At 49.3% G+C, this 144,179-nt stretch overlaps 1 long non-coding RNA gene across 2 annotated transcripts; it reads right to left on the minus strand.

Moving 5' to 3' along the window:
- Positions 1-15,242: 15,242 nt before the first annotated feature.
- LOC146820747 (uncharacterized) lies at positions 15,243-114,075 on the minus strand. 2 transcript variants are annotated; one of them, XR_014962611.1, is made up of 5 exons: positions 113,910-114,075; positions 85,983-86,070; positions 51,118-51,158; positions 18,256-18,525; positions 15,243-17,494 (listed from the first exon to the last, which is right to left on the minus strand). It is a non-coding gene; the product is annotated as an uncharacterized LOC146820747 (long non-coding RNA). The 2 variants fall into 2 exon arrangements; XR_014962610.1 differs by lacking the exons at positions 15,243-17,494; positions 18,256-18,525 and adding an exon at positions 27,954-28,922.
- Positions 114,076-144,179: the final 30,104 nt, after the last annotated feature.

The raw sequence follows: 144,179 nt of genomic DNA on the forward strand, positions 1-144,179 counted from the left end.
GTGTGTACGGTCCATATCCCTATGGGTGTGCTCGCGTATGCGTACCCATAGTGATACGGACCGTACACATGCCTGTACGCTCACTATCACTATGGGTGTGCTCGCGTATGCGTACCCATAGTGATACGGACCGTACACACGCCTGTACGCTCACTATCACTATGGGTGTGCTCGCGTATGCGTACCCATAGTGATATGGACCGTACACACGCCTGTACGCTCACTATCACTATGGGTAAGCATACGCGAGCACACCCATAGTGATATGGACCGTACACACGCCTGTACGCTCACTATCACTATGGGTACGCATACGGCAGCACTCCCATAGTGATAGGGAACGTACACAGGCCCTCTGAGCGAATGTACGGTGCCTTTCACACATCACAGTGGTGACAGGCAGCACACAGGAAGGAATAGAGCTGACATACTTGTCCATGGATGGACATCAAGGCATTGTCTGGGCAGTACTACATGTGTGGGGCACAGGTGTGAAAGGCTGTGATGTGGCACATTACTCCTGAGTCGAGAAGGCAATAGATGTATGATGAGATGTGTACAGATGTTATGTGTGACGGTGCAATGTGTGCCAGGCATGCCCTTAACTCCTTTGACATGTGTGCATGTCGTACTGCACACTTGGGATGAGCGTCACTGGCATGGCACAGTCAACAGCACACGCAAGTGTCCCCTGATGCCCGCTACAGGGGTTACCACACCAGACATGTGACTTCCCACGGTGCACGATGTGTCTATGTCATGTATGTGTGGTGTGTTCCCATTAGCTTGATGTTGGTGCTCCCTCAAAAGCATCAGCTGTTGCAGAAACCAACATGTGTCTGTGTGTAGATGGACATGGCACACTGTTACGCACACCAGGCCACATGTGGTATCCGATGTGAGGTGCGTATGTATGCATGGGACACGGAGTAGCGTAACAAGGACATGTCTGCATCCTCTCAATGTATGTGTGGTGAGTCATTACATGTACACCTTATTGGCAAGGCGTGTGGGCTGTCCTAGTGTAATGTCATGTGACCTGTGGCTGTAGTGTTCCGCTACCTGTCTCTGAAATCGACATCCTACTTCTGCTGATGTGTTGATGTATGTCACTCCTGTGTTGCGTCTGGCTGTTCACTTACACTGGGACACAGCTAATCCCATGCCATGGCATGTGGAGGTTCACAATCTCCGTGTGTAGTTGGGTCTTGGTAGGAGTGTCACCTGGCAGCCATACGTGTCCAGGGCATGTGGCACATACCTGACTCCGTATGTAGCATATGTGTATTGACAGATTAACATGTGCTCAGTACAAATAAATTGTTGTTGTAGTGCACTCACTCTTCCTTGTCACTTCCAAATTACTGCAGAGCGCCTCCTCTTCCCCGACCAATTCCGGACTTGGCTGACATGCGGGAGAACGACTGTATACGGTGCTATCGCTTCCCCCAACCGTTGATTGAGGAGTTGACGGCAAGGCTGGCACCACACCTGCAACTACTGCACAGGTATCCTACGGCATTGACACCCAAGCTGAAGGTAATGGCAGCCCTACATTTTCTTGCCACGGGTACCTTTCAATATACCATAGCTCATGTTGGTGGCATGTCCCAGAGCATGTTCAGCCGTGTGCTGCATGATTTCTTAGAGGCCATGTTGCTTCACCTGGATGAGTTCATACATTTCCCAACTCCTGAACTGTTGACTGGGGTCAAGCGTGGATTCTATGCCCTGGGAGGGATGCCCCATGTCATTGGGTCCATAGATGGGACACATGTGGCTTTGGTACCACCACAGGCACAGGAGGTAGCGTACAGGAGTCGCAAACACTACCACTCCATCAATGCCCTTGTGGTGTGTCTGTCCAACATGGTGATTTCACATGTCTGTGCTCGTTTTCCAGGATCAGCACACGATGCCTATATCATAAGGCATAGCAGGGTGCCTGAAATGATGACGCAGCTGCGCAACGAACGAGCATGTGTTGTTGGTGGGTACACTCTGTCTGTCCTGTATTTTGCGTAGACTTCCAGCACGACCGCTTCTCCTGTCCTACTTATGTCCATGTGGTTTCCATGTAGGGGACGCTGGCTATCCCAACATGCCATGGCTGATCACACCTCTCCGCAACCCGATCACGCCGGCCCAGCTCCGCTACAACACCGCCCATGGCCGGACAAGGCGAGTGATAGAGAGGACATTTGGCCTCCTGAAGAGCCGATTCAGATGCCTCCACAAGACCGGCGGCGCCCTCCCATATGCCCCGGCGAAGGTCTGCAAAATCTTCATGGTCTGCTGCATGCTGCACAACATGGCAGTTGAGAAAGCTGTGCCACTCATCCTGGATCAAGATGATCAGGACCATCCACCCGTGGAGGACGAAGGGCTTGGCAATGGGACTAGTGATGTGGAGGATGTGGTTCCGCAAGAGGACATCCGGAGTCGGCTCATACGCGACTTCTTTGCTTAGTGGTGAGTACCAGTGTCTGAGTGTGCACGCATTGGTCCCCGTGTGGCATGTGTTGCGATGTGTGTGTCCATCTGCATGTATGCCACGTGAGTCAGAGGTGTGTGTGGATGTGTCACTGGAGTGATGGTGCCAGTGATGAGTGTATTTCCCCAGTCATAATTGTGACCTAGCATGTTGTCATCCTTACATGTGTCGAGTACATGCACATGCAAGTGGCTGTGCTTTTTGTGGCTGACTTCTTGTGTGTCTCTCATCCCCAGGTACTTGCGCATGCCGTCTGCTGGTTGCATTGTTGTGGCACTGCTATTCCTCATGGACACGTCATCGTGTGCTGACTCAGCGTTACACGCACGGACAAGTTTGGAAGTCTCCTTAGGGTAAGGGATGCATCAGGGGTGTATTGGGTGTCGCAGTTGTTTATGATGTGTGCACACTGCCCCTGTCGATGTTTGGTTCCTCTGCAGACATGTCGCATCACCATGGGACACATGACATGTAGCTGGGTAGACCTGAATAGATGGTCAGACTTGTTGACAGTCATCTGTGATGGGATAGTGGATTGTGATGATGGCATCAATGTGTGTAACACTGCCCTCGGACACATACGGTTTGCATTGGCTTGACATGGTGTGGGACTTCCACATCAGAGGATCAATGGTGTATGGCAGCCTCTCCGTGAGCAGCAGGGGGTGTTTAGCTGTTACCCGACACTTGTGTGCCAGTTCCATGGCTATCACGCATTTGTGCTGCAGAAGGGGGGTTCCAGTGTAGGACCCACATGTTACTCCACATGACCTGTGTATGTATACTCCGAGTAGCCTCTGCATTCCCGAATACATGAATAATAAAGGTGTCCCAATGCCTCCAAGGTGCCTATTCTCAGTCAATGCTGGTGTGTTGCCACTGTGCATACGGCATGTCTGGCATGGTTTTCCGTGATAGTGGCTATGTGTCTATGTGTCGAGTAGCAAGATGCAAGCTGTTTGTGTGGGATTAGACTGTGTATTGTGCATGATGTCCATGACTGTGTGGGTATTGTGACATGTGCCATCCCCATGCATCCAACGTTGGCCAGGCCACCATTCTCTGCATCCACCTGACTCAAGCTTGCAGGACATGGTTCTGCCACCTGTCCACACATACCTGGGTGCCCCCCAGGACACTCCACATGATCCCTGACCTCTGCGCATGGCTGTCGCTGTACTCAATATGTCTGTCGGCACGGTTGTGCGGCCACCCCCTCAGCTGGTTGGGCCCATCACGGATGTGTATGGTGCTCCATGTCTGTGTTGCCTAATACATTGTGACCATGTGTGTCCTGTGCCAGACTCAGGCCCCAGGGTGTGGATGGTTGAAGTCATATGAGAACTCAGGCATGGTTAGACTTAACAAGACACATGTAAGGTAATAATGCAAAATGTAGGCATCATCTCTTTATCGTGTAACTTTTTATTTTTGGTGGGGTACGTTGGGGGGGGGGTATGACATGAGGGGCTTTCCGGGTGCGTGGAATCCAAAGTTCACTAGGGGAGTTGGTGTCCTTGCCATTGGAAATCCTCAGAGTCCATGCCACAGTCTTTGTCAACATTGGTCAGACAGTGACCAGCAAGTCCATGTGGCAGAGAATGTCTTTTGCTGATGTGCTGCTGTTGGTCCAGTGGGCCAGGTGCCAGGCCAGGTGTCCTGGGAGATGGTGCTGTTGCGCCGACCCTCACGGTCTTTTCCGTGGACGACCCGCCCTCCTGCGGGAACCCTCAGAACCAGGCCGTGACGATGTTTGGGATGCTCCGTCGGATGTCTCCTCCTCCTCCTCATCCCTCCCTGTGGGTGGTGATGTTCTACGCCTGGTGGCACAGGGAGGGTTGCCCATGTTGTTGGCTATCCGACGGAGTGTACGGTGAATTCCCGTGAACACCGTCACGAGCTCAGCCTGTCTGTCCTCCATCCGCCCTTGGTGTCGCAGTAGACAGGCATGTTGCTCCGCATGTTGCTGGGCCTGCTGGGTCTTGATCTCCTCGAGGATGGACACAACCTGGGCCATGCCCGTGGTGTCCTGCCGGTATGTGTCCAGGATGTTTCTGACATGGGAATATACCGGTTCCGCAGCCAACTGGTCAGGCTCGCGCCTCCGCCGTCCTCCACTCCCACCACCCCTGCCCACTTGCACCTGGCCTGCCCTTGTGGGCACATCGGGTCTCCGGGACCCCTGAGGGGTGGCATTAGTGTTGTCGCCTGCCTCCTCCTGGGTGCCCGGTACACCGTGTTCCTCCTGGTCAGCCTGGCTGCGTTGTGGTGGTGGGGCAGGGATCCTGGGTGTCTCCTGGGATGTGGCAGGAGTGGGGGTGGTGGTTGGCCCAGTTGTACCTGACGCAGGAGCTGCAGGTGGTTGGACACCAGAGGGGCCAGGTTGGTCGGGGTCGTCCACAGAGTGGTGAGAGTCGTCGCTGCCAGTGGGTCCGTCATCCCGCAGAGCCGGGTCCTGTGCGTCTTCCCCCCCAGTGTTGGGGGGTGATCCACGACGTTGACCTGTGTGTGAGAGAGACAATGTTAATTTTGTTCCATGCAACATCCATGTTTCATTCGTTTCTAAGTTGGCACATTTCCTCTGGGAATTTGGATCTGTCTTGCATTCCACTCACAGTGCACTTGTGCATGGGTATGTCCCTTGGCCACAGCTTTTGAGACTTTACCTATGTGTGGCACAGTCTTACTTGCTGCGTCTATTGTGACTGCAGTCAGAAGTGGAGTGAGCAGGTGTGGCGAGCCATGCATTGGCGCCTTCCGTGTTGCACTGTACGTGGGCACATGGAGTTGTTCGACACACTTATATAATGCAGGTAGCTGGCGTTGTGCTCGTGCACAGGTTGAGACATGGCCCAGTGTTTTGCCATGGAGAAGAGAGTTGGATTCAGGCACTGCCCACCCTTGTCTACATGCACGCAGTCCACCTGCTGACGAGCAGACATTCCCACACCCCCCAAGGCTGAATTGGTCTCCCTGTGTGTCCCTTTCTCACTCCCTCTCTGTCCCCCTCTCCCTCCCTCCCTGTGTCAGCCTCCTCCCTCTGTCCGTCTCCCTGTGTCTCCCTCCCTCTCTCTCCCCCTCTCCCTCCCTCTGTGTGTCACCCTCTGTCACCTCAGCCCAGCTTCCTAGGCACACACTTTTTGCAGATCTTTGAATGGCCCTTGGCTTGTTCATGTGAGTTTGTTTCTGATCTCCAGGCACCCATTGGGTGTAGTGTCTGTGTCTGCGCTGCTGCTGTGGTGGTGTGTGCTGCCACTCTTTCACAGTGTTGGCTGTTCATTAGCTGCTGTCATGTTCAAAAACGTGCCTTCACCCCCATGTCTTAATGCAAGGCGTCCGCCATTTGCTGGCAAGTCTTTCCTGTGTGGGGACACACTGTTTGTCTGGCTGTGACCTAGGCCATATGGGCAGAGGGCATTGTTGTCTGCTTCTGAGTTGCACTATGTGATTTTTGGGGCACACACTCCCGCCATCCGGTTTACCGTGTCTTGTGTTGGTGTTTTCTGTGGCCTGTGACTTGGCATTGTCCAGCTGGGTGCATGGGGCATGGTGGCGCTAGTGGCATGTGCGTGTTCATGGAGTGTGGTTGAGTCATGCGATAGCTTGGGGTGGTTGCGTGCCTGATTGTGAGTTTGGTTGTGGATAACGTTCCCCCCATGTGAGGTGAGTTGTTTGTGTACTCACCCGGGTCTCGGAGTCCTTCTAATCCGTCCACTGACACCACCGGCAGTATGGCCATCACCCTCTCCTCCCAGGGATGGTATTGTACGGGTCTGCGGGCGGCCCTCCTCCAGTGATGTTGGCCTGGTTGTGGTCGTCGGTCATTTTGGCTCGGACCCTCCTCCGCAGATCGTACCACCTGACTTTTGTTTACATATAGTGGGCTTACAGCCCGCCCGTAGCTTACCATTTGTTAGCTTTAGAGCCACTATCATTTGCTTCGCTTCCGTTCGTCACAGCATGCAGGCATCATGTACTCTTCTTGTGTTCTGGAGCATGGAACAAGTATTTCTGTCCATCCAATGCTCCCGTATTTGGAGGTACTTTTTTTGTGTTCAAGCACTCCATATGAATGCCTGTGTTTTCAGCCTATCTCCCTCATCCCCGTCCATGCAGCTTCTATTCCCTCCCACCGACCCTTCCATCTTGCTTCTTTTCCCTCCCAACCCCGCTGCCCTGCCCATCGCTGTGGCACAGAGTACACTTATTCTTGTACTGTGAAGTGTGACTGTGATTCTGTGTGCCTTCCAAATAAAGAATGCTGCAACATTACTTCTTACACCACTACACCCTACTCTGCATCATTCTATTCTATTCCACTGCACTCTACACCAGGGCACTCTATGGCACTACATCACTCTACAGCCCTGCACTCTACGCCATAATACTCTACTCTGCACCATTTGTTACCACTCTACTACACTCCGCACCACTCTACTCTGCACAACTCTGTGCCACTGCACTTTATCCCACCGCTCTATGCCACTGTACTCTATACCTCTGTGCTCTACATTGCACCACTCTGCTGTACGCCACTGAACTCTACTCTACTATGCACCACTCTATGCCACTGCAATCCATGTCACCCTACTCTGCACCACTCTATTCTATGCCATTGCACTCTACTCTTCACCACTCTACACCACTGCTCTGCACAACCCTCTACTCTACTCTGCACCACTCTATTCTACGCCATTCTACTCTACACCTCTTGTAGTATGGGTTAACCACTCCCTATGTACAACTCTAAGTTAGCATAACCTCGATGGCTGTTAGAAAGCCAGCTTGCCGCTTCTGCTGCTTTTGCACGCGACACTGTTGTTACATGTTATTCATTCGAGAACTGCTAACTCGACTTTACTTCACATGAGAACCGTCTGTTGTTTAACATCCTTAATAGCGAGCTGTGACCTTGGTCTGTACACCGTTTAAGAACGAGTCTGGGTCACTAGACGGGGCAGGTTGTTGTGTTCAGGTTGATCGTACCACTTCTTAGCCATAATATACATACAGCTGCCAATACCTGAAAGACGAGCCCTTTAATATTACAGAGCAGCATGTTTTCTGTTACATTCGAAACGAAGAGCTGTTGCAGGAGAGAGCCTAGCTGATCCTGTGATGTGATTCCACTAAGCTGATCTATAAGGTATGGGGTCCCCCATGCAAGCCTAAGAGACAACACCAATCATCACGGCACACAGATAACATCACACTCAGGAAGGGTAGCAGTACCTCAGCAAACACACATACAGCTTAGCCATCACCCACAGATGCACAACTCAGAGAAACCCAGAAGCAAACACCATGACTAGACGACTGTGCTGCTCAAACATATGCACTGCACATGAGCAACCATGACTGCAAAAAAGTAGAAGAGCATAACACATAACTAATTGTGAAACTGTCCTGAGTGGCACATTGGTCCTGTAAACAGATCAGCCTCCCACAGTATAGTGCCACACTATGAAGTGGTGGGGAGGCTTACACGCTGGCAAGCCATGGGGTGGAAGACATGAGATTGAAGTGGTGTGTACTTCAGTAGTGGACAGGTGAAGAGTATACAGTACACAAACTCATAGAGGAGATACTCACAATGTGTAGGCATCAGAAGCACATATACGGGATGACATGACTCCACATACCACATACCATACTGGAGCCAAAAATGGGTCAAGTGACAGAAATGCATGAGAAAACTCACAAATATTGTCAGTGTGGCTGTGCAGGTCTGCGCAATGAGCCCAAACAGTAACAAGACACATGGCTGATCAACAAAACACAACACAGATTTGGCAGTCACACACTCTGCATACTCACAACTGGCAGCGACAACAAGTAGGTGTCCCCCAGGTGTGCAAGGACACACCTACACACTGCACAGTGCCCAACCTACAACTCCTACAATGTGCCCACAATCTGAAGCACATGGCTGACAATTTAAACAAACAGGCACTCATTACCTGGATCATACATGTGTGCAGTTGGCATTGCAGGGGCACGCACACATCAACACTACTGAGAATGACAGCCTGTTGGAAGGCGGACCCCGAGGAGTCGGCGAGACCACCAAGGGGGGGGGGGCCCTCACACTGTACGAAGTAGCCGAGCGCCGCCGAGAGGTCTCCTGAGAGATCCTTCTCCTATCACGTACTAGCACAGTAACACCACCACACAGGACTCAAGGAGGTTGTCTCAAGACAAGCAATTCTTTATCAGCAATAAAAAGGTTACGAGGTCAATATTTACACGAAGGGATCGAGGGATCCACCAAAAGTCTCAGTGTCTCTTTGGAAGGGTAGGGGTAGCGGGACAGTCTTTGGCAGGAGTGCGGTACGAGGGTACCTGGGGCCCAGTTCTTATCCTCCAGCTGGAGGACCTCCGGATCTCAGAGGGGTCGAGCCGCAACGGCGTCAGCAGGGCTCTAGCGTACAGTTCGTGGAGAGCCGCGATCCAATCAGCAGGGCTCTCAAGATGGTTTCTGCTCAGCTCGAGCCGCGACGTCGTCAGCAGGGCTCCGAGGGAGGTTTCAGCGAGGTTGGCCCGCGACAGCGTCAGCAGGGCTCCGATGTTCCAGGTGGCTTCAAAGTGTTCACAAGAAGGAGCCGCGACGCAGTCAGCAGGGCTCGTGATGGTTCCGACAAGAGTTCTTCTCCGTAGGGTCAGCCGCGATTCAATCAGCAGGGCTCTCGACTCCGGGATACTACCGGCGGTTCATCCGGGACTATGGGATAGTCCCGGAGGAACCGCCGGTAGTATCCGGTGAGACCCAGGAAGGCCCGGACAGCGGTCTGGGTAGTGGGGTGTTCCCAGGCCTGGATGGCATCTATTTTCGGTTGGAGAGGGGCCACCTGCCCGCTCCCTACTTGATGGCCCAGGTAGGTCACGGATCCGTGGCCGATCTGGCATTTGCTGGCCTTGATTGTGAGCCCGGCCCGCTGGAGGGAGGCCAGGACGGCTTTAATGTGAAGGAGGTGCTCTGCCCAGTGGTTGCTGTACACGGCAATGTCATCTAGGTAGGCCGCGCTGAAGGCCTCAAGCCCGGCCAAAACCTTGTTCACCAGTCTTTGGAAAGTGGCCGGGGCGTTCTTCATTCCGAAGGGCATCACCCGAAAGTGGTAATGCCCATCCGGGGTCGAAAAGGCGGATCTTTCTTGGGCGCCGGGGGTGAGCTGGATCTGCCAGTACCCGGCGGTGAGGTCCAGTGTGCTCAAGTAGCGAGCGGCCCCTTAGCGGTCGATGAGTTCGTCGGCCCGGGGTATAGGGTGGGCGTCCGTCTTGGTCACTGCATTCAGGGCTCGGTAGTCCACGCAGAATCGTAACTCCGGGGGGTGGCCGGGAGCTGCGGCCTTTGGCACCAGGACGACAGGGCTGGCCCACGGGCTGTCGGAGGGTTCGATGACCCCCAGGGCCAGCATCTTCGTTACTTCGGCCTGGATGCATGCCCGCACTCGGTCGGGTACCCGGTAGGCTCTGTGTTGCACGGGGGGGCTCTCCCCGGTGTCGACGTCGTGGACGCACCAGTGGGTCACCCCCGGGGTGAGGGAGAAGAGGGCTGCGTAGTCCTGCAGCAGTTGCTGGCAGTCATTGCGCTGTTCCGGAGTCAGGGAAGAGGCGAGTTGGACACCTTTGATTGATCCATCATGGACGTTGGACTGCAAGAGGTCGGGCAGGGGCTCGGAGTCGTCCTCGCCCCACTCGTCGGTCGCCAGTAGCAGGCTCAGTTCGGTCCGAGCAAAGTGGGGTTTTAGCCTGTTAGCATGTAGGACCCGGAGGGGGTTCCGGGGGGACTCCAGGTCGACCAGGTAGGTGACGGGACTTTTCTTCTCCACTACCTTGAAGGGCCCAGTCCACTTGTCCTGGAGGGCGCCGGGTTCAACCGGGGCCATGACCCATACTTTCTGACCTGGCTCGAATTCTATGGTAGAGGAGTTCCGATCGTACCACCGCTTCATGTCCTCCTGGCTGGCCTCGAGGTTGGCTTCGGCCATGGCTCGGAACTTGCGGGTCTGGTTTCGGAGGGTCAGGAGGTATCGGTAGACGTCAGGAGGGGCGCCTTGGGGCTTCGTCTCCCAGCCCTCCTTGACCAGGCTGAGCGGTCCGCGGACCGGGTGTCCGTACAATAGTTCAAACGGGCTGAACCCCAGGGATTTCTGCGGGACCTCCCGATAGGCAAACAGGAGGCACGGCAGCAGGACATCCCATCTCTGCCGGAGGGGCTCTTCCAGGCCCTGGATCATCCCCTTTAATGTTCTGTTGAACCGCTCAACCAGTCCGTTCCCCTGAGGGTGATAGGGGGTCGTGAACTTGTATGTGACCCCGCACTGCTGCCACAGGGACCGCATGTACCTGGAAATAAAGTTCGTGCCTCTGTCGCTCACCACTTCGCGGGGAAATCCCACTCGGGAGAAGATCCCCATTAAGGCCCGGCCTACCACGGGGGCCGTTATAGTCCTTAGCGGGACCGCCTCCGGGTACCTGGTGGCGTGGTCCACGAGGACCAGGATGAAGCGGTGGCCCAGGGCGGTCTGGGGGTCCAGGGGCCCCACGATATCGATTCCGACCCGTTCGAACGGGGTGCTGACGGCTGGAAAGGGTTGGAGGGGGGCCTTGACCCGACCCCCCGTCTTCCCGCTGGCTTGGCAGGTCTGGCAGGACCGGCAGTGGTTGTCCACGTCTCTCCGCATCCGGGGCCAGTAGAAGTGGGTCACCAGCCGGCTGTACGGTTTGTCTTGCCCCAAGTGTCCGGCGAGGGGCACATCATGTGCCAGGTTGAGCAGGAACTCCCGGAAGCGGAGGGGGACCACCAACACTCGGCTGGCCCCGAGTTCTGCCACTTTTTGCTCACTGTATAGCAGGCCCTCGGCCCAGTAGACCCAGTGGGTGCCGGTCTGGTCCCCGTTGGTTTGGGCGGACGCTTGTTGGCGGACCCCTTCGAGAGTGGGGCAGGACTGCTGCTCTTGTTGGAACTGCTCCCGGGTGGGGCCCCCTTCGTGTCGCCATTGTGTCAGCTCTGGTAGGGCGCACGGGGAATCCATCTCTTCGGGGGAGGATTCACTAGGTCCAGGGTCGGTGTCCGCCTCCCCCTCGCTGCTGGCGGGAGGGGGTGAGAGCCCCTCGGGCTGGGCGGCCCCGGAGGCCGAGGATGAGCGGGTGGCCCGGGCGGTCATGGACCGGGTGATGGCGCAGGCCCAGTCAGATAGTCCCAGCATTCGGAGGTGCTCTCGTCGCTCTACTTGAGCCCAGGGGGAACTCTCCAAGTCGTTCCCCAGGAGGCAGTCGACGGGGGCGTCGTCGCGTACCGTCACCTTCAGCAGGCCCGTCACCCCTCCCCACTCGAAGGGGACCAGGGCCATCTGGCACAGGCTTTCGCTGTTGTCGGCCGTCCGGACGGGGCACAGCACATTCGGTAGGATCTGCTCGGGGGTCACCAGGTGGCAGCGGACAGCGGTGACACTGGCGCCGGTGTCACAAAGGGCTTCGGCCCGTTGTCCATTGACCGTGACCTGCTGCCGGTACTTCTGGGTGTTGTTTGGGATGGGGGTGCAGGGTACCATTTCTCGGCTACCCAGGCAGACCAGGGACATGGCTGCCGGCTCCCATTCAGTGGTCCCTCGGTCGAGGGTCTCCTCTTCCTCTTCTCCTTCTCCCAGGGCGGCGGCCGCCAGCTGTCGGGGCGGGGGCCTGCCGGCCCCGTTTCTTCGGTTCAGGGGGCAGACCGGATCGCTGGCATAGTGTCCGGTTTGTTGGCAGCCGTAGCACGTTACTGGTGGCCGTGGTCCGGGTCTGGCCGGGGGCGCCCCCCTTCGGGCTAGGCTCGGGGAGAGTTGTTGCTGCGGTGGCCCTCGAGGGGAGCTCCTGGGGGCCCCGGCGGGAGGGTCTCGGTTCCTGTTCGGCCCTCCCCCTCCACCGCGTTGGCGGGGGGGTCTGGTGGGGTTCCTCTGGTACTCCTCCATTGAGTTCCGGGGGACCCGGGAGTTGACCCATCGATCGGCCTCGACGGCGAGTTTTCGCGGGTCGGTCATTTTGCTGTCGAGGAGGTGCTGTCTCAGTTCCACGAAGCAATTGTTGGAGAGATGTTCCCACACGATGAGGTCGACCAGCTGCCCGTAGGTGGTTACTTTGCTACCTTTGATCCATCCTTCTAGGGCCCGACTGAAAAAGTCCACATACTCCACCCAGGTGGTACCCGGGATTTTCTTGCAGTCTCTGAACCGCTGGCGGTACATTTCCGCGGTTAGCCCGTAGCGGGTGAGCAGGGCCTCCTTCATGTGATCGTAGGAGGTCATCACCTCCTCCGGCAGCTGGAGCAGTGTGTCTCGACCCTCACTCAGAAACCGCCCCCACAGGCCCGCGCCCCAGTCTTTTCGGGGCACCCGATGAGAGGTCATGGCCACCTCGTAGGCCTTGAACCATTGTTGGATGTCGTCATTCTTGTAGTACTCCTTGACGACCTCTTTCGGGATATGTACCTTGGTCTCGGAAGGCGGTAGAGTGTCTCTAGTACTGGGGGCGTTGGTCCCTCCGTTCTTGGCCTTGATTTCGAGCTCCTTGAGACTGCGCTCGTGCTCAAGGGTCAGTTTATTTTCCTCCAACTCCCGGTGTCGTCTTTTCTCCTCTATCTCCTCTTGAAGCCGTAGCTGCTCTAGGGCCAGTTTCTTTTCCGCCAGCTGGAGTTCGCCGTCCAGCCGCAGTCGTGCGAGCTCTAGCTCGTGGTTCCGGACCTTCTCCCGCTCTCGTATTTCTTCTTCGGAGAGGCCGGTTTCTAGGCTCTTTCTTCCTCCGGTTGCCGGGGTCAGTGCGGTTGATGTGGTCTCAGTCAGGGGCAAGGGACCCTCTTCCTGGGAGGGGCCCGCTCCAGCCATGTCCTCAGAGCTTTCTGCATCTCCTCTTTGGTACCTAGGCCGGTGGTTGCAATGCCTTTGTCTTTGCAGAACTGTTTTAACTCTTTGTGCGTATATTCTTCCAGCCGTTCGGGCTGGAACTCCATTGTCGCGTTGTTTTCCTGGCTGCTCATGGTTACTGTTCGTTTGGATGGGTAGCTAGTGGGTACTGGCTGGTACGTACTGCGTTCGGCTCGGATCCCGTCGCTGGCCACCAAATGTTGGAAGGCGGACCCCGAGGAGTCGGCGAGACCACCAAGGGGGGGGGGGGGCCCTCACACTGTACGAAGTAGCCGAGCGCCACCGAGAGGTCTCCTGAGAGATCCTTCTCCTATCACGTACTAGCACAGTAACACCACCACACAGGACTCAAGGAGGTTGTCTCAAGACAAGCAATTCTTTATCAGCAATAAAAAGGTTACGAGGTCAATATTTACACAAAGGGATCGAGGGATCCACCAAAAGTCTCAGTGTCTCTTTGGAAGGGTAGGGGTAGCGGGACAGTCTTTGGCAGGAGTGCGGTACGAGGGTACCTGGGGCCCAGTTCTTATCCTCCAGCTGGAGGACCTCCGGATCTCGGAGGGGTCGAGCCGCGACGGCGTCAGCAGGGCTCCAGCGTACAGTTCGTGGAGAGCCGCGATCCAATCAGCAGGGCTCTCAAGATGGTTTCTGCTCAGCTCGAGCCGCGACGTCGTCAGCAGGGCTCCGAGGGAGGTTTCAGCGAGGTTGGGCCGCGACAGCGTCAGCAGGGCTCCGATGTTCCAGGTGGCTTCAAAGTGTTCACAAGAAGGAGCCGCGACGCAGTCAGCAGGGCTCGTGATGGTTCCGACAAGAGTTCTTCTCCGTAGGGTCAGCCGCGATTCAATCAGCAGGGCTCTCGACTCCGGGATACAACTGCCGATCTGTGGCGGGGTCGCTCCAGATATAGGTCTGGAGCCCTTTGATGTCCGGACCCAGGCGCCCGGGGGGGCGGAGAGGCCGGGTGGAGGTGGCCAGACGCCCAGCAGGAGAGGCGCCAGGCCCAAGGGAGTTGCAGGGCGATCACACCTCGAGAGGGGAGGACAGTTGGGGGTCCCATCGATACTGTCCTCCGCCGGGGCGATGAATGGTTCCTGCGGCCCCCCCTGGCCAGTTTGTGGTGCCTCGATGTCGGGGCTTCGCTGGGGTCGAGGCCGGGTTGAGCGGGGTCGCGTTGGCTGGTGCACAGAGTCACGTGGATGCCAACAAGATGGCGGAGCCACGAGGGGTATGCGACCTCGTGCAGCTCAGGATGAAGGGCCTCGGTGCAGTTCAGAAGGGTGGCCCGTGAAGGCCGGGGCGGGGAACGGGCACAATCCACGGGGGTAAGGACCACGCCACGAGGCCGGGTCCAACACAGCCCATTCACACTGTATGACCACTCAAGTTCACATATGCAAATGTACCCATGTGACTAGGAAGACAGGCCTAAACAAGATGACCACACATCAACACTGCTGTTCACACATCAAGAAAGATCACACAGATATGATGGACCCTGGTCAGCCCGCAAGTAATCCTGTGGATAGAATTCACCTCTGTTGTGGTATTGCCTCCTAACATGACATGTGTACAACTTAGCAAACCTGACCATAGAATGATTAGGATAACAGTAGATCATCACAAACAACCATCATTGCACCCTCAAGCCTCAGAGTCAAGAACTAAAGTGCCCGTCACCTCCGGCAAACTCTGAAAAAGTAAAACAAGCAATAGGCAATGTTAAAGTGGCATACAGAGCATGTGTCACATGAAACCCTACCCATACATCAAACCTTTTATTTAGCAAGGACATTGACAAAGCAGACAACAAGAGTAACTGTCATTATTACATAATACACAGATAGGCATCAAAAGTAGAAAACAGCTAGGCCATTGGCCAGTACAAAATCAAAGTATGTACATGCGTGCATGAGACACTACACATGGAATGGGCATCCAAAGTGACAAACAGCAAAGCCATTGGCCAGTCCATAGTTTAAAGTATGTACATGTGTGCATGAGAAACTGCATAGGGAATGGTCATCCAAAGTGACAAACAGCAAGGCCATTGGCCAGTCCATATTTCAAAGTATGTACATGTGTCCATGAGAAACTGCACAGGGAATGGGCATCCAAAGTGACAAACAGCTAGGCCACTGGACAGTCCATAGTTCAAAGTATGTACATGTGTCCATGAGAAACTGCATAGGGAATGGGCATCTAAAGTGACAATCAGCCAGGCCATTGGCCAGTCCATAGTTCAAAGTATGTACATGTGTCCATGAAAAACTGCACAGGGAATGGGTAACACCGTACACTGCCATGGGAATCACCACAGCACGGGGGATACAAATGTGCAGCCCAGGCACCGCTGTGGGAGAGAGGGGTTTGGGAGGGGGACTTTGTCTCAGACTTGGCTGTCAGTTGAACTGGGACGTGGCTGATTGTCAGGGCCAGTTGGAGGACTGGACCTGAGAGAGAGAGTACCAGCTGAGGTAGCAGGCATCAGTGGCTGTGGGAGCCTGAGGGCTGCTTAGACCAGGTGGCATGGTGGCACGGGGAGGCAGAGACATGCTGCCGTGAGACACAGTGTGTGAGGGTGAATGTGGAGTGCTGGGTCTCCACTTCTTTTTTTTTTTGTAAATTATTTTTATTAGGAACATTGGAAATCACCAATTCGTATGATCTGCACACAATTAGTTTCTGGCAGCACCAATACATTTTTAAACTTATGAGAACAGTACTTATACACGACTCTAGTAACCCTCCACCAGCATTATAGCCTACCGCTCACGCCACCTTCCCTCCAACACCACTAATCTGACCTTTGTACAGTTTCTGATCTTGGTGGGTCACAAATATACCCCCTGAATTTATTCCAGTCTCCCCAGACTCTTGCCCATTTTTGGGAACATCCCCGATGCACATACACCGCCAGGGTCTCCACTTCTTGGGGATTCGATAGGCAAGAATTGTCTTGGCAGGAGTGGGAAGTGGGGTGGGCACAACACTCTCCACCGAAGGTGTATCAGGACCACTTGGCCCTCCATGAGGGGATTTGCTGGATCTGGTGGTACGCTTGGGTTGTCCTTGCCTCTTCCCCTCCATCCCCTGTTGTCCAGGTAAATCCACCACTTTGCTCTCCTGTCCCACCTTCAAAGGGGTGTGGGTGGGAGTTGACGTTGTGGGTGAATCTGCCTTAGAGAGCTGTTTGCGCTGACTCTTTGCAGGCACCAGCTTCACAGCACACAGGGCAACAGTTTGTCTTTGGGAGCAGGTGTGGAGATGTGAGTGTCATTGGATGGTGGTGATTTGGATGATTGTGAGCTTGAGGCCTCCTTCTTGGCCTGATGCCCCTGAGTGTCATGTGAAGGGCTTTTGCCTTTGCGCTCCTGTATGTCTGCTTTTTGTTTTGGGGATGGTGTCTGTGCTCTGGGCCGATTGGAGTGCTGCTGTTGTGTGCTGCGTGTGGAGTACTTGGCGCCTGAGGGCTGTGATGTGTGGGCACTCTCGTCAGGTGGTGCAACTGGCAGGGTGGTTGCTGAAGGGACTGGAGCTGGACTGGGAGCCCGTGACAGCTGAATGGCTGCCGTCACTGTGAAGGACAAAGACTGGACAGTTCTGTGTAGCCCACCCACGTCAGAATGAATGCGCTCCATGAAGGCATCTACCTGTGCCAGCTTCTTGTCATGATCCTGGAAGGCATTCAGGAGAGTAGTCTGACCCACACACAGCTGGCGCAAAAGGTCCACTGCCTCCGCTCTGAGGGCAGCAGGGGCGACAGGGGCAGGGCCAGCGGTGCCTGGGGTGAAGGACACTCTACCCTTCCTAGGGCTGGAGGCACGGCCAGCACTAGTGGTAGTAGCCGTAGGGTGGGCAGTGGACGATGTGTGTTGGAAGAAGAGGCAGTTTTTGAACTCCCTGTGCCTGCCAACATCGAGGAGTCACCGCTGGAGTCAGATGATGTTAAGGTTGGTGTTTCTGGGCGTGATTCTTCCCGGCACTCCTGTCCCCCTCCAAGGCGCTGGTCACATCAGTGTCAGTGAGCGCATGTGTAGCAGTCGTGCCAGAAGCTTCACCACTGGTGTCCGTCCCCTGTCCTTCGATGCCCTCGGTAGAGCTGCAATAGATAGAGACGTAGCTCCAGTATAGTGCCATACTCACAAACATCATATGCAAGCAAAGCACAAAACTAGAATATGATACCCCCATGTTGCCCACCACCCTGTGAAGTCTGCATGTGCAACCTTAATGCAAAACTCAGAAGTTGCATGTGAACATGGATAGTTGACATTAATGACCCATGTGACGTTCAGACAGCAAAATAGCTGGCCCGTAACCTAACATACTGATCTCTGTAAGCATACCTACATGCCTGTAGGTGAGATAGATATACAGCTCAACATGTTGTCTCAGTCACATATGGAGTCACTTTAAGGGAACAAGACAGATACTGATTCCAAAATGTCATTTTACAATGGCCATGACCTACTGATTTCCACCATGTTGTGCTTTGAAGCACAACGACCGTTGCACATTGGTGTCAGATGTGTAGTTCCCACAATTTCCAAGTCAGGCACTGCACACATCTACAAAAGCACACTAAGATGATGCACACTGCTGTTCACTGCCCGGTGATGTCTATGACACCCATAATGCAGCAGATGTCAGAAGACCAATCTCATCTTGCAATGTCAAGATCCATTGTATTAAACACATGAGAAAGTACATGTAGTGAAAATGCATGACAGCTGCACTCAGCACAGAGGGCACTTAGAAGCCATTGCATCACACTAGAAACATCACAGAGCTCCACACTGGCTCAGGGTTGGGATACATGCAGTCACTCACACCCAAAGTCACCCTTCACAGAATACTCACCCTAATTTTCTGCTGATGGGCCCTCAAACGTCCATCCAGATCTGGCTGTGTCACTGCCAAGATGCGGGCCATTAGTGGTGTCATGCTCCTGCGCACCAACCTGCCACTCCGAGAAAGCATCCCCAGCGTCATCTCTGCCACGTTTTTGCTCAGCCGGCAGATGTCAACCCACCTCTTGTGACAGTGTGTGTGCCGTCGGTTGGAGAAGCCCAGAGCACGCACCTTGCATGCAATGGCCCTCCATATGGCCTTACGCTGGGGGACTTTAAGCTGCAGGTATGGGAGACAAGAAGAGGAAGTTTCAGTGACATTGTGTTATGTACCACTGTGTGTCAGTACAGGAGCATGCAAAACATAGCACACCAGTACAGAAATGCTGAGCAGAGGCCATACAGCATGATACATAGTACAATTGCATCAGATAATCTCATAGAAATGTATGCAGGTATGATGATGGACACAGTACATGGCCATCTCATACACATGCAGAATACCAGCACAGAAAGCAATGTGAAGAAGGCCCTCATCCGTGATGCAGTATGTGAGTGAGCAAGGCATACAATACATTGGAAATGATGTATCGGGGCAGACTCACTCTGTCCAACACTACACACCCCTCAATGTCCTTGGCCGGTGAATGGCTACCTCTGTCATGGAGGTCACATTTAGGGACATGATCTTACATTCTCGCACTCTTCTCACAAGGTCTGTCTTTTGCAATCCTCAGGCCTAAGATAGCTCATTGAGAAATAGGGTGGCAGATAACAAATATGTTTCACTCTGTCCATTTACTGATGGCTCCTTGTCAAATTGGGCAGTATCTGTGCAGGCCAGGGGGGACTCACACTGAGGTTAAACAGTGGGCCATCAGAACATTCACATGCATGTACAATATGAGAGGGCAAACAGAGCCTACATATGCGAGTCAGAACACAAAATGAAAACAATGAAAGGATGATATTTCTGAAGTACATTAATCTGATGTGTCATAGGTGAATTTCCACCAAGAGTGTTACACTAAGGCATTTCAATCTTGTGCATAATGTATACATTTCCATGGGGGCAATATGAAAATTGTACACACATCCTTCAGTACCCTCTGGATGAAACACATTTGTAATGTCACAAATGAGCATGTGATAACCTCATGGACTATGACATACATTAGCACAGGAAATGTTTGTTCAGACTTCTACCGTCCAAACCATAAGTGTTACTGTATGGCTGCAAAAACACTGCATGTCCCTCCCATCCTTAAATGTAGCCATGGATCGGTGGAAATAAGGCTACACACCCCATTTACCTGAAGTCAGCATGCTAGGCAGTGTATCACACAATTACATTACCCAGTTTCAGACCAACATTTGTATTGTTATTGCTGAAGAAGTGCTGTAGAAATGTCCATGTTGCCATCCTCCCCAAATACTCAAGTGCAATATTTACTAGGCCATGTATGGAGCATGGTGTATCAAAAATGAGGCTGCATCCACATTAACTACACATACTACAGCAGAGCTACATCATGTGAGCACTCTTTGCACTCTCAAACTTTCACTCTGAAACACTTACCATTACATCAGGAGCACCATATAAGCACCTCGTCCACCAGCAGGACCTCCAGCTGTCGGGAGCGAGCAGCGTGCTATCTGTTGTGAATCATGTTTCATTTCAAGACCTTGCAGCTTTCCTTACAAGGCGCGTCCCCTCCACCCTGGCCAAGGGACAGACCCCACCGCCACAGGAGTGCACGCTTCTTTTCCAGCACTCACATTCATGACAATAAGATACTAACAAGGCATGTCCCCTCCACCCCGCCCAAGGGACAGACCCCACCGCCACAAGAGTGCGCACTTCTTTTTCCAGCATTCGCATTTCATCTATGTCAGCACTCTCTTCCTGCACCGTTATCTTTGTACTAGTATATTATTTTCAAGACATTTGCTGTACTCTGTAGTTGGCCTCTATAGTCGCCTCTTTTTCAGTACCATCTTAAAAATTTACCACACCTTTTAACATTAGCCTTGTTTCCTCACCGTAGTGCGCGCTTCCTTTCACATCTCTGCATAGTGCACAGCTGTGGTGAGTGTTTCCTTTCCCCACATTGCTTTTGGTGCTCACTCGATCCAGGGGCATAACGCAGGCTCTTGCTGGGGGCTTAATTTGAGCCTGTGTCTGCCAGTGCGCGCATGGGCACTTAATTATTAGCACTTGCTTTTTGTGCATGCTTGCTGGCACCGGCTGCTAAATAATGCCCCTGCTTAGCTGTGGTGTGTGCTACTTTTCACAGCTTTGCACAGTGTAGAGCTGTGATGCATGCTTCCTTTCCCCCACTGCACAGTACACAGATTAAAAATGGACCGCACCTTTTAACATTCACGTTTTTTCAGCACCATGGTGCGCACTTCCTTTCACACCTCTGCGCAGGTGTGGTGCGTGCTACCTTTGACATCTCGGCACAGTGCACAACTCTGGTGTGTGCTTCCTTTCCCCCATTGCACAGTACACAGCTTAAAAATTGACCGTACCTTTTAACATTCACGTTTTTTCAGCACCGTGCTGCGCGCTTCCTTTCACACCTCTGCGCAGCTGTGGTGCATGCTACCTTTGACATCCCTGCACAGTGCACAGTTGTGGTGCGTGCTTCCTTTCCCCCCATTGCACAGTACACAGCTTAAAAATGGACCGCACCTTTTAACATTCGCATTTTTTCATCACTGTGGTGCATGCTTCCTTTCACATCTCTGCGCAGCTGTGGTGCGTGCTACCTTTGACATCTCTGCACAGTGCACAGCTGCGGTGCGTGCTTCTTTTCCCCCCATTGCTCAGTACACAGCTGTGGCGAGTGCTTCCGTTCACCCCACTGCACAGTAGTGGCACGTGCTTCCTTTCACAACACTACACAGTGCAGATATGTGGTGGGTGCCTCCTTTTACCCCAGTGCACAACTGTGGTGCGTGCTTCCTTTCACCTTATTGAACATTGCACAGCTGTGGTGCGTGCTTCCTTTCACCCCACTGCACAGTGCATAGCTGTGGTGCGTGTTTCCTTCACCCCACTGCACATGCCCCCTCCATCACACCCACGTGGTTCTCTCGTTTTCTGTTTAATAAACAGATTTCACACACAGATGCCCAGGTTTCCGATGTTAGCATTTGTGAACTCACTGGACCTCGCAGCTTTTCTTACAAGGTGTGTCCCCTTCACCCCGGCTGAGGGACAGACCCCACCGCCATAAGCTGGATTATAAAGCGCCCTGACAGAAGCACCAAGGAGCTGGACCTTGCAACTTTCCTTACAAGGCGCGTCCTCTCCACCCCGGCCGAGGGACAAACTCCTCCGTCACAAGCTGCTGTGATAGTATGATAATATTATTAATTTTTATTATTCCTAGCAACTTTGGCATTGACATTATTGCCCTTTATTACACTATTTGTTAGTTTTTAAATCGTCAGCATCAACATTTGTGCCCCTGTGCTGCCCAGACAGGAAGCACACCAGTTCCGCCACTGTAACAGGAGGCAGACCCACCGCCCCCCCACACTTCCAACAGACGGCTCTACAGTAAAAAGTCTGGGGCTCATTTATGAGTCCTTGCGTCACTTTTGCACCGCCGGTGCGTCACTTTTTGTGACGCATCAGCGGCGTAAAAACTGGACCTTGTTGCACCATATTTACAAAGTGACGCATCTAGGTAGATACGTCACTTTGTAAACCCCTGCGCTACATTATAACTGCGTCAGGTATAATGTATGCAGGGTGGGCGTTCCCACGTAAGTAAGCATCGTAGAAGTAACGCAGTGAAATCTACGAGATTTCACTGCGCCACTTCTAGGGTGCAAATGCGTCAATATCTTGCACCTGCCTCACAGCAGGCGTAAGACTGACGCAGGCCCTTTCACATGGGGCTTGCCCCATGTGAAAGGACACATTGCTGGAGTTGCGTCACTTTTGTGACACACTCCAGCAATGCGTCACTTTTGCGCCTACAGATACGTCAGAAATTTTGACGTATCTGTGACTCCTTGTGACATGATGCGTCATACTGTAAATATGACGCATCATTGGAGTCGCAGGGAGGGTACAGTGAAAAGTGACGCATCACTGTTTTCACGCAGTGATGCGTCACTTTTCATAAATGAGGCCCTTTGTGTATTGTTTCTTATCGCAGCAATTTATCTCCCTTCACTGGCTCCTCGCCCGCCCCCTTCACTCTTGCCCTCTCTCCCTCCCACTGTCTCCTCCTAGAGATTGGTGCAACAGACGTAAGTGTTTAGGCTCTGCTAATCTGCAGGAACGTTAATACCCTTAACAGGCCCAGGCTGCCAAGTTATTTTATTTTTCAGCTACACTGATTATATTGATATGCCACAACCATCCAAACATCCAACAAGGTGCCTACTGTACAAAATAAAGGACACGGAGCATTAAAAGATATTTTGTTATTGGGAATATTGTCCGTGGGAGGCCTGCACACGGGGACAGTTCAGAAAGCCAGTACATTTCACTCTACAGGAGGCCTACAGATCAGCCGCTGCGTACCAGACGTCCCTTGTATTACAGCTCCTTTGAGTGTGTAGTAGTCCAGGCTCTTGGAGCTCGCTCGATCCAGCGGCGTAATGCATGCCCCTGCTGGGGGCTTAATTTGAGACGGTGTCTGCCGGTGCTCACATGGGCACTTTAATCATTAGCAATTGCTTTTTGTGCGTGCTTGCAGGCACCGGCTGCTAAATAATGTCTCTACAGTACACAGCTGTGGTGCGTGCTTCCTATCCCCCATTGCACAGTACACAGGTTCAAAATTGACATCACCTTTTAACATTTGCGTTTTTGCAGCACCATGGTGCGTGCTTTCTTTTACACCTCTGCGCAGCTGTGGTTCATGCTACCTTTGACATCTCTGCACAGTGCACAGCTGTGGTGCATGCTTCCTTTCTCCATATTGCTTTTTGGACTCGCTCGATCCAGGGGCGTAACGCAGGCCCTTGCTGGGGGCTTATTTGAGCCGGTGTCTGCCGGTGCCCACATGGGCACTTAATTATTAGCACTTGCTTTTTGTGCGTGCTTGCTGGCAACGGCTGCTAAATAATGCCTCTGCGCAGCTGTGGTGCATGCTACCTTTCACATCTCTGCACAGTGCACAGCTGTGGTGCGTGCTTCCTTATCCCCCATTGCACAGTACACAGCTTAAAAATTGACCGCACCTTTTAACATTTGCATCTTTTCAGCACCGTGGTGCGCGTTTCCTTTCACACCTCTGTGCAGCTGTGGTGCGTGCCAGCTTTGACATCTCTGCACAGTACACAGCTGTGGTGCGTGCTTCCTTTCCCCCCATTGCACAGTACACAGCTTCAAAATGGACCACACCTTTTAACATTCGCCACCTCAGTATCAAACAGTATCAATTCAGCACCAGTACAGCACCAGCCCAGCATCAGCAGAGCAGCAATGCAGTACCAACTCACCCCGCCACGGAATTAGCACAGCACCAACTCAGAACCAGCTCAGCACAACCTCAGCAGCAAATAATCCCTAATGCAACACCATTTCAGAATGAACACAGCACCACATCAACACCAGTGCAGCATCACCTCAGCTCCAGACTTACATTACTAAGCACCACTTAAACACAACACCAACAAAGTATCACTCAGTACCACCTCAACATCACTCAGCACCACCCAAGTATCATTCTCTACCGCCCCAGCATCACTCAGCACCACCATAGCATCACTAAGCAGCACCTCTGCATCACTCAGCACCACCTAAGCACCTTATCACCACATAACAATATTAGCATCAACACAGTAACAACTCATCATCAGAGCACCACCACCACCAGTGCAGCAACAAGTCACCATCAGCACAGCACTACCTCAGATGCACTGCAGCAACATCTCATTATCAACACAGCACCATCTCAGCATTAGCACAGCACCACCTCCACATCAGTGCACCACCACCAGTGCAAAACCAGCTCAGCACCTGCACAGCCCGACACCAGCAGCAATTCAGAACCAATGCAGCACCACTTCAGCATCAATACAGCAACACCTCAACACAGAACAAAAACAACATCACTTGGCACCACATAAGCACCAGTTCAGCTACACAACATCGGCATAACTCATCACCACCACATCACTCAGCACCACCTCAGCATCACTCAGTACCACCTATGTATCATTCAGCATCACCTCGGAACCAGCGCACCACCACTTCAGCATCACCTCAATATTATTCCAGATCACCTGAGCATCACCTCCGCCACTACTCACAACCACCTCAGCAACACTCCACACCACTTCAGTTTGGCATAAAAATGTGACATCTATTAATTCCCCACAAATAACTCTCCACTACTCCTATCTAATTAAAATACTATTTCACAACATCCACCCTCCCGTTGTTTATATCCCACATCTAACAATAAAAACTATAATAAAAATTAATTATAACAAGCAAGGAAAAATTGACAGCATTGCATAAACAAATAAACTAGAAGACATTTTTTGTATTAATTTTGGTTTTTAGTACAATAATTCAGTTGTATATAATATTTTTTTGGTTAGATATAAGGTGACAGAAATAGTTATAACACATTTTTTATTATAATTTATAAATTTTAACATGCTGCACAACATTCACAATGCTCTACAACACATATTAAAAAAGATAACAAACCCAATAGCTCTGTCTAAACACTTATAACGCCCCATAGGCGAGACCTATTGGCTATGCCAATGCTTGTTTCAAATGTAACCAATAACTGGGACCACGGTAGCGGAGCACGCCTACCGCGTTTTTTAAATGTGTATTTCACTACCGCGATTGCGCTTCCCGTTGGCTGCAATGCAAGTAACATAGGCAGTGCCACACCACGGGGCCCAGGCGGTCGCTACCCCAATCGTGCATCTTTCAATTGTACCCAATGATCGGCCCCGCGGTAGCGGAGCATGCCTACCGTGGGTTTCAAATGTGTATTACACTACCACAATCCCAGTTCCCATTGGCTGAAGGGCATGGGTGGTGTAACACCGCGGGGCCCAGGCGGTTGCTACTGCAATCGTGCATCTTTTAATTGCACTCAATGACTGGCCCCGCGGTAACGGAGCACACCAACCGTGGGTTTCAAATGTGTATTTCACTACCGCAATTGCGGTTCCAATTGGCTGAAGGGGCATGGGCATGGGCGGTGTCACACCGCGGGGTCCAGGGGGTCGCTACCGCAAATTTTCATTTTTAATTGGTGCCAATGACCGTGATTGTGGTGGTCAAGCACGCCTTCCGTGGGATTCAAATGTGTATTTCACTACCACGATCGCAGTTCCCATTGGCTGAAGGGGCATGGGCATTGGTGGTCACTACAGCGAATTGGCATTTTAAAATTGGTGCCAATGACCGTGATTGCGGTGGCGGTGCACGCTTATGGGACCTATGGACATATCATGCTGTAGCAATGGCAATGGCCAGTTCTCATCATTGAACAGTAGACACTTACTATGAATCATGCCACCAGATAGTTAAATTCAATGCTAGTGTGACATTTACTCACTGATGACTACACAAGCCATGTCAGTGCACAGGATTACATGCATTGGCATGCACTCCTTCACATGTCACTTATGATGTTGTGGTGCATGTACACAGATCTGTTGTGTGATGGACTCTCAAATATGTAAACATGTCAATGTGTGAGATTGCTAAGCAACCCACAGTAATGATGGACTGACTGCATAGTGTGCCTATTACACTGTGTAGATTGCTGAACTGTTGATATTTGATATTGTTGATACTTGATATTCATGCACACACTGTGCTCATTGTGTTGTTAATGTGTGCCCTGCCCGACTCATGCTAGAAGGTGTGGCAGGTACAGCAGCTACGTAGAAGCCAGCAGTGTTGTTGTTTCAGACATGTGCTGTGTCAACTACTCTCAGGGCTGGTGACACAAGCAGTTGGAATGCACCATTTTACATTCACGTAGTCTGAATCTGTTTTGGGGTACTCACCTCACTATGTACAAACTGAACACGTGTACAACTACTTTAGATCAAGTTGTCTAGGCATGTGACTTGTGATGTTAGCTGTTGTTTCAGGCCAGTCATTGTTGGTGCTGTGTCAGTCAAAACGTAAGATGTTGGACACATCTCATAGGCGAATTGAATTGACATGTGTCCCCTTTTATCTTATGTAGGAGGTGAGCAAATGTGCATCGTCCATTCACATTGCTGGTGGACATGGAGGATGAGGACATCATACGTAAATTCCGTTTGGATCGACCTACCCTTCAAGACCTATGTGGTCAGTTGGAGCCCCATCTGTGGCCTCGCAGAACCTATCCGACTGCTTTGACACCAACATGTAAGGTGATGGCGGCCCTGCATTTCTTTGCAACTGGTTCGTTCCAGTACACGGTGTCCAGTGCAGGTGGGATGTCTCATCCAATGTTCAGTATGGTGTTACATGATGTACTGTCCGCAATGATGACATACAAGGACCGCTACATCCATTTTCCCAGGAGACATTGGCAGCTGTGAAGGGTGATTTTTTATGACCTTGCCCACATCCCTAATGTTGTTGGCGCCATTGACTGCACACATGTTGGCCTGGTTCCACCACAGGCAAGTGAGCACATATACAGGAAGAGGAAGCATTTCCATTCCATTAATGTGCAAGTGGTATGCCAAGCGGATATGATAATCAACCCATGTCTGTGCCAGATTTCCAGGATCAGCACATGACTCCTACATACTGTGTAACAGCATCCTACCACAGCTGATGGAGAAACTGCATCCAGAGCGTGTGTGGATGGTGGGTGAGTACGCAGAGTCAAGTAGTGTGCTGTATGTGTGACATGCTGTCCTCAGCTACACTTATATTACAAAATTGGTCTGTGTATCTCACACCTAGGTGACTCTGCATATCCCAACCGGCCTTGGTTGCTGTGCCCACTGAGGAATCCTAGGACCCCGGGTGAAGTTCGCTACAATGATGCTCGTGGGAGGACACGTCGTGTGGTGGAGTGTACTTTTGGTCTTTTGAAGTCTAGATTCCGGTATCTGGACAAGAGCGGAGGTGTACTACTCTACTCTCCCCAAAAGGTGTGTCAGATTGTAGTTGCATGCTGCATGCTCCACAACCTGGCCTTGCGCAAAGAGATCCCCCTGCTCCTGGACGATGATGAGCAGCAGATCCCCCCCCCCGCAAACCCACACATATACAGTGACGAGGATAGTGGATAGGAGGAAGGTGTCGACCTGCGCCAACAGGTCATCAACCACTACTTCCCTAGAGTGTGAGTGACATTGTACAACAGTGCCATTGTCTGCTGTCTTTGATGGTAGTGAAAATGCCTAGAAGAGCTTTTTGACTGCTGCCTGTTTTTGGCTCTGTGTTGATGGCTGATGTTTGTGGCACAGTGTAGTCATGACCAGCCACATGATGACTAGTGTTGTGTACTGGCTGTGATGCCATCACCTGACAAGTACATGTCGTTCTCTCATTGTCTTTCTAGGTCCCTTCAGCCTCTCAATGCCTCATCACAATCAGAGCTTCTGGTACATTGGAATCTGAGTCAATATTGTACATATTGTGATAAACATGGAGCTGACACAAAGACATAGGTGTGTAGAGTGTTTATTTACAAAGAGTGTTTGTGACAGACAAGTGATATTTCAAAAAATGGTGCTAAGTGAATTGATGAGTCGTCAGTGATGGTAAACGAGACAATAGAGTAGTCACCACATTGATGTGGTGACACAGTCCAACAGACACCTGCCATCAACATGGCAGTGTGGGTAAGGATAGTCAACAAAGTCAATGTCAAGGTGAACAGAGGTGCCATCATGTCTGGCTCTTTGACTTGCATTTCGCTGGTGCTTTGCCACGTGATCCTCCCGTGGTGTTTCTCGGACGGCCCCTTTTGCGTTTTCCGGGGGGGGGGGGCACTGCTGCGGGCTCAGCGGTGTCTGAGGAGTCATCCTGTTGCAGCTCACCCTTCTCTGTGGCCACAGCTGAGGTGGTGGGAGTATCATCCTGCGTGCCGCTGGAGGGGGGGGTTGAGCTGTCATTTGGGCGCATGACTGGCCCTCAGAACACCCACAAGCTGGCCCATGAGGTCCACGATTTGGCCCATGCATGTGTCCATGGACCTCAGCAGCAGGCGGAGCTCACGTTCTTTGTCCTAAACCTGGCCCATGTGTCCCTGGGTTTGTTCGTACGCCCCAATGACTCTGGCGATGTTGGCGAGGGCTTCGGTCCCAGTGTCCTCTCGATTTTGTACCCTAGTTGCCCTTCCACCTGACAAGCTGTCCCGGACCTGTGGCGTTGCCACTTGATGCACCCGCAGACTCTCCCTGCCCTCCTTTGATTGTGTGATGGTGTTGGTAACCACTGAGTCAGGGAGAGTGTTGCAGGCAGCACTGGTGGTGGTGGTGAGGCTGCACAATTCGTTGCAGCAGGGGTCAGTGCGGTTGTTGTTGCTGAGGTGGTGGTGGTGGGGACAGTGGGGGCCTGGGACGTGGTGTGCCCTGGCAGTCTGGATGGGCCAGGTTCGGACTCCTCATCCGAGAAACGTAGGGAGTCTGCATCCGAGAGTCCATGTTCCAAGGGTGGAGACTGGCTCTGCAGGTCGGTGTTGTCTTCTGCAGCAGTCAATTGTTGATCTTCTGTTGAACAGAGGTGAAAAGGTCATTGAAGTGCACCCCACAAGCTTGGTGTTAGACGTTTGGATGTTACATGTGATACACCACACAGTTTACATTGATATAATTTTGTATCGCTGCAAGGTACTGCGCATCATCACATGATGTGGAGGTACCTACATTACTTGTCCATGGTGTGACATGTAAATAGATACCATGTTCCACATACAGATTTTGTGATTACAAGGACATGTCGTCATCTAACGACTTGCGGCACATAAACTTTATGTGATGCGTCATTTTGGTTTGCTCTGCATGGAAGACGTTACATCTGAGCAAGAACTAGCCATTGTAATCTCATGCATACCTTTGTCTTTTACCAACTGACCATGCATGTTTTGTGTTCATATGGGCCTTCGTGCTCTGCCACCATGGCCCTTACACATATCATTCAGTGCTTTGCATGATTGTGCCCTGAATTTCTTCAACATGTGACTTTGTGGTTCAAACTTTAATTTCTGTGACAGTTACATACGCTTAGCTGTCTGCACACTGGAAGTGGCTATTGGGTCTATGCCAAGTTGGGTAACATGTGAGGGCTGGTGTGGTCATATGGCTCCATGCTTTTTGAGAGGAGTGACAGGGTGCATGCACTGTCTCCCTACCTGTTCTGTGACACAGTTGAGGGGAATTCTGCTCCATGATTATGGGTATGGGGGTGTACCATCATGCTGAGCTTTGGGACAAGGTGGCCTGGTGAGAGTTGTAGTGCAGGCTTCCCACCCACAAACACCCCTCCCTGTTAAGATGGTTGCCTCCCTGTGAAATGGAGCAGAAGAAGGGAATAGGTTTAACATGGCTCTTGGGTGGGGGGAGTGTTCCATCCTGCTCAGCTGTGGGACAAGGGTGCCTGGTGGGAGTTGTAGTGCTGGCTGCCTGTACACACACACCCCTCCCTGTTAAGAAGGCAACCTCCCTGTGAAGTTGATCAGAGGAAGGGAATAGGTTACACATGGCTCTTGGATGGAGAGTGCTCCATCCTGCTCAGGGGTGGGACAGGAGAGCATAAGATGGCTACCTACCTGTTAGGTGAAGGTGAGCAATGCAATGGCTGACACATGCTTCTAACTTGGAGGGGGGGCTCCATTCTGCTGAGCTTTGGGGCAAGTGGGTTTGGTGGGAGTTGTAGTGCAGGCTTCCCACCCACAAACAAACACCCCTCCCTGTTAAGATGGATACCTACCTGTTAGGTGAAGGGGTGCAATGCAATGTCTGCCCCATGCTTATGGCTGGGGGGAAAGTGCTCCATCCTCCTGAGCTTTGTTGTTATGTTATGTTAGTGAGACTTGAAGAGCGCGCGAATACCCAAAGGTATCTTGGCGCTATGGAAGCCAGAGCGAATGGGAAATGAGCCCCAATAAGTAGGGAAAGAAATGCAAAACTAAACAGTGCTGTTTAAAACAGGAATTAAAACTCAATATACGGGCGATAGCAGTCTAAAAAGAAACACGAGCACCAAAGGTTAAAGACAGATAGAGAAGCTAAAAAGAAATTTAGGCAGAGCAAGAGGGCCTAGTGGGAGTCGTAGTGCAGACATGTCACCCACAAACACCTCTCCCTGTTAAGATGGCTACCTACCTGTAAGTTTGTGGAGAGCAATGCAATGGATGACACTTGGTTGTGGGTGTGGGGTGGAGTGCTCCATCCTGCTGAGCAGTGGGACAAGGGGGCCTGGTGGGAGTTGTAGTGCAGGATTCCCACTCACAAACACCCCTCCCTGTTAAGATGGCTACCTACCTATTAGGTGGAGGGGAGCAATGCAATGTCTGCCACATGCTTTTGGCCGGGGGGGGGGGGGTGCTCCATCGTGCTGAGCTTTGGGACAAGTGGGCCTGGTGGGAGTTGTAGTGCAGGATTCCCACCCACAAACACCCTCCCTATTAAGATGGCTGCCTACCTGTAAGGTTGTGGAGAGAAATGCAATGGCTGACACATTGGTGTGGGTATGGGGTGGAGTGTTACATCCTGCTCATCTTTGGGACTAGGGGGCCTGGTGGGAGTTGTAGTGCTGGCTGCCTTTACACATGCCCCCGTGGAAATATTGCTACCTACCTTTGGGGTGAATCAGAGGGAGTAAATGTTGGATCTGTGAGACATGTGTTGGGGAGAGTGTGGTGCTCATTAGTGCATTTGGGCCTAGGAGGTATCGCTTTGTAGTTGTGGAAGACAGTACATAGCAGTGTAATGATAGCCATTTGTTGGTACTTACCAGCCTCCACTCCCCCGGCTATTCCTGTGAAACTCTCTGGATGCAGTATGGCAAGCACCTTCTCGTCCCATACGGTGAATGTTCGTAGTGGAATTGGAGGGCCACCGCCAGTCATCTGAGTCAGCTTACAGTTTTTGTTGTTACGCTCTTTCACCTTGGTCTTGAAGTCATTCCACCTCTTCCTGATCTCCTTCTGGGAGCGCGGGATGGTCCCTATTGCATTGACCTTGTTGACTATCCTTGCCCACATTTGATTATTGGTGGCTAATGGTGTCTGTTGGACCAGGTTTCCAAACAAATGTGGTTCTACTCTGATTACCTTATCTACAATCCCTGACAACTCATTGTCAGTGAATTTGGGCATTTTATTTTGTGACATGGTGTGTGATGTGCAAATGGGTTAAAGGTGCAGGTGTGAAGGTGGTGGTGGTGATGTGTGTGGTGTGTGTGGTTGTGATGGTGTGATGTGTGCAGATTTGCCTCTCCTTTGTGCTGCGGGGTTGGGCCCTTCAGTTGTGGAGTAGTGCAAAGGATTCTCGGCAGGGAAGGGGCTGGTTTTATAGTTGGCTATGTGGGTGGGTCAAAATGGAGTATTCCTGTCAGGTGTGTGTATGGGTTGACCTGGGGTTTGTATTTTTTACTTGCCATGGAGATGTGTGATTGGGGTGTGTTAGGTGTTTTTTGAGGCCGAGCCAGATTAATGGGCACACTTGGTAGCCTTGTTGTGCGTTTGCTTTCGACCGCCATTACTCTTCTGGAGCGACCTCGGCGGTCGGAATGCAACAGCCCTTCCGCCGGCTCTCTCATTCATCAACAGTTGCGAACGCGGCCGTCGGTAACAGCTGATCGTACCGCTGTCACCGCAATCGTATCCTAATTTCACGTGCTGTCAATTCGCTGGCCGTGCGGCGGTTTTGGGTCTTTTCGCATCAAATCCGGGCGGATTTTCACCTGCTCCACATGCTCCCAGCGGACTTTCGTGGAATCCACCCGCCACGGTTGGATTACTCTGGCGGTTCATCCTAATCTGACCGCCGGTTTTCCCCGTGGTACATGCACACGGTTAATTTCAGCTACCACGGCGGTAGGAATGGTTTTTCGACCGCCATCCTAATCGACCCCTCAGTGTTGTATATGTGTCAAACAGTTTATTTGCATACCAAATAAAAACACTTATTGCACTGGCCTACGTCCCAGTTAATGACGTGGCCGAACATTACAATCTTTTAATAGAAAGTCCTTACTACCACCAACACAAACACACATTAAGTCCCTTCCTAGACTATTTTGAAGATACCTGGGTGGGAAGACTCCATAGATCAGGACATAGGAGACAACCAAAATACCAAATTCCCTGGTATAATGTTTACCTTAGCACACTAAATCAAGAAGCAAAAACAAACAATGCTGTTGAAGGTTGGCATAATGCCTTCCAAGCAACAACAGGACTTGGTATAGCTACTCTACACAAACTCCTACTCTCCCTACAAAATGAACAGAGCTACCAACAGCTAAGAATGGAGCAATCGGTCACACAAATCAAGCCTAAATATCCAAACAAACTAAACAAATTTTTGAATACCTACAACAACAAGTTAGACTATACCATACAACAAGAGGCCTAGAATACTTAGCAATAATTGCCAAAAGCCTACTCTAAACTCTCAAACCAGTGTAAAATATATAATACTTTTCTGTTTAAATTATTACAATGCATACAAATTTTTTTTTAAACAAAATAATTTGTCTAATACATTTTTATTAATAAATAAATATATATATAGACAAAATAATTCGTTTTTGAAAAAATCAACAACAATAACAGTAAATCTTATAGCATTTCCCTCCCACAATAATTAATTAAATTAATTTACCGTTTCCGTAGCTGTAGACAGAAAATCCCACTTCTTGTAAAACAAAGCTGGTAGCTCATATTCCAAATAGAAGAAAAGTTACCCCCCAAAAAATAAAAAAATCCAACTGTTCCAGAAAGTAATCCTCGATCTGTCAATACACAATCCATAAACCTGAAAAAGTGTTTTCAAAAAAGAAACGCTCCAGGAAAATCCCAAAAACTAAGGAAGTGTAAAATAATTATTAGTTACTTAAACTAATATACACTTCTTTAATTAAAAAAAGTAACCGCAACTCCGATCGAACAAAACCTGTATAAAACACACAAATATTCCCACTCACATATACACATAGGTGCCGATTGCGATCCTGTAAAAACCTGGTACGAACCGTCGGACGGAGCATATTCTCCGTCCGACGCGTACTCGGTCGTAACAATATACAAACATGTAAGTACGATTCGCACGGAAATACTATTTCCGTACGAATCGTACAAAACCCCGACCGACGAAAATAAACATACAAATGTGATCCAGGAAAGCGCCGACGTGACGTCGGGACGCACGCAGCCTGCCATTCACGAACCAGGAAGTACGATTCGCACCGACGTCATCCCGCACGGAGAATATTTTCCGGCAGCCAAAAACTGCCGGGAAATCAGGACGACGCGAACAAGGAGTACCTGCACGCGACGGACAGACATGGACCCGAACCTACGTGTCATCCCGGCCCTCATAGCAGTCGACCTCCTCTACAGGTTACGACGCAGACGCCGCAGAAGGTCAGAACAACAAAGGGAGGGGGGAAAGCGGGGGGGGGGGCAGGAGCAGGGGCAGGCCACAAAACCCCCACCAAAGTCACACAGCACACATGCCCTGGACATACCTGACCCCCAGGCCCTGGTCACTACGAGGGGGTGGGGGCGTGTCCAGCAAAGCCAGCGTCCGCCACAACGGAAGTGGTTGACGACGCGAACCGGCAACACAACAATACAGGTACGTCCCGTACCCACGCCTTAAGAGCGTGGGTACGAGTCGTACCACGCCCACACCTACGTCACCCCAACAATGGCGGGACGGCTGTACCCATGTGGCAAAGGCCTGGGTACGGCCCGCACAAGCATTCCACAGCGTGGGTACGGATATGTACGGACCGTACCCCCACCCCCGTATGCATGGAGCGTACCCCCCACCCCAACAGTGTACGTACGACCCGTACCCTCACCCACGTATGTATGGAGCGTATCCCCACCCCAACCGTGTATGTACGACCCATACCCTCACCCGCGTACGTATGGAGCGTACCCCCCATGCCAACAGTGTACGTACGGACCGTACCCCCACCCCGTATGCATGGAGCGTACCCCCACCCCAACTGTGTATGTACGACGCGTACCCTCACCCGCGTACGTATGGAGCGTACCACCCATGCCAACAGTGTACGTACGGACCGTACCCCCACCCCGTATGCGTAGAGCGTACCCCCACCCCAACCGTGTATGTACGACCCGTACCCTCACCCGCGTGTGCATGGAGCGTACCTCCACTGCAACCGTGTATGTACGACCCGTACCCTCACCCGCGTATGTATGGAGCGTACCCCCCATGCCAACAGTGTACGTACGGACCGTACCCCCACCCCGTATGCATGGAGCGTACCCCCATGCCAACCATGCATGTACGACCCGTACCCTCACCCGCGTACGTATGGAGCGTACCCCCACCCCAACAGTATATGTACGACCCGTACCCTCACCCGCGTATGTATGGAGCATACCCCCACCCCAACCGTGTATGTACGACCCGTACCCTCACCCGCGTACATATGGAGCATACCCCCATGCCAACAGTGTACGTACAGACCGTACCCCCACCCCGTATGCATGGAGCGTACCCCCACCCCAACCGTGTATGTACGACCCGTACCCTCACCCGCGTACGTATGGAGCGTACCCCCACCCCAACAGTGTATGGACGACCCGTACCCTCACCCGCGTATGTATGGAGCGTACCCCCACCCCAACCGTGTATGTACGGACCGTACCCCCACCCGCATATGCATGGAGCGAACCCACACCCGTGTATGTTCTAAGCGTACATATCCTGAAATAGGAGGGTTGGGTGCAGAGTCCTCCCAGCAGTGCCCAGTCATAAGAGGGGTGTGTGCAGAGTCCTCCCAGCAGTGCCCAGACACAGGAGGTGTGGGTGCCTAACACTCCCAGCAGTGCCCAGACACAGGAGGGGTGTGTGCAGAGGCCTCCCAGCAGTGCCCAGTCACAAGAGGGGTGTGTGCAGAGTCCTCCCAGCAGTGCCCAGACACAGGAGGGGTGGGTGCAGAGTCCACCCAGCAGTGCCCAGACACAGGAGGGGTGTGTGCAGAGTCCTCCCAGCAGTGCCCAGACACAGGAGGGGTGGGTGCCTAACACTCCCGGCAGTGCCCAGTCACAGGAGGGGTGTGTGCAGAGGCCTCCCAGCAGTGCCCAGTCACAAGAGGGGTGTGTGCAGAGTCCTCCCAGCAGTGCCCAGACACAGGAGGGGTGGGTGCCTAACACTCCCAGCAGTGCCCAGACACAGGAGGGGTGTGTGCAGAGGCCTCCCAGCAGTGCCCAGTCACAAGAGGGGTGTGTGCAGAGTCCTCCCAGCAGTGCCCAGACACAGGAGGGGTGGGTGCAGAGTCCTCCCAGCAGTGCCCAGACACAGGAGGGGTGTGTGCAGAGTCCTCCCAGCAGTGCCCAGACACAGGAGGGGTGGGTGCAGAGTCCTCCCAGCAGTGCCCAGACACAGGAGGGGTGTGTGCAGAGTCCTCCCAGCAGTGCCCAGACACAGGAGGGTTGGGTGCCTAACACTCACAGCAGTGCCCAGTCACAAGAGGGGTGGGTGCAGAGTCCTCCCAGCAGTGCCCAGACACAGGAGGGGTGGGTGCAGAGTCCTCCCAGCAGTGCCCAGACACAGGAGGGGTGGGTGCAGAGTCCTCCCAGCAGTGCCCAGACACAGGAGGGGTGGGTGCCTAACACTCCCAGCAGTGCCGAGTCACAGGAGGGGTGTGTGCAGAGTCCTCCCAGCAGTGCCCAGACACAGGAGGGGTGGGTGCCTAACACTCACAGCAGTGCCCAGTCACAGGAGGGGTGTGTGCAGAGTCCTCCCAGCAGTGCCCAGACACATGAGGGGTGTGTGCAGAGTCCTCCCAGCAGTGCCCAGACACAGGAGGGGTGTGTGCAGAGTCCTCCCAGCAGTGCCCAGACACAGGAGGGGTGGGTGCCTAACACTCCCAGCAGTGCCCAGACACAGGAGGGGTGTGTGCAGAGGCCTCCCAGCAGTGCCCAGTCACAAGAGGGGTGTGTGCAGAGTCCTCCCAGCAGTGCCCAGACACAGGAGGGGTGGGTGCAGAGTCCACCCAGCAGTGCCCAGACACAGGAGGGGTGGGTGCAGAGTCCTCCCAGCAGTGCTCAGACACAGGAGGGGTGGGTGCCTACCACTCCCAGCAGTGCCCAGACACAGGAGGGGTGTGTGCAGAGGCCTCCCAGCAGTGCCCAGTCACAAGAGGGGTGTGTGCAGAGTCCTCCCAGCAGTGCCCAGACACAGGAGGGGTGGGTGCAGAGTCCTCCCAGCAGTGCCCAGACACAGGAGGGGTGTGTGCAGAGTCCTCCCAGCAGTGCCCAGACACAGGAGGGGTGGGTGCCTAACACTCACAGCAGTGCCCAGACACAGGAGGGGTGTGTGCAGAGGCCTCCCAGCAGTGCCCAGTCACAAGAGAGGTGTGTGCAGAGGCCTCCCAGCAGTGCCCAGACACAGGAGGGGTGGGTGCCTAACACTCACAGCAGTGCCCCTGCAAAGAAAAGGGTGGAGTACCCACAGATCCAATGCCCACAAATGTCAGTCAGGTGCACAAAGATCCTGCAGTACATGTACCACATGTGTGCGAGGCTGGGAGTATACACATGCATAGCGCCGAAAAGAAAACATGTCCACATGAAGTCATGACAACAGTCTACATACACAAGTACAGTGACCACCAAGGACGCCACGAATGATGCAGGTGGAGACATCGCTCAGCATGCATGGCCCAAGTCTAACGAGTCCGTCACACACCCAGCCAATGTAGACACAGCTCAGCACCGCGTATTGGAAAGACCCTGCAGGGAAGATGTCAGGTTACACAGAGGAAGGAACACACCTTGGGACGATGTCACCATGCAGTAACTGCTTACATGAACAAAGTTATGTAGCCAACAGCTTGTGATGGCACACAGATACCAGGATCCACCCTATGACCAGCACAAGACTACAATTCCCACACACCCAACACATTATCACCACCCAAAATAATGGGGCAGGTCCACCAACAGCAATACCAGACAGACAGTAGTGTACTAAGGAAAAATAAATTGCTTTATTCAGCATCCAAAAATCTGTTTGTCCCTTGAAAGTTCAAAATGTACAATGCCCATAGGGCAATCCAAAGTTCAAATCCAGGTGGGGGACACAGTGGGACGCGTGTCCCCTAGCTCGCCTGCACAGTCAGACTCCTTCGTCTTCCAGAGGGGGGAGGGCATCATGTGGGGGGGAAGGACCAGGCACCGCAGGGACATGCGGGCGAAGGGTAGGCGTCGTGGGTGCAGGGATGGAGGACTCCACCACAGGGGGTGGGGCAGGGCCAAAGGCGGAGGCCAGGATGGCGCTGCACACCTTAGCAAGGTCCCCCAGCGACTCCCCTGCACCCGAAGGAACCACAGGCCCCAAGGAGGGGGGGGGGGGTCAGAGGGATGGGTCGCAGCGCCACTGGGGGAGGGTGTGGACAGGGGGGGGGACTCAACCACCCTGACCGGGGACTCCCTTGACCGCTTGCGGGGTGGTGTCACTGTGGGGCTCAAGGACAGAGCGGCCATGCAGGAGTCTTTGCCGGATATGTGGCCAGGAGAGCTGAGGGGAGGGGATTTGGAGGGAGTGGATTTGGTGGAATGCGGACTCCCACTCTGGCTGCGTGTCTTACGTTTGCCCCCCGACCCAGTGGGTGTGCCTACTTCACCCTGTGTGTGCGTGCCAGGAGGTGTGCGTTTGACCTTCCCTGCTGGTGTGGTGCCTGTGTCTGTTGTGGTGGGTGCATGCTGACGTCTGGGTGTACGTGGGACAGGCATGGGAGTGGGAAGTGTGGATGGGTCAGGGGTAGGGGGTTGGACGAAGCGCTGCAGGAGACCCACTGCTGCAGTCAGTGTCGAGTCAATGGACCTCAGCAAGTTGCGTTGGTCAGCCTGCGATGAGAAAATGCCCTCCAAGTATGCCTCCATGTTGTTCAGCACTTGGCTGTGGCCATGGAGGACATTAAGCATCGCAGCCTGACCAACCTGCAACTGCCGCTGGATGTCCACAGACTCGGCATTGGCGGCAGCAGTGGAGACAGGGGCAGGGGGTGCGGTGCCTGGCAGGAAGGAGACATGTGGTGACTGGGCACGCTGGGAAGGGACACGAGCAAGTGGGAGGCGGCTGATGGCAATGGAGGGGGCAGGGAGAGATGTTGTGCCGCTGTCAGCTGCTGGTGCAGCCTCCGCCCACTCGGAGAGCTCATCCTCGGACCCGTCAGCTTCATATTCTGTGGTGGCACTGGACAGGTCCTCGGCCTCACTCTCCTCCGCCTCAGTTCCACTCGATGTGCCAGCCACGATGTCACCGCTGGCACTGGTGCTCGGTCCCTCCGCTCCGTCTGTGCTGATGTCTCCCTCCGTGTCCCCCGACGATGCTGTGGGCAAGGTGAAGAGACAGCAATTAATCATACACCTGTATACATATGTCACATGAGTCCAATCTACATAGGTTACAGTGCATAGCCTGAAAAGAAAGATGAGTAACATCTACAAAACAAAGTACATATGTAGGGCATGCAACACACAGTTGGTTGACCCACCATGCCACTGAAAAACTATGGAGAGCATGACACAATAGCAAATGACATGAAATGGATTTTGACAGAGGAGCCAGGCCCTGGGGACAATCCAGCACTGCATCTGCGCCACACAGCGTTGCTGAAAATAGGAATGAGCAGGGACCATATCCATGAACTTGAGGCACATGCTGCATAAGTAATACTGAAAACATGCCCACCATGACTGGCTCACTGCACCTTGAGTGTATGTCCAGACAAACATCACACACTGGCCAGACCTAGCAAGGAGATATCAGGTTTTGACATGTAGGCTTTGCCCGCACCAACCACCCCCTACATGAGACAATTAGTTGAGACACAGGACGCACTTACATCTCTTAGTCTGGGTGAAATACACATGGGCTGGATAAATGCAAGATTGGACACCAAATACCCAAGGTGCGCCTGTCCAAATAATCATGTACAAATGGTCATCATCAGATGATTGTAACAAGACACACAGGCACTGGCCACCGTGAGTATGAACAAGGAAAATCAGGTCAGGCTGTACAGTGGACACTTGTACTACATTTTACGTCAATATACATGGTGCCAGGGGACAATGGCACAGAGCACAACCTATGCTGTAGACACTGAAAATGTCCACATTTTGTGATGACACACATGACACCTAGGAAAATATGCCCCAGGGGACAGTAGTGGCCACACAACTCCATGGTCCTGAATGGTAATGACTGCAACACACGCCACCATCCCTGCACCATGCGTATCGCACACTCATGCACATCATGTCACAGGCCACAACATAGGACATGCGTGCTGTAGGCATGACACTTGAGAGACTAACTCCCATGTCTGGACTCAGCATCAGTGCCAACTGACATGGAACCCACAAGTACTGAACTGGACAGGGCACAGGCAAGGTCCCAAAACCTGTTACACACCACCCCCACACATGATGCTACAGGCATTGTTCACGTGGATAAAGTGCCAGCCTAGATAACCTTGTGAAGGAGTGACTACACACAGACCAGGGAACACATTGCAAGGAGGGGAAGGGAGGCAGGAGAGCACCGCTATACTGTGGGTAACAGGATCTGCACAGCACCTTTAAACCCTGGCAGTGTATCCATGCAACTGTGCACTTACAAATGCTGGTGACACACAACAAACACACATGTACCTACCCCCTTCCTGCTGCTGCTTCTCCTGTAAGTGCCTGTCCAAGTCTGGAAAGACCACCGCCAGCACACGCTTGTGGATGTGGGTCAGACGGCGGCGCCCGCGGTTCTTATGGGTCTCAGGTGAGTCCCCCAGCAGGACCCGTGCGATCCTCCGCGTCCAGCACGGATATCCTGCCAGCGTTTTCTCACCTGGGCCAGGCGCCGCTTGCGACCCTCCGTCCTCCTCACGGCACTGACGGCGTTCATCCAGATCTGCTTCTTGGCAGAGGCGCCTACCTGTGAGGATGAACAAGTGACACTACATCAATACACCTGGCACATGTCACAGAGACACATATTAGAACTAATTTGCTGTTTACAACTAGGCATAGTATGCATCCAACGCATTACACCTTTGTCATAGGGACATGATCCTCTGGGGAAGGGCAAAAGCAGTACGTGCCATTGAAAGTACACAGGTGGAATGAGGGCAACGACACAATCAATGATCCAGGCTCACACTGTGCATCACAAGCTACACCAGGATTATGTGCAGCACCTCTAAGCAGTCACATGCCACAGGCCACTGACGCTACCTCAGCAGAGTACACAGACACACACAGGCACAGGACATTCACCTGCCATTGCCAAATGCAGCGACAAACCTCACTCTGCACATGTGCCACTAGACGGGGGGCTCACAGGTGTGGGGGTGGCTCTGCACATCAGACACACAGCACTGCTCCCTGCTCACATCAGATGGGCAGGGTATATCCAACCCTCATGCAGCCCGGGTGCCACACTCCACATATGCACCCACCCACATGACAGGGGACTTACACACACACCGATGTCCAGGGTACGAACTCATCATGTGGACACTCTCAGCACAGGTACACAGAACTAACACACATCTGTGGGTACAGTCACCTGTCACACTGGCCTGACCGCATAATCAAATGAGGACTGTAGAGGCTACATTCCCAGGAGGATAAGACAGGCAGAATGTGGCATGCACCATGCAGTGATTGTCACAGTAAACACAATGCAAGTGAGGACGGCAGACATGCACCACAGCATGCTCTGGCTGGGAGACATCAGGCATTCCCCCCCCCTGTGACCCCCCCTACAGTACATTGCATGTGTGTCACACCTGGACACAATGCCAGAAGTCACAGTCACAAAAAAGGGACACAGTCTGTGCTAGTAGACTCTGCACTCACCTGATACCCTGGTCGCCCATACAGCAGGGGGTACTGTGGGAGGATCACATCCAGCAATGCCAGGTTCTCCTCCAGGGTGAAAGGCTGTGCCCTCTCCACAGACCTTGACATGGTTCCAGGGAATCAGGAGCAGCAGCTAGGTCGTAGAATCCAAAGATGTGCAGGCAAGTGCTCCCTCATGGGACCTGGCTGCCTTATATCTGCCTTGCTGGCCTGTTTCATGCACAGGAGTACAGAGTGATTGGTCACTCACATCTGCATCCTATGTTTCCTCCAATCCCTTCAAACCTAGCACAGTCAGTGGGTTTTTATTGTCTTTTTTTCTTGAGCATGATGTCAACTCCAGAACCACATTGCAACAAAGTAGATTCATTCAAACTGACTTCTGCTGTGCACCTGCAGAAAAAAATTCATACTTTAAACTTGGTCTCCATGACAACCAGCATGCATGTAGGCCTTTATACTTGTCCCTCATGTGTCCCCTATGTAATTTGGAGTTTCACACACATGTACGGTGCGTACCAGGGCCCTAGGGCACCCCAAATGCATAGCAACGGCCCGTACAGGCGTGTGTATGGTCCGTATCACTATGGGTACGCATACGCGAGCACACCCATAGTGATAGTGAGCGTACAGGCGTGTGTACGGTCCGTATCACTATGGGTGTGCTCGCGTATGCGTACCCATAGTGATAGTGAGCGTACAGGCGTGTGTACGGTCCATATCCCTATGGGTGTGCTCGCGTATGCGTACCCATAGTGATACGGACCGTACACATGCCTGTACGCTCACTATCACTATGGGTGTGCTCGCGTATGCGTACCCATAGTGATATGGACCGTACACACGCCTGTACGCTCACTATCACTATGGGTGTGCTCGCGTATGCGTACCCATAGTGATATGGACCGTACACACGCCTGTACGCTCACTATCACTATGGGTACGCATACGCGAGCACACCCATAGTGATATGGACCGTACACACGCCTGTACCCTCACTATCACTATGGGTGTGCTCGCGTATGCGTACCCATAGTGATACGGACCGTACACACGCCTGTACGCTCACTATCACTATGGGTACGCACACGGCAGCACTCCCATAGTGATAGGGAACGTACACAGGCCCTCTGAGCGAATGTATGGTGCCTTTCACACATCACAGTGGTGACAGGCAGCACACAGGAAGGAATAGAGCTGACATACTTGTCCATGGATGGACATCAAGGCATTGTCTGGGCAGTACTACATGTGTGGGGCACAGGTGTGAAAGGCTGTGATGTGGCACATTACTCCTGAGTCGAGAAGGCAATAGATGTATGATGAGATGTGTAGAGATGTTATGTGTGACGGTGCAATGTGTGCCAGGCATGCCCTTAACTCCTTTGACATGTGTGCATGTCGTACTGCACACTTGGGATGAGCGTCACTGGCATGGCACAGTCAACAACACACGCAAGTGTCCCCTGATGCCCGCTACAGGGGTTACCACACCAGACATGTGACTACCCACGGTGCACGATGTGTCTATGTCATGTATGTGTGGTGTGTTCCCATTAGCTTGATGTTGGTGCTCCCTCAAAAGCATCAGCTGTTGCAGAAACCAACATGTGTCTGTGTGTAGATGGACATGGCACACTGTTACGCACACCAGGCCACATGTGGTATCCGATGTGAGGTGCGTATGTATGCATGGGACACGGAGTAGCGTAACAAGGACATGTCTGCATCCTCTCAATGTATGTGTGGTGAGTCATTACATGTACACCTTATTGGCAAGGCGTGTGGGCTGTCCTAGTGTAATGTCATGTGACCTGTGGCTGTAGTGTTCCGCTACCTGTCTCTGAAATCGACATCCTACTTCTGCTGATGTGTTGATGTATGTCACTCCTGTGTTGCGTCTGGCTGTTCACTTACACTGGGACACAGCTAATCTCATGCCATGGCATGTGGAGGTTCACAATCTCCGTGTGTAGCTGGGTCTTGGTAGGAGTGTCACCTGGCAGCCATACGTGTCCAGGGCATGTGGCACATACCTGACTCCGTATGTAGCATATGTGTATTGACAGATTAACATGTGCTCAGTACAAATAAATTGTTGTTGTAGTGCACTCACTCTTCCTTGTCACTTCCAAATTACTGCAGAGCGCCTCCTCTTCCCCGACCAATTCCGGACTTGGCTGACATGCGGGAGAATGACTGTATACGGTGCTATCGCTTCCCCCAACCGTTGATTGAGGAGTTGACGGCAAGGCTGGCACCACACCTGCAACCACTGCACAGGTATCCTACGGCACTGACACCCAAGCTGAAGGTAATGGCAGCCCTACATTTTCTTGCCACGGGTACCTTTCAATATACCATAGCTCATGTTGGTGGCATGTCCCAGAGCATGTTCAGCCGTGTGCTGCATGATTTCTTAGAGGCCATGTTGCTTCACCTGGATGAGTTCATCCATTTCCCAACTCCTGAACTGTTGACTGGGGTCAAGCGTGGATTCTATGCCCTGGGAGGGATGCCCCATGTCATTGGGTCCATAGATGGGACACATGTGGCTTTGGTACCACCACAGGCACAGGAGGTAGCGTACAGGAGTCGCAAACACTACCACTCCATCAATGCCCTTGTGGTGTGTCTGTCCAACATGGTGATTTCACATGTCTGTGCTCGTTTTCCAGGATCAGCACACGATGCCTATATCATAAGGCATAGCAGGGTGCCTGAAATGATGACGCAGCTGCGCAACGAACGAGCATGTGTTGTTGGTGGGTACACTCTGTCTGTCCTGTATTTTGCGTAGACTTCCAGCACGACCGCTTCTCCTGTCCTACTTATGTCCATGTGGTTTCCATGTAGGGGACGCTGGCTATCCCAATATGCCATGGCTGATCACACCTCTCCGCAACCCGATCACGCCGGCCCAGCTCCGCTACAACACCGCCCATGGCCGGACAAGGCGAGTGATAGAGAGGACATTTGGCCTCCTGAAGAGCCGATTCAGATGCCTCCACAAGACCGGCGGCGCCCTCCCATATGCCCCGGCGAAGGTCTGCAAAATCTTCATGGTCTGCTGCATGCTGCACAACATGGCAGTTGAGAAAGCTGTGCCACTCATCCTGGATCAAGATGATCAGGACCATCCACCCGTGGAGGACGAAGGGCTTGGCAATGGGACTAGTGATGTGGAGGATGTGGTTCCGCAAGAGGACATCCGGAGTCGGCTCATACGCGACTTCTTTGCTTAGTGGTGAGTACCAGTGTCTGAGTGTGCACGCATTGGTCCCCGTGTGGCATGTGTTGCGATGTGTGTGTCCATCTGCATGTATGCCACGTGAGTCAGAGGTGTGTGTGGATGTGTCACTGGAGTGATGGTGCCAGTAATGAGTGTATTTCCCCAGTCATAATTGTGACCTAGCATGTTGTCATCCTTACATGTGTCGAGTACATGCACATGCAAGTGGCTGTGCTTTTTGTGGCTGACTTCTTGTGTGTCTCTCATCCCCAGGTACTTGCGCATGCCGTCTGCTGGTTGCATTGTTGTGGCACTGCTATTCCTCATGGACACGTCATCGTGTGCTGACTCAGCGTTACACGCACGGACAAGTTTGGAAGTCTCCTTAGGGTAAGGGATGCATCAGGGGTGTATTGGGTGTCGCAGTTGTTTACGATGTGTGCACACTGCCCCTGTCGATGTTTGGTTCCTCTGCAGACATGTCGCATCACCATGGGACACATGACATGTAGCTGGGTAGACCTGAATAGATGGTCAGACTTGTTGACAGTCATCTGTGATGGGATAGTGGATTGTGATGATGGCATCAATGTGTGTAACACTGCCCTCGGACACATACGGTTTGCATTGGCTTGACATGGTGTGGGACTTCCACATCAGAGGATCAATGGTGTATGGCAGCCTCTCCGTGAGCAGCAGGGGGTGTTTAGCTGTTACCCGACACTTGTGTGCCAGTTCCATGGCTATCACGCATTTGTGCTGCAGAAGGGGGGTTCCAGTGTAGGACCCACATGTTACTCCACATGACCTGTGTATGTATACTCCGAGTAGCCTCTGCATTCCCGAATACATGAATAATAAAGGTGTCCCAATGCCTCCAAGGTGCCTATTCTCAGTCAATGCTGGTGTGTTGCCACTGTGCATACGGCATGTCTGGCATAGTTTTCCGTGATAGTGGCTATGTGTCTATGTGTCAAGTAGCAAGATGCAAGCTGTTTGTGTGGGATTAGACTGTGTATTGTGCATGATGTCCATGACTGTGTGGGTATTGTGACATGTGCCATCCCCATGCATCCAACGTTGGCCAGGCCACCATTCTCTGCATCCACCTGACTCAAGCTTGCAGGACATGGTTCTGCCACCTGTCCACACATACCTGGGTGCCCCCCAGGACACTCCACATGATCCCTGACCTCTGCACATGGCTGTCGCTGTACTCAATATGTCTGTCGGCACGGTTGTGCGGCCACCCCCTCAGCTGGTTGGGCCCATCACGGATGTGTATGGTGCTCCATGTTTGTGTTGTATAATACATTGTGACCATGTGTGTCCTGTGCCAGACTCAGGCCCCAGGGTGTGGATGGTTGAAGTCATATATGAACTCAGGCATGGTTAGACTTAACAAGACACATGTAAGGTAATAATGCAAAATGTAGGCATCATCTCTTTATCGTGTAACTTTTTATTTTTGGTGGGGTACGTGGGGGGGGGGGGGGGGGTATGACATGAGGGGCTTTCCGGGTGCGTGGAATCCAAAGTTCACTAGGGGAGTTGGTGTCCTTGCCATTGGAAATCCTCAGAGTCCATGCCACAGTCTTTGTCAACATTGGTCAGACAGTGACCAGCAAGTCCATGTGGCAGAGAATGTCTTTTGCTGATGTGCTGCTGTTGGTCCAGTGGGCCAGGTGCCAGGCCAGGTGTCCTGGGAGATGGTGCTGTTGCGCCGACCCTCACGGTCTTTTCCGTGGACGACCCGCCCTCCTGCGGGAACCCTCAGAACCAGGCCGTGACGATGTTTGGGATGCTCCGTCGGATGTCTCCTCCTCCTCCTCATCCCTCCCTGTGGGTGGTGATGTTCTACGCCTGGTGGCACAGGGAGGGTTGCCCATGTTGTCGGCTATCCGACGGAGTGTACGGTGAATTCCCGTGAACACCGTCACGAGCTCAGCCTGTCTGCCCTCCATCCGCCCTTGGTGTCGCAGTAGACAGGCATGTTGCTCCGCATGTTGCTGGGCCTGCTGGGTCTTGATCTCCTCGAGGATGGACACAACCTGGGCCATGCCCGTGGTGTCCTGCCGGTATGTGTCCAGGATGTTTCTGACATGGGAATATACCGGTTCCGCAGCCAACTGGTCAGGCTCGCGCCTCCGCCGTCCTCCACTCCCACCACCCCTGCCCACTTGCACCTGGCCTGCCCTTGTGGGCACATCGGGTCTCCGGGACCCCTGAGGGGTGGCATTAGCGTTGTCGCCTGCCTCCTCCTGGGTGCCCGGTACACCGTGTTCCTCCTGGTCAGCCTGGCTGCGTTGTGGTGGTGGGGCAGGGATCCTGGGTGTCTCCTGGGATGTGGCAGGAGTGGGGGTGGTGGTTGGCCCAGTTGTACCTGACGCAGGAGCTGCAGGTGGTTGGACACCAGAGGGGCCAGGTTGGTCGGGGTCGTCCACAGAGTGGTGAGAGTCGTCGCTGCCAGTGGGTCCGTCATCCCGCAGAGCCGGGTCCTGTGCGTCTTCCCCCCCAGTGTTGGGGGGTGATCCACGACGTTGACCTGTGTGTGAGAGAGACAATGTTAATTTTGTTCCATGCAACATCCATGTTTCATTCGTTTCTAAGTTGGCACATTTCCTCTGGGAATTTGGATATGTCTTGCATTCCACTCACAGTGCACTTGTGCATGGGTATGTCCCTTGGCCACAGCTTTTGAGACTTTACCTATGTGTGGCACAGTCTTACTTGCTGCGTCTATTGTGACTGCAGTCAGCAGTGGAGTGAGCAGGTGTGGCGAGCCATGCATTGGCGCCTTCCGTGTTGCACTGTACGTGGGCACATGGAGTTGTTCCACACACTTATATAATGCAGGTAGCTGGCGTTGTGCTCGTGCACAGGTTGAGACATGGCCCAGTGTTTTGCCATGGAGAAGAGAGGGGGATTCAGGCACTGCCCACCCTTGTCTACATGCACGCAGTCCACCTGCTGACGAGCAGACATTCCCACACCCCCCAAGGCTGAATTGGTCTCCCTGTGTGTCCCTTTCTCACTCCCTCTCTGTCCCCCTCTCCCTCCCTCCCTGTGTCAGCCTCCTCCCTCTGTCCGTCTCCCTGTGTCTCCCTCCCTCTCTCTCCCCCTCTCCCTCCCTCTGTGTGTCACCCTCTGTCACCTCAGCCCAGCTTCCTAGGCACACACTTTTTGCAGATCTTTGAATGGCCCTTGGCTTGTTCATGTGAGTTTGTTTCTGATCTCCAGGCACCCATTGGGTGTAGTGTCTGTGTCTGCGCTGCTGCTGTGGTGGTGTGTGCTGCCACTCTTTCACAGTGTTGGCTGTTCATTAGCTGCTGTCATGTTCAAAAACGTGCCTTCACCCCCATGTCTTAATGCAAGGCGTCCGCCATTTGCTGGCAAGTCTTTCCTGTGTGGGGACACACTGTTTGTCTGGCTGTGACCTAGGCCATATGGGCAGGGGGCATTGTTGTCTGCTTCTGAGTTGCACTATGTGATTTTTGGGGCACACACTCCCGCCATCCGGTTTACCGTGTCTTGTGTTGGTGTTTTCTGTGGCCTGTGACTTGGCATTGTCCAGCTGGGTGCATGGGGCATGGTGGCGCTAGTGGCATGTGCGTGTTCATGGAGTGTGGTTGAGTCATGCGATAGCTTGGGGTGGTTGCGTGCCTGATTGTGAGTTTGGTTGTGGATAACGTTCCCCCCATGTGAGGTGAGTTGTTTGTGTACTCACCCGGGTCTCGGAGTCCTTCTAATCCGTCCACTGACACCACCGGCAGTATGGCCATCACCCTCTCCTCCCAGGGATGGTATTGTACGGGTCTGCGGGCGGCCCTCCTCCAGTGATGTTGGCCTGGTTGTGGTCGTCGGTCATTTTGGCTCGGACCCTCCTCCGCAGATCGTACCACCTGGCTTGGCATTCATGCCTGGTCCTTCTGGTGGACGCAACAGCATTGACAGCATCGACAATCCTCTGCCACATGGCTGTTTTTTCGGAAATGCTGGTCTGTCTGACCAATGTTCCAAAGAGGTGTGGCTCGACAAGGACCTCCAACTCTTGGCTAGTGAACTTTGGATTCTTGTTAGTGGGCATGGTGAGGGGTGTGGGTGTGGATGGTTGTGGGGGGTGTGGGTGTGGATGGTTGTGGGGGGTGTGGGTGTGGATGGTTGTGGGTGTGTGGGTGTGGTTGTGCAGGTGTGTGTGTGAATGTGATGAGGGGGTGTTTGTGAAGGTGGGTGTGTGAAGGTGTGCAAGTGTAAGGTGTAGTAAAGGTTCAAGTATGGTGCTGTAGGTTGTCTGTGGGGTCTGGCAGCAGTGAGTCTGTTGCAAAGGCTCATGGTTTGTGTCTGTGGGCCCTTTTTATTGGTCCATTGGTGGGTGTGGCTGTGTTTGAACTTTGGGTGGGTGTGTTATAAGGAGTGGTTGTGTTTTGGGCCTCTGTTTGGGATTTTGGCAGTTGCAGTTCAGTGAATGTGTTGTATTTGTGCTTGTTGGACATGTTTTGTGGCTTTGTGCCATTCGAATAGTGTATTCTTGTGTTGTTTTGCTTTGTCCTGGTTGTGTACGTGCGTTTTTAGCGTGTGTATGGTGTGTACTTCGGCAATTTTGTTGTACAGTGCTGTCTTTGTGTCTGGTTTGGTACGACTCGTACATGCGCGATGTTGGGTGAAGGTGCTGGTGTTGGGGCCTGGGGTGCGCTCCGTACTTAGAAGGTTGGGGTGGGGGTACGCTCCATACGTACGCGGGTGAGGGTACGGGTCGTACATACACGGTTGGGGTGGGGGTACGCTCCCTGCATACGCGGGTGAGGGTACGGGTCGTACATACACGGTTGGGGTGGGGGTACGGTCCGTACATACACGGTTGGGGTGGGGCTACGCTCCATACATACGCGGGTGAGGGTACGGGTCGTACATACACGGTTGGGGTGGGGGTACGGGTCGTACATACACGGTTGGGGTGGGGGTACGCTCCATGCATACGCGGGTGAGGGTACGGGTCGTACATTCACGGTTGGGGTGGGGGTACGCTCCATGCATACGCGGGTGAGGGTACGGGTCGTACATACACTGTTGGGGTGGGGGTATGCTCCATACGTACGCGGGTGAGGGTACGGGTCGTACATACACGGTTGGGGTGGGGGTACGGTCCGTACATACACGGTTGGGGTGGGGGTACGCTCCATACATACACGGGTGAGGGTACGGGTCGTACATACACGGTTGGGGTGGGGGTACGGTCCGTACATACACGGTTGGGGTGGGGTATGCTCCATACATACGCAGGTGAGGGTACGGGCCGTACATACACGGTTGGGGTGGGGGTATGCTCCATACGTACGCGGGTGAGGGTACGGGTTGTACATACACAGTTGGGGTGGGGGTACGGTCCGTACATACACGGTTGGGGTGGGGGTACGCTCCATACATACGCGGGTGAGGGTATGGGCCGTACATACACGGTTGGGGTGGGGGTACGGGTCGTACATACACTGTTGGGGTGGGGGTACGCTCCATACGTACGCGGGTGAGGGTACGGGTCGTACATACACGGTTGGGGTGGGGGTACGGTCCGTACATACACGGTTGGGGTGGGGGTTCGCTCCATACATACGCGGGTGAGGGTACGGGCCATACATACACGGTTGGGGTGGGGGTACGGTCCGTACATACACAGTTGGGGTGGGGGTACGCTCCATGCATACGCGGGTGAGGGTACGGGTCGTACATACACAGTTGGGGTGGAGGTACAGTCCGTACATACACGGTTGGGGTGGGGGTACGCTCCATACATACGGGGGTGAGGGTACGGGTCGTACATACACGGTTGGGGTGGGGGTACGCTCCATACATACGCGGGTGGGTGTACGGGCCGTACGTACGGGGGTGTACATACACGGGTGGGGGTACGTCTCCTACATACACGGGTGTACATACACGGGTGTACATTCACGGGTGGGGGTACATCTCGTACATACACGGGTGGGGATTCGACTCGTACATAGGAGGGCTGGGGGGAGTGTTGGGCGCGTATGCGGGCACATGTCTCCATGGTTGCTATGGGAGTTCGGTGCGGACGGTGTTTTTTCCATCCGGTTGTAACATCGGACGCACGTGATGGATCGTACTAGCGCGGTCGGACTTCACTTTTCACATTTGTACGGTAAACCGTCCAAGGATGTGTCGGACGCATTTTCCGACCCGAGGACGTGTGGGGAATAATTCCCAATGCGATTCGTATGGACTTTTTCCTATGCGAATCGTACTTGGCAGTTTGTACGGCACTTGTACGATTCGTACGGTAAAAAGACCGGATACGAGTCGTACGGGGAATTTTTTTACAGGATGGTAATCGGCACCATAATATACAATATAACAGTATTACAAACATTATTCACACAATAATAACACATATCCTACCAGACTTTAACACTTCTAATCTAGGCCTAAAAAACATAACGATTCACACATATCGTCAAAACCCTAACGAACGCAAGAAAAAACACCACAACTCCAAAAACCTAACTCTACACACACTAACTACAACTTAACTACCTTCAAGTTAAAACAAAAGTTTAGTTTATATACAGAAAAGTAATCTTACCTTCCTCGACGCGAAGCATCTCATGACCGCAACCATCTCCCCTTTGAAATAACCCAAAACAAATGCGAGCGGTTACAAAATACAAGCCCAAACAAATATGGCAGTTTCAAATATATAAAATAAATATAATTGAATTAAAAAAAATTCATGACATTATATATGCATTACTAACATATTTAATTGAAATACTACAATGTATATCTTATTTGTTTAAATGTATTTTTTATTTTTATATCATTGTAAAATTATAATAATAAATATTATTAAACACGAAGGGGCCTATTAGGATGGCGGGCGGATCGTCCCCGCTGAGCCGGCGGTAGCCACCGCCGGCCCGCCGGGGGCGATCCGCCCGCCATCCATGCCAGAATGACCCCCCCCGCCATATTAGGATGGCTGGGGGGTCCGCGGCAGACGGGAAGACCGTCCACCGCTTTTCCGCCCTTCGACGAGTCGACTGGGCAGAAAAGGGGCATAAAATGGTGGCGGTGTCTGCAAGACGCCACCATTATGATGCATGCGGAGGAGAGCCTTTCCATGGCAGCGTTGCCGACATGGAAAGGCATGCGGTCCTTTGAGTGTTGGGGGGTGCACTTGGGGGGTACCTATGGTACCCCCCTGCATTTGCATGCACAAGGTGGCAAGCCCCGCGCGGTGCCTGTCACCTTGTGCATGCAAATGCACTACATGCATTTTGTACATTGTGGCGGGTGCTGCTTACAGCACCGCCCGTCGCAATGTACAAAATGCGGGATGTGCCCGCCAGTGTGGTAGGATGCGCCCGCCAGTGTGACGGGCGCATCTTAATTCGAATGGCGGGACCGCCGCACCTATGGCGGGCGGTCCCTTTAGCCGTTGCGCTGCCGCCATCGTAATAGACCTCATAATATTTAATATTATAATTCTATTTTTTTACAAGTTACATACAACATTTATAAAAACGTGTAATATTTTTTTATATTTAAAAAATGTCTACCTTATAAATAAAATGTAATAAATTAAACAATGTAATAATTAATAAAATTAATATTTTATAAATTAATATTATTAATTAAAATGTATTATTATTTTTGGGGGAAATGTAAATAAGTTTATACTTAAAAAAGGTTTTACAAAATATTAAAAATTGTTATATCATTAATATGTTACCAATATATGTAACTAAAAAAAAACAATGTTCACAAAACTAAACTGAAATTAACTACTGTGATAAATAAATATATAATTTTTCTAATGTATGTAAAACAATGTTAACTTTACACAACTGTTTAAAACAATGTACCAAGGTTATAATACATGTTTTACTTTAATGATTACAAGTACAAATATTCATATGTACAAAACATTCTGGTGCCGATCACGATCCTGTAAAAACCGGGTACGAACCGTCGGACGGAGCATATTCTCTGTCCGACGCGTACCCGGTCGTCAAAATATACAAACATGGAAGTACGATTCGCACGGAAATACCATTTCCGTACAAATCGTACAAAACCCCGACCGACGAAAATAAACATACAAATGTGATCTGGGAAAGCGCCGACATGACGTCGGGACGCACGCAGCCTGCCATTCACGAACCAGGCATTACGATTCGCACCGACGTCATCCCGCACGGACAATATTTTCCGGCAGCCAAAAACTGCCGGGAAATCAGGACGACGCGAACAAGGAGTACCTGCACGCGACGGACAGACATGGACCCGAACCTACGTGTCATCCCGGCCCTCATAGCAGTCGACCTCCTCTACAGGTTACGACGCAGACGCCGCAGAAGGTCAGAACAACAAAGGGAGGGGGGAAAGGGGGGGGGCAGGACCAGGGGCAGGCCACAAAACCCCCACCAAAGTCACACAGCACACATGCCCTGGACATACCTGACCCCCAGGCCCTGGTCACTACGAGGGGGTGGGGGCGTGTCCAGCAAAGCCAGCGTCCGCCACAACGGAAGTGCTTGACGACGCGAACCGGCAACACAACAATACAGGTACGTCCCGTACCCACGCCTTAAGAGCGTAGGTACGAGTCGTACCCCGCCCACACCTACGTCACCCCAACAATGGCGGGACGGCTGTACCCACGTGGCAAAGGCCTGGGTACGGCCCGCACAAGCATTCCATAGCGTGGGTACGGATATGTACGGACTGTACCCCCACCCCCGTATGCATGGAGCGTACCCCCCACCCCAACAGTGTAAGTCCGACTCGTACCCTCACCCGCGTACGCATGGAGCGTACCCCCACCCCAACCGTGTATGTACGACCCGTACCCTCACCTGCATATGTATGGAGCGTACCCCCCACCCCAACAGTGTAAGTACGACCCGTACCCTCACCCGCGTACGTATGGAGCATACCCCCCACCCCAACAGTGTAAGTATGACCCGTACACTCACCCGCGTACGTATGGAGCGTACCCCCCACCCCAACAGTGTAAGTACGACCCGTACCCTCACCCGCGTATGCATGGAGCGTACCCCCACCCCAACCGTGTATGTACGACCCGTACCCTCACCCGCGTATGTATGGAGCGTACCCCCCACCCCAACAGTGTAAGTACGACCTGTACCCTCACCCACGTACGTATGGAGCGTACCCTCCACCCCAACTGTGTAAGTACGACCCGTACCCTCACCCGCGTATGCATGGAGCGTACCCCCACCCCAACCGTGTATGTACGACCCGTACCCTCACCCGCGTACGTATGGAGCATACCCCCCACCCCAACAGTGTAAGTACGACCCGTACCCTCACCCGCGTACATATAGAGCGTACCCCCCACCCCAACAGTGTAAGTACGACCCGTACCCTCACCCGCGTACGTATGGAGCGTACCCCCCACCCCAACAGTGTAAGTACGACCCGTACACTCACCCGCGTACGTATGGAGCGTACCCCCCACCCCAACAGTGTAAGTACGACCCGTACCCTCACCCGCGTATGCATGGAGCGTACCCCCATGCCAACAGTGTACGTACGGACCGTAACCCCACCTCGTATGCATGGAGCGAACCCACACCCGTGTATGTTTTAAGCGTACATATCGTGAAATAGGAGGGTTGGGTGCAGAGTCCTCCCAGCAGTGCCCAGACACAGGAGGGGTGGGTGCCTAACACTCACAGCAGTGCCCAGTCACAAGAGGGGTGGGTGCAGAGTCCTCCCAGCAGTGCCCAGACACAGGAGGGGTGGGTGCAGAGTCCTCCCAGCAGTGCCCAGACACAGGAGGGGTGGGTGCAGAGTCCTCCCAGCAGTGCCCAGACACAGGAGGGGTGGGTGCCTAACACTCACAGAAGTGCCCAGTCACAGGAGGGGTGTTTGCAGAGTCCTCCCAGCAGTGCCCAGACACAGGAGGGGTGGGTGCCTAACACTCCCAGCAGTGCCCAGACACAGGAGGGGTGGGTGCCTAACACTCCCAGCAGTGCCCAGTCACAGGAGGGGTGTGTGCAGAGTCCTCCCAGCAGTGCCCAGACACAGGAGGGGTGTGTGCAGAGTCCTCCCAGCAGTGCCCAGACACAGGAGGGGTGGGTGCCTAACACTCCCAGCAGTGCCCAGTCACAGGAGGGGTGTGTGCAGAGCCCTCCCAGCAGTGCCCAGACACAGGAGGGGTGGGTGCCTAACACTCCCAGCAGTGCCCAGACACAGGAGGGGTGGGTGCCTAACACTCCCAGCAGTGCCCAGTCACAGGAGGGGTGTGTGCAGAGTCCTCCCAGCAGTGCACAGACACAGGAGGGGTGGGTGCCTAACACTCCCAGCAGTGCCCAGTCACAGGAGGGGTGTGTGCAGAGTCCTCCCAGCAGTGCCCAGACACAGGAGGGGTGTGTGCAGAGTCCTCCCAGCAGTGCCCAGACACAGGAGGGGTGGGTGCCTAACACTCCCAGCAGTGCCCAGTCACAGGAGGGGTGTGTGCAGAGTCCTCCCAGCAGTGCCCAGACACAGGAGGGTGGGTGCCTAACACTCCCAGCAGTGCCCAGTCACAGGAGGGGTGTGTGCAGAGTCCTCCCAGCAGTGCCCAGACACAGGAGGGGTGGGTGCCTAACACTCACAGCAGTGCCCAGTCACAGGAGGGGTGGGTGTAGAGTCCTCCCAGCAGTGCCCAGACACAGGAGGGATGTGTGCAGAGTCCTCCCAGCAGTGCCCAGACACAGGAGGGGTGGGTGCCTAACACTCACAGCAGTGCCCAGTCACAAGAGGGGTGGGTGCAGAGTCCTCCCAGCAGTGCCCAGACACAGGAGGGGTGGGTGCAGAGTCCTCCCAGCAGTGCCCAGACACAGGAGGGGTGTGTGCAGAGTCCTCCCAGCAGTGCCCAGACACAGGAGGGGTGGGTGCAGAGTCCTCCCAGCAGTGCCCAGACACAGGAGGGGTGTGTGCAGAGTCCTCCCAGCAGTGCCCAGACACAGGAGGGTTGGGTGCCTAACACTCACAGCAGTGCCCAGTCACAAGAGGGGTGGGTGCAGAGTCCTCCCAGCAGTGCCCAGACACAGGAGGGGTGGGTGCAGAGTCCTCCCAGCAGTGCCCAGACACAGGAGGGGTGGGTGCAGAGTCCTCCCAGCAGTGCCCAGACACAGGAGGGGTGGGTGCCTAACACTCCCAGCAGTGCTGAGTCACAGGAGGGGTGTGTGCAGAGTCCTCCCAGCAGTGCCCAGACACAGGAGGGGTGGGTGCCTAACACTCACAGCAGTGCCCAGTCACAGGAGGGGTGTGTGCAGAGTCCTCCCAGCAGTGCCCAGACACATGAGGGGTGTGTGCAGAGTCCTCCCAGCAGTGCCCAGACACAGGAGGGGTGTGTGCAGAGTCCTCCCAGCAGTGCCCAGACACAGGAGGGGTGGGTGCCTAACACTCACAGCAGTGCCCAGTCACAAGAGGGGTGGGTGTAGAGTCCTCCCAGCAGTGCCCAGACACAGGAGGAGTGGGTGCCCAACACTCCCAGCAGTGCCCCTGCAAAGAAAAGGGTGGAGTACCCACAGATCCAATGCCCACAAATGTCAGTCAGGTGCACAAAGATCCTGCAGTACATGTACCACATGTGTGCGAGGCTGGGAGTATACACATGCATAGCGCCAAAAAGAAAACATGTCCACATGAAGTCATGACAACAGTCTACATACACAAGTACAGTGACCACCAAGGACGCCACGAATGATGCAGGTGGAGACATCGCTCAGCATGCATGGCCCAAGTCTAACGAGTCCGTCACACACCCAGCCAATGTAGACACAGCTCAGCACCACATATTGGAAAGACCCTGCAGGGAAGATGTCAGGTTACACAGAGGAAGGAACACACCTTGGGACGATGTCACCATGCAGTAACTGCTTACATGAACAAAGTTATGTAGCCAACAGCTTGTGATGGCACAGAGATACCAGGATCCACCCTATGACCAGCACAAGACTACAATTCCCACACACCCAACACATTATCACCACCCAAAATAATGGGGCAGGTCGACCAACAGCAGTACCAGACAGACAGTAGTGTACTAAGGAAAAATAAATTGCTTTATTCAGCATCCAAAAATCAGTTTGTCCCTTGAAAGTTCAAAATGTACAATGCCCATAGGGCAATCCAAAGTTCGAATCCAGGTGGGGGACACAGTGGGACGCGTGTCCCCTAGCTTGCCTGCACAGTCAGACTCCTTCGTCTTCCAGAGCGGGGAGGGCATCATGTGGGGGGGAAGGACCAGGCACCGCAGGGACATGAGGGCGAAGGGTAGGCGTCGTGGGTGCAGGGATGGAGGACTCCACCACAGGGGGTGGGGCAGGGCCAAAGGCGGAGGCCAGGATGTCGCTGCACACCTTAGCAAGGTCCTCCAGAGACTCCCCTGCACCCGAAGGAACCACAGGCCCCAAGGAGGGGGGGGGGGCGGAGGGATGGGTCGCAGCGCCACTGGGGGAGGGTGTGGACAGGGGGGGACTCAACCACCCTGACCGGGGACTCCCTTGACCGCTTGCGGGGTGGTGTCACAGTGGGGCTCAGGGACAGAGCGGCCATGAAGGAGTCTTTGCCGGATATGTGGCCAGGAGAGCTGAGGGGAGGGGATTTGGAGGGAGTGGATTGGGTGGAATGCGGACTCCCACTCTGGCTGCGTGGCTTACGTTTGCCCCCCGACCCAGTGGGTGTGCCTACTTCACCCTGTGTGTGCGTGCCAGGAGGTGTGCGTATGACCTTCCCTGCTAATGTGGTGCCTGTGTCTGTTGTGGTGGGTGCATGCTGACGTCTGGGTGTACGTGGGACAGGCATGGGAGTGGGAAGTGTGGATGGGTCAGGGGTAGGGGGTTGGACGTAGCGCTGCAGGAGACCCACTGCTGCAGTCAGTGTCGAGTCAATGGACCTCAGCAAGTTGCGTTGGTCAGCCTGCGATGAGAAAATGCCCTCCAAGTATGCCTTCATGTTGTTCAGCACTTGGCTGTGGCCATGGAGGACATTAAGCATCGCAGCCTGACCAACCTGCAACTGCCGCTGGATGTCCACAGACTCGGCATTGGCGGCAGCAGTGGAGACAGGGGCAGGGGGTGCGGTGCCTGGCAGGAAGGAGACATGTGGTGACCGGGCATGCTGGGAAGGGACACGAGCAAGTGGGAGGCGGCTGATGGCAATAGAGGGGGCGGGGTGAGATGTTGTGCCGCTGTCAGCTGCTGGTGCAGCCTATGCCCACTCGGAGAGATCATCCTCGGACCCGTCAGCTTCATATTCTGTCGTGCCAGTGGACAGGTCCTCGGCCTCACTCTCCTCCGCCTCAGTTCCACTCAATGTGCCAGCCACGATGTCAACGCTGGCACTGGTGCTCGGTCCCTCCGCTCCGTCTGTGCTCATGTCTCCCTCCGTGTCCCCCGACGATGCTGTGGGCAAGGTGAAGAGACAGCAATTAATCATACACCTGTATACATATGTCACATGATTCCAATCTACATAGGTTACAGTGCATAGCCTGAAAAGAAGGATCAGTAACATCTTCAAAACAAGGTACAGATGTAGGGCATGCAACACACAGTTGGTTGACCCACTATGCCACTGAAAAACCATGGAGAGCATGACACAATAGCAAATGACATGAAATGGAGTTTGACAGAGGAGCCAGGCCCTGGGGACAATCCAGCACTGCATCTGCACCACACAGCGTTGCCGAAAATAGGGTTGAGCAGGGACCATATCCATGAACTTGAGGCACATGCTGCATAGGTAATACTGAAAACATGCCCACCATGACTGGCTCACTGCACCTTGAGTGTATGTCCAGACAAACATCACACACTGGCCAGACATAGCAAGGAGACATCAGATTTTGACATGTAGGCTTTGCCCGCACCAACCACCCCCTACATGAGACAATTTGTTGAGACACAGGAAGCACTTACATCTCTTAGTCTGGGTGAAATACACAGGGGCTGCATAAATGCAAGATTAGACACCAAATACCCAAGGTGCGCCTGTCCAAATAATCATGTACAAATGGTCATCATCAGATGATTGTAACAAGACACACAGGCACTGGCCACCGTGAGTATGAACAAGGAAAATCAGGTCAGGCTGTACAGTGGACACTTGTACTACATATTACGTCAATATACATGGTGCCAGGGGACAATGGCACAGAGCACAACCTATGCTGTAGACACTGAGAGTGTCCACATTTTGTGATGACACACATGAGACTTATGAAAATATGCCCCAGGGGACAGTAGTGGCCACACAACTCCATGGTCCTGAATGGGAATGACTGCAACACACGCCACCATCCCTGCACTATGCGTATCGCACACTCATGCACATCATGTCACAGGCCACAACATAGGACATGCGTGCTGTAAGGCATGACACTTGAGAGACTAACTCCCATGTCTGGACTCAGCATCAGTGCCAACTGACATGGAACCCACAAGTACTGAACTGGACAGGGCACAGGCAAGGTCCCAAAACCTGTTACACACCACCCCCACACATGATGCTACGGGCATAGTTCACGTGGAGAAAGTGCCAGCCTACATAACCTTGTGAAGGAGTGACTACACACAGACCAGGGAACACATTGCAAGGAGGGGAAGGGAGGCAGGAGAGCACCGCTATACTGTGGGTAACAGGATCTGCACAGCACCTTTAAACCCTGGCAATGTATCCATGCAACTGTGCACTTACAAATGCTGGTGACACACAACAAACACACAGGTACCTACCCCCTTCCTGCTGCTGCTTCTCCTGTAAGCGCCTGTACAAGTCTGGAAAGACCACCGCCAGCACACGCTTGTGGATGTGGGTCAGACGGCGGCGCCCGCGGTTCTTATGGGTCTCAGGTGAGTCCCCCTGCAGGGCCCGTGCGATCCTCCGCGTCCAGCACCGGATATCCTGCCAGCGTTTCCTCACCTGGGCCAGGCGCCGCTTGCGACCGTCCGTCCTCCTCACGGCACTGACGTTCATCCATATCTGCTTCTTGGCAGAGGCGCCTACCTGTGAGGATGAACAAGTGACACTACATCAATACACCTGGCACATGTCACAGAGACACATATTAGAACCAATTTGCTGTTTACAACAAGGCATAGTATGCATCCAACGCATTGCACCTTTGTCATAGGGACATGATCCTCTGGGGAAGGGCAAAAGCAGTACGTGCCATTGAAAGTACACAGGTGGAATGAGGCCAACGACACAATCAATGATCCAGGCTCAAACTGTGCATCACAAGCTACACCAGGATAATGTGCAGCACCTCTAAGCAGTCACATGCCACAGGCCACTGACGCTACCTCAGCAGAGTACACAGACACACACAGGCACAGGACATTCACCTGCCATTGCCAAATGCAGCGACAAACCTCACTCTGCACATGTGCCACTAGACGGGGGGCTCACAGGTGTGGGGGTGGCTCTGCACATCAGACACACAGCACTGCTCCCTGCTCACATCAGATGGACAGGGGACTTACACACACACCGATGTCCAGGGTACGAACACATCATGTGGACACTCTCAGCACAGGTACACAGAACTAACACACATCTGTGGGTACAGTCACCTGTCACACTGGGCTGACCACATAATCACATGAGGACTGTAGAGGCTACATTCCCAGGAGGACAAGACAGGCAGAATGTGGCATGCACCATGCAGTGATTGTCACAGTAAACACAATGCAAGTGAGGACGGCAGACATGCACCACAGCATGCTCTGGCTGGGAGACATCAGGCATTCCCCCCCCCTGGGACCCCCCCTACAGTACATAGCATGTGTGTCACACCTGGACACAATGCCAGAAGTCACAGTCACAAACAAGGGACACAGTCTGTGCTAGTAGACTCTGCACTCACCTGATACCCTGGTCGCCCATTCAGCAGGGGGGTACTGTGGGAGGATTACATCCAGCAATGCCAGGTTCTCCTCCAGGGTGAAAGGCTGTGACCTCTCCACAGACCTTGACATGGTTCCAGGGAATCAGTAGCAGCAGCTGGGTCGTAGAATCCAAAGATGTGCAGGCAAGTGCTCCCTCATGGGACCTGGCTGCCTTATATCTGCCTTGCTGGCCTGTTTCATGCACAGGAGTACAGAGTGATTGGTCACTCACATTTGCATCCTATGTTTCCTCCAATCCCTTCAAACCTAGCACAGTCAGTGTTTTCTGATTGTGTTTTTTTCTTGAGCATGATGTCAACTCCAGAACCACATTGCAACAAAGTAGATTTATTCAAACTGACTTCTGCTGTGCACCTGCAGAAAAAAATTCAAACTTCAAACTTGGTCTCCATGACAACCAGCATGCATGTAGGCCTTTATACTTGTCCCTCATGTGTCCCCTATGTAATTTAGAGTTTCACACACATGTACGGTGCGTACCAGGGCCCTAGGGCACCCCAAAAGCATAGCAACGGCCCGTACAGGCGTGTGTACGGTCCGTATCACTATGGGTGTGCTCACGTATGCGTACCCATAGTGATAGTGAGCGTACAGGCGTGTGTACGGTCCGTATCACTATGGGTGTGCTCGCGTATGCGTACCCATAGTGATAGTGAGCGTACAGGCGTGTGTACGGTCTGTTTCACTATGGGTGTGCTCGCGTATGCGTACCCATAGTGATAGTGAGCGTACAGGCATGTGTACGGTCCGTACCACTATGGGTACGCATACGCGAGAACACCCATAGTGATAGTGAGCGTACAGGCGTGTGTACGGTCCGTATCACTATGGGTACGCATACGCGAGAACACCCATAGTGCTAGTGAGCGTACAGGCGTGTGTACGGTCCGTACCACTATGGGTACGCATACGCGAGAACACCCATAGTGATAGTGAGCGTACAGGCGTGTGTACGGTCCTTATCACTATGGGTACGCATACGCGAGAACACCCATAGTGATAGTGACCGTACAGGCGTGTGTACGGTCCGTACCACTATGGGTACGCATACGCGAGAACACCCATAGTGGTACGGACCATACACATGCCTGTACGCTCACTATCACTATGGGTGTTCTCGCGTATGCGTACCCATAGTGGTACGGACCGTACACGCGTGCGTACGCTCACTATCACTATGGGTACACATACGGCAGCACTCCCATAGTGATAGGGAACGTACACAGGCCCTCTGAGTGAATGTACGGTGCCTTTCACACATCACAGTGGTGACAGGCAGCACACAGGAAGGAATAGGGCTGACATACTTGTCCATGGATGGACATCAAGGCATTGTCTGGGCAGTACTACATGTGTGGGGCACAGGTGTGAAAAGCTGTGATGTGGCACATTACTCCTGAGTCGAGAAGGCACCAGATGTATGATGAGATGTGTACAGATGTCATGTGTGACGGTGCAATGTGTGCCAGGCATGCCCTTAACTCCTTTGACATGTGTGCTTGTCGTACTGCACACTTGGGATGAGCGTCACTGGCATGGCACAGTCAACAACACACGCAAGTGTCCCCTGATGCCCGCTACAGGGGTTACCACACAAGACATGTGACTTCCCACGGTGCACGAAGTGTCTATGTCATGTATGTGTGGGGTGTTCCCATTAGCTTGATGTTGGTGCTCCCTCAAAAGCATCAGCTGTTGCAGCAACCAACATGTGTCTGTGTGTAGATGGACATGGCACACTGTTACGCACACCAGGCCACATGTGGTATCGGATGTGAGGTGCGTATGTATGCATGGGACACGGAGTAGCGTCACAAGGACATGTCTGCATCCTCTCAATGAATGTGTGGTGAGTCATTACATGTACACCTTATTGGCAAGGTGTGTGGGCTGTCCTAGTGTCATGTCATGTGACCTGTGGCTCTAGTGTTCCGCTACCAGTCTCTGAAATCGACATCCTACTTCTGCTGATGTGTTGATGTATGTCACTCCTGTGTTGCGTCTGGCTGTTCACTTACACTGGGACACAGCTAATCCCATGCCATGGCATGTGGAGGTTCACAATCTCCGTGTGTAGCTGGGTCTTGGTAGGAGTGTCACCTGGCAGCCATATGTGTCCAGGGCATGTGGCACATACCTGACTCCGTATTTCGCATATGTGTATTGACAGATTAACATGTGCTCAGTACAAATAAATTGTTGTTGTAGTGCACTCACTCTTCCTTGTCACTTCCAAATTACTGCAGAGCGCCGCCTCTTCCCTGACCAATTCCGGACTTGGCTGACATGCGGGAGAATGACTGTATCCGGTGCTACCGCTTCCCCCAACCGTTGATTGAGGAGTTGACGGCGAGGCTGGCACCACACCTGCAACCGCTGCACAGGTATCCTACGGCACTGACACCCAAGCTGAAGGTAATGGCAGCCCTACATTTTCTTGCCACGGGTACCTTTCAATATACCATAACTCATGTTGGTGGCATGTCCCAGAGCATGTTCAGCCGTGTGCTGCATGATTTCTTAGAGGCCATGTTGATTCACCTGGATGAGTTCATCCATTTCCCAACTCCTGAACTGTTGACTGGGGTCAAGCGTGGATTCTATGCCCTGGGAGGGATGCCCCATCTCATTGGGTCCATAGATGGGACACATGTGGCTTTGGTACCACCACAGGCACAGGAGGTAGCGTACAGGAATCGCAAGCACTACCACTCCATCAATGCCCTTGTGGTGTGTCTGTCCAACAATGTGATTTCACATGTCTGTGCTCGTTTTCCAGGATCAGCACACGATGCCTACATCATGAGGCGTAGCAGGGTGCCTGAAATGATGACGCAGCTGCGCAACGAACGAGCATGTGTTGTTGGTGGGTACACTCTGTCTGTCCTGTATTTTGCGTAGACTTCCAGCATGACCGCTTCTCCTGTCCTACTTATGTCCATGTGGTTTCCATGTAGGGGACACTGTCTATCCCAACATGCCATGGCTGATCACACCTCTCCACAACCCCATCACGCCGGCCCAGCTCCGCTACAACACCGCCCATGGCCGGACAAGGCGAGTGATAGAGAGGACATTTGGCCTCCTGAAGAGCCGATTCAGATGCCTCCACAAGACCGGCGGCGCCCTCCCATATGCCCCGGCGAAGGTCTGCAAAATCTTCATGGTCTGCTGCATGCTGCACAACATGGCAGTTGAGAAAGCTGTGCCACTCATCCTGGATCAAGATGATCAGGACCATCCACCCGTGGAGGACGGATGGCTTGGCAATGGGGCTAGTGATGTGGAGGATGTGGTTCCGCAAGAGGACATCCGGAGTCGGCTCATACGCGACTTCTTTGCTTAGTGGTGAGTACCAGTGTCTGTGTGTGCACGCATTGGTCCCCGTGTGGCATGTGTTGCGATGTGTGTGTCCATCTGCATGTATGGCACGTGAGTCAGAGGTGTGTGTGGATGTGTCACTGGAGTGATGGTGCCAGTGATGAGTGTATTTCCCCAGTCATAATTGTGACCTAGCATGTTGTCATCCTTACATGTGTCGAGTACATGCACATGCAAGTGGCTGTGCTTTTTGTGGCTGACTTCTTGTGTGTCTCTCATCCCCAGGTACTTGCGCATGCCGTCTGCTGGTTGCATTGTTGTGGCACTGCTATTCCTCATGGACACGTCATCGTGTGCTGACTCAGCGTTACACGCACGGACAAGTTTGGAAGTCTCCTTAGGGTAAGGGATGCATCAGGGGTGTATTGGGTGTGGCAGTTGTTTACGATGTGTGCACACTGCCCCTGTCGATGTTTGGTTCCTCTGCAGACATGTCGCATCACCATGGGACACATGACATGCAGCTGGGTACACCTGAATAGATGGTCAGACTTGTTGACCGTCATCTGTGATGGGATTGTGGATTGTGATGATGGCATCAATGTGTGCTACACTGCCCTCGGACACATACGGTTTGCATTGGCTTGACATGGTGTGGGACTTCCACATCAGAGGATCAATGGTGTATGGCAGCCTCTCCGTGAGCAGCAGGGGGTGTTTAGCTGTTACCCGACACTTGTGTGCCAGTTCCATGGCTATCACGCATTTGTGCTGCAGAAGGGGGGTTCCAGTGTTGGACCCACATGTTACTCCACATGACCTGTTCATGTGTACTCCGAGTTGCCTCTGCATTTCCGAATACATGAATAATAAAGGTGTCCCTATGCCTCCAAGGTGCCTCTTCTCAGTCAATGCTGGTGTGTTGCCACGGTGCATCCGGCATGTCTGGCATGGTTTTCCGTGACAGTGGCTATGTGTCTATGTGTAGAGTAGCAAGATGCTAGCTGTTTGTGTGGGATTAGACTGTGTATTGTGCATGATGTCCATGACTGTGTGGGTATTGTGACATGTGCCATCCCCATGCAACCAACGTTGGCCAGGCCACCATTCTCTGCATCCACCTGACTCAAGCTTGCAGGACATGGTTCTGCCACCTGTCCACACATACCTGGGTGCCCCACAGGACACTCCACATGATCCCTGACCTCTGCGCATGGCTGTCGCTGTACTCAATATGTCTGTCGGCACGGTTGTGCGGCCACCCCCTCAGCTGGTTGGGCCCATCACGGGTGTGTATGGTGCTCCATGTCTGTCTTGCCTAATACAATGCGACCCATGTGTGTCCTGTGCCAGACTCAGGCCCCAGGGTGTGGATGGTTGAAGTCAAATGAGAACTCAGGCATGGTTAGACTTTACAAGACACATGTAAGGTAATAATGCAAAATGTAGGCATCTTCTCTTTATGGTGTAACTTTTCATTTTGGTTGGGGTACGTGGGGGGGGGGGGGGGGGGGTATGACATGAGGGGCTTTCCGGGTGTGTGGAATCCAAAGTTCACTAGGGGAGTTGGTGTCCTTGCCATTGGAAATCCTCAGAGTCCATGCCACAGTCTTTGTCAACATTGGTCAGACAGTGACCAGCAAGTCCATGTGGCAGAGAATGTCTTTTGCTGCTGTGCTGCTGTTGGTCCAGTGGGCCAGGTGCCAGGCCAGGTGTCCTGGGAGATGGTGCTGTTGCGCTGACCCTCACGGTCTTTTCCGTGGACGACCCGCCCTCCTGCGGGGACCCTCAGAAGCAGGCCGTGACGATGTTTGGGAAGCTCCGTCGGATGTCTCCTCCTCCTCCTCATCCCTCCCTGTGGGTGGTGATGTTCTACGCCTGGTGGCACAGGGAGGGTTGCCCATGTTGTCGGCTATCCGACGGAGTGTACTGTGAATTCCCGTGAACACCGTCACGAGCTCAGCCTGTCTGTCCTCCATCCGCCCTTGGTGTCGCAGTAGACAGGCATGTTGCTCCGCATGTTGCTGGGCCTGCTGGGTCTTGATCTCCTCGAGGATGGACACAACTTGGGCCATGCCCGTGGTGTCCTGCCGGTATGTGTCCAGGATGTTTCTGACATGGGAATATACCGGTTCCGCAGTCAACCGGTCAGGCTCGCGCCTCCGCCGTCCTCCACTCCCACCACCCCTGCCCACTTGCACCTGGCCTGCCCTTGTGGGCACATCGGGTCTCCGGGACCCCTGAGGGGTGGCATTGGCGTTGTCGCCTGCCTCCTCCTGGGTGCCCGGTACACCGTGTCCCTCCTGGCCAGCCTGGCTGCATTGTGGTGGTGGGGCAGGAATCCTGGGTGTCTCCTGGGATGTGGCAGGAGTGGGGGTGGTGGTTGGCCCAGTTGTACCTGACGCAGGTGCTGCAGGTGGTTGGACACCAGAGGGGCCAGGTTGGTCGGGGTCGGGTTCGTCCACAGAGTGGTGAGAGTCGTCGCTGCCGGTGGGTCCGTCATCCCGCAGAGCCGGGTCCTGTGAGTCTTCCCCCCCAGTGTTGGGGGGTGATCCACGACGTTGACCTGTGTGTGAGAGAGACAATGTTTATTTTGTCCCATGCAACATCCATGTTTCATTCGTTTCTAAGTTGGCACATTTCCTCTGGGAATTTGGATATGTCTTGCATTCCACTCACAGTGCACTTGTGCATGGGTATGTCCCTTGGCCACAGCTTTTGCGACTTTACCTATGTGTGGCACAGTCTTACTTGCTGCGTCAATTGTGACTGCAATCAGCAGTGGAGTGAGCAGGTGTGGCGAGCCATGCATTGGCGCCTTCCGTGTTGCACTGTACGTGGGCACATGGAGTTGTTCCACACACTTAGATAATGCAGGTAGCTGGCTATGTGTCTATGTGTCGAGTAGCAAGATGCAAGCTGTTTGTGTGGGATTAGACTGTGTATTGTGCAAGATGTCCATGACTGTGTGGGTATTGTGACATGTGCCATCCCCATGCATCCAACGTTGGCCAGGCCACCATTCTCTGCATCCACCTGACTCAAGCTTGCAGGACATGGTTCTGCCACCTGTCCACACATACCTGGGTGCCCCCCAGGACACTCCACATGATCCCTGACCTCTGCGCATGGCTGTCGCTGTACTCAATATGTCTGTCGGCACGGTTGTGCGGCCACCCCCTCAGCTGGTTGGGCCCATCACGGATGTGTATGGTGCTCCATGTCTGTGTTGCCTAATACATTGTGACCATGTGTGTCCTGTGCCAGACTCAGGCCCCAGGGTGTGGATGGTTGAAGTCATATGAGAACTCAGGCATGGTTAGACTTAACAAGACACATGTAAGGTAATAATGCAAAATGTAGGCATCATCTCTTTATCGTGTAACTTTTTATTTTTGGTGGGGTACGTGGGGGGGGGGGGTATGACATGAGGGGCTTTCCGGGTGCGTGGAATCCAAAGTTCACTAGGGGAGTTGGTGTCCTTGCCATTGGAAATCCTCAGAGTCCATGCCACAGTCTTTGTCAACATTGGTCAGACAGTGACCAGCAAGTCCATGTGGCAGAGAATGTCTTTTGCTGATGTGCTGCTGTTGGTCCAGTGGGCCGGGTGCCAGGCCAGGTGTCCTGGGAGATGGTGCTGTTGCGCCGACCCTCACGGTCTTTTCCGTGGACGACCCGCCCTCCTGCGGGAACCCTCAGAACCAGGCCGTGACGATGTTTGGGATGCTCCGTCGGATGTCTCCTCCTCCTCCTCATCCCTCCCTGTGGGTGGTGATGTTCTACGCCTGGTGGCACAGGGAGGGTTGCCCATGTTGTCGGCTATCCGACGGAGTGTACGGTGAATTCCCGTGAACACCGTCACAAGCTCAGCCTGTCTGTCCTCCATCCGCCCTTGGTGTCGCAGTAGACAGGCATGTTGCTCCGCATGTTGCTGGGCCTGCTGGGTCTTGATCTCCTCGAGGATGGACACAACCTGGGCCATGCCCGTGGTGTCCTGCCGGTATGTGTCCAGGATGTTTCTGACATGGGAATATACCGGTTCCGCAGCCAACTGGTCAGGCTCGCGCCTCCGCCGTCCTCCACTCCCACCACCCCTGCCCACTTGCACCTGGCCTGCCCTTGTGGGCACATCGGGTCTCCGGGACCCCTGAGGGGTGGCATTAGCGTTGTCGCCTGCCTCCTCCTGGGTGCCCGGTACACCGTGTTCCTCCTGGTCAGCCTGGCTGCGTTGTGGTGGTGGGGCAGGGATCCTGGGTGTCTCCTGGGATGTGGCAGGAGTGGGGGTGGTGGTTGGCCCAGTTGTACCTGACGCAGGAGCTGCAGGTGGTTGGACACCAGAGGGGCCAGGTTGGTCGGGGTCGTCCACAGAGTGGTGAGAGTCGTCGCTGCCAGTGGGTCCGTCATCCCGCAGAGCCGGGTCCTGTGCGTCTTCCCCCCCAGTGTTGGGGGGTGATCCACGACGTTGACCTGTGTGTGAGAGAGACAATGTTAATTTTGTTCCATGCAACATCCATGTTTCATTCGTTTCTAAGTTGGCACATTTCCTCTGGGAATTTGGATATGTCTTGCATTCCACTCACAGTGCACTTGTGCATGGGTATGTCCCTTGGCCACAGCTTTTGAGACTTTACCTATGTGTGGCACAGTCTTACTTGCTGCGTCAATTGTGACTGCAGTCAGCAGTGGAGTGAGCAGGTGTGGCGAGCCATGCATTGGCGCCTTCCGTGTTGCACTGTACGTGGGCACATGGAGTTGTTCCACACACTTAGATAATGCAGGTAGCTGGCGTTGTGCTCGTGCACAGGTTGAGACATGGCCCTGTGTTTTGCCATGGAGAAGAGGGGGGGTTCAGGCACTGGCCACCCTTGTCTACATGCACGCAGTCCACCTGCTGACGAGCAGACATTCCCACACCCCCCAAGGCTGAATTGGTCTCCCTGTGTGTCCCTTTCTCACTCCCTCTCTGTCCCCCTCTCCCTCCCTCTGTGTGTCAGGCTCCTCCCTCTGTCCGTCTCCCTGTGTCTCCCTCCCTCTCTCTCCCCCTCTCCCTCCCTCTGTGTGTCACCCTCTGTCACCTCAGCTCAGCTTCCTAGGCACACACTTTTAGCAGATCTTTGAATGGCCCTTGGCTTGTTGATGTGAGTTTGTTTCTGATCTCCAGGCACCCATTGGGTGTAGTGTGTGTGTCTGCGCTGCTGCTGTGGTGGTGTGTGCTGCCACTCTTTCACAGTGTTGGCTGTTCATTAGCTGCTGTCATGTGCAAAAACGTGCCATCACCCCCATGTGCTAATGCAAGGCGTCCGCCATTTGCTGGCAAGTCTTTCCTGTGTGGGGACACACTGTTTGTCTGGCTGTGACCTAGGCCATATGGGCAGGGGGCATTGTTGTCTGCTTCTGAGTTGCACTATGGGATTTTTGGGGCCCACACTCCCGCCATCCGGCTTACCGTGTCTTGTGTTGGTGTTTTCTGTGGCCTGTGACTTTGCATTGTCCAGCTGGGTGCATGGGGCATGGTGGCACCAGTGGCATGTGCATGTTCATGGAGTGTGGTTGAGTCATGCGATAGCTTGGGGTGGTTGCGTGCCTGTTTGTGAGTTTGGTTGTGGATGACGTTCCCCCCATGTGAGGTGAGTTGTTTGTGTACTCACCCGGGTCTCGGAGTCCTTCTAATCCGTCCACTGACACCACCGGCAGTATGGCCATCACCCTCTCCTCCCAGGGATGGTAGTGTACGGGTCTGCGGGGCGGCCCTCCTCCAGTGACGTTGGCCTGGTTGTGGTCGTCGGTCATTTTGGCTCGGACCCTCCTCCGCAGATCGTAACACCTGGCTTGGCATTCATGCCTGGTCCTTCTGGTGGCCGCAACAGCATTCACAGCATCGACAATCCTCTGCCACATGGCTATTTTTTCAGACATGCAGGTCTGTCTGACCAATGTTCCAAAGAGGTGTGGCTCGACTCTGAGGATTTCGTCGACAAGGACCTCCAACTCTCGGCTAGTGAACTTTGGATTCTTGTTAGTGGGCATGGTGAGGGGTGTGGGTGTGGATGGTTGGGGGGGTGTGTGTGGATGGTTGTGGGTGTATGGGTGTGGTTGTGCAGGTGTGTGTGTGAATGTGATGAGGGGGTGTTTGTGAAGGTGTGTGTGTGAAGGTGTGCAATTGTAAGGTGTAGTAAAGGTTCAAGTATGGTGCTGTAGGTTGTCTGTGGGGTCTGGCAGCAGTGAGTCTGTTGCAAAGGCTCATGGTTTGTGTGTGTGGGCCCTTTTTATTGGTCCATTGGTGGGTGTGGCTGTGTTTGAACTTTGGGTGTGTGTGTTATAAGGAGTGGTTGTGTTTTGGGCCTCTGTTTTGGATTTTGGCCGTTGCAGGTCAGTGAATGTGTTGTTTTTGTGCTTGTTGGACATGTTTTGTGGCTTTGTGCCATTCGAATGGTGTATTCTTGTGTTGTTTTGCTTTGTCCTGGTTGTGTACGTGCGTTTTTAGCGTGTGTACGGTGTGTACTTCGGGAATTTTGTTGTACAGTGCTGTCCTTGTGTCTGGCTTGGTACGACTCGTACATGCGCGATGTTGTGTGAAGGTGCTGGTGTTGGGGCCTGGGGTGCGCTCCGTACTTAGAATGTTGGGGTGGGGGTACGCTCCATACGTACGCGGGTGAGGGTGCGTGTCGTACATACACGGTTGGGGTGGGGGTACGGTCCGTACATACACTGTTGGGGTGGGGGTCCGCTCCATACGTACGCGGGTGTGGGTACGGGTCGTACATACACGGTTGGGGTAGGGGTACGCTCCATACGTACGCGGGTGAGGGTACGGGTCGTGCATACACGGTTGGGGTGGGGGTACGGTCCGTACATACACGGTTGGGGTGGGGGTACGCTCCATGCATACGCGGGTGAGGGTACGGGTCGTACATACATGGTTGGGGTGGGGGTACGGTCCGTACATACACGGTTGGGGTGGGGGTGCGCTCCATACGTACGCGGGGGAGGGTACGGGTCGTACATACACTGTTGGGGTGGGGGTACGCTCCATACGTATGCGGGTGAGGGTACGGGTCGTACATACACGGTTGGGGTGGGGGTACGGTCCGTACATACACGGTTGGGGTGGGGGTACGGTCCGTACATACACGGTTGGGGTGGGGGTACGGGCCGTACATACACGGTTGGGGTGGGGGTGCGCTCCATACGTACGCGGGTGAGGGTATGGGTCGTACATACACTGTTGGGGTGGGGGTACGCTCCATACGTACGCGGGTGAGGGTACGGGTCATACATACACGGTTGGGGTGGGGGTACGGTCCGTACATACACGGTTGGGGTGGGGGTACGCTCCATGCATACGCGGGTGAGGGTACGTGTCGTACATACACGGTTGGGGTGGGGGTACGGGCCGTACATACACGGTTGGGGTGGGGGTATGCTCCATACGTACCCGGGTGAGGGTACGGGTCGTACATACACGGTTGGGGTGGGGGTACGGTCCGTACATACACGGTTGGGGTGGGGGTGCGCTCCATACGTACGCGGGTGAGGGTACGGGTCGTACATATACGGTTGGGGTGGGGGTACGCTCCATACATTCACGGGTGGGGATTCGACTCGTACATAGGAGGGCTGGGGGGAGTGTTGGGCGCGTATGCGGGCACATGTCTCCATGGTTGCTATGTGAGTTCGGTGCGGACGGTGTTTTTTCCATACGGTTGTAACATCGGACGCACGGGATGGATCGTACTTCCGCGGTCGGACTTCACTTTTCACATTTGTACGGTAAATCGTCCGAGGACGTGTCGGACACATTTTCCGACCCGAGGACGTGTGGGGAATAATTCCCAATGCGATTGGTATGGTCTTTTTCCCACGCGAATCGTAGTTGGCAGTTTGTACGGCACTTGTACGATTCGTACGGTAAAAAGACCGGATACGAGTCGTACGGGGAATTTTTTTACAGGATCGTAATTAGCACCTCTGTATTTGTAAAATAAATATGATTTTCTATCTCTATGTCTTTATTTAGCTAACATATTTTTATTAAAATAAATATTTGTTGTTGATTTCTAAATACTTTACAAAAAATAAACTTCTTAAAAAAATTAAAATGTCAATTTTTTTGTCTATCATTTTCTTAATGTAATATTCAATATTAGATATTACATTAATTTTTATTAAATATAGTTTCTAAAATAATATGTTTTAATTACGAATATATATACAATGTTTATGTTTTTATTTATAACTATCTTATAATTAAAATATTATGGTACTTTAAACTATAATATTTTTTTAACATTATAAATTAATACACATATAGCTAAATTACTGTTCCCACTCCAGTTAGCATAAATACATGTTAGGAGCTGGACACTAAACTTAATTAATTTACTATTCCCACTCCAGTTAGTATTAATTGGGGGTAGGTGCTGGACACTAAACTTAATCAATTTACTATTCCTACTCCAGTTACTATTAAATCAGGGTAGGTTCTGGACACTAAACTTAATTAATTTACTATTCCCACTCCAGTTAGTATTAATTGGGGGTAGGTGCTGGTCACTAAACTTAATTCATTTACTATTCCCACTACAGTTAGTATTAATTCAGGGTAGGTGCTGGACACTAAACTTAATTAATTTACTATTCCCACTCCAGTAAGTATTAATTAGGGGTAGGTGCTGGACACTAAAGTAAATTAATTTACCATACCTACTCCAGTTTGTATTTATTAGGGGTAGGTGGTGGACACTAAAGTTAATTAATGTACTATTCCAACTCCAGTTACTATTATATCAGGGTAAGTGCTGGACACTAAACTTAATTAATTTACTATTCCCACTCCAGTTAGTATTAATTGGGGGTAGGTGCTGGACACTAAACTTAATCAATTTACTATTCCTACTCCAGTTACTATTAAATCAGGGTAGGTTCTGGACACTAAACTTAATTAATTTACTATTCCCACGCCAGTTAGTATTATTTCAGGGTAGGTTCTGGACACTAAACTTAATTAATTTACTATTCCCACTCCAGTAAGTATTAATTAGGGGTAGGTGCTGGACACTAAACTTAATTAATTTACTATTCCCACTCCAGTTAGTATTAATTGGGGGTAGGTGCTGGACACTAAACTTAATCAATTTACTATTCCTACTCCAGTTACTATTAAATCAGGGTAGGTTCTGGACACTAAACTTAATTAATTTACTATTCCCACGCCAGTTAGTATTATTTCAGGGTAGGTGCTGGTCACTAAACTTAATTCATTTACTATTCCCACTCCAGTTAGTATTAATTCAGGGTAGGTGCTGGACACTAAACTTAATTAATTTACTATTCCCACTCCAGTAAGTATTAATTAGGGGTAGGTGCTGGACACTAAAGTAAATTAATTTACCATACCTACTCCAGTTAGTATTAATTAGGGGTAGGTGGTGGACACTAAAGTTAATTAATTTACTATTCCAACTCCAGTTACTATTATATCAGGGTAGGTGCTGGACACTAAATTTTATTAATTTACTATTCCCCCTCCAGTTAGTGTTAATTGGGGGTAGGTGCTGGACATTAAACTTAATTAATTTACTAATCCCACTCCAGTATGTGCTGGACACTAAACTTAATTAATTTACTATTCTCACTCCAGTTAGTATTAATTCAGGGTAGGAGCTGAACACTAAATTTAATTAATGTACTATTCCCACTCCAGTAATTATTAATTAGGGGTAGGTGCTGGGCGCTAAAGTTCATTAATTTACTATTCCTACTCCAGTTAGTATGAAATCAGGATAGGTGCTGGACACTAAACTTAATTAATTTTCTATTCCCACTCCAGTTAGTATTAAATGGGGGTAGGTGCTGGACACTAAACTTTAGTAATTTACTATTCTCACTCCAGTAAGGGGCCGATTCTGATTTCGGTCGGAGCCCTTCCGACCGAATCGGATCGTGCCGGCCGGATTCCTTTCCGACCGAGCCATTCTGATGGGCTCGGTCGGAAAGGAATCCGACTCAGATTTCTGGATTGCGGACGACAGGCTCGGAGAGCCCGTTGCCGCCCGGAAATCCCTCAGTACTCCCCTGGCCGCCTCTTTGCGACCGAGGGAGTACGATGGCAGTTTTTCACTGCCTTTTCTTGCCTGTTTTTCCGGCACGAAAAGGCAATCAGTAACTGTCTTTGGGGGTCCCCAGTAGGGCCCCCATGGGTGCGAGGTGCCGTATGGCGGCCTGGGGCACCTACGGTGCCCCTCTGCGGATCCCTGCACCCGGTGCCAGGCACCTTGGGGTGCCGGCCACTGGGTGCAGGATGAACTGCACCCCTGCTTTCCACAATGCAAGCATGCATTCCGCTCGAAATGCATGCTTGCATTGTGAAGTATACGAGTGTGACCGAACCCTGTTCGGTCGCATCGTATTAGCAGGGCCGTAACCGACGACAGCAGGTTGGTCGGTTACGCCTCCTGACCGATGTCGGACGGACCTGAGTCCGCCCGACATCGGAATCGGCCCCTTACTATTAATTGGGGATAGGTGCTGGACACAAAACCTAATTAATTTACTATTCCTACTCCAGTTAGTATTAATTAGGGGTAGGTGCTCAACACTAAACTTAATTAATTTTCTATTCCCACTCCACTTAGTATTAATTAGGGGAAGGTGCTGGACACTAAACTTAATTAATTTACTATTCCCACTCCAGTTAGTATTAATGAATGGTAAATGCTGAAATGTACTATACACACTATAATTACAGTAAAATAAAAAGGATTGGCAGACAATTAAAATATATATATTTTCTTTTCCTATTAAAATAATATAATATAACTAACTACACTATACATTAAATCTGAATTGTTACACAATACCTATATTAACTTAGTGCAATATTTAATACAATTAATTGCAATATTTTTATAATTTGGAAAATATTTTTTCTAAATTGTAATTTACATTTTCTAATTTCTTAAATTTTTTAATACATTATTTCAAACACTTCCCGCCCTTATCCCCTATAAACACAAAATCCCACCACTAAAAAATATTTTTAAAATGTATAAAATATAATTTCTAAAATCAACTTTTTTATTTTCAAATTTATATCAATTTTTTTAAAAACACACCCCTCCCTTATCCCCTATAAACTGAACATCCCAATCCTAAAAACATTTTTTTAAATTCGAAAATATAATTTCTAAAATATAAATGTTAATTTCAAATTTAAATTTTTTGTAAAAACAATATTTTAAAATACTCCCGACCCTTATCCACTATAAATCCAACATCCCGCTCCTAAAAAATATTATTCTAAATTCAAAATTATATATTCTGAATTATAAATTTAAATTTAGAATATTTTATACATTCAAATCAATTATTTTAAAACACTCCCCACCCATATCCCCTATATACCCAACATTCCGCTCTAACATTTTTCTTTTCTAAATTCAAAATTATTTATTCTAAACTATAAATTAAAATTTCAAATTTTCTAAAAAATCTAATCAATTATTTTAAAACACTCCCCACCCTTATCCCCTATAAACCCAACATCCCGCTCCTAAAACATATTATAAAAATTAATGTTTTTATTACATTAACTTAGTATTATTATACTACAAAAAATTCAATATACATTACAATATACTACAATAACGATATTTTAACATAACGATATTTTAACAGTCGATATTCCAAACTTCGATATTTTTTATTTTTTTTAAAATTTTATTGCACATAAAAACTCAATACAAACATGGGCCTACAACCACCAGGGCCGGCCGCTAATATATACATGTTCGACATCATCAAGGAAGAAATAGGCCCCCCGGGGCTCAGCCGAATTAACAAATTACCGAGTGCACCTCAGAGGTTATCAGGATACATAACTTTTAGAAATACAAACAAAGAAAGAAAAGTAAAAGAACACCAGAAAGCAAGGCGGAAACCATCGAAAAAGGGGCATCTAACCACGGCCGGGGGATCACACAGTACCTACTCCACCCTCGGGTGGTCAATGAGGATGATCAAGGGGGGAGGTGGGGGTGACGGGAGAGCCACAACCATCTACAGGTGAAATGCAATAGTCCGGGAACCTCAGGATCATGGGGGACAAGGCAGCATCAGATGTGTCCACGAGGGGGGGTGTGCAGATGTTCCCTCGGTACGCGTTCCACTGGCCCCAAATTCTACCCCACGCCCCCGGCTTACCCCGAGCCACATACACAGTCTTCTCTCTGCACATGCACCAATCCATGTTCTCCTTCCATACTGACACGGCGGGAGGCCGCCGGGAACCCCAAAGCTGTGCAATGTCCCTCTTAGCAACCATGTTCCCAAGGGCCGCCCACCGAGCCTGAGCCGCATTATAGTCATTAGGCTCCCACACGTTCAGCAAACATCGGCGAACCTCAGGCAACAGAGCGACCCCAGTGACACATTCCATGACAGCATGCACCCGGCGCCAATACTCCGCCACCTCACAGCACTCCCAGAGAACATGGAGAAAAGTGGCGTTGAGCCCACAGCTGCGCCTACAGAGCCCGTCTTCAGAAAAACCCATCAAAACTAAACGAGGGCCCGTCACATAGACACGGTGGAGAATTTTAAGCTGGACAAGACGGAGACGCGCGGGTATGGCCACCTCCTTAGGGGAGGACAGCGCAGACTGCCAATCCTCATCGTCCAGTTCCACCCCATCCCGGATCCACTCCTCCCGAAGACGCACGAGGAGATCCGCCCGAACGTTTATTAGTTTTTTATAGATAAGGGAAATAGTACTGTCGGGCAAGTGACCGTCGAGTATGCGGTCCTCGAGTGGCGAAGACACAGGGACTGCAGTCTCAGCCCCGATGGCCGAGAGCAAAGCGTGCCGAACCTGAACGTACCGAAAGAACTCCCTCTCACTCAATTCGTACTCACTCTGCAGCGCAGCGAAGGATTTAACCGCACCCTTCACCCAAAGGTCACCTACTCTGCTGATGCCAATCGTGTCCCAATGCTCGAATCCCTTCGTCGTCCAAAGGCTTCCCAATCTTTCAGACGCAAACAAGGGGGTCGCACCCGTCAAACGATCATTCCAGCCCATGGCCACATTCGCAGCCTTCCACAAGCGTACTGCAATCTTAGTGGGACCGGTTAAGTTCCTCCCAGCCGATCGAGAGTAAAGCGCTCTGTTAAAGTTGCCGCCAGGCAACAAAAATCTATCCATTTCGAAAGCCGGATTCGGACCAGGTGCGTACGTTGCATGGTTAATAGCAGATAGCTGGGAAGCCCAATAGTACCTCCTGATGTCCGGGAGCGCGATGCCCCCGTCGTACCAGGGGAGAGTCAGTTTTGTAAGAGCAATACGTGCACGACCGTCCCAAACAAGTCTCCTTTGTAAGCTCTCCACTTCCCGGAAGTAGGCCACCGGAATAATATCAAAGGAGTTCTGAAGTGCGTAAAGGAATCGGGGAAGAGACATCATTTTAAAAAGTGCCGCACGACCGAGGGGACACAAGGCAAGCTGACGCCAACGGGCCACGTCTAACCTCAATCTCCGAAGTGGAGAGAGGAGATTATGCTCGTAGCGGACAGCCGGGTCCAATGAGACGTACACCCCCAGGTACGTAAAGCCGGAGTGGGACGCCTTAATGGGAAAACGAGAAGGCAAGAGTGGAAAGCCACCGGATATAGCATAGACACAAGATTTGGACCAGTTAATGATCAAACCAGAGTTCTTGCCGAAGGAAGTGAGGATGTCAAAGAGCACATTGAGTGACTTACGTGGTGAGGTGAGGTACAAGAGAATGTCGTCCGCGTACAACGAAACACGATCCGCGAAGCCAGGGGCCCACTGGATCCCTCTTATCGACGGGTCCCAACGAAGCCAAGCAGCGAGCGGTTCCAAAGCCAACACGAAGAGCAGGGGAGACAACGGACACCCCTGCCTAGTGCCCCTCCCAAGAACGAAAGGCCGGGAAACCCTCCCATTAACAACAACCTGTGCCAGCGGAGCAGCGTATAAGAGTTTAACCCAACTAATAAATCCCGCCCCGAAGCCAAACTTTGCCAGGGTGGCCCAAAGATACGGCCATTCTATCGTATCAAAGGCCATCGTGGCGTCCAAGGAAACCAAGATGGCCGGCTCTGAAAGATATTCCGCCCTTGCAAGTACTCCATGTAGGCGCCGCAAGTTAAGGGCCGTATTCCGGAGCGGGATAAAACCGGATTGGTTCGGATGCACCAGATCGCAAATATCAGTAAGCAGGCGGTTCGCAAGAACCTTGGCAAGGATTTTCGGCTCGGCGTTCAACAGAGAAATAGGCCTGTACGAGGCGCAACGGTCCCGAGGCTTACCGTCCTTGGGAATCACGACTATAGTGGCCAGACGTTGGTCATCAGGGAGAGAACCAAGTTCAAGCGACTCCGAGAACATACGACGGAGAAATGGCGCAATTTTATCCGGTTGCAGTTTATAGAGTTCAATCGGAAGTCCGTTGGGGCCCATAGCCTTGCCTGAGCGAAGGGAACGAATCGCGGTAGCAATCTCGTCGACCGATAATGGGGCATCCATCTGCTCACGATCATCCACCGACAGGCAGGGCAAAGCAATATCCTCCAACAAGTGACGAGAGTCAGCCTCATCTCTAGCAGACACCGGGGAGTACACAGCACAGAAGTAGTCCGCAAAACACTCCACAATCTCACCAGGGTCAGTCACACTTACTCCCTCCGACGTCTGAAGCACGGGGACCACTCGATTCACTCTCTCCTTCTTATCAAGCCAAGCAATCAATTTACCCGCCTTATCCCCAGCATCATACAGTCTACCCTGCTGTTCCCTATACATTGTCCGAGCAGCATCCGTAACAAGGGACTTATATTCGAACTGCTTCAGGCTGAGGGCGTGGGGCCCGTCCTGAGTGACACCCGTCTCCAAGGCAGCCTCCAACCCCGATATCTCAGCCTCCAACGCAACCACCTCCCCGTTCTTAGCTTTCTTGGCCTCCACGATCAGGGATAGGGCGTGTCCGCGGAGAACCGTTTTGAAAGCCTCCCACAGGGACACTGAGGACAAGACGGACCCCTCATTCTCAAGAAAATACTGATCAAGCGACTTAATGAGACCCTTGCGAATCTTGGGGTCACGCAAGTACCATGGGTTAATGGGGGCGATCCGCCCAGCGGATCGCATCCCGGTATCGAAGAGGAGCCACAATGGGGAATGATCGGAAATGCCCCGGGCCAGGTGCTTAACCTCCCGGACCCGGGTGGTCTGGGCCGCGGGCATAAGAAAATAATCTAGTCTGGAGAGACTCCCGTGGGCCCCGGAGTGGAATGTGTACTGACTCTGTGTCGGATGTATCAACCTCCAGCAGTCCACTAGACCGAAAGTGTCCAAGAACCCGCCGAGCCACGCCTGGGTGGCAGAGAGGTCTCTGGGAGGGTAACGATCCAACTCGCCAGAAATCACGGAATTAAAATCCCCACCCACAAGCAAGAGACTATCAGGAAGTTCAAGTAACATACGACCCACATCAGAGAAAGTGGAGGTCTGGAGGCCCGGGGGAACATAGACCGAAACCAATGAAAGAGTCTGCCCCTCCCACCGTCCAGTCAAGGACGCATAGCGCCCTCTATCATCAAGAGTGACTTTGTCGATCTCAAGCGGGAGGGAAGATCGCAGCAAGATGCCCACCCCTCTGTATCCAGTGGTGAAGCCAGAGTGTGCAACCAGTCGGTAGCCCCCCTGTTCATTGCATGACATACATTGCCCACCAAGTGCGTCTCTTGAAGAAATACCACATCAGGGGCCAATCGACGCAAATATTGCAACACAACCCCACGTTTGATACGGTCCCCCAATCCGTTGACGTTCCAAGACATCAGTTTCAACCCGTCCCCCCCATCCCAACACAAGAAGCTGGAGTCCCCGGGCACGCAGCCAGACACCTGAAACTGAAAGGAAACAAACACACCGCCTTGAAAGGAAAAAACACACAACCCAACAACCACTGCCACCCTCCCACCCCCACACCATTGCAACTCCCCCACCCTGCACCCCTGCGGACTATACAGCCCCCCCAACTTGCAGTGTGCCTGTCGCCCTAACAATCCCATGCTACAAAAAGACCCTAGAGGAGGAAAGGGACCCGTCCCCGCCCGCACCCAGACGAAACATTAATAGACAAAATATACAATTGAAGTAGAACCTGGCTGAGCACAGAAGGAAATGTCAGAGTGGAGGACCAAGAATCATTCCTGCAGAGGCCCACCACCCTCGGCACCGCCAGTACGCCCGGGTCGTTCGCCCCGGTCCGGCAGGGAATCCAACCAGTCACTCACGGTGAAAGGGCGTTCAAAAAAGATAGTCCGATCTTCATATTCCACACGAAGCCTGGCAGGGAAAAGCATAGAGTATTTGATTTCCAGATCTCGAAGACGGCGCTTCACCCCCTGAAAGCCCATTCTCTGTTTCTGAACGAGTTGGGTGAAGTCCGGGAAGAAGTTAACAGAGGAATTCTCACATTTAACTGGGCCGTGCACCCTCGAGGCCTGCAGGATCGCATCCCGGTCTCTGTAATGAAAAAGTTTTGCAATGATAGGCCTCGGGGGAGCTCCTGGTCGAGGCCTACCGCCCGGGACACGATGGGCACGCTCCACGGCGAAGAACTTGCTCAGGCCTGAAGGAGCAAGATGATTAAGGATGAGATCTTCGACCATGAGGTCCACCGGACGATTGTCGGAAGTCTCCGGTACACCTATGACACGGATATTGTTGCGTCGTGCCCGACCTTCGAAATCCTCCAGCCGCCGGGACATCGTGTCGTTTGCAGACTTTAGATCGCCAAGAGTTGCCTGGAGGTCTGATACATCCGTAACAAGAGTGGACGTCCTCAAGTCCAGCGATTGAACCCTCTCGTTAGTCTTAGAGAGATCCGCCCGAATTAACGTAACATCAATGGCAACCGTGTCGATTTTACGGGCCAGAGCCTCGTACTGTTGGGCGATGGTCTCCCTTATGCCGTTGATGGCGCCCATAACGTCCTGCAGTGACAATTCCGTGGGGACGGACGGGCCCCCACCGGAGTCCTCCATGACGGCAGTTGCTCGCCCGGGGGATCCTTTACCCTGGGTATAACGATCCATGATGTTACTCTGGACTGGTCCCCCACGCTGTGATGTCTTGGTCCTCCGTTTCTCGGGATCCCCCTTGCCCGCCATGTTGAGCGATGCTCACCGGTGGGGTCCGCCCGGACCGATAGCAAAGGGGCGCCAGCAGATCAGACACAGACTGTCCGAGAGCCCACTCGGAAGAGTTTGAGAAAAAGGCACAAATCAGTCCAGTACAAAGGCCGGAGGACGCCCCAGCCGAGCGAAGTAGCTCCTCGATCAGGCAATGCAAAAGTGCAAAAGCGAAACTGAAAATGGGGGCGCGGTCATTGGCAAGGCTCCGATGCCGTTGTTGTTCAACTACTCCCCGGCCCCACAGTTCACCAAAGCACCGGGCACAGCTTCCAGGTGGGCCTCCAAAGTGCAAGACGCTGTATTTCAGGTCTCCCAGGTCCGATTTACGTTCTGAAAAGAGTTATGGATTCAGCTAAGGTTCATCTTCCAGAATCCGTCCACAAATCCAGGATAATGTCAGGATAAGTTGCGAGGAGCGGCAAGGGTCCGGGGAGCCCTGTGCTCACGCGACCATCTTGGATGCGCGCGAAGCTCCTCCCCAAACTTCGATATTTTTAACAAAACTTAAAAACGATATTTTGAACATCGATATACATCACATCGATATTTAATACTTTCGATATAATAAACTCGATATTTATGTATGCCGATATTAAAAGTTCGATATTATGTCTACCTACCCTTTCACGCAACTCTAAATCAGGCTCTAGGTATTTAAAAATAATGTATCATAAAAAGTACCTACCAAAATAAATAACATTATTTACATATAAGAAACATCAGTGATAACTATACATTAATTTATATCTCAAAAATACAGATACTAAGAGGTCCATTATGATGAGTCCACCCGTCACCGCAACGGCAAACGGGACCGCCCGCAAGAGGCGCGGCGGTCCCGCCATGGCAATCAGGATGTGACCGCCACCCTGGCGGTCGCATCCCGTATTATTAACATTGCGGTGGGCGGTGCTGTAAGCAGCACCCTCCGCAATGTCAATAATGCATGTTGTGCATTGGCATGCACAACGTGACAGGCACTGCGCGGTGTCTGCCACCTTGTCCATGCCAATGTACCCCCAAAGTGCCGCCCACCCACCCCCCTGGGGGCCCGCAACGGGTCCCCGAAACAAAATCCGCATGCCTTTCCATGGCGAAGTCTCTGCCATGGAAAGGCATTGTAAATGCCACATAATAATATGGATGGCGCAGGCACTGCCACCATATCAAGGGCCTTTTCCGACCGGTCGGGAATCCGAGCAGCGGAAAAGCGGCAGACGGTCTTTCCGACCGCTGCAGTGCCCCTCGCCATTCTAATATGGTGGGGGTGATACGGGGCCATCTGGCGGGCGAATCGCCACTGCCGGGCCGGCGGTGGCCACGGCCACCCGGCGGTGGCGATCCGCCCGACATGCTATTGGGGGACTAAGACTGGTAAAACAGACCTAACATCAAAAAAGAAGAAAACACCAAAATAAATAAAGAAATGTCAAGAACATTGTACAGAGTATGAATATGTAGGTATAATTAATAAAACCAGTAAATATACTAAAAATGCCATAAAATTGAAATACACCTAATAAACTGGAAACATTCCAAAATAAATATAGCAAAAAACCTTAAACAAAAATAATTCATAAATATTTCATTTTCAACTGAAAAATAGTATAACGAAAAGAGGGAAAACAAAAAACCTGCTACAAACTAAAGACCCAGCAACTCAAAAAAAGAAGAAAAAAATGTAAGTATGTAATGTAAAATATGTGTTAATAATGTAATAACACAAATAACGTTAAAAAAGAACTAAAATAAAATATAACATATTTTAACACTCCTATAACCAACAAATATGTCAGAAACTGCGATACACCTAAAGCCAAGAAAGTACTAATAATGAAAGGACAGATTAGTGAGGCACAACAAAAGATGACATAGTAGAAAGTGTGAGGGACACTTTCACCACCCACACGCCACAGAAATACAAGTCAGATATTGGTTTAAGGAAGAACTTAAGCACTAATTCTCACTCAACTACAGCAACTAGTATACTTAAATATAGAATTCTCAGAGTTCCTGAAGAATCCACCAGACAGCTGTCAGCTAGAGAAAACTTAGAAAGTGTTATAACAAAAATCAGGAGGGTAGCAAGGCAAACACAGAGAGCCCCAAGTACATTTCACAAAATAGACATCCCTGAAAATATGAAAGTAACACACATAAACCAAGGGTATGATAATGAAAGCAGAAAGAAGAGAATCATTGTCTTTGCAACCAATACGAGGTTGCTATCTCTAACACAGTGCTAAAACTGGATGATGGATTGGATGCTCAAATAGTATCCCCTGACCAGCCTCACATATGTATAGAATACATGGCCAGTACATAAACACAAATGCCCCACTGATGTATTCAGTGTCTCTAAACAAGCAAAGCGCAATATATGTTAAATTCCTAACAATAATAAAAACAGTAACACACAATTACAACCTACAAAATGTAATATAGTATTACAGACTCCTATTTTAATTCACTACACTATTCTACACCCCTTAGCCCCCACACCTGCACTTCACCATACGGCATCCGGATAAGAAGATCTCCGATAAAGAGCCCCTATTACAGGGAGCCCGTCGGGTATTGCACCGCCGACCCGACGAGGAGCAGCCCATATGATGAAGCATGACACCTGCAAGGGTGTGTGAGGGCATTACTATCCGGAATATGGATTTCCCACACAGACCCCAACTCTCGGGCTAGTGGGACTCCTTGTCTTCTCTGACTCTGTATTTCTAGCTTTCTCACATGAGAGGAACAGCATAAAACTTGTTTTGTAACAATTCATTTGAGCCTCCTTCTTTATGCTGGACCTCTCACTTCTTCCGAGTGGAAAAAGGCCCTGTTGTCCCTCTATTTTTGGTTGCAGACTTTGAGAAAGCCATGCTATCCATTATTTAAAAAAGTTTACTCACACACGGCCATACAGGGGTGCTACCACGGCTTTAATCAAACAATTTAAAACACCCACAATAATCAGCATTATATATAGTTTATGCCAAAAACCCTAAATTCGTTTATGAAATTAAAGAGATAATAGCTTTAGCATATGTGCCCACTACAGAGGTCACAAAACACAAAGGCATGTTAGTAAAATGACCCTCTAACAACAGAAAGAGCAAAAACTGTCCCCAATAATGCACTATTTTGAAGACACTTGGGTCGGTCTCCTGCACCAATCAGGGCGCAAATGCCAATCCAAGTTTCAAAGTCCATAGTGAAGTGAATCAGATAGTATAGTATCACACTCAGCAAAAACCAACAAGGAAGTGCAATTCTTTTCAAGGAACAATTGGAAGAAGCCACCCTACAATCTACCAAATCCTCAAAATATTTAATAAAGAACAAAACTACCAAGAACTACAAGTGCAGGTGCAATCTCTAACTCAAATTGAACAAAAGATGTCCAAACAAACTGCATAAATGCATGAAATGATAGCAAGCAAAGTGGTTTTATTTCCAAACAATTAAAGCCTACCCGAATGTGAACCAATATAGAAAACACTACCCTAAAAACACCTCAGAAGATAAACCACACAAATAACAAATAACATTGAACCAAAAACTAAAAATAGAAATCCCCCAAACAATTTTATAAATAATAAAAATGGATATTCATTTTTATCATTCCGAAAACAGTAATTAGCATTTTGAACAAATGAATTCAGAATGATAAAAACACATTTAAATTATTATTGTTTAATTTAAAAAATGCAACAATGAACAACATATAAGAAACACATTTAACTATGCACCACATACATCAATAAATAACACGACCTCAATAAAGCATATAAAATATTGCATACAAATGCAAACACATAAGATAAACACATTTTAAAAAACAATACTTTCACTCAACAATGAAATAATACAAAAAAATGTTTATACTTATATGTTAGAAGCAGACATCCTACACTCATGGTAGATTATCCAAAGTGCAAATAATATCCGCCAAAAAATAAAATAAACAAATCTCGAAAAATACAAAAGCCAGTAATGAAAAACAGGAAAATCCATTAAATAACAGAATATCAGATCCATCAACAGTCTGCAAAATCCCAAAATATGAAAAATAGAATATATGCTCCAGGAAGCCAGCAAAAAACAAGGCAAATGAAATAAATAGTTGGTAAAAAAAACTCCCAGCTGAATGAAAAACAAAAATAAGATATCCATGCCAATAAAGAAAATCCGTTAACAAAGAAAACACAGATATCCACCCTCAATGCAAACCTCACACAAAATCATAAAACATAAAATAACTCTCAGAATAATATATAAATATAACATAAGCACCTAAATTAGACATACATATCACATTTACACAATGAGCCCTACTGTAAGCCCTATACAAACCTACAACAAAAACCAATACTAAGGGAGTAATTAGTATGTCCACCCCCCATACCCTCGGGAAACGGGACCGCCCGCAATGCTTGCGGCAGTCCCGCACCCACAATTAGGTGTGGCGGGCGCATCCCGCATTTGTAATATTGCGGCGGGCGGTGCTGAAAGCACCACCCGCCGCAATGCCACACAAGCATGTTGTGCCTTTCAATGCACAATGTGACAGGCACCGCGCGGTGCCTGCCACGTTGTACATTGAAATGCAGGGGGGTACCATAGGAACCCCCCATGTGCACCTCCCACCCCCCAGAATCCCTGGGGGCCTGCTATGGGCCCCCAATGTTGAAGACTGCATGCCTTTCCGTGGCGGCAAGCCATGTCCCCGCCTGCATACTAATATGGATGGCGGTGTCTACCAGACACCGCCACCATATTAACAGCTTTGCATGCGGGTACAAATGTCGGGCGGATCGCCACCGCCATGCGGGCGTTGGCGATCTGCCCGACATGGTAATGGGCCCCTAGGTAACTCAAACTGCAATGTAGTAACCAACAACACCTTATCTAACTAACCATCAACCCCCCCCCATACATGAACATATCCTACATGTATATCAGAAAAGGTTCTTACCTGCACAGGAGAACCACAAAGAGGAAAGCACACGCTGGCAACCCTCTGCTGAACTACAGAGAAGAAGACAGACCACAAACTACAGCATCTGGAAAAATAAATTGTGGAATTAATGAGTTAAAAAATGTTTTCTTTACATTGAAACAAATATAAAAATAATCATGATCACTTTATAGTATATTTACAAAAGTGCTTATAATAATATAGCTTAATTTGTTTGCAATATTTATTGATATATAACAAAAATATTAACAATGAAAGTATATTAAAATATATTAGAAATATGTTAAACAATGTTACTAATACAATTAAGAAAACTTCATGGGCCCGATTCACAGAACAAACTTAAGACTAAATCCTAAACTTAGTACCATTCTGGTATTCACAGAATGCACCTAGTACTTCTGGTATTCACAGAATGAACTTACTACTTTTGCTATTCACAGAATGAACTTAGTACTTTTGCTATTCACAGAATGGATTTACGACTCCTAAACTTACGTCCGCACTCGGGCCGGAAATTCCGGCCCGGAGGCGGAGCTTCCGGACCGGAGGCGGGGCTTCCGGCCCGGAGGCGGAGCTTCCGGGCCGGAGGCGGAGCTTCCGGGCCGGAGGCGGAGATTCAGGAATCCCCACCTCCGGGCCGGAAGCTCCGCCTCCGGCCCGGAAGCTCCGCCTCCGGCCCGGAAGCCCCGCCTCCGGCCCGGAAGCCCCGCCTCCGGCCCGGAAGCTCCGCCTCCGGGCCGGAATTTCCGGCCCGAGTGCGGACGTAAGTTTAGGAGTCGTAAATCCATTCTGTGAATAGCAAAAGTACTAAGTTCATTCTGTGAATACCAGAAGTACTAGGTGCATTCTGTGAATACCAGAATGGTACTAAGTTTAGGATTTAGTCTTAAGTTTGTTCTGTGAATCAGGCCCCATGACTATATGTAACAAGAATGTGTGCTTATAATAGCTGTTTAATAATAGAAAGTCAAAAAACGTTTTGGATGGTAATGGTAAATATATCATTTGTAAATAACAAATTTGAAAATTCACTGTGTCCTACTTTATTATAAAGTAAATATAAAATAATTTAAAAAAAATTCAATTACCATATGACTTTAGGGTGAGCTGGCGGAGCGGCAATAGGCGAAGGTCCACGGAGTTGTGGACCACCTCTGTGGAAACTCCGCTCCGCCGCCCGCCTCCATCCCCCCTAGGAAGAATGACATTAAATATACATTAAAGGTAAAAACACTTACCTTGACTGTGGCGTCCCCGGGCTGCCGTCCTCCTCTTCCTCGGTTTTGCAATGATCTGCGTGCGCCCGCGCATGTGCATTTATCGTGAGGAATGCGCGGGCGCGCGCGCATGCGCAGATCATCGTGAAACCGAGGAAGAGGAGGACGGCAACCTGGGGACGCCACAGTCAAGGTAAGTGTTTATTTTTTTTACCTTCAATGTATATTTAATGTAATTCTTCCTATGGGGGTGGAGGCGGGGGATGGGCAACTCCGCTCCGCCACGGATGGTGCCGAGTTGTGCCTACTCCGCGGTCTCCGCGGAACGCAGGGTAGGCACAATTCCGCACACTCCACGGGCAGAGTGGAGTTCTCCGCCCCCGGTTAGTGATAACACTGACAATTCCAATTCCAAACTTAACCAGACTGAAGAGAGGGTTGGACTCTGGGATGATCAGATTTCCTATTCCCAATTAAAACTTATCCACATTGGGAAAATTGTTGGACTTTCGGTGGATGTCAAATATACTATTCCCACTTTAAGCTTAGCTTGGAGAAAGTGGCACCGTCGGAGAAAGTGGGGGGTAGAGGGGTCAAGGTGAGATGCTACTTTCCACTGCACTTATTCCCCCACACCCTGGAGCCAGTACACTATGCACTTATGGTGCTTTCACACATCTCCTCCGGGTGGTGTGACTGCACAAACAGTCCACACTAGGAAGCCCCTGCATCATGCTAATTTTTGACTGTAGGAGCTGCAGCCATCTTCTGCTTTACCCCAATTCACCTAGGCCACCAGTGATCTACTCTCTGTGTTCTCATCCATGTGTTTGTCCGGCCACCATTGCTCCCTCCAGTCTGGATGTATGGCAGTTCAGTGGCCACCACCACTACCAAAGGGGATCTAACCTCCAGATGTACCGGGGGAACTCTTCACTCACCACAGTGCTCTCTGACCCAGAACACTCTGCCACAGGCTCCTGGGCCGACTTCCTGGTTTATCACCACAAGTGAAGCCCAGGCAGCAGCACCTGGGTAATGGATGCAGCCATCAAAATGTGGATTATACTTGAATGATATTGAGGATGCTAGAGTTAAAGTGGCTTTTGGAGGCAGCTGTAAAGACTAGGCTAATGTCCTGCTTCAGGCAGGTCTGTCAGAAGGAGGGGTTAGAGGGGCAGAATTCCAATGGCCTTGTGCTTTGTAGATGCCCTATACACTTCTGCTGCAAAATCTATTTATAGATTTCGAAGCAAGCCTGTCCTATTAATCATAGAGCTAACACAGATAAAACTACTAGATGACACCAGATGAACAAGTTACATACCTTTGTTAACACCTTATCTGCAGATTACTTACCTTAGTATATTTCCCAGGCGTCAGACTGGATCCAGAAAATCTTGAGCAGTACCTCTGTGTGCCAGTAGGTGGCGTCAATCGGCTCCTTGTTTGCGTCGTCCGCGCAGGAAGTGTCGTGCACAGTGCCTATATAGGTGCCACCCCAGAGCCCTGACATCAGTTTCTTTTTGTGACATTTCTGCTCTGGAAGCATGGTGCCATAGCAGAAAGTTATTAGACCAGTGTGCAGACACTAAAGACCTATAGGGAGCTTTCTAAACAGAAACAAATGGTTTGCAGAAGCGGGGAGGTTAGACGGGTCAGAAAGGGATCTTTGGCTTAATAGAGTCTCTACCAGATGAGGCATTACTGATGGTAAGTAACTTGTTCATCTGATAAAGACTTCTAGCTGCAGATGCCTTACCTTAGAATAGATACCAAGCAATACCTCCACAGTCTGCAAACTAGCTTCGATCAAAAAATCCTGGAGAAAGGAACAGGCAAAGTGGTCATCATGATGGTCCTGACTGTTTAGGCAGCTGTGTTTGATAAACGTGTGCAGAGATGCCCTAGTAGCAGCCTGACTGATGCTCAGGACAAGGAACTCTGCGAGCTAATGCAGTGGTTGAAGCCATGGCTTTGGTGGGGTGAGCTTGCAAGCCCACAGGGGGCTGCTTCTTGGCTAATCGCAGCAGATCTTAATGCAGAGCACAATCTATCTGGAGATAGTCCTTTCTGTACAGCTTTCCCTTTCTACTCCCCTCAAATCCAACAAGAGTTGGTCATCCACATGGTGTTCTCTGGGTCATCGATGAAGAACAACAACATTATTTCCGGGTCCAGGCGATGGAATCTCTGCCCCTCTTTAAAAGGGAGAGGCAGAGCGTATAAGGTCACAAGCATGGTGCTTTGGCCAATGTGGAAAAGTGTAAGCACTTTTGAGAAAAGAGGCATGGGTGAAGAGAGCCAGTTTTTTCTGGGAAGTAGCGGGTGTATTGAACATTTACAGAGAGCCTGTAGTTCGCGAGCCCTCCTGGCCAACGTAATGGGCACCAAGAAGACTGTTTTGACCATCAGGATATGCAGAGGACAGATATGTATAGGCTCCAATGGTGAAAACATCAATAAGGTTAAGATCAAGTTAAGGTCCGTTTGGGACATAGTGAAAGGTTTAGGCAGAAACATGTGTTGAAGTCCTTTCAGGAAACAAGTCACAACAGGTGACTTGTACAGGAAGGGCTTATCAGGCAACTGTAAGAAAGCCGAAATGACAGAAAGGTACCCTTTAAGTGAGCCCAAAGCAAAGCCTTGCTGGGATAAAGATAAAACAAACAACAAGACCTCGGACAAAGGTGCAGAAACAGGATTAACATGTTTTTCGGCATACCAAGCCATAAACTTGCCCCAACAGCAGGCGTATATGGTCTTTGTTGATAGACTGCTAGCTGCCAATATAACTTGTATGTAGAAACAATGTGGAGGAACCCACTCAATGAAAAGTCAATACTCACTGTTATGATGTACAGTGCCAAAGAACCACTAGGTTATGATAAAAGACCCCTCACACACCAACTTGGTTGGTGTCATGCTTCATCATTGGGGTCCCAACCGGGTGGCCGAATGCCCCCCCGGTTGTGCTACGACGCCTGATTACAGTGGAGCTGGTGTGGTGTATAAAGAAGTGAAGTGGTATTGTGAAGGTTAAAAGTATCTCTGAGAATCCTTGCCCTTTGAGTTTATTAATGGCAGCCCAGGATACAGTTAAAAATGTGTGGGGCAACTACTGGAGTAGTTTTACTCATAGTTGTCAACAATAAGGTCTACATGTTTCAGCCCTTGGTAATAAAGTGAATGGGCTTTCTTCAGGACCAGGAGAAAAGTGCGTGAGTGGCAAAAAATGCCACGTGTAAGGTGAACAACACACACGCTAAGGTGTGTTGACAGTGCTCAGTGGAGTTTTTACACTTACGAACCCACTGTTAAAAACCTGTGGAACTAAAAGGACAAGACAAAACAAATAAAGACAATGAAATGCAACATAAAATGCAATCTTCTGCGTTCATATTCTGTATTATTAATTCATTAAGTGCCTAAGTACAAGTCTTAGATAGGCAGGCACACACAGTAAGACTAGCCATAATCTGTGCCCGAGTGAAAAATATAGTGGCTATGCTGGTGCACATATATCTCTCCTGGGGTGGTGGCTAGGGCGTAGCATGCTAGTATAGTATAGTGTGTCTGAGCATAACTGGCTTCAGCATGCTAGTTGGATGTATGTAGTGCCCCTGGCTGGGGGAGTAAATGTGGTGCCTGAAGTTCAGGAGGCTTGTGTAAAATAGAATTACACACAGCTTAGTAAAAGAATGTTACACTGAATGGATTGTTAGGCAGGAAAATCAGGGTCCGGGAGGGGTACCGTCTATAGTCACACTCTGCGGATGACAAGAAGGTGAAAAGGGTACCATCAATGAAACGTCATACAACGTGTGGTATTGTAGGAGAGTTGGGAGAGCTCCACCAGGAGAGAAGCGGAATGAAAACCTTACTGTAGTTGCACCACACTTTTTTAACTGTATCCTGAGCCGCATTTAAAAATCTCAAAGGGCAAGGATTCCCAGAGATACTTTTAACTTTCACAACACCACTTCACATCTTTATACACCACACCAGCTCCGCTGTAATCAGGCGTCGTAGCACAACCGGGGGGCATTCGGCCAGCCGGTTGGGACCCCAATGATGAGCATAACCTAGTGGTTCTTTGGCACTATACATCATAACAGTGAGTCTTGACTTTTCATTGAGTGGGTTAATCCACATTGTTTCTACATACATTTACAGGGGATAGGGACGTTCCCCATTACTTCCTCGCTTTCTCCTTGGTTCACATACATGCCAATATAACTTCACAGTCTTCTGCAGGAAGATCAAAAACTGTCAACTGCCACCGTTCTATCTTCAGGCGTGAAGGTGGAGTGTGTGTTCGGGTGAAGAACCCTGCCCTGTTGCTGCTACAGGAGATCCTCCAGAAGGGACAGCTTGATTGGAAGACCGATGCTCAGGAGTTCGGAATACCATACTCTCTGTGCCCAATCCAGAGTCACAAGAATGACTTTCGCCCCGTCGTTCCTGATCTTCTTGAGAACTCTGGGCAGGAGTGGTACTGGCAGAAAGGCGTATAGAAGTCTTAAGCTCCACTTGAGTCAAAATGTGTCTCCGAACCCCAACACGCAGAAGTGCTGACATTGTGGGTTCTCTGCAGTGCCATTTAGATATAACCAAGGCTCTCCCCATCCACAGAAGAGACCTTTTCTCACCTTAGGATAGAGACACCACACTTGATCCACCAAGTATTGACAACTGAGTTTGTATGCCCTGGCATTCAGGGAGCCTGCTAAGTGCTGCACAACCAGGAAAATGTCCTGACATTCCAGCCATGTCCAGAGATGCAGGGCCTTTTGACACAGGGCCCATAACCCCACCCCGTCTTGCTTGTTTCAGTACCACATGGCAGTAGTGTTGTCCATGGCACCTGAACCAGTCTCCCCTTGATGGAAGAAAGCATGACTTTCATTGCCAAGCAAATCGCTCTCAAATCCAGCAGGTTTATGTGGAGTTGTGACTTCACCCGAAACCAGAGTCCCCTTCTAGGTGGCTTCCGCAACCCAGCAGGGATGAACCTGTCACCACTGTGAGGTCAGGTTGGGGAAGAGAAAGGGGTCTACTGCTGACCCAATTATGGTTAATCAGTCACCACTGCAGGTCTTTAGCATTTCCCTCTATTTGCACCAGGTTGGAGAGATTCCCCTGCAGAGCCTGTATATGCCAGCTGGCATGTTTTACCAGGAGGATGCAGGAGGCCATGATGCCCAGCATTTTCAGAGTCAGTTTCACCGAAATACACGATAGAGGCTGAAACATGGGAATCATAGCCTGAATATCTTGGACTCGCCTCTCTGGTGGGTAGGCGCAGAACTGCACTGTGTCCAGAATGGTTCAGATAAAAGGGAGTGTCTGAAAGGAATCAGGTGTGACTTTGGCACGTCATAGTGAGCCACAGCATGTGCAGGGGGTCTGCCATAGTCTGGGGGTCGGTGACGACTGCCTGGGGTGAGCTCGCTTTCAACAGCTATTCGTCAAGGTAGGGAAAGACTGAAACTCCCAACCTCCGCAAATGGGCTGCCACCACCGCCAGCACGTTGGTTAACACCCGAGGGTCGCTCATAAAGCCAAAGGGGAGCACAGCAAACTGAAAGTGCTCTTGGCCCACCGCAAACCACAGCTAACGCCTATGGGCCAGCACAATGAAAATATGGAAATGTGCATCCTGCAGGTCCAGTGTTAGCATCCAGTTTGAAGGGTCTGGGCAGACAGGACCTGTGCCAATATGATCATTCTGAATTTCTCCTTTTTCACGAAGTAGTTGAGAGGATGTAGTCCAGAACTGTAGCAGGAATAGCAACCACAACCTACCTCTGAAGCCAGAACCTCTCAATAGCTCCTTTGGCCAGAAGGGCCTGTATTTCAATTCGCAATATGGAGAGGTGTTCCTCCATCAGCCGATCGGAGAAGTGTGTCATTCGCGACGGTGTGCTTGTGAGTGGAAAGGCCTAACCCTGCTGAACAATCTGGCGCACCCATTTGTCTGATGTTACAGACCGCCATTGGGGCAGGTAGTGCTGGATTCTGCCGACCGGTTTGCCCTAATGGCAAGAGAGTGTACTAAAGTGGGCGTTGGAGGCTGCGGCTGCCGGGGGTGGTGGATTGGGCAGATCTCTGGCTTTGTGTCCCACAAGGCTTGTAGGAACCACGTATGTGGCCACAAAATCCTGGGGAGTCTGCTGCTAGTGTGGCTGGGCAGAAAAGCATGTGACTGGTAGCCCCTACCATGGCCACAGAAGGGCAAAAGACAAAGTGGGGCTGGCATGAGGCCGTACAAGGTCCCAATGACTGGGCAGTGGCCCTGCTGTCCTGAACAAGCTAGAGCGGCAAATCTGCCTTATTGCCAAAAAGGGTAAGTGCCATATCCATAAGGGATGCCTGGACATCCTCTCAAAGGCCATTTGACCGTAGCCAGGTGTAGCAATAAAGTGCTACCAACGAAGCAATCACTTGTGTCTGTTGTGTCCAGACAGTGGTGCATTGTGAACTTTGCTGAGTTCCCTATCATCGGCCGTAGCCTGGGACAGGTTGGCTCGAGCCTCCTTTGAGACCATGGGCAGCACTTGTGCAACAGAAGCCCAAACTCTGTGGGAATTCCGGCCCAAGAAGCCCTGGGGGTTAGTGGCAAATCACATGGGGGTAGAGGGACGCACAAATTATACAAATAACAAGTACACATTGTATGTACACATATATATATACATGGACAGAACAGGTTCCCAAACTCCAGCAGGTAGGTGGAAACGGGTACAGACCACAACACGCTGAAGAGTATATTTCGTGCAAATTTATTCCATGTAGATCGGCATGACGCGTTTCGGCCGCGTTACCACGGCCTTGCATATATATATACATACACACATAATACCCATAACAAACACAAAATAATATACACATTAACATAAATATAAACACAATAATATACACATTAACATAAATATACACGTAAAAAAATAACTTACCTTACACTGCAGCTCGATGTTCTGTAGTACGTCCTCATTGTTCTGCAGCACTTCTCCGAGTGCGAAGCCCACAGCCAACTCTCATCCAATCAAGAAGCTGTTCTCATGCTGTTAAGCGCAGCATGAGTGAAGCATCTTGATTGGCTGGAGTAGGCATGCTCAACGCTCCTAAAGGTACTGTAGGTCTGTGCATGCTCTCCAACCCAGCTGTCTAAGACAGCCAGGTTGTAGAGGTTTGAATTGCGCATGTCGGTTTGGACGTATCAAGGTAGCTAGCCAAACCAACATGTGCAATGCGAACTTAAGTGGCCACTCTTTACTGCTGCCAATCATTGGCAGCAGTGACGAACAGGCCCCACCCTGCCCTCGTACTCTGTTTGCTGGCAGAAAGCATAAAAAATAAAATGGTAATAATTATTACCATTTTATTTTTGATGCTTACTGCCCAGCAGTGTGGGGCGTGGTGACGCTCCTCCACTTCCAGTGAGGAAACGCAACTGCCAAGAGGCATGCGGTAATCCTCTTGCCGTAGGAGCCCATTTCTTGGATTCCCTATCCAGTGGTGTAGTAGGGAATGCACCAGGGTTAACCTTGGAAGTGAAGGCCTGGATGACCAGGCTCTTCCGGGTAGAGTGCTGAGTGAGGATACTGAGTCCCTAGGAGTAGGGAGATGGCAGCGGGCAATGGTCCTTTGTACAGCAGCACCTATGCAGTACTTGGCCCAGGCCCCGAGCAGGACATCATTGAGGGCTATAATATAGAGTAGAAGAAGCTCAATGGTTATTACCGCGGCCGTAAGCTCCTCTGTCAAGACATTAGCATTAATGCAGAGTAAGGACCAGGACCTCGGCCGCCCTCCTCACCATCACAAAGTTATAGAGAAGGCAATCAACCATCAACTCACCATTCACCTGGAACTCAACAATCCTCTTTACTACATCCTATGCAGCTATTGCAGCAACCATAACACAGAGGCAGGACTCATCGCTTCTGCAGATGAGATCCGCACCTTACTGGACCGAGGAGAAACAGCCGCCCTTGTTCTGCTGGGCCTCTCTGCTGCCCTTGACACCGTATCACACTCTAGCCTCATCAAAAGACTTCACGCAAAAGGCATCTAAGGTCCAGTCCTTGAATAGATATGCTCCTTCCTCACAGGAAGAACTCAGACAGTCAGACTCCACACTACACATCAAAGATCAAGGACATGATCTGTGGAGTCCCTCAAGGATCTTCTCTCAGCCCCACTCTGTTCAACATTAACATGGCACCACTCGGTGATGTCACCAAATCACATTGCATCTATATCATTTCCTACGCCAACAACACACAAGCTCATCCTCTCTATGTCCAACAAGTCCTCCATGACCTGGTTCAACTTCACAAATTGCACGATCTGCATAGCCGTAGGCATGAAAACCAAATGCCTGAAATTCAAATCAGACGTGATGAAAGTGCTAATTTCTGGGACTACATCTGGTGGCCATCAGAACTTGGTCTCTAACCATGCAAGAAACCTGGAAATCATCCTAAATAATACACTCAACATGGCTTCACAGGTGAACGCAGTTAACTCCTCCTTTTTCCACATACTACGCATCCTCAGAAAATTCTTCAAATGGATCACCACAAACACCAGGCATACCGTCATTCAAGCCCTAGTCACTAGCAGACTAGACTACGGCAAAGCACTCTATGCTGGAATCTCCAGCCCCCTCCCCCACAGACTTCAGACCAACCAGAACATTAAAGTTAGACTTGTCATGGGTCTCCCATGTCACACACACATCAGGCCACACCTCATAGAAATCCACTGGCTGCAGATACACAAATGCTGCCACTTTAAACTCGTCACTCATGCATACAAGGCACTGCACAATTCAGGGCCAGCATACCCTAACTGCCGCCTTAACTTCCATTAACCCACCAGACTCCAACGCTCAGCCTCATGCTCCCTCTCACACACACACACTATATCCGCAAAACCAGAACGTGCAGCCTTGCCTTCTCCTACATCATTAGACAAAATGGGGTGACCCTGTGTCCCTCAGAACCTGGGTATATCTGAATTATAAAGAAGTGGTTCTGTCGGGAAAATGTCAATTGCTTTGTTCAATTAAAACAATGTCTCCACAACATTCAATTTTTGTGAAGAACATTTACAATTTTGAGAAAGGTTCAACATCACTATTTAGAGAACCAAACCGTAATGCTTGAACACACCGCAAGGACAATTATTTTTTGGTCAAAAATGGCACTTTGTATAATATGGATATTATGTACACAAATTAATGAACATGGCTGTCCATCAAACAATATAATGCAGGGTAATAAAGTGATTAAAGTGCAAAAAGTGACTTCGTGCAGATAAGTGAAAAAGTGCTATACATGAATTGTACAAAAAGGTAACACATAAAAGCAGTAATGTTGTACTGTCCAATCTTCTCAATGCATAAATACAAGCCCAAAAAATGACTTACTCATTAGTAACGTGATGGTAGCAGACTGAATAGGTCACGTCACTCCCTCTCCATCCTAACGATCGCCTGTTGGCTGCGTTAATTAAATTACATTCCTTGAACACTTGAATTTTCGTCTCTGACCGGCTGGTGAAGATCGAATGAATTTCCTCCTTGTTTCAGACCACAACTGTCAGGTGTGGTTCTCCTTATGCGGGCATTAATTTGGATCCTACACCATTCACTTCATAGCATCCACATCATTAATTGTGGCTGTCAACTGTTGCTCATCTACCCCGTCCTGATGGAGAACCGCCCTTGAAGCATAATAAGCTGCACTAATTCCTAGGTTCGAAACGTCGACGTTGCAGTTACACTAGTCCACTCAGTTTCTCAGGCCACAACACAAAGTCATTTTTTGTGCTTGTATTCATGCATTGAGAAGATTGGACAGTACAACATTGCTGCTTTTATGTGTTACCGCTGAGTTCACAACACAGTGATTTAAGAGTAGCCTTCTGACATCCCAAATGTGTTTTTTCCCATCCCTTCAGGGGAGGTACGAGGCGAAGCACCCATTGGGCGAGCGACCTGAACGAGAGGCATGTGATCAGCGCGAGGACTGGGCAGCAAGGCCGAGAAAGACAGGGTCGGGCAGAGAGGAGCAGTTTAGAAGACTCCCGTCCTGTAAAAGCATCAGCGATTGTAGCTGCAATGCTAGAATGGAGCAGGGAGGAAGACGAGGAAGAGGAGGACAGTGAATCAGAGGAAGTGGTGGAGGAGGCATTGCGGGAACAGTTGGTTTGGAGAAGCAGGAAGCCCCCAGACAGTGTACTCCCACAAGGTGGCAGGTGCAGAAATGGGAGTGGGTGGTGGGGCCAGATGGAGTGGCTTACGACAGGGTAAGCAAGGGAGCAGGATTTGGGTACCTCAAGATAGCGTAGATAAATAATCTAACGTGCTGGGCTGTTCATTTCTCTGGTAGAAATCTCTCTGATAGAAAGTCACCTCAGCGGGCGGACTTGGATAGGCTTCATGTTGCCCCACAAACCCAAGGGAAATTGAAGACACAGCGCATGGTGGCGGCTCGAATGTAGTGGTGGACCAGTCAACGGATGGGTGGGGAAGGTCTGGTGGGGCCTCCTCGCGTCAGGCAGTCTTGAATGCACCAGATGATTGGCGGGATGGATTGATTGATGATGGGGAAAAGCTTGGAATGAGTAGTGTGAGTCTAGGTGTTGTTAAGGATGTGTCAGTGAAAGAATATGAGGAGGCAGAAGAAATGGAAGACGGTTAGGTGAGAGATGACGGATGGCAAGAAGAGAGTGGAAAGGCAATGCTGGAAAGAGGAATTCGCTCAGAGAGTGAAGGGGTTCAACAAAGAGGTGTAGATTGGTGTTTTGCAAGAATCGGTGCAGCAACGGCCAGAGGAGATGGTAAAACCCAAAGTGCTGGAGGTATATCCTCTGGCAGGAGGCAGGTTTCAGTCCAGGCCTGACCCTGAGGCCAGGTGAGCAGTATGTTGCTGTCGTGAGGCCTCAGATTGAGTCTAAAGGGGTAGACGCAGAGGTGATTGAGGGGCAGACTGGGATGAGGTAGAGGTTGCACAAAAGGAAGCGCATTGCGGACCATGAACAGAGAGAAGGAGGCAAAGCAGATGGAGGAGAAGGGGACGAGAAAGAGAGGTTGGAATGAGAAGGGAGAAAAGGAAAGAGAGAACTAAGGAGAGAAGGGGGACAAAAAAGGAGAGCATGTGGAGGAGAAGGCTGAGACAGACAAAGGGAAAAAATACAGCAAAGAATTTAAGTTAAAAAAGATGCAAGAAGTATCCGGAAAGGTGCATAGCACTTTTGAAATACATGGATGTGATTAGAAAGGCCCAGATAATGTTTGGGGAGTATGCATGGGTACGATATGACAAGGGATTTAGGAGTAGATTAGCGGAAGATAAAGAAGTGAAATGGGTGGAACTGGATAATGATTTGTAACTCAACAATATGGCTCCCACTTATTTGGTGAAGACGGTCTTTATGGCCAGCGGATAGCTTTTGGTGTAACGACCATTTCAAGACCGTCCCATGCTAGCATGGGTGGGGTGAGTCAGAAGAGGGCTGTAAGGGCCGGGGATGCCTGTGGGCAGTCAACAAGGGGATATATAACACAGAGTTCTGCAGATTTCACCATGATTGCTCAAAACGCGGAGTGAGGCATCTACGTATGCAATGTGATGAAGTCACTGGACGTGGACAGGGACTGCCAGGTGGGCATTGGCTACAGCAAGGACAGTGTATTGGAGTTTGGGGCACAAGGACATATTTAAAAAAGTACATACGAAAAATCACATATGCAAGTTAAATGGCATTGGACATTGTTTAGCTTTCTGGATCAAGTGGTACGGGGATAAGAAGGATTCTAAAGTGTTGCTTCAAGGGTTTCGTAGAGGTTTCACGTTGGGGTACCAAGGACAAAGGGAAAGAAGGTGGGTGGAGAATTGATCAAGGGGTGGTGATAAACAAATTGAAAAAAGAAATACAGGAAGATAGGGTGCCGGGCCCTTTTTTGGAATGGCCGATGGATAATATGATTGTTTCCACAATTGGTGTGGTGCTTAAGACGGAAAAAGGGCAGTTCAAACTGATGCAAAACTTGTCATGGCCAGATGGTTCCTCAGTGAATGATTTCATCTTGGGACTCTTTTGTGTCATGTGCCTTCTTTAAGGAAGTTATGTTCCTTTTTTGCAGTGGTTGTTCACATTTGTGATGGCATCTAAGTTGGTGACGCACTACTTAAATGATTTTTTTCTTCATTGGTGCTGCAGGGTCATTTGAGTGTGAGCACATGCTGGCTAGCATCAAGGAATTGATAGCGGATGTAAGGGTTCCACTGGAAGAGGAGAACACAGTTCAACTTGATACAGATTTATTATTTTTGGGAACAGAGATTGATTTAGCAAAAAAGGAGGGCAGATTACCGGAAGACAAGAAGGTCATGCTGGAGCGATTGGAGGCAATGCTGGCACGGAGAAAGGTGCAAGTGGGGGAGGTGCAGGTCCTGCTAGGGTATTTAAAGTTTGCGAGCAGACTAGTGAGAGCAGACAAGACATTTTACAGGAGGTTGGGTCTTGTTTTATTGGGCTTGTCACTTCCCCATTATAGGTTCAAGCTTCCTGCTGTTGTGCGGGCTGAATTTGAGGATGTGGAAGATATTTATGGGGAGATTTAATTGTATATATTGGGTGGGACTAGGATAGGAACTAGAATGGAATGAGGAAATCATTTCAGATGCAGCAGGTGGGAGCGGTTGTTGACTTATTTTGGCAAGGAAGATGATGTGCTGAGCAGCGGCCTGAAGCGTGGATCCCAGGGGCACAGCATTCCACTTCTAGAGGTTTTTCCATTGCTGGTAGCTTTGGCGCTATGGAGAGACACATTTGTAACAAGAAGGTCCTCTTCAATGTCGACAACATGGAAGTTGTGAACACTGTGAATAGGAAGTCAGTGATGGACTTTAAAGATGTGCCAGTTGCTCCGGTGTTCATCTTGGGCTGTTTGCAGTGCAGTATTATTTTCAAGACATGTTATGTCCCGAGCATCGGCAATGAAATTATGGATGCTTTGTCTTGTTCGCAGTGGATGAGGTCCCAAGGGCTTACTGTGAGAGTAGATGACAAGAACACTGAAAAGCTATTGCTGGGTTGGCTGATTGGCGCATGAGACTGTTGAAGCTGGTTCATGGCCATTTGGCATTGTCATATGCAAAGGTCATATGAACAGACAAGGAAGGAGTTTTTGTAGTTAGGTATAAAGAGAAGGGATAGTCTCAGTGAATACTGGAGCAGGCAGAATGATGTGGTGCAGTGTATTATGGGTATGATTGAGAATGGTTTCTCAAAGGTGAGCATCGTGGGTAAGTTGGCAGGAATAGTGTTCTTCGGCAGACTAGTGTGGGGTTACAAACCTACCGCAGGTGAGTTTGGGAGCAGGAAATTGACGGGATGACAGATGGGGCAGGGTTAAGACGATCATTACCATGGCCAGTTTTGGCCGAGGATGGGTATTTCGCCGGCACTCTGCCAGGATGGATATGAAATGGTCTTGTTGTCTTTGCTTATGTTACGGATGTTTTTTGGACCATTTAGGGTGTCAGAGCTCTTGGGTTCAAAACAAAAACGGTTGGGAGTATGAAGGAAGGTGACATGAACAGTGGGCAGGAAGGACTGGAAATTACAGTTAAGAGGTCAAAAAAGGACCAAACGGTGAGAGTTGCATTTGAGAGTATACCCAGTTGCATGCTTGGATCTGGTACAATGGTGGAAAAGATACCATAAGGACAGGGCCAGCACTAAGTGGCAGATCTTTAAACATAAAAGTGGTTCCAGTGTAACAGCTTTTCAGTTAGTAGTGTTGTGTAGGTTTGCTACGGGCAATAGGCTTGCGGGTGGAGAAGTACACACACATTTAGGATTGGGGCAGCAACAGAGGCAAGCAAAAGGGTCTGGGATGCCGGCAGGATAAAAAGGATGGGGAGGTGGTCCTCGGAGTGCTACAGGTCATACATGAGCAGCAAACTACAGGAATATTGATATTGCTGCTGGTTGTATTTAGGGTCTGTGCTAGGCCTCTCGAGCATTAGGATGAGGGTGTGGATCCTTGCCACTCCTTTATCAAATGGGGGATCAACAGACAAAGACACCACAACACGGGAAACACATGGAGTTTGATGAATGGACAGTTAAGTTGCACTGGATGGTGAAGGGTGGTCAGATGTCTTAGTGGTGTATTTAGGTAAGAATGAGTTGGTGAAAGCTAAAGGATTAGTACTGATTAAGGCAATGAAGAACGAGTTAAAGGAGGTTACAGTTTATTGATCAAGTGGATGAACGTCATTCCCAAGAGGGATTGGAGAGCAACAGATAAGCCAGCAGCGATCAACAAGGCATGTAGAGAAATCAGGAGAATCTGAAGAGAACAAGAGATAGGTGGGGTGCTTCATCCAGAGATTACGTTTGAAGAACAGGCATTTTTCAAGGACGAGGGTATACATTTGCCCGTCAAAGACATGGACTTGTACCTTATGCACTTGAGATAGGCCATGGCGTACACATTACTATTTAAGATGTAGAACGGCTCAAAACTGACCAGGAGTTGATGGGGATAGAACATTTCTTGTAAGCATGGTTTTTGAGAGTGGTGGTGTTGATCGAAGTTTCAGTAAAGTAACAGTTTTACAAAAACATGAGTAGGGCAAGGTAGCTTCAAGGGGTGTTGGGGTAAGGTTGACATTTCAGTCTGATAATGTTCAAAGTTGGTGGTAGAAGAAGTTTAAGCATGGTTGTGTGTCAGACCTTTGTTGGGACGGTTATATAGGGGAGGGGGAAATGAGGTTAATTATATGCGATGTTTAGTGAGGCTTGTTTTAGGGCCCGATTTTGATGTAGCCGAGGAAGACCGCCAGGCCGTCTGCTGTCCAGCCCGCCGGATTACAACAGTAATCCAGGGTGGGCGGTGCGGCGGCGGCAGTGTCACGGCGGTGGGAGTGTTTGGCTCATAGGAAAGTCTAAAAAGCATCCTACCGACATGACAGTGCCTGCAGCACGTCGGTGCGCAGTGTGGAATTCACCATGTCGTGCATGCCACACAGTGCAAGCACGACCGCGCACTGTTGGGGGGGCACATCATGTGCTCCCCGCACGCACCCCTATGGGCTGATGTATCTGGGGGCCCTGTTGGGGGCCCCTTTACATGCCTTATCTGTTAAACATTTTATTGTAAAGTCCCCTCCATGAAATGCTTGGAGAAAAGGCTGGTTAGAATCTGCTCTGCGGTGCCGGCATTGGCACCGCCACGATTCCCGCCTGCTTTCTCCAAGGCCGCAGAATCCTGGTGGCGATGGTGTTCTTGTCCCACCGCCACCATCGTGATCAAGAGGGAGGCTCAATGCGATGTCAGTGGTGGGACCACCATCCACCGGTCCGGTGGTTCCAGAACCTCCAACATCAAAATCAGGACTTGGGTCTGTGAGGCGAAGACCAAGCATATGTTTTTGTGATGTGCACCTGTTTCATTAAAGCAGCCTTTTCCACGCACAGTGAAGGCAAGTATTTTTGTGACTGTGTCATTTCGCCCTAGAAACCCATGCATGGATCTGGAAAACTTGAGAGCTCTGATGCACTGGTTGTTTATGAAAGCAGTTAACATTTCTTAGACTTGTTGGACAAAATGCAAAGTAACGAAAATAACTATGCCTCCCAATAGGGCAACTATTCACACTGTCAAATCAGTGACTGCTGTTTTTGGTTCCCACTTTCGTGTTAGTGAACAAAAGTCTCACAAAACACGAACTTCTGCTACATCCTGGCTCTACGGAGAGGCGTACTGTGCTGACTGCGACCATTAGGAAATACATAGCAACTTTTGCCCTTGTCGGAAATGTGACTGTCGTGTGTGTTAGACACGCTAATCTCCATCGCAGCAGGCGCAGAATGCTACCTATTCAGGCTTCTGCACAACCTAGTAATTAGTGCTCAGCAAGCACATTTCTCTACTCCTGTGATCCCATTCACGCAGACAGCAATCATTTAAGAAAGTAGATGAAATGTGTTAAACCTGTAAATATGCATTTGATATAAAGCACTTGGAACAAAATGTACGCCACACCCACCTCAAAAATAGATCCTAATGATTTCTTCATTGTTCAGTGGGAAACGCCCACTTTAGTTTTCTTTGGTTTTCGAATGCTCCATATTTCAAGGAAGTCAAATCAGAGTGACAGAATTCCTAGCTAGGAAACTAGATCCCACATCCAATTTAGTCGATTTGTGTTGCACAGAACACCCATGTGACCCTTAACATGTACGAGAGAATAAACAACAATATCTCAACTGGTATAATTGTGAGAGACGGTTTAGAGTATGCATGTCAAAGAACATTGCAGCACAGGAAAAGGAAGACTCTTGGTCAGCGATTTTTTGGGAAGTGCACAAGGCATCCTATATTTAAACACAATCAAGTACAGTTGTAGCAGCACTGTAGGCAAGGAATTGCATAAAAACAACCCGACATTGAACTTGGTGCTAGAATGTGCATGTGACAAAACAAGGGGCGACGCAAGTGACAATGTGTATACAGCGAAAAACGGCGCAAGGTGGGATAATATATACAGTGATGGTTCGGACATTGCTTTCAACGGATGGTTCGGACATTGCTTTCAACAAATTTTGCAATTATTTGATGGAACCATAATGAATAACGCGCTGTAATGTTGCTCTGACCATTCAGGGCAACATTACAAGTATAAGTTCAATGTCGGGTTGTTTTTATGCAATTCCTTGCCTACAGTGCTGCTACAACTGTACTTGATTGTGTTTAAATATAGGATGCCTTGTGCACTTCCCAAAAAATCGCTGACCAAGAGTCTTCCTTTTCCTGTGCTGCAATGTTCTTTGACATGCATACTCTAAACCGTCTCTCATAATTATACCAGTTGAGATATTGTTGTTTATTCTCTCGTACCTACGCATCTCTCAACGTGGTTTATGGGTGACACTCCTGTCGTACTTTACAACACCATAACATGTATGCATGTGTGCCTTAAATATACTAGAGAGGTATTGAAGCGACATAGGATCCGCTCTGATAATGACTATAATCTGGTCCTAGGCTCTTACAGTGGTTCAACCATGACAACGATTCACTTCATTAATTAGACATCCTTCAAAGCAAGGTGCCAATCAAAAACAAATAGAAAGATGGGAAGCAGTTGTGAGCTTTAAACCATTTCGGACCCTGGAGCCTCTTAAAAATGTGTTGGTGACAGAGCCCATGTCCTGCACAAGGTCTCAGCACTCCCTTTTCAGACGTGTTTCATGTTATGAACCGGCGCCCAGAGGGCTGGTGGAAGGGGTCTGTTTTGGTCAATGGACAGTGCTGTTCAAGATGAGCTCTGTCATTCTTGGCTGCATAACTAGTTTGTTGCGCCCCCACCTGGCAGTCACAGATCTGCACTCTACAAAAAATGCCAAGTGGTACCTTAATTTTGACTCTAGGGAAACCTCCACATTGGACCAAACACATTGGCAAAAAAGCCTAATAAAACTGGGCATTCGCTCCGCAACTGGCATTTGTACAAGAATGCATACATAAGGTAAGGGGATACAGGCAGGACACAGCCACTTGAGGGACCTGCTTCCTCCGAATAAAACGGATTCATAATGAACTCCACATAATTTGCATACAAGTCCGGCTTTCCTACTGAAATAGGGCAAGTATGTTGCAGAAAAAAATATGTAGGCTCCAAACACGCATTTTGCCAAATGAGCCAGTGGCTCTCTATTTTATGACTCATTTGTATCCACTCCTTGTCCAAATAGCTGATCAGAAGTCAATTCAAAAGATGTGTTTACAATGCCAAGTACCCATGCATTGTAGGTTTCCTCTCAAGATTTTTTACATTTTCGATCTACAAAGGAGTATCCAAAATCCCCTAGAGTATTTATGGACATTCAAAAAGTTACAGTTTTCTTTGCCCTAATGCCCTACCTTTACTCCAAAAGATTTCTGCTCTATGGATAATCTTCAGGTGCAAGTATAGCAGATGTGCATCAGTACACACAACATTTATAGGTTTTGCCTAGAGACACTTTGTTATCATACTATTTGCTAGCTTCAGCATCACTCTCATTTCCTTTGTTCCCGTTTGTTTTGACATTCCTGCGTCATGTCCTCTTCTTGTGTTTAAGCCTCTTCAGGAACATGGACCAAGTACTTGTGTTCCACTCGTCCCATTTTTGGAGATTCTTTTTTGGGAGTTTAAGCATTCCATATGAGCATTTGTGTTTTCAGTCCGTCTTCCATATCCCAGTCCATGTAGCTTCTATTCCCTCCTACTCGCCCCACTTCCATGTTGCTTTTTTATCTAACCACCCAGCTGCCCAACAATGTAAGAAAATTAGCTCATCTATGACAGTGAATACGTCCGTCGCTGTGGCGCACAATCAGGCTGGCTGTAGCGGGCACCGGGCATTTCCCCAGTGGGCCGGAAGGGTGGGGGGCGGTTTTTGACGGTGGGGGCTGTTTTTGTTACTCGGCCCCTTGTAACAAAAGCGCAGCAGCAGTGGTCCCACCCCCAGGGCCGGTCGGATGTAATTTCACGGCTGGTTTGCTACCCCAGTCCTCCCCTACACACAATACGCATATCATTGTACTGTAAAGTGTGACAACCGTGCCTTTCAAATGAATGTTGCAACATTATTTCTTGGACCCCAAATATAATTATTGAGTATAACATTGTTTCATCTGCGTTCTATTTTCTCCAAAATACAGTGCTTACCAGTGCCTCTGTGACGCATTGACAAAACCCATGAGAGTGGCTTCTCTTCAGAGTATGGACCCCATAGAACCTGAACTGAGGCTCTGATGTAGGCCTTTGCCTGCATTCCTCTAGGCCACTGCACTTTATGCCACAGCACTCTATGTCACTCTACTCTATGCCACTCCACTCTACCCAATTACACTTATTGCCACTCTTCTCATTTCTGCAGCACTGCACTCTAAGTCACTGCACAACACTCCACTCTAACTCACTCCACTCTACGCTGCTGCACTGTATACCACTCTACTGTGCACCACTTTACCCCACTGCTCTCTACGTCACTCTACTCTACTTTGAACCAGTCCACTCTACGCAATTGCACTTTACACCACTCTACTTGTCTCTGCAGCACTGTACTCTAAGTCACAGCACAGCACAACACTACACTCTAACTCATTCTAGTCTGCACCACTGCACTGCATGCCACTCTACTCTGCACCACTCTCCCCCACTGCCCTGTACGCCACTCTACTCTACTCTGAACCACTCCACGCTGTCACTCTACTCAGCACCACTCTACTCTACATAACTGCACTCTATCCCACTCTACTCTAGTCAATACCACTGTACTCTACACAACTTCATGCCACTCTTCTCTACGCCACTCCACTCTATGCGACTCTACACCACTCTACTCCATTCTGCAATACTGCCCTCTATGCCACTGCACTCTTCTCTGTTTCACTCCACTCTACGCCACTGCACTCTACTCTGCACCACTCCACTCTATGCCTCTGCACTCTTCTCTACTCTGCACCCCTCCACTCTAAGTCACTGCACTCTGCACCGCTCCACTTTGTGCCTCTCTACTCTGCATCACTCAACTATATGCCACTGCACTCCACGCCACTCAGCACATCTTTGCAACACTTTACTCTACGTCACTGCACACCACTCCACTCTAACTCACTTAACTCTACGCCACTGCACTGTATGCCACTCTATTCTGCATCACTCGATGCCACTCTACTCTACACCACTCTATGTCCCTGCTCTCTGTGCCACTCTACTCTACTCTGCACCACTCTACTCAACAACACTGCACCCTACACTACTCCATGCGTCTAAACTCTATTCTGTACCACTGCACTCTACACAACTCCACTCTATGCTACTCCACTCAACTCCACTCTACGTCACTCTACTCTGCACCACTGGACTCTACACTGCACCTCTCCATTCTACTCCACTGCACTCTACTCTGCACCACTCCACTCTACGCCACCACACTGAACTCTGCTCTGCATCCCTCCACTCTAAGTCACTGCACTACTCATCACTCCACTCTATGCCTCTCTACTCTGCATCAGTCTACTCTATGCCACGGCTGTCTACGCCACTCTACTCTTAACTGCATCATTGGACTCTACACCACTCAATTCTAAGATACAGCACTCTGTCCAGTCTACTGTACTCTGCACTACTCCACTCTACGTCTCTGCTCTGTGCCACTCCACTTACTGTACTCTGCACCACTGCATTCTTCTCCACTCCACTCTGCACCACTACACTCTCCATCACTGCTCTTTAGGCCATTGCACTCTACCCCATTCTACTCTAATACTGCACCACAGCATTCTATGCCACTGCAGTCTAGTCTGCACCATTCCACTCCATTTAATCCTACTCTGCATTACTCTACTCTATACCACTGCACTCTAATCCACTCTGCTCTATTCTGCACCACTACACTGTATGCTATTGACTCTATACCACTCTACTCTGCATTGCACCACTGCACTCTAAACCACTCTTCTCTACTCTGCACGACTCTACTCTATACCACTCCACTCTATGCCAATGCACTTTATGCCACTCTACTTTACGCCACTCCATGCCACTCCACTGTACCTTGCACCACTGCACTCTACTCTGTACCACTCTAATCTACGCCACTCTACTCTATATTGCATTTCTGCACTCTACTATGCACCACTCCACTCTACACAACTCTACTCTACTTTGCATCACTCCACTCTATGCCACTCTATTTTACACCTCTCTACTCTGCATTGCTCTTCTTTACGCCACTGCATTCTACATCACTGCTCTCTAGGACACTGCACTCTACGCCACACTTCTCTAATCTGCACCAATGAAATCTATGTCGCTCAAGTCTACTCTGCACCATTCTACTCTACGCTACACCACTGAACTCTACACCACTCTACTCTATGACACTGTATTCTACATTGCACCATTACACTCTACGCCACAACACTCGGTGCCACTGTAAGGTACTCTGCAACACTCCACTCCACTCTGCACCACTGCACTCTACGCCACTGCACTCTAGTCCATGCCACTGCCCTTTACACCACTCCACTGTATGCCTCTTCACTCTACTCTGCCCCACTCCACTCTAAGCCACAGCACTCAACATCACTGCTCTTTAGGCCACTGCACTCTGCGCCACTCTACTCTAATCTGCACCACTGCTATTTATGCCACTCCAGTCTATTGTGCACCACTACACTCTATGCCACTTCACTCTACTCCACTCTACTCTGCACCACTCCACTCTATGCAACTCTATTCTGAGCTGCACCACTGAACTCTACACCACTCTACTCTATACCACTGCACTCTACAGCCACTGCACTCTACACCACTCTACTCTATGCCACTGCCCTCTACGCCACTCTACTCTGTACCACTGCACGCAACGCTATTCTACTGTACACCATTCCCCAGAACTATAAGCCAATGCACTCTAAGCCACTCTCCTTTATTCCGCACCACTATACTCTATGCCACTTGACTCTGCCACACTCTACGCCACTCTGCTCTACACCATTCCACTGCACTCTATGCCACTTTACTCTACTCTGTAACACTCTACTGAATGCCACCGCACTCTACTCTACATCAATCAACTCTTTGCCAGTGCAATCCCCACCACTCTACTCTGCATGCCTTCCAAATAGAGAAAGATGCAACATAATTTCTTATACCCCAAATATAATAACCACTGCACTCTATGCTACACTACTCTATGCTGCACCACAGCACTCTACACCACTCTTCTCTACTCTACACCACTCTACTCTGTACCACTGCACTCTGTGGCCACTTCTTTCTATGCCACTCTACTCTACTCTGCACCACTCTACTCTATGCCACTCTTCTCTATGCTAGTCTACTCTACTCTGTACTAGTCTACACCACTCTACTCTGCACCACTGCACACTACACCACTGCACTCTATGACCCTCTGCTTTGTACCACACCACTGCACTCTGACAAGCACTTTACGCTACTCTCCTCTAGTGTGCACCACTCTACTCCATGACACTGCACTCTATGCCAGTCTACTTTACTGTGCTTCAATGTACAACACTCCAATCTATGCCATTCTATAATGCACCAATGCATTCTGCACCTCTCCATTCTACACTACTGCACTCTATGCATTCCACTCTACACCACTGCACTCTATGTCACTCTACTCTACTCTACTCTAGGCCACTGCACCCTAAGCAATGCTACTATACACCACTGCACTGTATGCTACTGCAATCTACTCTGCACCACTCTACTCTATGCCACTGCTCTGTACACCACACTACTCTACACCACTCCACTCTATGCCACTGCACTTTATGGCACTGCTGTCTACCCTGCACTCTATGCCCCTCTACTCTATGCCACTCTACTCTACACTACTGCACTATGCCACTGCACTCTACTCTGCACCACTGCACTCTACTCTGCACCACCTCAATATACGCCACTGCACTCTATATCACTGTACTTAATGCCACTCTACTCTGCACCACTCTACTCTTCGGCACTACTTTTTCTTTATTCATGTAGAATATTCTCAAGGAGAAACTCTTTCCTCTCCTGTTCCATATCCTCACCCCTTCTCCAAATACACCTACTCATGGCTTCTATAGAAGTTAATGTGCATGTGCTTCCAGTGTGAGGAAAGTACTGTAAAATGTTTGAGAATAGCCAGAACGCTCTGACTTCGTGGATGTGTAAGTGTTTGCACAACCTCACTCTATTCATCCCCTGAGAACAATCGTTCGTGTGAAAACTACCGTACATCTAACTAAAGCATAAAATCTGCCATAATACTGGAGTTATCCAAGTAGGATGTAAACCAAAGTTGTACAATATCTATTTTCTCACTTCTAAACCATCAACCCCAGTAAAAAGGATTTGTATTTTGGTAAAAGCAAAACAGAGCAAGCATTTGCAATGCAATAGGTCTCGCCTTTGCGAGAGTTTGAGCTACTGGCATTGTAAATGACAATGCCTTTTATTTTTATGTGTTTTGAAAACCTGCAAGCGGTGCGTAAACACAGGGGGCCCGATTCACAGAACTAACTTAAGACAAAATCCTAAACTTGCTACCATTTTGGTATTCACAGAAGGCACTTACTCATTTTGGTATTCACAGAAGGCACTTACTCATTTCGGTATTCACAGAAGTTAGGAGTCCTAACTTTAGGACTCCTAAATGCCTTCTGTGAATACCGAAATTCTTAAAGTTTGGATTTTTCTCAGTTTATGAGTATTAAAGTTAGGAGTCCTAACTTTACTACTCCTAAACTGAGAAAAATGTAAACTTTAAGACTTTCGGTATTCACAGAAGGCATTTAGGAGTCCTAAAGTTAGGACTCCTAACTTCTGTGAATACCGAAATGAGTAAGTGCCTTCTGTGAATACCAAAATGAGTAAGTGCCTTCTGTGAATACCAAAATGGTAGTAAGTTTAGGATTTTGTCTTAAGTTAGTTCTGTGAATCGGGCCCACACTTTATACTTATAGTCGTTGCTTACGAGAAGCAAGGCTGGCAGTAACTGCGCCTCTTTTACTGCCAGCTTTTAGTACAAAGTGCGTGTTTATGCACCGCTTACAGGTTTTCAAAACACATAAATGACAGGCATTATCATTTACAATGACAATAGCTCAAACTCTCACAGTACATGTCAAATTTAAAAATACTGCTCTGAGCTGATCCAAGATGTGATTGACAATCTCGCTCGCCAATGGTTGAAGGCTCAACGTCAGAGGAAGTCAATGAATGAAGGAGGCTGCCCTCAAGTCACTGTCTACAAAGCACAGCTATTGTCTTTGAGTGTGCATAATGACAGAAGGCCTTGGGTCACCTGTGTAATCTCTCACTTGATAACAATAACGTAACATCATTTGTCACCTCTATTTTGGGTTAAGTGCTCTGGCTTGGGGGGCTGGGTGAGCGATCAGAGGGCCGGAGCACAACTGTACAGCTAAAGTCACAAGTTAGCGAAGAGCTGAACGAACTAGAAAATGAAAGGAAGGCATGTTCTCACAGGCTGTAAGAAAGGGTAAATGAGCTCCCTCACAGAACGAGAGACAGCAGCAACTGTCTGTCATCAGGGCAAGCACGGTACCTAACATGACACTCCTGAATGCACAATGTATGTGAGCACTACAACATGAACAATTGCGTAAAGGTGCAAAATAAAAACAGTGGTTAATATCTTACAAATGAAAGGCTCGCAGAGGTCGAACTTGTCTGCTGGACATCACGTGCTGGTCTTTGCATCACATACACAACTAATGGAGATCTTACAGGTTTGGAACTTCTGACTACAGGTCGCACCGGAATCACAACAGCAAACGACCGAACCCACTGTGACGCAGTGTAGGATTCAAACCCTCGGACCTAGTCACAAAGTGCACTGCAGCTGGCAGGTTAACCACCTGAACTACTTCACCAAAAGGCAATACTCGCTGATGATGCACATTGCAGCAGAGGTTGTCTTACCCACTGAGCTATCTTACAAGTTGAGATGTGCCAATTAAGGTAGCTCAGTCTGTTAACTTACTAGCAGAAATATATTTATTAAGACAGCTCGTGTGTTCATGTACTTTTTACTATGGAAATCTGTAGATAACCAGAAGGTCACATGATGCATTTACGTCAGTACAACCATTCATCCTTCGCAGGCTGATCGCACTAGTAGGAGAGGTTAGAAAGACTAACACTATCTAGTTTGAGGGCTACCTAACAGCATGAGTGTAGCAACGGGGCGTGTGAAAAAAGGAAGTAAACATAAGGCATGTAGGCAGCTAGCTATATACCTATGCATGGTCGGTGGAAATTGGTGCTGGCAATGGGGTTCTCGTGGTTTCTTTTCCCATGGAAGATGCTTGGAGCTGTGTTGGTTCGATTTTAACACACTCCACCACCAAGGTCACCCGATAACTCTCTACACGAGTCCTGGACGATCCTTTTATACAATCACAATGGATGGTTTCAGTTCCTTTTGAGAGAGGGATTGACAGCAAGAAAGTAAGCTGTAAAAGTAGGGAATGTCTCCACAGGGTAAGTGAGTGTGCAGAGAGGAGAGAAAGTCTACTCCTTTATATGGTACTAGGTGCCCTCACACACCCTTGCGAGTGTATAGCATCATCATCGGGCAAGGTTGCTCCTCGTGGGGGTGGCGCTGCAGTCCCTCACGGGCCCTGGTTAGGGGCTCTCTGGCGGAGATCTTTTCAGGAGTTGCCACATTTGTGTCTGAGGGTATGTGGGTAGAGGGTGATAGTGAGTGAAAAATAAAATGAACCGGGGTGCCCTAGTGATTTATTCAGAGGACCCCTCGTTCAGAATAAAATATTCACGGGGATGGAGATGCACGGTAGTGCCAATTTGGAGAGGGGAAACAAGACCAAATAGAATCCCACTTTTCTCAACCCGTGTAGTAAGTGACTCAAGTGATTTATAAACAAAAGTTGGTCGACATGTTTCGCGCTGTAAAGTGGTCCCTAGTGGATCCCAGAGCGCTTCATCAGGACCTATCGAAAAACAGAATAACAGGAATCAGGAAGAGACAACCTATACTCCCGTGTATGTCCTACTTAAGGTTTGTTCGACAAATATTGTCTGCGGACACGTTCTTGTACGTAAGTCCTATACACAGCCCTCCCTGGATAGAAGAAGGGCTCTGTCTGCCGTACTGCGGAGTGAGGTCGAAGTTCTGCCTCACGAACGGGAAAACCTACCCTTACTACCGGTAGTACGGCAGTACGGGTAGGTTTTCCCGTTCGCTCTGGGATCCACTAGGGACCACTTTACAGCGCGAAACATGTCGACCAACTTTTGTTTATAAATCACTTGAGTCACTTACTACACGGGTTGAGAGAAGTGGGATTCTATTTGGTCTTGTTTCCCCTCTCCAAATTGGCACTACCGTGCATCTCCATCCCCGTGAATATTTTATTCTGAACGAGGGGTCCTCTGAATAAATCACTAGGGCACCCCGGTTCATTTTATTTTTCACTCACTATCACCCTCTACCCACATACCCTCAGACACAATTGCGGCAACTCCTGAAAAGATCTCCGCCAGAGAGCCCCTAACCAGGGCCCGTGAGGGACTGCAGCGCCACCCCCACGAGGAGCAACCTTGCCCGATGATGATGCTATACACTCGCAAGGGTGTGTGAGGGCACCTAGTACCATACAAAGGAGTAGACTTTCTCTCCTCTCTGCACACTCACTTACCCTGTGGAGACATTCCCTACTTTTACAGCTTACTTTCTTGCTGTCAATCCCTCTCTCAAAAGGAACTGAAACCATCCATTGTGATTGTGCATTTAACTTAGGAGCATTGGTTCAGGACCTCTTTCTAATTAGCTCCTTGTCCCCCCTCTGTTTTGTGATTTACGATCCTTTTATACGCCATTGTAGTGTTAGTTCACCACAACTGGTTTAAATCAGGGGGCTCATAACTACAAGGACCAGAATGCTCTAGGTTTTTAAACTCACGACTGGAGTAACATGACCTTGGCATGATTAAGTCATATGACTGTCTTCACGATCATTCTTTTCATCTCGCTTAGAATACTGACTACAGACAGCCCCCGCCTCTCCCCGTGTGTCGACCCGCTGGTTTGGTTAGTAAGTCCTCAGCTAGTGTACCTTCAAAGCGAGCTCAGAACGCTGTCCCCAGCGGCAGTTGACCCCGAAGCAGAGGCGAGGCGAATGGTCAGTTTGCGGTTGCCAGGGACTCAGACATCGTGAAAACCGTCAGATGCGTTCCTTTAACTGACTACACGCGGTGGCGGTGTGTTTTACGCGCGTTTCCGGTCGAACTACACAGGATAGGAGCACTTCCTGTCGGAGAACACGGGGGGTCAAGTGCCTGTGCGCGCGCACTTCCTTTCGGGGTTCACGGGGCCAGGGGCTTCCAAGATGTGCATTTACAGAGTAGACCGGGTGAGTCCACTGTGTGCAGCTTGCGACGGAGTACACGGGGTCAAGAGATGTGCACTGTGCGCACTTCTCAGCTGAGCTCTATTTGTTGACGGTTGACGGTTTATGAAAAGGCGTCCGCATTGAATTCTGTGGGATCTCCTTTGTTCCACAATGCATTCGATTACTACTAGAAGGTAGTACTTTTTTTTAAGCATGACCATTTTCTTATAAATATTTGTCTCCAAGTATCTGGAGCCATTTTTAAGTTACAGAAAGCGAAAGGAAAAATACAAAGGTCAACTAAACGAAATCCTTCTGTATCACTTCAAACGCTTCAGAAAAGACCCGCTGTCGGCCGTGAACTAGGAGCACACCCTCCCACGTCACCCCAAACCAAGATGGCGTCGGCCTGTCGAGATGGTCCACTCTAAAAGTGGACAAGGTGGTAACCCCAAAGCCCGGTTTTGAATCACGTGCCAGCTTTTAACATAAACGCTGACGCGAGCCAATTGAAAACAAGGGTGGGGCTTAAAGTTCCTTCCGAAAGTGTATTGATTACAAAAGGCCCTCGCATGGCGTTATGAATCTCCCAAAGAAAATCTAAGGTTTCTGTTTGTGGGATCCTCGTGCAAAGATGAGAGCAGGCCCGCCTTGCTTCAAATGCTTCTGGGTAAGTCAAATGTGTAGAATCACTCAAATCCTACTCAGAGATCAACTGAAACCACTGGCACACAAAATAATTGTAGTCAAGGTCAAAGTCTGTCCAATACCCTATTTCTTGCTAAATATTCTGGGTAAGTCAAATGTGTAGAATCACTCAAATCCTACTCAGAGATCAACTGAAACCACTGGCACACAAAATAATTGTAGTCAAGGTCAAAGTCTGTCCAATACCCTATTTCTTGCTAAATATCCCAAAGATCCCAGCAGGCGGGCTCTGAGAAACAGTTCTTGACTTGGCGCACTTCTGAGGAGTGTATCGGAGCTCATCGCCCAGCAAAAGTACAAAGGGAACATGAGATATTGCTCTGAGCTGAATTGGAAATTTAAGGCTGCAGAGTCATATGAATTGAAGGACCGTGGGCACCATGGACCCGAGACCAGTGAGAGGCAAAAGGCGACTTGCCATCCTGGCAGTGGCCTTCTAGGCAGTGAGCATTGATGGAGTGGAAATTTCAATTATACTTTTAAAGACGAGCAAAAACTGGATATTACACTTTTCGAAAGAAAATTAAATAAATGTGAAAAACTTCACATTATAGAAAATGATGAAAACAAATATGTTTAGTTAGTGCATCGTAAAAGCATGCAGAAAAAGAGTAGATTAAATGATATATCACGTATAATTAACATGGGTTGTGAAGTATGAAAAGAAATTCTGTTTTCTTAACATGTGGTAGACGTGTAAACTTAGTGAATTCTCACGTTATTGAGGTTAACACTAATCAGTTTAAACCTGCAATTACATGATAGAATAGTAAATGAGATTTATGAATTAGCATGATTAAACCTAAATAGTGATAGTTAATTTTATGTAATACTTATATTTTATGATAAGGTGTGCACCAAAATTATGAAAAGTAAAACAAACGTTACACCTTTTTACTTAAAGATGTGTTAGTGAAACATAAGAGAATGTTCTATATGGCTTGTATTAAAGAGTTTTTGCAGAACCGCAGACAAGTTATCCCCCTTGGTCAACACAAGTCAAAAGAAAAAACCCTGCTTTCCGGTGTCCCTCAGGGCTCCATCCTTAGCCCAATGCTCTTCAATGGCTATATGGCTCCACTGATCAGCTTGATATTGTCATTCAACATAGAGACTGTTGTGTTGTTGGTGCCCAGGAACCACGCAGGAAACCAGGTCGGGGTTAATTGATCTTTATTTACTATAGGTGCTCCGCTGCATACTTGCACGTCCGTCCTCGTGCCTTTCGTATCTGGACTCCCCCTCCACTCCCTGACCGGAAGTGGTGTCCAGTTGCCTCCTGCCCTTCTGTCCAGAGCAGGGTCCTAGTGCCCTTCACCCAGTCCACTACATCTCCCCCTTTTGTCACAAAGAAATGAGGAGAGCGAAGAGAGAAAGGAGAGAGAGAGAAAAAGCTGTAGAGATGGTGAGAAAGAAAAAGAGATAGTTCAGAATGAAGAAACAACACGTATGCATTCCTCACTGCATTTCTTCAATAAGTCTCTTCGGCCTTCTGCTCGCTCTTTTCGGACAAGTCTCTTCCTGTAATTCTTCTGCTCGCCCTTCATCCTTGTCCATTCCTTTTCCTTTGTGATCCATCGCTTTGTCTCCTCTGGTCGCAGTGTCTTAGCCGTCTTCATTCAAGGTCTTCAGTCCTTTGAAATGAGAACTGTTCCGTGTTATTCGGTGATGTTCTGACGCAGCCGTAATCATCGGGCCCTTCACCTTTATGATCGTGAGAGGTTTGTTTGAGACTTTTTTTGCTGTCTCTGACGCACTACCACTGCGTCTCCTTCTTTACCGATAATCCTATTCGGTTCCGGAGTAGCGTGCTACTCACTGAAAAGCGCATTGACGCCTCACCCGAGGTAGTAAAAGCTATATAACTGCAATTACAATACATACATCTCTATAGTAGTCCACTTCCTTACCCATTACCTTTTGTGCAGCAGGTGCAGTGGCACCGGAGCCCAGCGCCCTGCGGTGTCCCTTGCCCCCTAGTGAATTCTGTAGTTTACTACCCTAACAGCTGATACAGGGGCCATATTCCTTGTTTGCACCAGGGCCCATAACTTCCGTGCTATGCTAATACCTGAAGTGCTTGGCTTATGTTTTTTGTAGTTTCATATTGCTTGATATCGGCCCATGTGCATTGGAGCGCTTTACATGTGCATAAGTTACATGACACAAGGTCAGATTGATTCATTCTATAGACACAGGGAGATCAAGCGCATTGCCTAGAATCAAAAGTGTGTCAAGCCAACGCTGGGACGCACGTCTGGTTTCCCAGAACTAGTCAACAGTTCCGATTTGACTTTATGACCCAGAAGATGTTTACAAATCTATACTGCAGCCCCATTATTCTGCTGGGAATAATACCGAAGTCCCGCAGGTAAAAACTTCTCCCTCTCTCTATTTTGTGTCTTAAAATGCGTAAGTATTGTATTGGGATTCATCCCTGTGCCCAGAGGGTACATAACCATTGTACCAGACGCACATAACCGCGAAGCATTTAAACTACCAATCACTCCGGCATTTTACAGTGCATTCAAGCCTCAACCGCCGGTGCCTTAACACACAGAGCTAGTACACCGAGTCTCAAAACTGCATCATTCCGTAAAAATGGAGACTCGACATGTGAGCAATTTCCCCAATGAATATACCCCCTCGGAAGACTTATTTTTCCACTGTTATTTTACTAGCATACAAACCTGTATCTCAGACCACACGCGCTTCGGCGACATGTGTTATCAGCAACAAGGTGTGATATCACTAGATATAAAACTGTGACCATAATTGATCTCACGTGATTGCAGTAAGGCTTTCATGTGTCCGGTTTTGTGAAGTGCAATCTGAACTTAGACCGGGCAAATGCCTGAGACTCCTTAGACCTCCTCCCATCTGCCAGCTCACGGTCGTGGGGCATCAATGACCGTGCCTCATGGAATACCAGAAATCTAGAACCCCGTCGATAAAACCCTAATTGTGCCATTCCAGAGTCGGAAAAAGTGACAGAGAGCCCTGACGCGTCTTTCATGATACAGGAGGACACGGTGTGCGCGCGGGAATTGCCTCTTAAAGTCCGGTAAATATCCCCCAGATGCCAGCGAGGCCATGAAGGGATTGTATATCGCACACGTACGGGTGGCGTGGAGCCCTGCCTGTCGGCTGAGTGGGCACGCTGAGGACAACACTGAGCGTTGGCTCGAAAACAGACTAGACCATATGCTTCCTAAATTTTTTTTTTTTTTTGTGCAACTTTTATATAGCGCGAACTCGACCCGAAGGTATTGGAGCGCTGTACATGAGCACCGTATTTACATTACATATTCAGGCACGGGGAGATTAAGTGATTTGCCCAGAATCACAGGATGTGGACGCGACCTCGAGGCTCGAATCCAGGTTTCCTGCACCAAAGTCGGCAGTTTAAGCCTCGGCGCACTGCGCACCCCAGGCGCTCCACCCCCCCCCCCCCCCCGCACTGCCGTGCATTGCACCTCCACACCGGGAGGCCTGGCGACCATGCGAAGCCGAGGTAAGCGCCGCCCCGCAGGCCTCAGCAATGCTGACCTCTCGGCGCCCGACATCCCTACTGTAATAGATTACTTTTACAATGACTCCACAGTCGTCGTTTACATGGGGCCCCAAGAGCTGCAGGGAGCGGGCAACGTGGCATACGCTACTGCCCCTCCCGATATCTACTCCCGCAGGCCAGCGTTAGTTGGACCCTCCACGAGTTTGTTGCCCCCCCCGACCGTGGGCTGGAAACTGCCCCGCCGAGGAGCAGCAACGGGGGGGGGGGCACCTCGCAGCACCTATTGCCCCCTGCTCAAACACCAGAGCCCGGTCTGCCGGCTTCTCCAAACGGACTGCACCACCGGGAGGAGGGCAGGTCACAAGGTGGATCAGAACACACCGGAGGGGGTGGACACAGACTTGCTGCCCCTCCCAGTCCCCCACAAACAACCCACCCAGGCCTAGGCCCCGAATACCCATGCGGGCCGAGCCCCCCCCCCGCAGCCGAACGCATCTAATGCCACCCCAGAACGGGTGAACGAAGGTGGGGTTGCACGCTCTAAGCTGCCCCCCTCCACCTCCAGCACCCACTGTGGCCAGGCGCTGGCAGCATCGGCGGTGCTGGCCCATGACGCTAATAATACTCAACATCCCCCTCCCAGGCGGACCGCAGCCGTGGCCCGGCCGCCCTACCCTGGACACTAACCACGATGGGGAGGCCGGGCGGGGGCACTAAGGCGGCCGCCCTCTTAGCGGGTCTCCTTCGTGGACCCTGGGCAGCTGGCATTCTTTGCGGTCTCTGACGCACTACCACTGCGTCTCCTTCTTTGAGGTGTGACGGGGTGGCATGACGTCTTGCATCTGCATATGCTTTCATCCTTTCTTTGGCTTCCTTGTCTTTGGCTGCAATGTTGCTGTGCGCTGGTGACACCTTTGCTTCTATCTGTGGCAGCGTTGTCCTGCTGGTCCTCCCCAGTACCAACTCAGCCGGGCATCTTCCCGTGGAGCTGTGTGGTGTGTTTCTGTAGTCTCGTAGAACCTGGCATAGTGTTTGGCCGATGGAGATCTGCGCCAGCTTTGCTCGTTGGACAGCTTTCTTGATGTTCCCCATGAACCGCTCCACTATGCCGTTCGCTTGTGGCCACAGCGGTGTTACCTTCCGGTGATGGATGCCCAGGTAGGACATGAACTTTCAGAACTCTTCTCCTGAGAATGGAGGACCATTGTCTGTCTTTAGTATTTCTGGGGGGCCCCAGGCCGCAAGTATGTCCTCGATGATTGGTAGCGTCGCTGCTGCCGACGTTGATGACACGTGTCGCACTATGGGGAATCATGAATACTCGTCAATGATCACGAGCAGGTAGTTGCCCGTATCTAGTGGGCCAAAGAAGTCAGCTGCCAGCGTTGTCCACACGCCCTTGGGAGTTCTGACATTTGTAGTGGTTCTGGATTGGCTGGCTGTCCTGTTACTTGACAGATGTGACACGTCACAATTGTGTCTTCCACCATTTTATCCAGGCCAGGGAACCATACTTTTTCCCTTAACAGCTTTTTCATTGCCACCATTCCACGGTGTGACACGTGTGCCACTTTGACAGTCTGTCTCCTTAGTGAACTTGGTATCACTATCCTTGTTCCTCTCATCATTATTCCTGTTTCTGTCTCCGACAGTTCTTCATGTATTTTCTTTAGTGCCAGCATTTCCTCCTTGTTTACTTCTTCTCCCCAGGTGCAGTTGTTGTTGTGTCTCCATCTCTGCATCCTTGTTGTTTCTTTAGCCAGCCGCAGGGTGGCATCTTTTGCTGTCTCTTGCTCTAGTTCCGCTAGTGTTATTGGTGCCGGAGTGTTTTGCTTGAGTACAAAATTGAGATATTTCTCCGCCATTGATGCGGTCTCTGGTGACTGTGGTAGAGGGTGACTCGACATGTAGTCAGACGGGTTATGTTCTTTTCCTGGCTTGTGCACAATTTTTCAGTCATAGTCCATCAACCTTATGCCCCAGCGCTCAATGCGTGGCGGCATCTTCGCTGATGGATTTCCATATATCGTCACCAGAGCCTGATGATCTGTGATGATGGTGAATGACTTCCCGTAGATGATTATGTGATAGTGTTCACACGCCCATACCACTGCTAGGCTTTCTTTTTCTGGTTGAAAGTATGCCTTCTCAATGTCAGACAAGTTTTGCTTGCATATGCAACAATCCTTCTTGGTGAATCTCTTCCTGGCAGGTGCTGCGCTAGTATTGCTCCTTGTCCCACTGGGCTGGCATCTGCCATCAGCTCTGTGCATAGCAAAGGGTCAAAATAGGCAAGCTGATCTACAGTCATTACCGCCTCTCTGATGGCTTCAAATGCCCAGCTGCACTCCTGTGACCAAAGGAACTTCTGACCTTGCTTTGTTAACTCTCGGAGCGAAGTGCTCACTGTGGCGAAGTCCTTGATGTAGCGAGCACAGTAGCTGGCAAGACCTAGAAATGATCTCACTTCTGCGACATCCTTGGGAGGATATGTGTTTTTCAGTGTCTCTACTTTTCTGTGATCTGGCCTCATCCCTTTCTTGGAGAAAAGGTGTCTGAAGAATACCAATTCACTTCTCCCCAGTTCGCACTTGTCTGCGTTCAATGTTAGTCCTGCTTGTTCCAGCTGTAGACATACTTGATGCAGGGACCTGTCATGTTCCTCATCTGACCGCCCGAATACCAGAATGTCATCGCTATAGTTTAGGCTGTTCTTCACCGGCCTTATCACCTGTCTTATCGTTTCTTGAAATATCTCTGCAGCCGATGAAATGCCAAAACTCAGTCTCTTGTAGCGAAACAGGCCCATGTGCGTCGAGAATGTGGTAATGTGTCTTAACTGTTGGTCCAGCTCTAGTTGGTGGTACCCTATGCACAAGTCTAACTTTTAAAATTTACAGGCTCCCGTGAGGCAGCTGATCATTTCGTTTGGATGTGGCCCCGGGTGGCGTTCTCGCTCGATTGCTGTATTCGGTACCCTCATGTCCACACATATGCGAATCTTGGAGGTGTTCTTTTTTGGGACTGCCACTATTGGAGATACCCATGGCATCGGCCCTTCTGCAGGCTCAGTGATGTCCTGGGCCGGTAAACTTTTAATTTCCTCTTCTACTTGCGGTTGTAGGTGTATAGGTACTCGCCAATGATGTTGTGCTACCGGTTTGATTGTCTCGTTGATGTGCAACGTTATCTGTTTCCCTTTCAGTTTTCCTAGGCCCTGCAAGAGGGCCGGATGTTCCTGTAGAATGTTCCCCTTTTCCGACATGTGGTATGTCATCGCCAGTAGACCCATCACCTGCGCCGTGACATTGCTTAGTAGGCACGGTGCTGGGACTTCACCTCTCAGCACATGTACCTCTTCTTGACAGGACCTGTCCTTGTATGTTAACGTTTCTGTGAACTTCTCCATGTTCTCTACCGGCTTCTTGGAGCCCCATGTGAACACATCAACAGTGGACGGTGATAGTGGCGACCTCACTTTCATTTTCACATACTCTGACTTGCACATGATGTTGCATGTGGCCCCGATGTCAAGCACAAACTTGGTACTATGTCATCCTACTTCAATGCCCACAGTTGCAGTTTTCTTTATTTGATGCCTCTCCACAAGATGAATGTGCTCTGGTCCTTGGTCTGCCTTGGGGGCATCGGACATGAGATACAGCCGTGCCACGCTCGCAGGTGCTGCTGTTTCTTCCGACTCATCAGAGGAACTGCGATTCGCTGTTTCCATGTGTCTGGCATACCGGCTGTTGGTCGTCTGTGGTCTCGCCACTCTGCCCCGCTCGCTTCTGAACTGCCTGCGCATGCAAAATGATTGTCCCGTTGCATTTCCTGCATCTCTGGCCCATTGCCGGGCACGCACCCACATGCGGAAAGTCTAGTCCGCACCGATAGCATGTTTGTTCATTCTTCTTTGCGGGCGAGGCCACCCGGGAATTCTTTTTTCTTGACGTTTCCCGTGACGCGATTCGCCTGTTCCACTCTTTTCTCCTTCCCCAGCTGCATCTCTTTGGTATGCGCTGTTGCTCTCGCTTCCGCGCGAGCCATGGTCAGTATCTTTTCCAGCGTCGTTGGTTCCTTCAGGACACGTGCACGGAACTCTACAGACTGACAGCGTTCAATGATGTGCAGTCGTATTGCTTGCTCATTGTCGAACTTGTCAAGCTCGCAGTATGTGGCCAGTTTTCGCAGTCGTGTTGCGAAGCCGTCAAGGGACTCCTCTGTTCGCTGACACGCCGTGTTGAAGGTGTATCTCTCAAAGTCAATGTTCCGTGCGGGTCCAATCTCGCCGTGAGGCACTGTATCACCCCTTTGTATGTCGCTATTTGATCGCTGGGAAATGTTATGAGCAAATCCTCCACTTCATCCCCTGCGAGATTCAGAAAGAGGTCCAGATGTTTGCTGTCTACAACATCCGTGGCGCGCATGTAGCGCTCGAACTGCCTAATCCACCTTTCCCACCTGATGCCAGCTTGTGGTTCCGATATGCTGAATGGCAACGGTCTTCTAAATATTGCTTGTGTACTCTTCTTTTCGCTTTCTGTGTCAACCATTTCTTTATTGACGTGCGTCTCCTGTGCAGGCCTTCTTTCTGTAATCTCCTTCTCTCTATGGCGACAGAGACACTTCGTCTCTATGTACTGTCACTTTTACTGTCACTTTGTTGTCACTTTACATTCAATTTTCTTTATTTTTGTTGTTTTCTTTTCTTATTGAAGACACCTTTGTCTTTCTACTTTGGCTCGTTCCACTTTAAACTGGCCTCCTGGCCTTTTTGACTTTTGCTTGACTTCAAAATGGCCTCCTGGCCTTCCTCTTTTTCTATTGGCTTTAAAAAAATTAAAACAGATCAGCAGCTTTCAGGAGCAGGCTGGGGGGGAGGAAGTGCTACAATACCGTGGGGGAAGAAGCAAGATGAAGAAGACAATAAGAGGACAAAGGGAGATACAGACGAAAGAGAGTAACATAGCACGTGGGAGAAGAAGCACAGGGGCGAGATACGCCAACACAAATGCAGTTAAGGGGAGAGAAGCACATGGGTGAGAGACAGCATCGTTAGGTGGGAGAAAATCACAGAAGAAAGACACCTGGAAACACATGCACTCTCATGGAGTGCTTAAACAAAAAGAAAAAAGTTGTTTCCTAAAATCGATCAGTGGAAGCATATAAGCCAGCAAGAGATGGTAAAGAGGCTATGGTCAATGGGCAGAACAAACACAAGATGTACAGGCTGAAACTAGGAAGGTCATCGAAGAGAAAGCAAGCAAATATGCAGGCCTTGAAAAATCAGAAAATGTTACCAGATCTGCAGGTCGAGGGACTTGAATAATCTACTCGACCTAACTGTAATGCACTTTACCCATAAACTCCTCTCTTCCTGTGTTCCTACACAAATATTTTATTTCACCAAATCACATTTTACTTCATTGACACATACAAAACCCCCTTCAAATATGTGAGCTCAGCATTTCTGCTGTACAAAAAACTTTTGTTTGATTTAATAGGCTACAGTTTAGTTCCATGTATAATAAAAATGTAGCCCACATATACAGTACACATGAGCCCTGACCTCCCTCTTAGTTCACTAATAGCATTGTCATCAGGGCAGGAGCAAGCATATTTCTCAGTTCATATTTAAAAACTCTCGCTTTTAATAAATATATTATTAAAGGTTGATTTGGTAGCACACTGTCATTTACAGACAAACATTTTCAATTGAAATGGCAATAAACTTCCCTCTGACATTCAGATTTACTGCTAAAATGATATAGGTACATGCAATAATGTGTCAAAATCGGTTTGCAGCAAATATTTATAATTTGCACATTTACAAGCAAAGTATTCTGATTCGTTTACATCAAATTAAAATCTTTGTTTCCACCTCACCTCAGAATTACCCAAAAAGTGCTTTCCAAACTATTTAAATGTATTTTGAAACGTTTGTACTCTTTATTTACCAGCTGTTAAAATGTTGTGTTCTCAGCAATTATGTGCTAATTCACTTTCAGGATGAACGGAACACCTGTTCTTTACTAGCTCGCTAGACGGGGCCAGTAGGTCCGAAAAAAAAGCTCGGCCTAATAAAAATCTGACTTGCCATAGTGAGTGGATGAGTAGATTTCTCGAGGCCTGATACAAGTGACAATAAAACAAGCCAATGATAAGCAAGGAGCAGGCTTTAACCCCAGGTAAGCTCTTGGGAAACCCAGAATATGTATTTTTAACCAAACATTTGTGCTGTCTGGTAAGCTATACTTAAAAAGTAGTTCCATGAATATGAGCATGGAAGGATACAATTCATCCAATCAAAAGAGTGGTACAGAAGCCATGCTCAAGGGGAAGGACAAACACAAGAACAGGATGGAGAAACTTTGAATAAGAAACAAGCCAATGAGAATAACGTGATAGCCAACCAATGGTAAGCATTGTGCTGGCACAAATCCCACTGTAAGATCTTGATACGGTCCACAAGAGGCCTTTCAACAATAGAAAGCTAAAAGCTGTCTTTATGCAAGACTTAAAAAGTGGTTAGGCCCAAAGTGCAACTCGTTGAATGACTACAGGACTACTATTGTTGATACTAAGAAAAGGTTTATTTCTAGAGTTTCTTTGCAATACAGTGATTGCCTATTATTTCTTCACATTCCAGTGTTACCTGTCTGAAGTGTTTTATCACATTCAAAGTTGAGCCACTTTGCAAGGGATGAAGCACCAGCCTGTACTTCTTGAAGATATTTTTAGCTGACTCTCTGGCACGACTTTATATACCAGTGCAGATAGTTTGAACAAGTAGGCATGTTTTATGTTTACAGCACTGAGGTGCATATTATCAAGAAACGTCAATAAAATTATCGCCGCTTTAGCGGCAGAAAACTGCCGCTACAGCGGCGATAATGAGCTTGATAATATGTCCTTGAGAATTCCCATAGAAGCCCATGTTCTGGTGTCAACATGGGCTTCTACTGGAATTCTCTGCGGCATATTATCAAGCCCATTATCGCCGCTAAAGCGGCTATAATTTTAACGCCGTGCTTGATAATATGCCCCTCAATTCAAGATTTCATGACAAAGCGAATGTCTTGTTCATTCACAAGCTTAAAGTTTCTGAGATATTATGTTACATGTTACACAGGATGTCCTTGCTAGTCCACACAGAACAAAAAGAGCATGAAGAAGGGAGGCCAGACTAGGAAACCACAGTGAGGGGTGACCACAAAGTCAAACGCTTTCTTTCCCTCAAGGATTCAGAGGGGGCCACATAGAGTGATAACCCAGGTTCAATAATCACTCCTGTGTCCACCGCCGGTGACATAATCAGTCCAAAGGAGTCAGGGCTTTTAGAGGCCCAAGAAACGGAATACCCGTTGGAAAGGGGTTGGTGACGATTACATGGGGCTCCCAATTTTATGGAATTTATTTTTATGGACGTTTGCGTCTGCATTTATCCATGCTCTTTTCCCATTTTATTGCTATTTTCTCTCTACTTATTTTTTAGTCTTAAAATGAAGTTGGAAGTAGCATATTTGTAAATGCATTTACCTGATAAATGTACCCTTACATTTCAATAGCTGCTCCATTTTAGTGCGATGAGTAGCCATATAAGGTATAACAATTTACTCACCTGAAAACATCACCATTGTAGTACTATCACATGTGCACAAAGGTAGCTTTTTAAGATCATTAGGAAATGTTGTCCCTATGCTGGGAATACGCATAGATTTTGGCCCGACAACCCTGATTGACAGCCACTCAAAAGAAGAAATGATTTCTGTTTTTTCTGTTTAAATAAATACACACAGGATAGGAGTCTGTTTTATGTCTGCATGTATGTGTAAAAATCTTTAAAAAGTAAAAATCCAAGAGCCTTAATTCTAAGTCGTGATCAAGACAAAAGGTTTATGAATGAGTCATTTGTATTCATTTGTACACTGAGCCGGAATGGTGGGCAGTCCTGCAAAGCCCAAAATAATAGCACACCAAGCGAACTGTTTTTCTTCTTATAAAGACATGTGAATGCAATAATCTCTGTTTTCTTTTTTGCCCACCGCAACACTGGAAATACATCAACACAAATGAAGGCTTTAGCACCAGTACACTTGGCACCTGCTACATTTGTACAGCTACTCTACTCATTTGTTCTTTATTCTTGCAAAGCAAATCAGTGTCAAAAGCATTTCATGAAAATACCCCCAATCAAAATATAATGTTGATGCCTGACCACCATAGTGGCCAAAAGCTCTTTCCCCACTAGGCCTAGTGCATGACACAGAGGACCTGTTTCACAAAGGTGAACTTACACTTTTGTGTTAGTTTACGTTTGTTTGCTATTCACAAAGGTATTTTACGAGTAGTATCTTTACGGCTGCGGAGTCCCCGCTCACTGAGCATTGTTATATTGCCGGAGAGGGTAAGACGAAAACCAAGCCTTTGGAGCCCTGGAGGACTTTCTACTAATGGTGCTGCGGCACCATAGACACTTCTGACTAAGGACCTTATTTAGATCTTGGTGGATGGGTTACTCTCTCACAATGGTGACGGATACCTCGTCCGACAAAATATAAATCCTATAGGATATAATGGGATTTATATTTCGGGCGGAGGGGATATCTGTCAGTGTTGTGACGGAGTAACCTGTACACTCAGACACAAATCAAGCCACAAGTTCTTAAACGGTCAGATAGGAGTTCTCTCCAGTATGGCCTAAAGAATAAGTATTCCCTAATGCGGTCACCAGTACATTGGGAATAACTCTGGACACGTTACATGAAGGAGAATGAGACAGGGATTTGCCTGACAACTACTGGGGCCCCAACCTTAAGGGGGTTTGTGTTGTTGCTTCTGATTGTCGTATTTCTTTGCATGAGTACAATTAGAAATAAAATACTGCTTTTTCTTATAAAAACAAGGATTTGGCTGGACATTGATTTATTGTTTGTGCTATTTGCATTTTGAGGTATGAGTCGTGTTCACTAACCTGTGTCTACGTCCCACCCCCAAGGGAGCCTTGACCGCTCGACCACAGCTACCACCAATGGTCAACTGCAGAAGGGGTACTTGGCCCAGCTGAGCGGGATCCATTGTAGGTCAGGCTCCAGGACATCAGGAGTAGGAGGCCTCAACCACCAGGTGGGCCCAGTAGCCCCTGCGTGCCCCTGGCCCTCTAAAAGGGGTTCTGACATGATGCATATGTGTCACCCATACATATTTATTTAGAATGCTGTCCTTACAGAAACGCTGTAGTGGTCTGGGGGAAGAATGGAAGAAATATGACAGTGGTGATCTGTCAGAGCACTGAAGAATTGCAGTGGCAGATTCAAACGTGGGGGCATATTATCAAGAAAAGGAGATAAAATTATCGCCGCTTTGGCGGCACAAAACTGCCGCTAAAACGGCGATAATGGGCTTGATAATATGCCGCAGAGAATTCCCATAGAAGCCTATGTTAGATGTGAAGGACATCTAACCTGAGCTTCAATTGGAATTCCATAGAGCATATTATCAAGCCCATTATCGTCGTTTTAGCTGCAGTTTTCTGCCGCTAAAGCGGCGATAATTTTATCGCCTGTCTTGATAATATGCCCCCAAGATTATCTCTTGAGGCGAAAAAGTGGAGAATTTCAAAGGAGAGATAAAGGAGCATATTATCAAGAAACGGAGTTAAAATTATCGCCGCTTTAGCGACAGAAAACTGCAGCTAAAGCGGCGATAATGGGCTTGATAATATGCCGCAGAGAATTCCCATAGAAGCTCATGTTCTGGTGTCAACATGGGCTTCTATGGGAATTCTCTGCGGCATATTATCAAGCCCATTATCGCTGCTTTAGCGGTAGTTTTCTGCCGCTAAAGCGGCGATAATTTTAACGCCTTCCTTGATAATATGCCCCAAAAAGAGGGGCATATTTACAAGCTGGCGATAAAAAATTATCGCCGCTTTTGCGGCCATTTTCGGCCCAAAAGCGGCGATAATTTTAACGCCTAATTAGCAAGGCCACGCTAACACGTGAAACCTTGCTTTAGCGTCAGGATTCCTAACGCTTAGCTTTGCATCTCTAATAAGATGCAAAGTGGGCGTTCCTGACCTAACATGACAGTAGAAATGTCGCTAAGCGACATTTCTCCTATCATCAAGCCCCACGCTATGAAGCATAGCGTCAGGAAAAGTAGCGTTACGCCTGCTTCAGGACTGATTTAGCCATGATATTCTATGGAAGGTGGATATCATGGCTAAGTTTGTGAGTCCCTATTAGCAAGCTAACGCCACACTACGGGAGATTATCGCTGGGTTCTCAGCGATAATCTCAGGTTAGGCAGTTAGCGTGAGGATTTTTATCGCTGAGGAGATAAGCGTTGCTAATAGCACGTTATGTCAGCGATAAAAATACACGTTCCCCCGGCGATAATTATCCTCACGCTAAGTGCGCTTAGCGATAATTATCGCCGGTTGTTGCTGATATATGCCCCAGAGTGTCATAGGGGGGGACTGTTTAACTGGATAAAAATGGGAGGATGGAGAAGAATTCTGGTACAGGCAGCAGGCAAAAGAGCACGTTAGAGAGGCAAGTAAAAGGCCTGGTAGCAGAGTAGCAAGGTGGGGGACATGAAGGGACTGCAACCGGGGAGGGCGACCAGCAAAGCAGTCAAGATTAACGTGAGGAATCAGCGGGCCAAAAAAGCTACCGAGAAAACTGGTCCGAAATTGATTACGTACTCAAGAATCTAACCTGCGAAAGATTTTTGGCAAGGCTTTCCCCAACGCTGACAGACTGACTGCCGCCTCAGAGCAAAGGGAATAATCATGTTAAGGCCACTTTGATAAAAGGAGTGTGTGTACAACAACCGAAGCCATGCAGCCCCGGGACCATGAAATGCGAGGCAGACAGACACATAACCTGGTATTACTGAACTGCCGCGCGCGCCAGCCGTCTAAATTGTACCATGCGCGAGCCAGGCGGAAGTACTTTTCGTTTACTCCACAGCGGGCTGTAGCAAAGCCCTTCCTAAACTTTCTCCTCTCCTGAGACCATCTGCTTTTTATAGCCAGACCTTCTAAGAATAGCGCGCTTAAACGCACGTTTCACAACACGGGAGCTAGACAGCGTTCAGCGTGTGTCTCTATTTAGACTTCAGCTGCCCGGAATAACCCTACGCGGGATCACTCGGAAGCCAAGGGCGGAGGCCGGCCAATGGGGAGGCAGTTACAAGCCTTCCAAAGTCTCCTCAGATAAGAAATCTCTGTCCTGTTCAGAGAACCACAATTAAAGCGCCGAAGCCACCCGTCAGCAGCGCCACGACCGCAAACATGCGCACGCTTTCACCCACGCCATGTCCTTCACCCCCCGCCCCAACTCTGCATTTTTTTGGGTTTTATTTAGAAGTTGTAGAGCTTGATTTGCACTAGGTGTGTTTTTCCTTGATATGTAGAACAAAAACTAAGTTAAAAGGTATGCTTTATTAGAACAGGCATTAGTCCAAATTCGACACCGGAGCAACATAAGCATGTGCGAACCCATCAACAACGTTGCAATTGCCCCCTCCCCAAAACCTTTACCTTCATAGTTCAATGAATAATTTCTATCTAGACAGGGCCTCGTTTGTTTGTGATCCACCCTGACGAGCTTGCAGCTGTGAAGGCCCACTGCAAGTTTGTGGCAGAATTCTCCAATTAAGTTCATTAACCTCCCACCATCCCTGAACAATGCACCCCCGTAGCATACTATCTGGGGTGCATTCCGGCCAATCAGATAACACTCAATCAATTCAGATTGGTCAAAAGATCAAGCACTTTCCAGTCAATTGGAAAAAACATGAGCATTCCAATCACTATGCGCTACTCAGCCGTTATCCTCAGTGGCTCACCAACTCTTTCTGCTGATTCAACATCTCCTTCAGTTGTCAATATTTCCGACTGCCTTCTCCAAGTGCTACTGGAAGCTAGAGCCCCATCAAAACATGCTTTCCATGTCTGTGAACCAATCCACTATGGGGCATATCAACAAGGGCTTTATCTCTGCTTTTTTAGCTTTAAAAGCCAAAAAAGCAGAGATAAAACTAGCACCCTATCAACAACAGGGTGCTAACACGCAAATTTGCATGTTAGCACCCTTTTACTCTACGCTTCCCCTTGCATCTCTAATGAGATGCAAAGGGGGCGTTCCAGACTAAAATAATAGGAGAAATGTCACTAAGTGACATTTCTCCTATTATCAAGAATGTCGCTAACCCTGTTAGAGACAAAAAAAGCAGCGCTAACCGCGGTTAACGCTGCTTTTTTACGTCTGCTAATTTTCAGACTTAGCCATGATATCCTATGGAAGGAGGATATCATGGCTAAGTTTGCCTGTCCCTATCAACAAGGTAACGTGTGATTATCGCTGGGTTTCCAGCGATAATCTCACGTTAGCCTGTTAGCGTGTAGATTTTTATCGCTATTGAGATAAGCGTTGCTAATAGCACGCTATCTCAGCGATAAAAATTCGCGCTAGCCGGCGATAATTATCCTCACGCTAAGAGCGCTGAGCGATAATTATCGCCGGTTGTTGTTGATATGCCCCCAAGCACTTTCCAGTCAATTGGATAAAACATGAGCATTCCAATCACTATGCGCTACTCAGCCGTTATCCTCAGTGGCTCACCAACTCTTTCTGCTGATTCAACATCTCCTTCAGTTGTCAATATTTCCGACTGCCTTCTCCAAGTGCTACTGGAAGCTAGAGCCCCATCAAAACATGCTTTCAATGTTTGTGAACCAATCAACTATGTTCTCTGCGACAAGTGGCTGCATAGTGGATATTGTTTCTTCAGGACCACTGTGTGATAAAACTATCTGGCCACCTAAAAGTCCTTTAAACATATGTTTATGAAATGCATTACTAGCCCATCTTCCTCTTGTATGTAAATTTATGCAATGCTCACTTTTCCTACAATATCACACCTAATATACAGTTTTCCTTTAATTGTGTCTGTTAGATCATTGCCTTGCAAATCAGGGTAGACACTTCCATGGAAGTCTTTGATCAAGAGACAGTTGCAAGTATAGGAAATGTAAACTTAACACAACTGGTTAAAAATCCCACTCACTCTCGGGCATATCATCAAGGGCAATATCGCCGTTTTAGCGGCACTTTTTGCTGCTTAAGCGGCGATATTTTTATCGCCCTATCAGCAAGCTGTTAGCTAACAGCTGTTAGCGACGGCTTGCTGACAATAGCGCCCGTGTCACTGCCGCTTTGCATGTCAGCGATAATATTCGCTAATGACATGCAAAGTAGGCGTTCCCTAGGCGTTCTCTCTGGAAACAACCCTGGAAAAGTCGCTAACCTCACATCGCGGTATCATCAAGCCGGACCCTGATTCCCATAGCGACACAAAAAACGGAGCTAACCGCGGCTATCGCCATCAGCTAACGTCTGCTAAATGCCACACTTAGCTATATTTATAATGGGAGGTAGATTCTAAGCCTAAATCCACATCTCCCAATTAACAAGGATTCCCTTAGCGCTTGTACTTGCATCGCTGGATTTCCAGAGCTGTTCCCTCATAACGCCGCTATGTCCGGAATTTTTATCACCGTGGAGATAAGCGTTAATAATAACGCGTTATCTCGGCGATTAATTCCGGCGATAGACGGCGTTATGCAATTTGCGCTATGTGCGCTCTGCGATGTTTATCGCAGTTTGGTGGTGATATGCCCCTAAGCTTGTCAATCTTGACTGTTCACACTGATAAACTTTGACATCCACTCACTCTGAAAATCATTGCATTCTTTTACACCTAATCAAGAAACTGGTCTTTAGACCAAACAATCCGCCATAACTTACAGCACCACATGACCCAGAAGCAGTAAAACATCACTACAAATTCCTTCTCACAAGCATTCACTATCATCAGCATCCATATGGCGGCTCTATGACAGCCATCTTGTCCCATTAGAAATTGGTGTCATATTAAAACTGAACGAAATGACCCACCCCTGCCCCAAAATACCATGAAACCAACTATGCCAAAGCACGGAACAACAAATGCTGTACTTATCACCTTTGAACTACAACAGCCTTCTAGTAGTGCAGTAAACGTCAAATTATTCCACCTAAAAAACTGCATGTCACAGTGACAATTGTGGATAGGAGCCAGACTTAATCAGATGAAACCAGTGCTCTTAATGCCATATCCATAATTCCCATAACTCCTTAAAGAGTTTTTGGACATCTTTCAAAGATACATGGACTGACCAAAGCCATTGACACCTTGGCCCTTGGTAATGTGAACGCTGTTTGTAGAAATATATATGATTGTGAACCTTAGAAAAAATGCTTCAAACGAATTAGGCTAATTTAGCCTCTGTTGTCCGTCTTTGACATAATGTTATGCTACACCACCACATGATTAATCCTGCCGTCCTATTCTTCACTATAATAAACAAGCATTGACATAGCCAATAGGTCTCGCCTTTGTGACCTTATAAGTGTTTAGCCATGCAGTATATTTTCTTGCCATCTTTCCCCATGCTGGCTGTCAAATCCAACGCTGACCTGATAAAAAGGCAATTTACGGAACCTATGTACAAGAGCGGGCAGCGAATGATTGGAATAGTTAATGAATAAACCTGTATTACTTAACTTTGCAAACGGCATCACCCTGAATTCATTATGTATTGTGTAACTCTGCAAACCGACTCACCGACAGGCATGCCCTCTATGGAAGAGTGAAATGATGAATGAATGAACTTGTATTGTGTAGCGACAAACTGAATCGCGTTGAGGTGTACATTCTTTGAAAGAGTAGTATGAATGAATAAACCTGTATCCTGTGACTTTGCCCACTGAATTAATCATGTAGAGGCATGAGTTTTTCTTAAAGAATGGGTGCACATATTGCTCTAAAAATATAGGTATTGAGAATTTTCTCCTGAGAAGACTCTTTGGTAGACTGCATGCGATGAGCACAGCGGGATGTCGTGCATTCTTTGACGTGCAGGGAGAGCACATTTTGAACCGTCTGCACTTTAGAAATAAGACCGCCTGGCACACAAAGGTGTATTAGAATAACACGTTACCTAAATAGGCTTGTTTGCAAAAAGCAGGACTGCAGGGTAACATTTTTTATTTGTAGGCCACCCTTCTCTTTTGATTTAAAACCGTATGAAAGGATCCATGATCTGAGCTGTAATGCCCACAGTCACAGAGCCAAGAGGAACTTGCAGGCAGCTTTGTAAAAATGTTTTATTAGATTTGCTGCATAATGTGGAGCCTGCGGCCAACCTGGCGCGGTGCAACCATGCCCTGCTCTGAATTGCTGGGGGCTGACACAGGTGGATGCTGTCTCTGGTGCATTCCCTGCGTGGGATGTACATTGTTGGAAACATCGAGGTGCGAGATCAGAAGTCCAGTTCAGAAAGCATCCAGTGTGCATAGGGAAAGAGAGTGTGTTGTGTGTTTGCCTGGGGCCCGACCTTTGGAGATTGGTAAAGAGCCACAGTACGTGCTTGCTGAAGTGAGAATGGCAGTTCTCTGCACAGAGCTGCTGGAAAATGAAACTGCTGAACTGGTGTCTCGTCGGAAGAGGTCCAGGATAGGAGGAGAGAACCAACTAGCTATCCCTGGGGAGAGGCGCAGGAGTGTTTGAGGTAGGAGGAAGTGTGGCAAAAGTCCTGTATTTTTCAAAGACTACCTTTACACGCATGGGCCCTCCGTTTCCCACCTTTTGCAGGACTGTCCCAAAGTTGACCGTTTGAGGTGCAGTGTTATTAATTGGAACAGCGGGTTGCATAGGTCGGAGCAGAAATTGCAGTGGCTTTAGGTTCTCTCGCAGACCACACCGTTTACTTAAAATATAAATATGGTGACTGCTGGACATGGATATTATTTTATTTATATTTGATGTAAGGAGGTTGACTGGTACTTTCCTTACATTTGAATACAATACAGCCTTAATGGAAATGGTGCCAAGTGTTATCTTTACGAACGTGACGCTTTTTGCAGAGTGGCCGCGGCAGTCTTTAGTTATGACTCGCTATGTATCACCACAGCTCTGGTTTGCGGGCATCTTTTAGCACTGTACATTAAAGAACCTTAGTTGCAACGTTTTTCATGAACTTGCTCGACGTCATGTGGTAAGCCGAGACCTCTGAAGCTGCGGCACTCTAAGTACTATGCGCAAAGCTTAGGCACATTAATTTGTGTGAGACGGTGAAACAATGGGAAGCCCAGAGGCAAGGGTTTGGCCTGAGTCGAGTCGGACAAAAAACGAAACTGGCTCTGGAGGCAGCGCTCTGCCCACGAGTGGTGAGGAAACGGCATAAAGAACAAGCACGCGAGTGGTGCGCGGGTGCGCGCCACAATGAGCCATCTGTTTTGAATTATCGCGCAGGGCACGATAATTCAAAACAGATTGCGCCCGTGCGGGTAACCGCAAGCATTAGGCCGTGGGCGGAGCAAAGGCGGGACATGCAATCCCCTTTGCCCAATTGCGTGCTGTCTTTGTTAGAAAGACGCACGCAAAGGCCAATAGCCTGTGACAAAAACAAAAGCACAAGCACGAGCGTGTGGTCAGATTTTTGAAGCCCTTACATAAAGTCTCACAGAGCAACGCATGCTCGCTGCGCTAGGCTCGACCTAAAAATTACTAGGCTCCACAGAGCAAGGTGAAGACTTTACTAAATGTTCTGAGCAAGATGTGCTTTTCTCAATGCTGGGTTTAGCTTTCCCAGACTGAGCAGCACTCTATGTAACAGTGTATCTCATGTACCAGATGTTGGGAACACCAAAGCTCATGTAATGTAATAGTGAAAAAATCTTTGAATGTATTCTGTTGCAAATGTTTCTCCTTCTTGCATTTCTATTAGTTATGAGCTTGAAAGCCAGGTATTAATGTATAGACTGTATGAACCTTTTGTCTAAGCTCCTATAAAAGAGTGTAATTTTTAGGGTGGAGAGGCAGCTCTTTCCTCATTCTTAGAAGGTGAATGTCTGTCAGTTTTGTTTTTGAATTTTCCTGAGTTCTTTTTTTATTCTGCAGCTAGACTTAGCACTTTTTGACTTAATCATTAATTGATTATCTAAACCTATGCCTTGTACTCGGCTAAAACTATTGGAAATAAATCTTTAAAATCTAGCCCTTTGTCTGTCATTCTTAAAGCTTTAAGCTAAGGCGAGGCAAGGTTTGTTGGTAACTTTCCTTTAGCTGAGAGACAGGTCCATCAAGGAGCACAAAAGTACGTACTGGGACTACACCGCTCCGGGTTCGGTAGCTCAGCTTGCGCAGGAGGCAAAAAAGGTTGTATGGGTTTCCGCGCTGACAGATCTGGTAGCAGAGGGTGGTTCTGGTTGGATCCGTCAAGTACTGACCGATCCTGCATAGGAAAATTGGCCTTAGAGATCGAAATCTGTAGAGGTGATCAAGCCCAGAGATCTAAAGTTGATCCAGCCCACATTCCCCGATCCCTGGCGACTGTGGAGAACTGATGCAGCTGATCCAGCAGCTGAAGTGAGTATCAATAGGGAATAAAGCATGTGGGAGGGAGTGAGAGAGAGCAAGACAACACAATACATGTTGACGCTTATAGTTTAGAGAGAGAACAGTGTGATGAAGTGGGTAGATTTTGAAGCTGCATTTTATTTGGTGTTTGTTCTTGGACTTTTAAAGACTGTGATTATTGTTTATTTGGTATTTTTCCTTGAATTCTGAAATCAGTGCTGTATGAATGGGCTATTACCTGTAGTGAAATCCAAATATGATGCAGTTATCGCCCATCTCAAAATAAAGCTCTACAGAAAGACATGAATTGGCCCAAAATCCTTAGAAAACAGAAGTCAAAAGAATCAGTGCATGCGTATTTTGAACGATTAATGCAGTTGTACTGGGCGCATAGTAGTATGAATGACCAACTGAGAGAAAACATGGCAGGGTTTCTCACATACTTCCTCTATGGACTACGACCCCTAGATTAGCTCCCAGATACAACAGGGCTTACTCTGTTGGCAATTCAAGCTCCTTGATGATATCTTGCAATACGCAAAATACTCCAGTGACTGATTGCTCACAACAAGTTACACAGGGCGGCGCGAATGGTTTGGATATTAGGGATGCAGGATCTGTCCTTGCCAATAGGACAGGAGCAGACATGTTAGGAGCAGTACTTAATTCGTAAAAAAAAATAAGTGCCAGGGCCCTTCTTAGAAAGCCACTGTAGCCTACATCACGCATTGCCCTTGCCAGCACTGCCAAAGACAGTACCAATATAACACCTAACCATCGCACTCCTACGATTGTGACAATTCAGACTATTTCAGGCCACAGAAAGCTATAATAATGGCGTGAGAGGCTGGTATTAACATTTCAATGCAATTTGACTTAATAAACACATTTGTTGTGCATATCTCAAAATTAAACAGACAGCACCGCCATGTGGTTGTCTGTCACTAGAGCTGGTGCTGACAATTAAGTGCCGGTGCAGAGAACCGGAAAACACTGGCTCAAATTAAGCACTGGTTAGTAGTTGCCATGCATATGAAGCAAATGTACTGATTTAAGGACGAGGAAAGAGAAGTGTGAATGGCACTAACATAATGCTTTGAAGAAATACACCCCTTGTTACGTTTGCAACAAGGTCTGTCACTGGAAAAGGGAATGTCTTTTTAACCCTGACGAGTGCAGTTCGATGCTCATGACCCAAGCCCCATGACCCAGGAAGGAACCCCTCAAATACTCAAACTCCGATAATGAGTTAGAATGGCCCAAGATCAGGTCTTCCTCAGGCCCCGCTGATACCCAGGGTAACAACAAGGAGTATGCAGTTCGTAAAGAAATGAAGAATAAAAACAAAAACACAAACAGGTCTGTACTTAAAACCTGAGGAGCCAGATGGGGGGCATCTGAATGCTCAGGAGCAAGAGACCTCACACACCCAGATGGGTGTCATGCTTCATAATAGGACGTTGCTCCTCGTCAGGCTGGTGCTGCAATGCCCAACGGGCACCCACAAGGGGGCTCTTTGTCAGAGATCTTTTGTTTTTTGACGTATGTGAAACTAGGGTGTACGTGGTGAGCTCTCAAGTGCAGATTGGTGTGAGTGAGTTAAAATAGGCTAAGGAGTGACCTAATATTTCTAATTGTGGGTCCCCTTGTCTAGGTTAAAATCAGAAGTGATGGCTGTAACCAGAAGTCTGTATCAGCTCATAGGAAAAGGCGTGAGTTGGTCGACATGTTTCTTGCCATAGTAGTCAAAGTGATAAAGGGCAATTCATCAGGGCCGAAATTCTTAATCTACACAGTGATTGGGAATATTATCTTGATCAGTGTGTATTTATCAAATCACTACCATCAAGTTATAGCAGAAAGATGTACACCTTTGGTGGCAGTAAAACAACGACCCAATTAGGGAAGTCAGTGGGCCCCCTCGGGTGGATGCAGAGACAAAGCTACATTTTAGCTGGCTGGAGACACAATGTGTCCTGATGCACCTACCCTGTCTCTGCTACCTCTGATCTGGGTCCTCATGTTTTAAGCACCGACGTGTTTGTTTTTTTGTTTCTTTAGGAACCCCTTGTTGTTACGCAGTTATTATTTTGAGCATGTATGCTGGACCTTCATGCGCTCCCTGTCCCGCCTGTGTATATAACCCGCTGATACCCACCCAGATGCATAGCGGAAACACATTTTTCCAGTTCATGCAACCCCTCACCAGAACCCATTTACAACATCCATTCCCCTAGTTCCCATCATGTTTGAAAAGTCCAGTTCGGCTTGAACAGGGCCCTTGACGGTTCCTGAGGGGGGAGAAGGACTGCATACATGGCTCAGTTCTGGACGTGGATTAGAGTGGTTTTTATGGGGAAAGTGAAGTCAATGGACATTCTGTGTCTTTTTTGATTGACACCCGAGCCACTTGTTCAACCATCAGGACGGCTGAGGTCCTGAACCTAACCCTCTGGGGAAAAAAGGTCCCAGTTGTAGGTATCACAAATTAGCAGCAAAGTAATCCGATGTCGTCTCCAGTTCCAGTGAAGATAGGCACCATTCGAGACTATCACCAAGTCGTTATTTGCGATTCAAGTCCTGTGAATTTGTTAGTAAGGGACTTTCTTTGTAAACTCAAATTTGTAATCTATGGCACCCCAGATGGCGTGGAAATAGAGACCCAGCCAGCAGACACTGAATTCTATTTGTAATCGCAAGACACTGCAGGTAGGTTGTATCCTGTCTTTATGAAGGTGGGTTTAAGGTACAATCTCAATGAAACTGTGAGAGAGTAAGTGGGTGATTTTACTGGAAGAGAAATAGGCCTAATCAAAGATGTAAAACATCTGAAGATTACCCTTAGATCAAACACAGCTTTTTCCAAGATCCGACTCCGACTGACTCTGGAGGTCATAACAGGTATCACCCTGGTCACTGAGGATATGATAGAGCAGGGCATCTTGAGAAGGCTATGGGGAGTCCATGTAACTCCAAGATTATGGCTCTGCAGAAAGCAAACAAGAAAGGAGAAAAGTCCAGGACCTCCGCAAAATAAACAAAATAGTTGTTCCATGCTATCCTGTGGCACCAAACCTAGCTGTGATCCTGTTCAAATTACTTGAGAAGTTGAGTGGTTGATGGTTATTGACTTGCGTTGGGTATTCTTTTCCATCCCCCTGCATGAAGAGTCAATACTTCTTTGCATTTTAGTTTCAAGAGAAAACGCTAATGTGGTGTCGCTCTCCTCTTGAATAGACAGGGAGCCACTCACCGCCTTCAGGAAGGGACTTAAGACCTGGCTCTTCGGCTGACACCAGCAGCACAGCACCTGGATATCCTCTCGGGTGATAAGCTGCATGATATAAGTACATCTTGATTGATTGATACTTTAATAAGAAACTGAAGAAAAATCTTAAAGTTACCGTGTAGCTCCATCTGAGTGCAATATATCAATGAACTGCTTGTGGAATTGTTAACTGAAGAAGACTGCAGACAAGATACTATTGCCATGCTGAACTGCCTTGCTGAGAACAGGTACAAGGTTTTCCCAGTGTAATACAATAAGGTCAAAGAGAGGCCAGATATTTGGGACATCACACCGAGAAGGTGAAAAGGAAGTTTCCTACCACAGAGACAGAAGTGAGAATGTTATTTGGCTACTGCTGACAGTGGATTCCCAATTTCTCCCTTGTTGTGATGCACTTACAGCGGCTCGCACACACCGATGTCAGTGACCCAGAAAAAAAAGATGATAAGATCATGAAAGCCTTCCAAGCGCACAAAAACTTCTGATGTAAAGCGCCCGCTTTTGGAACGCCAGACTACAACACAGAATATGTGCTGTTCTGCCATGAACGAGAAGGGTGTGCACAAGCTGTGTTGACACAGACTCATGATGAAGCCAAACGTCCTGTTGCCTACCTCTCACTGACCCATGACCCAGTATCCGCAGCATTGCCTGGTTACCTCAAAGCGGTTGCAGCGGTTAGCCACAGTATCCATCAGACCGCAGGGATATTGATGGACCACACAGTTCTTGTCATGGACTCTCACTCCACTGAGATCCTCATGACTAACACAAAACATCTGACAAATAGCCGCCTTACCCATTATGAGAGAACCATTCTGGCTGCAGAGAAAGTGTCGTTGAGGCATTGTGGTACTCTCAACCAAGCTATAATTTTGCCCCCCCCCCTAAGAAAGACAGTGTGAAAGCAAACATTTCCTATAGAAAATGAATCCCTATTAATGCTAATCTGCCTTGGGCTTCAACCATGAAAAATGCATTTTAAAATGACACACGGACATTTGGTGCTGAAAACACGAGGCTTTCATTTTCAATGCCAGGCCTTAACTAGATTTTATTCTCTTTAATAAATAAATGCTTTACAAAATACTGAACAATGCACAAATATATTTAATGTGACTGCCTTAAGATTTTGTCCAAATTTTAGAAATGAGCTTTTTATTAAACATGCAAAGTCAAACATGAATGCAGAATTAACATACAGTTTGTATTAAATGAAACACGACATTTAAAGTGCAGAAAACACCGTCTGAATAGAAGATGCAGGACATGTAAATCTTGAATGCTTTAGACAGCTTGCTCAAAAGTACAAGGATGTGCACATTTGAAAAAGCTGACCTCAGCCTAGCTCAGATAACATAGAAGGAATGTTGACTTTTGTTTGCTGGCGCAGAGCACCATTCACAATTGACTACTTGCTGAGAAAACACATGTATTAATTAAAATGCATCTTTTAACAATTTATGTTTCTAATGAATGAATTTCCTGGTTAATAATCTTTTCTTACAGCTGGTGACATTTTTTCGTTATTAGAAGATTAAGGGCCAGATGTATGACCATTCAATTTTGCGAGTCGCAAATTGCGTCGAATTGCGACTTGCAGTTTCCAACTCGCAAGATTGAATGTACAACAGTGTCTTGGGAATGGCTAGCACTTCCAGGGATGGTGGCCTGCTGGGGTCAGTAGACCACTGATAGAGCGTGATGGTACTCTGTTATTTGTAGGGGTGCATCATAATCACGGATAGTTTGCACCCACATATATTCCTTTGTTGTGTTAACATTTGATCATTAGAAGGTGTTCAGTCATAACACGTGAAAATGTAAATGGTAGGAAAAGTATTGTGCCATGAAAAAGAGACAACGTAGCATTCATGTTATAACATTGTAATTCATAGTATTTGATGTTATTTACCTAACTAATTTCTCACATGTGATGTAACGCATATGATTTAAACGTGCACCACATTAAAGTTTCACGTAGCAGTGACTAATTTCATTTAACGTGTAGGTTTTCATACGTTGCTTGTAATTAAAATGAATTTAATGTGCTTTTGTAATGTAATGATGTAGAAAGGCCTAAATGAAATGTTCACTCATGTGTGTATTTGAAAAGGCCTATGTGTTTCACTCTTATGTTGGCCGATTTCTGTGGGCCTGAAATGTATTTTCCCTGGGGGCTCAGGAATAGGGTTGTTAGAGAAATTCATGTGCACATTGAATTTGTTCTGTTGTCACGTTTCTGTTACAGGTGGAGAAAGTCGACTTTGTTAGTTAGAATAACGTCTTTTGTTTAGGAGAGTTAGACTCGGGAGGATGCAATATAAATGTGCAAGGAGCGCTGATAATATGGAGACTGTGTGTTCTTTCTCATTGAGGGACGCCTGGGAATCAAAGTCATTGAGTCAAGAGCTGGGAGCACCGACACCGTGTGGAAAATCACCTATGGGAAGTGCCCAGCGAAATGGGGTGATCTGTGGGCGTGTTCTTCGTGCTTGTGTTTTGTATTAGGGATAGTGCCCGGGGGGACGAGACGGAAGAAGGGAGTTAGGAGAAGAGGTGAAGAGATCAAAGGAGAGAGAAGGAGCATTTTAGGATGAGTTCTCTAGCTTTGGCTACTTGCTCCATACAAAGTGAGTGTACTTCTTAGGAAGTCGTCACACGCTGACAACTTTTCCTGATCTTGCTGGGGAGATGCTAAGTAGGGATGTCACAGTAGTGGTAGTGTAGGGACAGGCTAATGCTTTTTGTTAATTCATTACAGATGAAAGCCGAACTCGACGTGGGGGCAATCATTGCCTGCATTCTGCTTCTAGAGATTGTCATTCTGTTTAAGTTTCATCGCATATAGTTTGCGCGTAGGTTTGGATTTGTATTAGTTCCCATGTATTTCTACAACCTCGTAATGAGGTGCTTGTACATCCAGCTGTTTTTGGCTTTGTAATAAACCCACTAACTTGGAAGTCGGAGTCTGTGATTCTTCAGAGTCATGCTTTGTATACATTGTGGTCCTGTTTAAATTATCTTGTTCTCCCCTCTACACTTCTCAGCAGGCCGTGAGTTCCACTGTAATTTGGTAGGGAGGAACTCGGCCCCTTCACCACCATGTCTGGGACTGCTTTTTAAATAAAGCAGGTTTTTTTTAAAAATGCAGCCCGTTTTCCTTAAAGGAAAACGGGATGCATTTAAAAAGAAAAATTTAACTTTTCAGTTTCATTTTTTTTAGGGCATGCAGTGGTTTCTGGGATCACTGCCTGCTCTTAAAAATATTTTCTCACATACTCACAAAGGGAAAGGGGTTTATCACCTACTTGAAGTAGGTGGTAAACTGCGAAGGTTTTGCACCTGCTAATGCGGGCGCAAAACAATTGTGCATGGCATAGTGACTTACAATTAGGAAGGGAAGCCCCTTCCTAATAGCGGGAGTTGTAAATGCTATTTTGCGAGTCAGTGACTCGCAAAATAGCATTTGTACACGCCATTACCTTTTTTGCAGCTGCAAAAAAGGGTGGTACATCAGGCCCTAAAGGAAGTGAAGTTATTTTAAATAAAGACTCGAGTTAAGGAAAGTACAATGGAGATTAATTGTTGCAACATCGAAGATAGCCAACTTGGATGAGGGATGATGTGTGGGAAACATGAAGAGAAATGTGCCTTTTGGAGAATGGTGAATCCTCATTAGATGGAGATGAGAACAGACCATATGTTTTTGCAACATGAATTTATTGTCTTTAAAAAGTGTGTTCTTAGTTTAGTATTCAATAGAGATAGAGGATGAGACCAGAGAGATTTAGAGGAGACGGGAGGCAGATCTGCTGAGGCTCAGATTGGGAGGAGAGCTTAACAGCAGAGGAGGGCAGATTCAGATGAGACAAGACCGCAGAGCTGGGAAAGAACAGGCTGAGCCCGTTTTACATTGCCCAAGCTTAATGCTTACCTAACTAATTGGCTTTGCCAAGGCTTATTGCTCTATGCTTTACTTCTCTTTATGGGAAATTCCACAATTATTAATTTTTTACCGTCATGCTAATCTCACTTTTGCCTTTAATTTTGAACTCGTCATGGGTTCTGACACTATTTGCGCCCTATTGATTAGAATAGGGTATTGATTTCCTTTATGGAACATGCTGAATGTATTATTATATATATGATCTGTCTTAACCATACATTTTATTATCAATTCTGTAACCTGACTAAAATATTGAATTGTATATGATTACTTGCTTGTGATGATGAATTTGGTCTTTTGATCAAAATACAGTGGCAAAGATTCATCACGTAAGAGAGTAGATATTGGCGTGGAGAAGGGTCCTGATCCTTTGAGTGATGACAATTGAAAGATTGCGACACATTTATAATTTTGTTTTTAGATTTACATGCTCGCAACAGAGAATGTGAATTCACCCTTAATTGTATTGATTTAACCAAATTGTGCACCAAACCACAACCAGACATATTGGATGTACCCCAGGCCGAATCTGATCACACCCTGTTTGATGATGGCTCGTTTAAGAGACAGACGCAGCATTTTAAGAGCAGCCTATGTTATCCATACACTGAGTGGAGTAGTGGTGGCATCCTACCTGTGTCATGTAACTGCTACACAAGTAGCTGAATTGATTGCCCTTGCTAGAGTCTGTTGCACCTCAGATGAACTGATAGTCACTATTTACATTGACAACTAGTATAGGTTTAGAGTGGTACACGATTTTGGCCAACTGTGGTCACAGAGAGGATTCTTCACTTCATCTGCTTCACCGATCCGCAATAGGCTGTGCATCTCAATCTTGTTAAATGAGCTCCAGTTGAAACAGCAGTTGTGAAATGGTCTGAACATAGAAGCGGAGATGATTTTGTCACCAGAGACAACCGATATGCGGACTAAATCACTCGATACTGTGCTTTTGAGTCAAAAACATTACATTTGGGTGAGCCATGTAGCAAAGAGGGAGCATAGTCTCAAATATGGTACTAAATACAATGCAAACCATTCATTAGCTGAGAGAAC

The sequence above is a fragment of the Triturus cristatus genome, chromosome 6 (assembly GCF_964204655.1).
Source record: "Triturus cristatus chromosome 6, aTriCri1.1, whole genome shotgun sequence".
Lineage (NCBI taxonomy): Eukaryota > Metazoa > Chordata > Amphibia > Caudata > Salamandridae > Triturus > Triturus cristatus.